This window comes from Falco rusticolus, chromosome 1 (genome assembly GCF_015220075.1).
Source record: "Falco rusticolus isolate bFalRus1 chromosome 1, bFalRus1.pri, whole genome shotgun sequence".
Classification (NCBI taxonomy): Eukaryota; Metazoa; Chordata; class Aves; order Falconiformes; family Falconidae; genus Falco; species Falco rusticolus.
In genome coordinates this window covers 56017750-56139918 of record NC_051187.1, presented here as the reverse complement: position 1 = coordinate 56139918, position 122169 = coordinate 56017750, and the positions used below count along the sequence as shown (strand labels likewise).

Sequence of the window (122169 nt, the reverse complement as noted above, 5' to 3'; positions counted from 1 at the left end):
GCAGGGAAGGCAAGAAGACAGATTTGCTTGAAGGATATCTGTAAACCACAGAAAGAATTTGGAAGAATATTTGGGGCTCTTTCTTCGCAAAGCTAGGGATGCTGGAATTGTCGTTAATGGGAGGTGATGAACTGACTGCAGAGAGAGCTCAGTTAGCAAAGAAGTTACACACAATGACTCAGGTAGATGAAAAAGAAATGAAAAATCAATTCCACTTGTCTGCCTCAACAGCTCTAGTGTAATACATGTCTAAAAGATCCACTTGAGTTTTTCTAGTTGCTAGCATAGCCAAAAAACAAAACAAAAACAAAAGTAAAAGTTGGTCCTCCATGTTTGTCTATATAAAGATACCTAGGAAACTGGTTCTACATTTGTAAAGCACATTCTACTAAAGCTTGAATACATTTTTTGTGGACAGTCCCACCTAAATTGAGTGTTCTTTAACTTCTGTATCATAATTTGCTACAGAAGTGAGTGACATCCACTTCAGCGTGGAATGAGCATGCCCAAGCAAATGTGATTGAACTGAATCTGCTTTCAAATTAGTTCAGCTCATGAGTTACTAGTTAAACAAGTTTTTAGGTCGAGTATATGCTTCTGATCTACTTGTTACAATCCAAAACTAAAGAAGGTAACTTGCTGGCAAAGGCTGTTTGGGGTATCGTTAGTCAGGGTCAGTGATGCCCGCAGGGGTCAGGTTTGTGAGGAGGGAAGGCACTTCCAGCACTATTCATCTTGGGCTCAGCTTGGGAAGGCGAGTCACTGTCTTCAAGGACAGAAAAGTTTCCCTAGGCTCTTCCCAGACTCCTAACCCTGTTCAGTTAAAAAAATGGCAATATTTTGAGAGTGACCAAGCTGCAGCACACTGGGATTTCGGACCCAGTCCCAAACAAGAGAAGTGGGCACTAAAAAACCCATACAGAAGGGTGTAGTACAGTGCATTGACTGTTGACTTCCCACAATAAGAAGCTGTATCAAGCAACTTATGCGACCAACATAGGAGAATAAATACCAGAAAGAAAAAGACTTTGATCGTTATTTACAGGAAGAAGGTCCAAAAATGAGAAACAGAAAAATGAAATAATTATTTCTAAAAGGTAGAGGCTGAAGAGGTAGGCATTAGGTGCTTTTAAAAATCCCACAAGCAGCTTATTAGCCTTCTAAGTACTTAAATATTTATTTTTGCATGTTTGGCCAAGGGCCTTAAGTGAACTGCTCATGAGTGGGTCAGTCTTTTGTTTGTTATTCTGCTTATTGGATCACAGGAATCATTCCAGCCCTTAATACCCCTGGCTCTGTGGACAGGACTATTTACAGGCTGCTTATGGCACTGCTCAGAAAGGTGCTTAAATAAAAAAGTATTCCTTGGGGGCTGTCTGTTTGGTGTGGGAAAGCAGTACCGCCATCAGGGAAGACTGCTGCAAGCAAAAACAGCGGCACCATCCAGATCCTTCACCCTTCAAAACCTCTAAAGGCTTCTGGGGTGCCAGAGCTACTCCACCCCACTGAGGAGGGGCAAACCATTTAACTGCACACCGACACACAGCAGAATTGGAGAAGGGCATAAAGCACATAAGTCTCACTGGCTCAGGACGGGGAGGGTGTTTGCAGCATCTCTTGGATGCCTTGGTTGCCAGCAGGCACCCCTCTGCTGACCCCAGAATCTGGCTTTTCTGCTGTGCCCCATGGTGGCAATGCTGCTGTTTGCAGCCTACACTTCAGTTTGTGGGCAGGGGAGCAGCGCAGGGTGCTGGCTGTTGAATTGCTGTTGGGCTTCTGTGGTGCTGGGGCGCTCCCTGGGGCTCGCCCCCAGAGCATCCCCCAGCCCCCTGCACACTCTGGTGTGCCGGGTACTTCCAGCACACTGTGCCTATGGGCAACGTGCTCTCCTTAGGAAGCTTTAAATATACATCTCAGGGCCTCTTTGACACCATTAATTATGGCTCCTCAACTTCTTCAAATTAGGACTCTATACCTAATGAAATAAATGAGCTTAACGATTACTCTATTGATTCCCAATTGAGGCAGCTTTACAGTTTATGGCCGAGAGCGATCTATAAAACACAGGCTTTAACTAACCCTGGTGAGTGCAGCTGATGTGAAATGCCAATACCTCAAAATACTCAGCACAGGCAGCTGAAGGATCTTCTCAGCTCCCTCGTGTCCACCCTGCACACTGCCCTGGGTGAAGGGCCGCAGCAGAGGCACTTCCCCACCGGGCTGCACCAGGGCCTGGGCCAGAAACCTCTCTGCTACTACCAGCAACTTCATTGCTGGAAGTGCCAGCTGTGCCTGTTGAGGTGCTGATCTGTTTGCCTTCATCTTGAGGGTTGGACTAGATGACCTTTAAAAAGGTCCCTTCCAGCCCAAACCATTCTATGATCTTATCTACCCATGGCTTTGCAGGTAGCCAGGAGAAAGACCCAGGAGCTGCCTGCTAGTGGCCTGGAAGGGACACTGAACAGGTCCTGCTGGGGCATGGGGACCCTGCGCCATGGTGGGCAGCCCCAGGACTGTTCTTCAGGCAGCTACAGGTAACATCGTGGCTGCCATGTTGTGCTGTACCTGTTCCCTGGAAGGATCTCTCGTAACTTAAGGGTGTTAAGGAGCTCCAGGTTCTGCACAGTTTAGTCAGTTATTTGAGGTCAAAGCTACCATGGTGCCTCAGCAGGGCAGCCCCAGCATGGGCTCTGATGGGCTTCAGGACACTCACAGGTGGCAAAACTCATTTATTTCCTCAACAGCACGTGATCCAGCCATTTCATCCACCCCTTTTGGTCCCCACAGGCAGACCTTCCAGAAGAGAAAAAAAAAGATACACTTTCTGCCCAACCTTTGCAAGCGCAGGGGGCTGTGTTGCACCTGTCCCACTCCCTTGGTTTCTGCCTCTGCCCTGCCACTGCTGCTGTTCCCTGTGCTGCGGGACAGCCTGCAAGCAGCCCTTTCCTTCAAAACCTGCCCCAGGGACTTGAACCTGCAGCATCTTTTGAGGATGCCAAAGGACCAGCCCTCAGGACCTCAGGCTGGCCAAGGGCGAAACAGAAGTCTGCCTGCGGGAAAGCTTGCCTCGCTGCCTTGCACGGTGGGATTTCTGCAGCAGGGATGCCAGCTTCTGGGGCCACATCGTAGCACTCAAGGGAACAGCACTAAACAGTGCAACTACAGAACTCAACCCCACAAGAAAACCCACAAAATAAAACTGGGAGGGAAGACAGGATTATGTGGGCAAGGGGCATTTTACTGGTTTTCATCTCTGCTTTCCACAGTGCGTTAGTTTTTTCCAGATGTGGTGTTATTATGCTCTTTATTATTATTAACAACTTTCAGCTTTCTTATTACATCAGTAGCACACTTCCCTGGTCAGGGTTGCTGTTCTTTTAATGAATGTGGCTCATTTGTCTCCCTCCCTCCTCACTCTTGTTTTTTGTCTGCTTGCTCTTTGGGTAGTAATTTGATGTGTTGAGCTCTCACCACCCCCGCTGCCCCCGGGCTGAAGTTCTGACAATGCTAAACAATTAAAATGCAATGCAATTACAGGCAGTACAGAACAGCAGAGAGTAAGCCAGCAAAAATTCAGCAGTGCATAACACTGCAGAGACTGTGTGGCTGTCAGTCTCTGACTCCAGGAGATAATTTGGTTTTTCTAAGAAGCAATAATTGAGACTTTTGCATGTGCCACGGTTATGAACTAGTCAAAAGCTGGTTTGCTGTGCACCCAGGAGCACCAGATGGATTGGATAGTCCCCACAGCTCTTCAAGGGCTGCCAGTTTTACACTTCAAGCCTTTTCTAGCTCTTGTACTTGTAAGTTATTCTTTTGACAGCTTTTATGCATATGAGCGCCTAGTCTGAATTTAGCTGGTGAAGTGAGGGAGAAAGGGTGAGAAAGAGCATGCCAAATGAAACCCGCATAGCTAGGGGGAGTTCAGAGCCAGAGCCCAACTCCGCTGCTTGCATCAACCCCAAGAAAAACCCACGGGAAAGAATAAACAGCCTCTGACCTTCAGCCCTCAGATTATAACAAGTGCTGTTGGCTGCGGGTCAGAATGCAGCTGCAGGTGCCCTATACCAGCCAGTTTGATCACACTCACGTACTTCCCGTCCTATTTACATGAACCCCATGCATGCTTTTCCAAAGAAGACCTAGCACCAGGGAGCTCAGCAAAGAGCTGCTACTGCCAAAAAAGTAATTGGAGGGAAAGTTTTCAGATTTAACAGCTTAACTCAGTGAAGCACACACCTGATGCCAAGGGCAGAGAACAGGCAATAGCAGGTACCTGCTGGACAGAGAGTGTTGAGCATCAGGGCTGCTTGGACTTGCAGGTCAAATTGCACAGGTGAGCTGCAAGAAGACTAAATGCTCTCCTGCTGCTTAGCCAGAGTCCCTGCTCGTGGCCAGGGGACAAAGAGGCAGGATCAGAAGAGAAAGCACCTACCTGGTTCAAACCCCGTATGGCTGCCCAGGGCAGCTCGTCTATCTTGGACTTACCACACTTGCTTCTCACACCCTTTCCAGGTCCCTCTATCAAAATCTGTACGCATTCATTGCAGAGACGGACAGCAAGGACTTCATTTTATTGCACTACAGGGACTTAATCTCTGCTCAGCACTCTACATGAGGAGCCTGGGCTGGACCTCCAGAAGAACCTGGATGTGAACTAGCCTACACTTTCATGCTGATTAAGCTGGGTGCTTTCTAACCCACGGCAAGCTTTCATGCTCTTGTGCCATACTGTGCTTGACTGAGGGGCTAGGAGAGACACCGGGGTGCTCACCCTGCAGGGGAGCTGACTGAGGCACATGTGTCTCCCATCTCCCTGATCATTTCCTTCAGGTGCCTCCACTGTATGATCACCAGGCAAATCTGGCCCCATGTACCACCCTCCTTCCTGCCAGGTAGGTTTCTTATTGCTGGGGCTGCTTTCCACTTTCCTCTGTGGCAATAACTGCTGCTGTTTGCAAAGGATGGAGGCTTTGGGGTGTCTTCCATCCTCCAAAAACCTGGATGTGCTCAAACCCCCTCCCCCCTAGTTGTCCACGTTTGGCTGCTAGCTTAGGAGCAGGAAGGCTGAGCACTGGGAGGAGGGGTTTGCTGGGGGTTTGTGCAGTATTTGAGTGCATCTCAGTGCCTGGTCCTTTGTGCATGGCAATTGTGTTTCTCGCTGAGTAACTACGGCAGGTGAGGGGAAAAATTATTATCCTGTAGCTGTCTTTCTTCCCTTTTGAGAGGTGCTGCTTTCAGTTGCTCCCTCAGGAGGTCTGCTTTTGCCCTTTCCTGAAAAATCATGGCCTGACAAGGGGGTAGGCACCTGCTTGCGCCCACTGCCCTCACACAGCCACAAAAGCATCTGTGTACCAAGAAGAGCTATTTGCATCTGGCACCACCTGGCCCTCTCAGCATTGCCACCATTGAGCTCTATACCTAAAAAAAAAATAGTCAAAAGCTCCATTTTAAACTCAACATTAAAGTTTGGAGCCTAACTCTCTGCTACTTGTGCCTTAAAATCTGTAAAAGATGCAATCTGGAATGATGCTTGCCCTTTCAAATGATTTCTCAAAGCTCATCATTGTTTTTTAAACCTCTTTTATAAAGTGTTTTAGTGGTTCTTTGCAACATTGCTGGCCTGAAGCATTAGCATGTGCAGGAGCATGATGCAGGGAAGGTGATGGATCTCTCTGCCACGAGTGGAGCGATGTGGAAAGAGCAGCAGAAGTGGGAGCAAAGCAGGCAGGGAGGGGTTCAGCCTGCTGCTTCAGCCAGTGCCTTGGGAGCAAAGGTAAGGGATAGCTTTTGATGAATGAATAGTGAAAATACGCTGTCTCTCTGGTCCGGGCTTTCAAAGTTTCAAAGAAAAAAATTTCCTGTGTGTACAGATCACTGACGGCGTGAGCTGTTCAGGGATTATGTCCTTTGTGTGCTGTATACGCCATATACTGTTTGGAGGGTTCAGGACCTTGCACTGAAGTCATCCCTGTGCCATTTGTAGGCTGGAAAACACAGCCCTGCCTTTCTCCAGCTAGCTTTGTTCATCACTGGCCACCTCGATGCAGCAGGACTGGGTCAGGTATGGTGATGCTTTGTCCACATGCTCAGTTTTCTGTCCCCACGCAAGTCATAAATTAAACCAAAATGTATAAGGAGGAGAAATGGTGACACTGAAAAAGTCAGTGGGGTTGCTGCATTACTGGGGCAAGTGGTGTGTGTTTGTGTACCCACACATCCTCTGGTAGAATAAAATTAAAACACATGGCACTATGTATTTTCTTGAGCTACACCAGGTGATCTGATAATATTGCAGCCTGCTCTGAGGGGCAGATGGACAGATACTGTTGCGAGACAGAAATGTGATTTGGACAGAGGAGAGAAGATCTTTGTTTTCTTGCACTTGCAAAAAAACTTGTCTGAAAAACTGCAGCTTTCAGAGGCTTGCTATGGACTGCAGAATGAAGGTGACTTCCAGATCCAGAAATATTTGATTTAAAATATTTCAGACTTCCCCCCCCCATTAAATGAGGGCACCTAACTAGCTAGTTGACTGTGCCAGTTTTAGGAACACTATCATTAGGATTCAGCTGCAATGCAAAGGCAATGCACTAACTTTAGCTGAGCCTCAGTCATTAGGCACATATGGTTTTTATTTTCCATAGCTGGGTGTGACATATAAAATTAGTTATTTTGCCTGTGTGTCTTGGAAGCAGCAGAAATTAGCACAGAGTATAAACAGCATACCTGATGGAGCAAAATAAGGAAAAGTTAATGGACGTAATTACTGGAGTGAGCATTCCAGATATTCAAGGTGGTCTTCAGGGAAGAAGTCCTAACTATTATGGATGAAATAATTTCTAGGCTTTCAGAGATCCCTTTCAAATGGAGCACATTAATACTTAGTGTCTGTGTTTTCTAATTGAAAATGAGTAATGTTATCCCCATGTTACCGAGAGGAAAAAATGAGAGCAAAAATGCATCATATTGCCAAGGCATGGCATGCATCTCTGGTGGGGACGGCAGCTCGCCAAGGCTCACGTAGGACCGGCTCCTGCTTTGTTCTGCAGGTTTAATGCCCAGGAAAACACATGTCAGGCCTGAAATCCTGCAAGTGAAACAGAAATCAAGGGAAGTTACAACTGATGGTCAACTTTTTAGAGGAGAATATTGGGATAATGTTAACAGCTCCCCTTTTATTTCCAGTTTTTCCTGTCCAAATTGTTCACCCCCATATTGTGTGTGCAGCTCACCTGATGCTATTTGACTGTAACTGCTTTGCCAGAAATATGTGGCACACAAACTTGTTGCATCACCCTCCCAAACTGCCTCTCACCACCTCCAAGCATCACTGCCCCATCTGCTGGGCCAACAGCCAGTATGAGATGAGACCAACACCATGAAGTTCCTGTCCATATGCATTCATCTTGCATATTAATTATAACCAGTCTATTTTTAGTTAAGCTGACTTGCATTTTCCAGCACGCCATAACAAAGTGTCAGAGAAATTGTGAAGCCTTCTGGTGCAAATCCTCCTTCTCCTTTGAGAACCCAAATACAAAGTGGTCTCTGACAGCCTCTGTGCACTTGCATGGAGAAAACATGTCCCCATCGGCATTTGATCACAATGGCCCAAACCCTCTGACAGGGGAGCCTACAGAGCGCCAGGTCTGGGCTCTTGGTCAGGTTAATTTTCTTAATTATGTATGTTGTGTTAAGCAATACTCTGAAGTGCCACAAAATACCAGATACATAACTAAGAAAATTAAGCTCAGTCATTTCGCACGTGTAAAACAGTTACTGGGACATGAGATGATCCTGGACTGGCTTAGCTGGAGAGTCTGGAATTGCCTTCCCTGCTAAAACCAGCCCGGAGCCAAAGAGACACTGTGGGAAGAATATGGGTCCCACAGGACAGGAATCTGCCACGTGGGGACCCTCGTATTTATTTATTTGCTACACGTATTTGGGTCAAGCTGCTGCTATTTTTGGTGCTCTGCAGGTTCTGATGCAACTCTTGGTGGAGCACTGCCTTTGCTGCTGCAAATGGGGGTGGGGGTGGGGTGGTTAGAAATAGAAGAACCTTAAGCAAAGCCACCAACGACTGGATATATTCCTGTTGTTTATTCTAACCTACCTCCCTTTAATACTGAGGCATGTCAGACAAACTAGGATGGGTCATGATGGTCTGGGTTAAATGGATACTTGCCTACCTGCCCCTTTCTGCCTCCTTTTCTCCTCAAAAAGAAGTTATTGCTGTTTTGGTCCTGCTGTTAGCTGTTCCTGTGTCCAGCCTGCAAATGACACAGCACAGGATTTGGGTTCAGCAACCTCTGTTTTTATGTGAGCAAGTCACAACACCAGACACCCTCTGCTTTCCGGCAGACAGCAGGGAGGGGAGACATGGCACTGAACTGGTTTTATTGCAGACCAAACTGGCTGCCAGCAACGCTTCCCACAGCGTGCTGGTGACAAGGCATGAGTCCCAGGGATGGTGGCAAGGCACAAGCCCAGGTACTGGCCCTGAAGCCAGCACAGCAGGGCAGCTCAGATCATTAGGAAACCGGAGGCGGCTTAGCTTTGTGCTGTGGAAAATGAACATGAACTTCTCTTGCAGATGGAGCAGTGCACCAGAGCAGCTCAGCATCCCAGACACATCCACACCCAGACAGGCACATTAGGAAGCAAAAGCTGGTTTGGCAAGCCAATGCCTTTTAATAATGCATTTTAATACCTGAATAGGAAGGTGATGTTCTTACAAAGAACATCACCTCTGGTTATGTTGGGGTCTCTTTCCTGTACCAAACTCCCCAAACAGATTTCTAGGCCCTCAGCAAACCAACAATTTCTTCCCTTCTTTTCACCGCGCTGCAGGGAATGACAGCTGGTGCTCTGACTTTAACCAGCATTGCTTCCTGCTACCTGCTGTACAGCCTCCCTGAAATGCCTTCGAGGCACAGATGGGAGCTGAACTGCTTCAATGATCCCACATCCTTCTTGTATTAATTTGTGAGATCTTAAAAATAATAATAATAATAATAATAATAATCTTTGCCTTTTGGTATGCACAGCCTGTGCTGCCAGGTAATATTTCATCTTTGCAGGCAAAGACCACCAGGAGGCTGACAGCCATCGCTGCATCAATGTGCTGTTGAAGCAGGTGAATTTGGGTTTTCCTAACCCATGGGCTGCTCCGGCAGGGCACTGGAAAAGACTCTGCAATATGAATGATGGGGATGCCCAGCACATGCTCTCTCACTGTGAGAAACATCAGCAAGGAGTTTCATCAGCCTTTGCAGAAGCAGCAAAGCAGGAAAACCCTCCCTGGTTTGCCACCCCAACATGGGTGTGATGCCAGGGTGCAAAGACCAAGCCTGGTTTCCAATGGGCAGCACAAAGCAGTGAGGACCAGTGAGCAGCCCAGCATGCAGATGAACACTCAACCGACAGCAGATGATTTCCCTGGCCTGGTTTCTGTGCTGAGCAGCCCAGTGTCACACTGCCATACCTGAGCTGGCTTCAAAATAGAAAAAGCTTTTTCTGTGCCATGCTGCTGTGCCAGTGCTGCACTGCAAAGCCAGGTGATGAGCCTGGGAGCTGCTATGCCAGCGTGGCCACTCCACCACCGGTCATCCTTCTGGAGAGGAAGCTGCTGGCTATATTTTTGTACAGAAAATGAAACTTTTGCATGTTTCCTTATCCACATTCACTTGCATCAAAGCCTCAAATTTAGGCAGACATCAGCACTGCTGTGAAGGAATGAAAGTTTTTTCTAACATGATGTACAACAGAACTCACGTGTTAGTGTGTTGCTTGGCGGGCTATTCACTTGCAAGCAAGCAAGTCCATTGCTTTAGGTCTGCAATCAAAAATAACAACAGCAGCCTGAATGTGCTCCCTCAAGAGATCTCTCTAGGCCTGCTTATAAGGAAAGGAAAAAAAAGAAGGAACAGAAAAAGTATAATTCCTGTCAGAAGAGATATCCATCCCCTGTCTTTACCCAGGACTTCAGCTTGTTCATGAGCTGCACGTTGGTGCTCAGAGCACAGGGCCCTCTAGCTTTGAGAGCAAAGCCCTCGCTCTGCACCTCCACCTTCCATGGTAAAAAAGCTCATACTTGCCTGAAAAACACTACTGAAGCAGGATAGAGACAGTATCTTTTCAGGTCATTTATTCAGCAGATGTGGAGGGAGGAGGGGAGGAAGCACTTTGAATTTGCTTTGAGTTAGTTCTGGATATGAACACAGTGGTGAAAAGACTCATCAAGAGGTCTTGGTTTTTCCAGAGGGATTTGATGTCTTGATGTGGGAGAAGGGAAACACCCAAAGCATTGATGAAGTTCAGCCCTGGGGCAGAGGCAGAGGGATCAGACACATGATTATAAGAGCGGAACTCCCTTAACTGAGAATTGCTGAGCTTCTTTGTACACAAAGAAACCATTTCTCTTTCCTAACAGCCATTTATAAACCTACTGCCACGCAGATAATCTTCCCAAAGACAACTGGGCTTGACTAAAACATTACATACATCCATTTTACCATGGTTACCTCATAACACAGATGCAAAACAAGCTAGGTAGCAGCTATCTCTATTCACAATAACATGCCAACCTAAACCACAATGCTTTCAGCTTTTGCTCTCCTTCACTAAGGCAGTTTGGTGTCTTGTTTCCACCCCACTGTTTGATGGTGTGGTTTGGGGTTTTTTCTTCTTTGTTATTTCACCTGGGAGATGCTCTGGGGAGTAGATTTCAACCTGCATTTCACACCACAGCTGTCTCATGGATGAGATTTTTATTGCATTTTTTTTTATCAGGAGTGTTTGATGGGCTCTTACTTGAAAAGAAAAAAAAATAATTGGCTATACTCTGAATACAGGGTAATTACTGAGAAGGGAATATTTGCAGATTATTCCCCCCCCAACTGTATTGCCTGCTCAAGCAACTGGTGTGAAGAGTTTCTCACCCTTCCAGAGAGAACGTAGATGATGCTGGAGCAGCAAGGTACAGGGGCTACCACGCTGGCTCGTCCCATGGCTGAGCCAAGAGGCACACAAACCTGTAGGTGCTTTTGGGAATGTCGTGCCAGGGACACAGCAGGAGTTTACTGGGTGAAACAGCTCTGAAGAGGCAGCAATTTCCCCCCTGCTCTGAGGCATATTGAGGGGGGGGTCATTGGGGTGGGACTGGGGACGTGTCCCCCCTCGGCTGCTATCCCCTGCCTGCCCCAGTGACTTCTGTTCACATCAGCTTTTACGTCTGGTTTAACAGGTTTGGCAAAGGCCCAGCTGTGTGACAGGCTGCTGGTGGAGCAGGTGTAAAACAAGCAAAATCAAAGCAGTGGTTTGGATTGAACTTCTGTGAGATCTGTTGGAAGAAGTAAATGTACAACTTACTAAATGCACAACTTAAAAAATCCATAAACTGCAATAGAGGACTAAATAATTCCTATCCTAAAAATACCTATTAAAAATACCTTTACAGAAGAAAGTAAAGCTTTTTGTATAGGACAACTTGCAGCAAACTTTTATCTTTCAATCCAAATAGACCAGAAATGTGAGTGTAACAATGCAACCACCTTTCATTTTTGTTTCTCCACAAGCAAAGAAATCTTTTGCCATTCTGATTGCAAATGCCCTTTATATCACCCCTGGGTTTGCTGCAGCCAGTGGCAGTGGGTAGGTAACGGTGCCTGAAGTCCATGCCAGTTTATTTTTCCCTGGGGTTTCCATTCCCAGAAACTGAAAACTCTACTAATGAAATAGAAGAATTTTCAAGAGGAAATGTAAGATGTGCAGGGTTCCTGTGCAGGGAAGGATATTTCAGCAGCGACAGCCCCTGATCTGTGAAGCGCTGTGGCCAGCTGGCAGGTGGAGATGTTTGCAAGCAGTGAAACGAGAGCTTGGGAAATGTGTAGGTCTCTCTTAACCCTGCAGGCAATTAGAGAAGAGACCCGTGCTTTCAGCACCATGATTTCTTCTAAAAATTTGGGCAGGTAGATGCTGGCAGCACTTGCTGAAACATCACATACCTGCCTGTGAGTGATGGGGATGTTTGTTGCCAGCCCACATTGGCACCCTGGGTCTAGGAGCTGCTGCTGGCTGCTCATTCCCTCTGGTGGCAATTTGTTTTTTCAGTGGGAAAGTGGATGGTGATGGTGATGAAGATGATAGTGATGGTAATGATCATGTTGATGGCATGCTCCCTGACGGGTTGCTTAAGATCTTCGCTCTGCTAATTAAAGTTTTGTCTGTCTTGCAGCCTAAATGTTGAACACAGGAGTTTATACTGCTGTATTGTTGTGGTTGCCCTTAAGTTTACAGGCTGTTTAGAAAGGGAAGAGCTTCATAGGAGCTGGCAGTGCTGGTCTTGAGGTAAGGATTCGGCTTGTAGAAGGGCTTGTGCTTTCTAAACATGCAAATTTTCATTTGGTAGCTAAAAAAACCCCACACCTAAAACCCCCAAAATTAAACCCTTCCTTATACCTCCTCCTGAATATGTATAAATTTGTTGCTGAAAAGTCTTATGAGACTGGTTTAATTTTAACCCTAGTAAACAGCCATTAAAATTAAATCAAAGGCATTGATTATTTTTTTTCTTTTCCCTAACTGATGAAAACCAAACAATTTAGATCCTTATTTCGGATGTCTGAAGTCTTGAAGTTTTCAGCTGTTTGGCTATTCCTCTGGTTGCGTTTCACAACAAGGTTGGGAGGATGTTTGCTCTGTTCCTGGGGACAGCACTGTTCTTCCTCCTGATGCCCTGCTCTGCTATCAAATAGGGTGTGGATCAAAAGGTGACACAGCGGAAAAAAGTGAAATTAAAAATCTGTTTACCCTATCGCCTGTCTTTCACTGACCCTGTGTTCAAAGGGCTGGGCTGGGGCTCCTGAGGGTGGTGGCAATCCTGCCTCAGCCTTGCCAGATGTAGGGATGCTCCTCAGTGTCTGGTCCCACGGGTGCTTTCGGGTGTGGCGAGGACAGTGGACATTTGTTCAGCACTGCAGGCAGTATAAGGATATTTTCAGCTCATGCTCTACATGAGGAGGATAATTTCTTACAAATTTCTGTTATTACTGCTGTTGCTTTTAGTTAACTGACAAAGTAGTGAGTGTTTAAGGATGGATGGATGGACATGGCTCTCCCATTTTCCTCAGTCCTGTGCCTGGGAATTGCAGTAAAGGCTCATTTTGGTGATTGTATTCTTATCTTTCATTTCTCATATTCAGTGCCTGGAGACTGCTATGAGGTACTTAATTATTCATTTGTTAAATATGTATTTGGAATTGCTCTAGCATCTTAGCATTTTTATATCAAGCATTAAATCTCCTTTAAGATTTTTTTCTTATCTAAACCTCTGCCCTTTGGCCCAACATTTTTGGAAAGCAAAAACTTTTAAGCTGAGATGAAGTATGAGTGGATTCACTGGAGTTTGAAATGTCCTACATGTTAAAGCAGGGACCTTGCCCCTGCACGCTCCAGGGACAGCTGAGGTTGGCCAAATGGACTCGTCTCTGCTTGTATTTTGGGGTAGGACTGGTTGGTTTTTAGCAGGAATGTGTTATCAAGGGCGAGGGAGGAGGGAGCACTGAGGAAAAGGGGGGGCAGCTTTTAGTAAGTCAGGCGTTTCAAGGTGATCAGGCTTGATCTTCCCCAGCACTGCTAGACGATCGCAGCAGGGGACCGGGAGATGCTTATTGTAAGGTCTAACATATTTTAATTAAAGCCTCTATTGAAAATATTCATCACTTGGTGGTGGGAGGGAGAGAAACCTCCTGCCAGTTCTCTGCACATCACAGGGAAGCTGAAAAGGCCACATACCTGTTTTATCTCCTTCCATGTGGGCCAGCTTTGAAGCAAGGTGTAACACCTCTGAAACACCCCCTGCCTCACTGTTTCGGGAAGGAAGATGTTTGCATCTATTACCTTCCAAAAATAAAAGGTTAGTTAAAGCCAATAGCCTAAACTAAGCCCCGATTGAGCTGACGGTATATTAATCACCTGAAGCTACAGAATGAGGATCTTCATATGAAGGCTAAAGTTCAGCAGGACTTTTTCATATGACAAGGCACCTCAGAAAGTGAGAAACTCATGGTTCACTGGCCAGGAGTACCCTGGGGATCAGAGCAAGTGTCATAAAGTAATTTAAGAGTGGTAAATTTAATATAGGATGTTGTATACTAAAGCAGCCTGCTTCAGGGCTGTCACTGATGACAAGAAATTCTACAATAACACGAGAAAATCCATTTGCCACCCCAGCTGGGTCAATGCTGCCTCTCTCTGACTCACAATCTTTAATAGCCAAAAGGATTTTGAGCTGTGTGTAGGCAAATGACTGGACTCCACAAGGTGGCAGAGGCCCAGCAACCAGCCCAGTCCTTCAGCCCCACAGATGTGGCTGTGGTTGTCCACAGGGACCTGCCCACAGATGAGTTGGTTTTGCTGCCATGGGGACCCAAGCAGAAGAGGGCATCATTGCCCTCACTGCTGCCAGGGACGCATGATGGGTTATCGATGAGAGGGAGTGTGACACCCAGCTCCCCACACAGCCTGGGACAGCGAACATCCCCAATGCAACCCTGCAGACCAGTATGTATGCAGGAAGATAGGCAAGGATTAACAAAAGAAGCCCCAAAAACATTATCTTATTGACTAATAATTATCTGTACTGGTCTCACTGAGGATTTAATTTCATTTCATGTGTCAAAACATGCCTTTGCTTGACTCTGGCTGTGGTTGTGAGTTAGACCATCTACCAGAGCTTCCTTGTGAAGATTTTGGGAAACATTCTATTAAAGAAATTATCTTAAGACTGTTCAAAGTAATTAAAAACATTTTTTAACTCCCCTGATGGTAGGAAATAGTGGGTAGTTTGTTCTGCAGGACAAGCATGCCTCTGGTTTTCTTCTCCATTTTTTCCTGATTCTCCACAGGGGTTTGAAATTCTTTTGCAGAGTCTACTTGGGCTTGAAATCTGAGCAAGTTTTGTAGCTTGCACCAAATCTGAGACAACGTCTATGAGCATACTTGCAGGGAAATGTATGTATAAGGCTCCTCAGGCAGTAACCAAAAGGGTATTATTTTTCCATATAGCCAAGGCCTAACACTTGGAAAACTCATCTTCATAAATCGTTTTCTGTGAAGGCAGGTATCATATAGTGTTTTATGCAATGCTGGGCAAAAATTATCTTTAAGGATTGGGTCACTATGGTAACCACTTCTTTTCTCAGAATCAAAAAGCAGTTATGATTGTAATTAAAAAATGTATGCTTTCTACCAAGAATTATTCTGAATTATAATTCATTTTCTGCCACATTCTGCAGTTATTTTTATTGCCCCCAAAGGCATCAGCATTTGTTATATTTCAGCAATGCAACACCTCATAGAGAGAGAATATAACCTGCTTTGAATGTACTGTCGGAAATTGTGGTTGATGACTTCAAACTCTTAAATACTTCAACAGACTCCAGTGAAACACCAGGAATACTTTTTGTTCCTACAGAGGGGAAAGCATAAGATAAACAAGGCCTCCTGAAAGCTCATATTTCATCACAACTAGCCATGTATCCTGAGCCCAGTGATGCACAGAGAGGGGTCCAGGCTTGCTGCTGTAAACAGGTGGGTTGGCCATGAATTCAGATTTTCCTTCGGCCTAAGCAGAAGTTTCATTAAAAAGCAAAACCAAAACAAATGAAAACAAGCAAACAAGCAACCAAACAAACAAAAAAACCTCAAACAAACCAAAAAAACCCAAACCTCTCAGCTTTTCCTCCTTGGGCACTTGTGCCCATCACTTCTGTTCCCAGGACCACGGCCATGCATGGCAAGCTTGGCAGACCACTGGGACATGGTGGGTGTTCGCAGGTAAATCACTGTGGCTGCCTTTAAAAACTATAACATAAGTAACAGAAGTGTAATGCTCCACATTTCCCTGATCAAGCTGGTGGCAAAGCTGGTTTTCAGTTCAAGGGGAGCAAGCCCAAGCTTGCAATTAGGTGAGCTGCTCCAGCTGGCTCTGACAGTTTTCCGAAAGTGGCTTTAGGGAGGAGAGAAGCCCCCGCTACTAATATGGACCATTTCCAAGGGGGTAGCAGCAAGGTGGCCCCATCCCCTCCTCCCTGGCCTGGGTCTGTGCCAATCCAGGAGACTTTTAGTGGGATTTTTGGCACTCACCTCTGGTATTTACTTTTTTTTGGTGGCTGCAGCCTATTCTTTCTTCAACTAATGCATTATGGAGCAATTATCTGCATATGTTTTATGTAAATAGTAATAGAATTGCCTGAATGTTTCTTTTCTTTCCCCACTCTTTCCAAAAGAGAGGCTGTTCTGATGTTCTATTTGTTCTAATGTTTATTTTCCTAAAAAACTGTAACTTTCAAATTATTTTTTTTTACTTTTTTTTTTTCTCATTTCTCTATAATACAGCTGTGAATCCCCATGGACTCTTGAGTGTTTTCTTCTGGAAGTGGATTTACTGCTCAGTGGCCACGGTTATTTCAGCAGGACACCATGGAAAGCCTTTTTGGTACCTGAAATGAGGAGTTTGCTCTTCCTGACCTGGAGGACCAGACTCCTGTGCTCAGATGAGTAGTAATATTAGGTTAATGACCCATGGACTAATAATTCTTGTTCTTTAGGAGCCATTCCAGCCAGCCAGCCACCCAAACAGCTCCCAGTGGAGGAGGATTTATAATGCATCAAGCTGGATGAGGGCTTTTGGGAAAGGACCCTGTAAAAACCCCAGCCCCCATCACCCAGCAAAGCCCAGATGTGCCTGCGGAGCCTCAGCACTGCAGCCAGGATGGTGGCAGCGCTGCCCACAGCACCTCAGCCACTGCCTGCATTTTGGGGATGGCACAGGGCTGTTCTCAGCACCCACATACAGCCTTTCCTTCACACCAGCTAATGTTGTGGTCTTTCCAGATGAACCTCTTGCCACCTAGAGAATGTAAATACTTAATAGCAGCTATAATAAAGTCAAGTGGCGAATGACTTCATTAACCCTGAGTAATAATTAGTTTAATCAGCTGAAACGCAGCTCAATAAAGCGCACTTCAGAGGTGAGTTAGCTCCACCGTGCAGTGCTGGGGGCAAGGAAGGATGCTGGCAGAGGGAGAGCTCTGCAGACCCATGCGGTGATACTTCCCCGGCATGGAAGGATCTGAGGTGGGGGTTGGGGGCAGCATCAGAGAGTCATCCTTGGAGGGGGGCAATGTCAGAGGGGTGCTCTCAGGGTGGGTTTCCTGACTCTGCAGCTTGTTTCTGTGCAGCTCAGGGACAGGGCTAAGTGCAAGGCAGCTCCTGAGGCAGGGAAATAAACCTTCTGGCTTTGAGGCATGCCCGTGGCTTTGCCCTAAGCAGCCATCCCTCAGCTCCACGGGAGCAGCAGTAATTTGGGCTTTCCCTGGCAGGCTTTTCCCAGAGCCTCCCTGGGGGTTTCTCTGTTCTTCTTTGGCTGTTCAAACTAATGGTTCAGACCTCAAAACCCAGGCTGGTGGCTGCTTTTTTTTTTTCCTCTTCAGTTTTTGAGGTATCCAGTAATTGCCCAGTTTTTTGCACTGCTGGGAAAGAATCACAGCTGAGCTGCGGTTCAGACTATAGGAAAATGTCCTGTTCCCCACTGAGTGCAAGGAGGTTTTGCACTCATGATGGTTTTAATGTCAAGCAGTATCTTCAAGTGTGGTATCATTTGCAGAGGTTGGATATTCTGCACTGACACTTGTTGTTAGCCTCCTCTGCCACCCTCATCTTTCTAGTTTCACAATGGCAGTTGCTTGCTGGCGTAGCCCTACCCTTAGATACAAGAAACTAGTATGTCTGTGCTGAGATTAAACACTCTATTTTTGGTTTTCAACATAGGGTTTTTGCAATGTGAAATCCTGCCTACCGCCAAGGACATACATCATAATCCCAAGCCAGCAGGGACAGCTGCTCCTCTGTTAACAAGCTGCTCCATGAACACTGGAGTTGAGATGTGCTGCAACAAGCAGGACAAACTGATGCCTTAGTGCTGAAGCCTTGAAATGGAAGAAAGGATGCCAAAGCTCTTTGCTCTGCCCAGGTATTAGGAGCCAACCTCCTCCTCCCTGCTGTCCCGGCAGTGCTCGGGGTCAGAAATGCAAGAGCCCATCAGAGAAGGTTTGGGAAGGAGGAGGACTGCTGTGTAGCACTGCAGCTTTGGCCATCCTCGCACTGAGCTCTGAGGACCCGTTGGCAATGATAATTACTCAAGATTGCAGAGGCTACCGCAATCAGAGCGATGCTAAGCTTGGAGGAGCCTACTTCAGGTTGAAGTACATTAGCGTGCCCAGTACTGGAGAGCAGAAACCAGCATGATGCACCCTCACATGGTGAAGTGAGAAACAAATCCTGACATCTGAGCTGGTTACCAGGATGAGGCGGCTCTGCATCTATTTCCCCAGGTTGAATTCATTTCCCCATCCTCTGGAGAGAGTAGGCCATGATGATCCTTGCCCATGGGGCAACAAAAAGAAGGAAACAAAAGGGATTTGCTCGTAAGATAGAAACAGCACTTTGCCAACTTAGGACCAACCCACCATCTCTCTTCTGGCAAAAAAAAGATCAGAGAAAAACCCTCCTGGAGCTCCAACATCCACCGCACTCATCCTCTACGCATTGCTCTGAAGTTGAGTTAATGTTTTTAAAGAGCTTCCTTGTGCAGGAGCACCTACCCTGCAACCTGCTGGTAAAGCAGCTCAAGGGCTACCTTCACTTCTCAAAGCAGCATCCAGCCATGCTGTTTTTTTGGAAACTTCTCCCAGATGTGCCAGCTGGCTGGTTGAAGAGGGTCCCAATCGGAGAGTCAGCCGAGTAATGACAATCACACCAATGTAGCTACATGTCGTTCTACTTTATTCAGCAACTTAGTCATATTTATACTTCTAATACACTGTTCACAAGGTAACAATCATTGGTTAGTTGATTGCAATTACATCTTCAGGTTACTTGTTGATTGGACTACAATTATGTATTCAGGTTAGTTGTTGATTGGTTTTTAATTACGTATTCTTGTTGCAAGCACCTTATAAGGATGTGCTAGCTTAGTGGTTTTCATATCTTGCTTGGCATCCGTCTTTTCTCCTGTACAATGCTCTTATTCTTTATTCTGCCTATTCAAGGACAGTACAAGATTTTCAAAGTAACTTTGCAATCTGCAGGCCAGGGCTGTCCAGCTCCTGCAAGGGTACAGTATGTCCTTGTTTTGCCAGGAATTCCCTTACAGCTGGTTAATGGGGTTGAGGGAGAGGAAAACCAGGCCAAAAGAGGTGGCCAGGAGATCCAAGTAATGAAGTGAACATCAGCAAGGTCCCTGCCTCCTACACAGGTCCTTCAACCACACGCACTTGTGCATAAGAAAGGAGATGTGGATGAGTTGGTTGCTGATGCCTCCAACAGATGTTGCGTGTGAACAGATTACTTGTGCTGAAAGGTGAGTACCTGAATGATCAGAACTACCATGCACAGTTCCCTTGGTGAGTTTAGTCTTCCATCCCTGCGAAGCCACCCCATGAGCCAAGTGAGGCAGAAATCCTGGGAGCAAAAAAAGATGTCAGGTACTGTACATGCTGGAGGGGGCTGCACTACACTGCAGCAACAGCTGTGATCCTGCAGCCTCCCTTCAGACTCCAACAGAGACAGTATTCTTCTCACGTGGGGAAGGGGGGATAAATAAAAAAATCCCAGCAGCTTTTCAAAAAGAAAAGCCAAATTTATTAAATTGCAGTTTCCTTCAACCTGGCTTTCCAAAACAAGTTTGGATTCAGACACTTCCGAGATGTGCTCCAAATTCTCCAAGCACACAGAGCTGCAGGCAGGCACAGGACCAGCAGTTCTCAGTGCAGGGGCCCATGTCCCATTACCCATTTCCTCCATAAACCTCACAGTGGAGGTGGCCAAGGGGCCAAGGCAAGGGGATGCTCACACAGAGAGGGAACGTCCTGGGTGCACAACCCTGCTGCTCCTGCTGTTTGAGCTACCATGCCAGTCTGTGGGATCACAGGTTGGTAGGCTCCATTTTTTTTATTATTTACACTCATACCCCCTGACGTACGGAATTAGACTCTATAACTCGAAAGTTATAAAGTAGGCATGTTTATTGCGTGCAGATGCACGGGGGATCGCTCCACCACAAGCGTGCATGCCCGAAGTGACGAACCACAAGCGTGCATGCCCGAAGTGACGAACCATCTCACATTTATACAGTATAACAAATGAATATTCAATTAACACCTATACATATTCATTACCTAAGCCCTCTTACTCTCGCCTCGTATGTTAATTAGCTTATCAGTCCTTTGCCTGGAATGTGGTGGTCTTGCAGGTTTATAGGTGATTCATGTCCTAGTGACCATCGGATCTTCTCCAGCAAGGAGACTTAGAGCTCCCTCTAGATAACATTGGAATGTCTCTCATCCTTTTCTCATCCTTTTTATAAATAGCCCCTTTGTTAGAGGAAATGAGTAGGCGTCTCCTCAAAGCTGTATGGCTATGTGACCAGACACCACACCCATGACCAGTCACCATACCCGCATTCCTTGAGCAGACATATACAATCACAATCGATGTCCACTGTCCCTATTTCACGCTATTTCTTCATATCACCCCCCACTCCTCCAGAGGATCAGGAATGTGAAAGAAGGTGATTTTCCAGAGCTCAAAAAAGAATAATTGCATCGCTGATGGCAAGGGGTTTCTGTGTTGCAGTCCTGTGGCTCACTGGGCCACAAGGAAGGGTGCTGCATCTCCAGTAAGTGAACTGGACAATTGAGATACCAGTTCCTGTGCTCCTCCATCCTACAGGTAGGGGTAATTCTTTAAACATTTCAAGTGCAAACCAGGCACTGATTATCTAGGCTTGAAAATGGGACAGGATGAAAAGAAACTCCTCAAAAACTGTTTCTGAGGAAGACAGGGGAGTGTAAGGAAGGATTTGCATGTGCTGCTTGACATCCTGACTCATAAGGGGAGAGCAAAAGGGATGAGTGGGAAATAGGCATCCGTGCTGCAGGAGAGATTTCTGTCTGTGAAGCAAGCCAGGCAGGCTCTCTATGTCCCTGACATCAGGTCGCCTCCCCACGTTTCCACTGAGCTTCAGGCAGCAGCAGGCACCAAAGGCCTTTCTCTTTCGTTAATCCATAAATACCACTCTGAGAGGTATTTCAGTGTCATCATACTCTTGCATTCCCAAAGCAGGTCTCAGCCCCACCCATGGGTCAGGAACCTAATACAAGAGAACAGAAAGACACTACTTCAGGGGGTTTTAGGTACTATCTAAACACTGTGACTTCAAAGGGCTCTGTGTGTGTGCAAGGAAATTGCAGTGTGCGCTTCTCTACCCCCTCCTCCTCATCACTTCTTATAGCCTTAAAGAAACTTTTCCCTTGATATCTACTGCAGAGTGAATGTTTCCTTGCCTGCGTATATTTGAAATAAAATTTAAAAAAAAACCCAAACAAACACAAAGCAGAACAGTGGTGTCAGCAGGGCCAAGCCACAGTTGCACCCCAGCTCATGCTTCAGCAGGCAGTGGGGCAGGTATGTGAAGCATGGCTTTCAGTGGGGAGGGATGCCAAAGTTCACAAGCAACTTCTGCAGTGCCAGGGTGCTGCACAGAAAAACCCATTGAGGTCACGTAAGGATGCTACTCATCAGCAGGGGCTGGTGGGTTTAGGATTGGCAGAAGCAGTGGCAGGTGGGATGTGATTCGGTACTTGCCTGTACCCAAAGCCCATTTGCAGGTTCAGCAGTTGCTGTATCAGCTTTACAGCCACAACCCGTGCATTTCTCCTGCCAGGAAGCTTGAGCTGTAGGCAGCCAGGTGCTGTCTTTATGGTCATGTGCATTAACACACCTGTAACTCACTCATCCTTTTTCAAAGGAAGGGTTTGCACCAGAGATCCTGGGTGGATCATTGGTGGCCTTGTTGCATTTTTAGCTGATAAAATTCGCCTGTCTCTTGGCAAGCCAGTACCCTGCAACCCCACAATTTAAATTACACATTCAGACTGGTTGTTTGAGGGAGCAGTCATAAGCACAGGCCTCTTGCAGCACCCTTTATTCAAAGGTATATAGCCAAAAGCCTCTTCCTGCTTTGTAGAGGTTCTGTTGCATTTAGTGATGGGAGGCATCACTGTAATCACCTTAGTGATGCCTCTGCTAAGACTTAGAAAAGGTATGGATTTCCCCTCTGCCTGAATCTGCTTCTCCCTGCTGCCTCTCTGCTGAATAACTTTAATGGGAAAGGGAAAAGAAACCCTTCAGGAACATGTTTTCCTGCACCAAGCAGAAAAAAATGGATGCATTTTGACATGGGGCTGCAAATGGCCAGAGCAAACCAGAAAACCAGATGCGTCTCCCATTGATATGGAGAAATAGTGCAAAATAGGGACAATAAACATCAATTGTGATTGTATATGTCTGCTCAAGGAGTATAGGTGTGGTGATTGGTCACGTAACCATATAATTTTAAGGAAATACCTACTCTTCTTCCTCTAATAAAGGGGCTATTTATAAAAAAGGATTAGAAAGATTCCAATGTTATCTAGAGACCTCCTCACTAAAGAAAACCAGATGATCAGCAAGGACATGAATTAGCTGCAAACTTGCAAGACCACCACGTTCCAGGAAAAGGACTGATAAGCTAATTAACATACGAAGTGAGAGTAAGCGGGTTTAGGTAACTAATATGGATAGGCGTCAGATGAACATTCATTTGTTTTATTGTATAAATATGAGATGGTTCGTCACTTCGGGCATGCACGCTTGTGGTGCAGCAATCCCCCATGCATCTGCGTGCAATAAACATACCTACTTTATAACTTTCGAGTTATAGAGTTTAATTCTGTATGCCACCATCACAAGGGCGAAGGCACCGGCAGCTGCTGCTCAGCCCACCTGGCCTCCCAGAGCCAGCAGGGGAACCCCAGATGCAGGGGGCAATACACAGCTGGGAATTAGGAAATATAATGCGAGTTCCTGTAATATGATATAGGCGGTGTCTCTCAATCATGGATGCTGCTGTCACCCTGGCTGCACGCTGGGCTCCCCTTATGTTGACAATTACCCCTTTTGTTATCTAGGAGGAAGCAACAGGATGCTGGTGGGTGTATTAGTGATATTTATGTATCTGTGCCAGGTTTAAGATGTTTAAAGCTCACTGGGGCTGTTATTTCATCAGGTTGAATCAGGGCAGCTCCCAAAGTCCCCATGCTTTCCCAGAGTGAGTCACTGCTCAGACCCACTGCTGGTGAAGACTCGCCCTGTTTAACATTAGTGCTGGGGCAGGGGTGTGGGGGTTTGCCATGGTTGCTTTGCGTCAGCACATTAGATTGAGAAAGCTTTGAGAAGAGTTTTCAGCAGACATCATGCCAAATGCCACAGTGGATGGATTTAGGTCTGCTCATCTGTGGCAGCGTGCTCCTGCAATTTGGCCAGTGACCTGAGTGCTAGAGTTGTGATGGTGAGGCACAGAGAGATATAAAAAATGTCCATGCTCAGGAGCCAAGATGAACACAGAAGAAATATCTGAAAAGAAATTTTGCACAATCTGAACTACCCATTTATAAGGTAGCGATGGGCTGATGTTGCTGGGTAGCCGAGTACTTGCCAACTTCCAGACAAGACATTTCTATAAGTGAATATGAGGATAGCAAAGGCAGGTGCTACCATTATACATGGCCAAGAAACCCAGAGATCTCCGGGATGTTATACTCATGTCTGAGCGACAGCTTGTCACTGCTCCAGCAAAGTTTGCACAGAAACACATCCCGGTGGCTCCATATTTACTTAAACAACAGGAGTCTGCTCTTTGGTTTGAATGTTATTAGCTATTAAATGGGACTTATAGAGCACTGGACTGCACACCTGACAAATTGTGAACATGGATTTTGTTCACAAAACTTGCTCCCCTCTTATAGCCAGATGTAAAGGTGGTCAGGAAAGAGCCAGCTAGGCTGACTCTCTGCCAGTGCTGGTGATGCTGTGCCAGTCGTTGGTGGCTCTGGAGCCTGTCCCCCACAACTCTGCACTTTCCCTAAGCTGATCACTCATCCTTTGAGTGATGGGAATACATTTTAGTCAGCTTTTTCTAAATGCTGCAGCATCCACAAGAGACTTTTTATTCTACAGTTTTTCAGACATTATATATAGAAAAAAATAAATCCTAAATCATATCTTGCAAATGGCTTCAGGAAACTACTTACTGGTCTGGTTCCCACTATGTGTATGAAAGAAAATGTGTGTGCCTGGGTTTTTGCCCCCGCCTCTGAAAACATTAGTTATATTGCAGTTGTTACTGCTGTTTTGTGAACAAGCTTTGGGCAAACAGCCTGGGAACTGCTGAACATGGCAGAGACCCAAGGCTCCAACTCAGTTATTCATCCTGCTTTATAAAATAATTAAATAGAAAATAATTTAAGTGTGGACTTAAGTGTGTTGATGAATTGGGACTTTGGGGCAAAACCTGTGGGATTCAGTTCATTTTAAGCAGATATTTATCAGAGCTTAGGCACAGGCACTGATGTTTTGCTAAAAAAATAAAAATCCTGTTGGTGATAACTTGGACACCATCACACAGGCATTTTGGAAAATAGATGAGGATCAGCCAGCATTGTGCTTATGAGTCACATGGGAGAGGGGAAGAATTGGCTGATTTAGCTATTTTTAAGGCTGTCAGCCGTGCTAATGTGAGTGGCAAATGGAGAAGAGTAGGCAAGAGCCACCCTCAGCAGAGATGGTGATGACTGGCTATTTATTTTGGAAGAAGATTGTCACTAAAAGGGATTGGTCAGCATTAACCTCCAGCAATGTTTATTCTAATTTTGTTGAGCTGACTCCTTAATTAAACAGTCACTTTATGGGCAATAAAAGTATTGGCTGTGTGGTAGCAAAAGGTGGAGGCTGCCATCCCAATTCACTTTTTTTTTCTGAATGCTGAGAAAACATTTTCCACTTCTAAGAGGCTCTTCTCCCAAAATCTGCCTGTCCTTCCCTGGGTGGCTGTGGCAGGTAGAAGAGGGGTCCCCCTCTTCCTACCATGGCCATCTACTGCTGTACCCCAGCCATGGAGGATAATTTTGCCTCTATTTCTCAAACATCACCCAGGCATTTGTCTTTTCTTAAGGGACAACTTAATTCCTTTCCTGGGCTGATTTTGGGCTATAAAGTGGCTATATTTCAATGCCTCTTATTAACCCCATATTGAGGGCAGGCATAGTAAAGGTGTGGAAAAAGAGATTCCTTTTACTTTTTTCTTTGCTGAAGGTCTTGTTTCCTTCTACCCGTGCCCACAGCTTTCACTGCATCTCAACCCAGCAACTCCTTTCTCTCACGGTGCTCTTCCATAAGGGTCGATATGAAGCTCAGACATACGAGAAATATGGTTGTTCTTTGCATATCTTAGTGTAAGATGCAACTTTGGGTCTACTTAACCTAAAAGCAACACTTTGGAAAGTCATGTGGATGGCTGGTGGTGGAAATCTGACTAACAGGGCAAGACTGGGATTGCCTCTATGGGTGGGATTACCAGGGAAAATGGTCAACTGGAAAACCTTGAAGAGGTCCTTCTTAATGGCATACAGCAAACTCAGAGTCGCCAGCAGCAGCAGAGAGGGCAGGGATGGTTTCCTGCACAATCTGCATTTTACAGATCCCCAGTGCTCAGTCTTCCTGAGTCAGTCAGAACTTCAGGTTCAGTGCTCATGTGGGGCAGTAATGGGAATCTGAGGTTTCTCATGCAAGTCACTTCTCACCAGGGAAAAGCATCCATGTTCAGGTGAAACTTCAGGTAATAGGTGTGTGTATCTGCCTGCAGGCGTATGTTGCACATGCAGGCAGTGAATTCAGCAGTTTGCCTCATTGCTGTAGCTGATGCAATCACTGATGTGAGTAACTGGTACCTCTTGCTGACGTCTGGATGACAAACAGTGATTTTGAGGAAGGAAAGCCAGATTTGCAAGAAGGTCCATGGCAGATCCATCTGCTGTTGGAGCCAGGAGGGTACCTGCGAGGGCCAGCAGCGACATGTAAGTACACAGACAGCACTTGGAGCTATTCTAGATCTCATGTTTGGCTTCTGTCTTAAAATAAACTGAATATCTCTTCATCGCGACTGGCACTTGGCCAAGGATGGCTCTGGGACAAGCTGTGTGCCTTGTACGTGGCTTGTTTTATTCAGCAAACCCTAGGCAGGGAAAGAAAAATTGCCCAAGCCTGGAAGAACTGGACCTGTTATTTCTGAGGTGCCTGAGCTAAAGCATCATCTGCCCTTGGCTCAGCAGAGGAGATTAATTTCTTTAAAATGGGATCTCCTCAGCCCTAGGCTCCGTGTTGCCTCATTACTCTTGGCCAAAATACCTAATGTATTACGTGGCAGATACTGCATCCAGGCAGATGAATAAAGTATCATCTCTTTGTTTGCTATTGACCCCTGTGCAGCTGGTTCAGGGTTTTGGTGAGTTTGGAGGGACTTCTGTCCAGCCAGCGCCTACTGCTGATCTGCAATGGGGTGACTGGCTTCAAGTACCCCAGATGCCATCAGGTCCTTCCCTGCAAGCCACCACCTTGCTGTTTAAGACTAGTGCCGCTGGCCACTCACCCTATACATGGCACTGTCTGGCTTAACAGAATTATAGCACCATCCCCTGAGGATGGACTTCTATTTTGTCTTGGGGGTTCATAAAGTGCCACGGACTCTGGTCTCAAGCTGTTTGGACAACTCAAGGGAAATAAAAGCTCCTTGCAGTGAGAAGCCTGGCGCTGCCAGCGGGGAAAGCCTTTCCCCCCAGGCCAGCCACAGACACGACGGTGCTGCTTTAGCGTGCTGGATATTCTGCTGCTTTTAGGTGGTGCAGTCGGTAATGACTGCTGTAGAAACTTTGTGTCAGGGGATGACTTTATTGAGATACTTAATCCTCAGCAGGTACCACACAATATGACACGCTGTTATATCTTGGAGGTAATAATGCCACATTGATGTTTTACTAGGCTGTTAACCCTCGGCATGACGAGGTATTACAAACATCATTTATCTTCTGCTCCATTACTGATAACACGCTCACTTGCTTGGAGCCATCTTGCCAAAGCAATGATTGATATGATGCAGGAAGCAGCTCACTTCTCATGGGCATCATGTTTTATATTGCTTTTATTTTCCGCACTTATGGTTCTGCCTCCATTCCAGCTCTGAGGGTCTCACACCATAAAATGGAGGCTCCAGCTGCAGGATGCAGTGAGGCCTTGCTTTACAGTCATGCCCTGCTGCTGCATGGATCTCGTAGGGTCTCTTTTTTTCATAGCTGCTCCTGGCTCTTTTCTTCATTAGGCCTTCATTTAAGGCAGAAAAACAGTGAGAAGGATAATGGCTTTCTGTAAGGATTTACATTTATATTCCATGAAATACTGACATGGTTTGGCAAAAAGCAGGAACAGAGACATGTTTGGATCAATCTATGAGACATTTCTCATGTTGCAGGTCACCTCTTGATGCTGTGCATGTTGCATCTCTGTGGTTTTTCCCTGGCCACTGAAATCACAGAATCACATAATGGTCAGGGCTGGAAGGGACCTGTGCAGGCCATGTCGTGCAACCCCCTGCTAAAGCCGGTTTGCCTCGAGCGGGTTGCACAGGGTCGCATCCAGGTGGGGTTTGAGTATCTCCAGGGAAGGAGGCTGCACAGCCTCTCTGGGCAGCCTGTGCCAGGGCTCCGACAGCCTCCAAGTGAAGGTGTTTTCCCTCACACTCGGATGGAATTTCCTGTGTTTCAGTTGGCGCCCGTCGCCCCTTGTCCTGACGCTGGGCACCACTGAAAAGAGCCTGGCCCCATCCTCTTGGCACTCGTCCTTAAGATATCTGTGTACATTGATAAGATCCCCTCTTGGTCTTCTCTTCCCCAAGCTAAACAGGCCCAGCTCCCTCAGCCTTTCCTCATAAGGGAGATGCTCCTGACCCCTTATTGTCTTCATATCCCTTCACTGGACCCTCTCCAGTACTTCCCTGTCTCTCTTGAACTGGGGAGCCCAGAGCTGGACACAGCACTCCAGGTGCAGCCTCACCAGGGCAGAGTAGAGGGGGAGGACAACCTCTCTCAGCATGCTGGCTGCACTTCTCCTAATGCGCACCAGGATGGTACCATTGGCCTTCTTGGCCACCAGGGCACACTGCTGGCTCATGGTCAGCTTGCTGTCCACCAGGCCCTTCCTTTGCAGAGCTGCCTTCCAGCAGGTCAACCCCAGCCTGTACTGGTGCAGGGGGTTGCTCCTCCCCAGGTGCAGGACCCTACACTTGCCTCTGCTGAACTTGATTAGGTTCCCCTCCACCCAGCTCTCTGGCCTGTCCAGGTCTCGCTGAATGGCAGCGCAGCCCTCTGGTGTGTCAGCCACTGCTCCCACTTTTGTATCATCAGCAAACTGCTGAGGGTGCACTCAGTCCCCTCATCCAGGTCATTGATGACTAAGTTGAAGAAGACTGGACCCAGCACTGACCCCTGGGGCACACCAGTAGCTACAGGTCTCCAGCCAGACTCTGCACCGCTGATCACAACCTCTGAGCTCTGCCATTCAGCCCGTTCTCAATCCACCTCACTGTCCGCTCCTCTAACCCACTTCCTGAGCTTCCTGAGCTTACCTATGAGGATGTTATGGGAGATGGTGCCAAAAGCCTTGCTGAGGTCAAGTTAGACAACATCCACTGCTCTCCCCTCATCTACCCAGCCAGTTGTTCCATCATAGAAGGCTATTAGATTGGTATGGGATGATTTCCCCTTGGGAATCCATGTTGACTGCTCCTGATGACCTTCTTTTCCTCCACATGCTTCGAGATGACCTCCAGGATTAGTTGTTCCATCACCTTTCCAAGGATGGAGGTGAGGCTGACTGGTCTGTAGTTTCCTGGGCCCTCTTCCTTGCCCTTTTTGAAGGGACACTGGAGTGACACTGGCTTTCCTCCAGTCCTCAGGCTCCTCTCCTGTTCTCCATGACCGTTCAAAGGTAATGGAGAGTGGCTCTAGAGCAATAACATCTGCCAGGTCCCTCAGCACTCAGGGGCACACCCCATTGGGGCCCTTGGATTTGTGGGTCACAAATTTGCTTCAGGGATCTCTAACATGATCCTCCTCAACCAAGGGAAAGTCTTCCTTTCCCCAGACTTCCTCTCTTGCCTCCAGGATCTGGAAAACCTGGGAGCTGGCCTTGGCAGTAAAGATTGAAGCAAAGAAGCACCTCCACCTTATCTGTATCCTTCATCATCCGGGCACCCACCTCTTTCAGCAGCAGGCCCACATGTTCCCTAGTCATCTTTTTCCTGCTGATATGTTTAAAAAAGCCCTTCTTGCTGTCCTTGACCTACCTCACCAGATTTAATTCCAAATGGACCTTTACCTTCCTTGTCACCTTCTTGTATGTTCTGACCACAACCCTATATTTCGCCCAAGTGGCCTGTCCCTTTTTCCACATCCTGTAAATGTCCTCCTTCTGTCTGAGGTTTACCAGAAGCTCCTTGCTCATCTGCGCAGGCCTCCTGCCACTTTTACTCCATTTCCTGCTCATGGGGATGCACCAACCTTGAGCACGGAGGAAGAGGTGCTGTAATATTAGCCAGCTCTCTTGGACTCCCCCTAGCTTCTAGAGCCCTAACCCATGGGATTCCTCCAAGTAAGTCCTTGAAGAGGCCAAAATGAGATCTCTTGAAGTCCAGGGTTGCAATCCTACCTGTCGCCCTGCTTCTTCCACGCAGGATCCTGAACTCCCACTATCTCACAGCCACTGCAGCCAAGTCTGCCCCCAGTCTTCACACCCCCAAGCAGTCCTTCTTTGTTTATGAAGGTCCAGGAGCACACCTTGCCTTGTTGGCTCCTCCAGCACCTGCATCAAGAAGTTATCATCAACGCTCTGCAGGAACCTCCTAGGCTGTGTGTGCCTCGCTGTGTTGTCTTTCCAGCAGATGTCAGGGTGGCTGAAGTCCCCCGTGAGAACCAGGGCCTGTGATCATGAGGCTCCCTCCAGCTGTCTGTACAAGGCCTCATCGACTTCCTCTTCCTGATCAGGTGGCCTGTAGCAAACACCCACAAAAGTGTCACCCATGTTGGCCTGCCCCTTAATCTCCACCTGTTCGAATTGTTCTGCATCCACCCCTAGGGAGAGTTTGATACATTCCAGTTGCCCCCTCAGACAAAGAGCAACTCCACCACCTCTCCTTGCTGGCCTGTCCTTCCTAAAAAGCACACAGCCATCCATGACAGCATTCCTGTTGTGCAAGATATCCCACCGTGCATCTGTAACTGCAGTGAGGTCATGGCCGTGTGACTGCACACAGATCTCTAATTGTTCCAGTGTATTCCCCACGCTGTGTGCGTTGGTGGACAGGCATTTCAGAGCAGTAATCAAGCACGCAGGTTTCCCAGGAGGGGTGCAAGGGGATCCACCACAGTGACACACAGCCTTGAGGTGGCTGGCCTTCTGGTACTCATCTTGGGAGGCAGCAAAGGAGCACACATCAGCGCTCTGGTTGGCCTGGCTTATTCCCCAGTTGGAGTCGGTGGCATATGCATTGCCATGTTGGACCCCTCCCCCTGAGCCCTTCAGTTTAAAGCCCACCTTACCAAGCTGGCCAGCCTGCTGCCAAAGCTTCCCTTGCCACTTCTAGACAGGTGGATCTCATCCCTCCTTAACAGGCTACAGTCAAAGAAGTTCTCATGGTCATAGAAGTGAAACCCCTCATGATGGCACCAGCTGTGAAGCCAGAAGTTGGTGTGCGTTACATGTCTATTTCTGGGTGCACTCTTTCCTCTTTCTTGTAAAATGGAAGGGAAGATAACTTGGGCACTAGAATTTTTCACTTGCACGCCCAGGGCTTTATATTCTTCCTTTATTCTGTCTAGGTTCTGTCTTGCAGTGTCATTCGTACCGATGTGGACAAATAGCAGTGGATAGCAGTCTGTGCTCTTGACAAGTTGTGGCACCCTCTCAGCCACATATCGGACCTTGGCTCCCAGAAGGCAGCATACTTCACATGACTCCCTCAAAATCCTGCTTTGGAACATTTTCCTATGCTGCAGCCTATTTATTCCCAAGGCCACTACCCCGCTCCCAGCCCTGGCCACAGGACATGCACTGGGGACACTTGGCAGAGCAGAGGGGATCCACAATTGCAAAGCTGCCACCTTCACCCCCTCACAGAAAGGAGGAAGTAGGTCATAGCTGATCAGTATTAGTGACCTGTCACAGGCAGGTGTTTTCCAGCCAGTTTGTGTGGCATGCGGTGGGTTTTTATCCAATCCCCTGGTGTAATCATGAGCAAACTGGAAAACAGATGGCATTTATCAGCAGTGCTAAGGGAGTCTTGGGTGGGAAGGTGCTGGGCCTTTCCTTCCAGACACCTCAAGCATAGGAAAAAAAGTAGTGAATCCCTGTTTACAGGGACAAAGTAAAGCTCACAGCCAGTGAGAGTGCCCTGATCCCCAGCTTGTGGCTGAAGGAAGTGGTTGCTCAGAAATGGGTTTGACAAAGTGGTGTGAGGTTCAAAACTTCAGGGTTGCTGATGTTGTATTTTTAAGTTTTCCGTAAGTCCCAGTTAAGATACGTAGCACTGGAAGATGCTTATTCTGCCTGCACTTAAGCCATTTCCCAAACAAGCTTTGGCTTTGAATGCTCAGGAGTATGTGTTGACATACTCAATAGTGATAACGTTCACAGGGCAGGGGAATCACAGGTGCTTGATTTACTGCCTTTGGGAATACCCCAAGGATAATTGCATTTGGTGTTAATATCCATCATTTATTTTACTGTCCGGTGACAAATTTTGCCCCCCAGTGTGTGGATCCACATCTTTCTTCTGGTGAGGCAGAACTGCAGCGCAATTCAATATGAAGACAGTTTAGCTCTCAGAGCCAGTGGGCTCCATGCTGCACATGAGGCTACGGGAAGGCATTGACATCCTGAGGAATAGCTGGTAACCTGCTGTTGCAGGGGAGCAGAAGGAAACTTTCCTTAGAGGCACCTTGATAGCATCAGGGAAAACTGACACAACCTGAAAATATTTATATTTTATTTTATTATGGAGATCTCCATGCAGCCTGGTTTCTGCATCACACTGGTTTTCTTCCCTACATATTCAGGACAGAGTATGAGTCCAGACAGATCTTGGTGCCCCCCACTAAGGTTGGGCTTATGTTGTGCCAGGCTTGTGTTGTGGGGATGTGATGCTGCGCAGTGGCTACCACCACGCTGCCGGTCCTCACGAGCTGTGGCATCCCCTGCACCAAGGCACCACTCAGCCCTGTGTGAGGGGTTAATCCCAGGGGGGCCAGGAGGGCTGACACCGCACCCCCCCTTTAATAGATGCTGCCCTCAGATAACCTTCAGTAGTTTCAGGGCTTTGCCACTTGCACCATTAAAAAATGGGTTTGTGAATGGAAAGGGGGGGGGGCGTTGCTAAGCCCTGTTCCATCAGTTGCAGAGATAGTGTTTGCAAAAGGTCCTAAATCCTGCTGGGAGCAGCTGCCAGAAAGCGCTCCATGCAGAACACCAACCAAGAAGAAGAGCAATGCTCGTCTTGCAGCTGTCTTGCATTAAGAAATTCATAATGCACTAAAGATGCAATATTATGGTATTTGTCCCTTTTTAATCTATGAAGGGAAGCAATGTAGGTTATCATATGCAATAATGTCTGAGAGCTGAATTACAGGGATGTCAGCTGCAGGACACTGGAATGGCAGCCCTCTAAAGTGCTGTCAGGCTCTTGCTGGATGCTTGCATCGAAACACTCATTTTAGCCTCAGGAAGGCAAATCCACATTTCTTCCTTTTCTGGGGAGCTCCTTAATTTAAAGTACTGCTATTCAGTAGTGGGATACATAGCAAAATGGCTTTCTTGAAGCTGTCTGTACTGTAAGTAGAAAACCCCTCCCCTCCCAGCAGTCAGAGTCACACCGATGCTGTACCTAGGGGCTTTAAACAGGGTTCCCAACACACAGAAGCCTTTTGCAGACCCTGTGCCCTCCACAAAATGCTGATCTTGGGGGATCTGCCTGCAGTGCTCTGCAATTGCCTGGCCCTTGTGCGAGACCTGCTTGGGTCTGCCTCTCCCCCCTGCCAGCCAAGGCCCCCCACTTGCCACCCGCTGCCCACACCAGTGCCCAACAGCCTCCGGCAGCAGAGAGATCTGGGGCTTGGCAATGTGCTGGCCTGGTACAGTCACTGATACTCACAGGAGTGATAAGGGAAGAGAGGGCAAGGTCCTCAATACCACCAGTGCTAAACTGGGCTGGGAAGAGCCTTGCTAGCTCCCATCCAGACACAGGACACCAATGTTTGTCCTCTCCTTGCACTCACCCCTCCTTCACATGGTTGTGACGCAGAAGTTGAGCTGTGCTCCCATCACAGTGCCAGTGAAGGAACCATGGCATTTCACAGGGTGGGAGAGCAGAATAAGGGGGACAGCCGGGGTGTCCCATACACTTAAGACATTTGATGGATGCAACAAGTGCAATTGAGTTGTCTAATCTCACTGCCAGCTCCTCTCCTGTGGGAAAAGCCCAGCCTCTCACCGACCAGAGGAGGTTTGGTGCAGTGTGGCAGTGCTGCAGCAGAGCTTCCCCCATGCCTGCCCACAGCCATCAAGTCTCCATTACAGGAACACTGAATTCACTCCACAAATGAAAGATAATGTCTCCTGAGAAAAATGAAAAGGGAAGGGGTGGGGGGTGGCGGGGGGGAAGCAGCAAAGCAAAAAGAACCCCTCCCACTGCAACAGCACTTGCAAATAAGAACAAAACAGAGCAGAAAGCTCTGAAGCTTGACTTTGGGCAGGAAGAAAAGGTCCTCTCCGAGAGCTCCGGGTTTCTATAGGCACATGCGGCGGCCGCTGCCTTCTCTTTACGTCAGAGCACTAATGCTGTTGTTTCGCCCCTGGTATCAACAGAGCTTGCCTGGTAGGTGGGTGGGGAATTGGGATCTATATCGTAGAGAAATTCAGGAAAGCTTCAGGTTTCGGGGGGGGGGTTTCCCCCTCTCCCTACAAAGCTTTTGAAAGTCCACTGGGGACCCCTAATGTTCAGCTGCTGCTGAAGCACATGCTTCAAAGGCAGAGCTGCACAGCTTCTTTAGCCGTCTATGGGTTGGATCATTCCGATGGGCTTTTATTATGGGCAAAATTCTCCCTTACCCTGCCAAAAGTCATCTTTCTGGGAAGCTCTGAGAGCTCCTTAAAAAGTTTGGTAAAACAACATTTCTACAGTCAGAAAACATGCCAGCCACATCAAACGGGGACACCCTTGGAGATGCTTTGGGAGGCAGAAACCTTTGCACCACCCGTGTAGCATGTATGATCCCTTGCTACCCTGAGCCGTGGTAGCAGAACATCTAAAGTGTCCAACAGAGAAGTTGCAAAAGAAAAGTGGTTAGAAGTCACGGGGAGAAATAATCTTGTGGGAATTTTTAAGGTGACAGATTGGCAGGCGCTCAGCCCTCCATAAACTCCCACTGCCTAATCCCTATTCCCACACACCTCACTATGGCTGCCTCACTTCCCCCCCCCAAAAAAATCTCCACTGCCCACCTTCTAAGGCCCACACCCAGCTGGACAGACTCCATGACCAAACCCCACAGTCTCCCCATTGCATTCAGTCAGGGCAGACAGGAATTGCTGTTTTCATGAGGTTTTGCCTCAGTTCCTCGGTGCCTCCGCTTAGTCAGGCCAAGCAGGACACACAAATACCTTCACCACAGCCTGGTTTAGGACGATTTTATCCCAATTCCCTGGGGCCAGCTTTCCTCTCTTTTATCACAGAAATGTGTCATCTTTCCTAGACCAGCATTATTATCATTACAATTTTTCCCCCAAAGCCAAAGGCAACAGCTTTGCTAGTTACTGGGAACGGGTGGCCTCACCAAACCCATTCAACAATCTGGGCAGAAAAATGTTTGCTACGCAGGAGGAGTAAGTCACCCTCCTCTTTTTTGCACCTCTATCCCCAAACCCAAGTAAATCAGAAAAATCTGTGCTTTCTAAGTGGCTTCTAACATTGTGAAAGTCAATTAAAGTGATGAAAATAGAGCTGATAACTGTAGGTTTTCATCACTGACTCCATGCTAAATGCCTGTGCTGTGTGGTTTGCAAGGAAGTAAGGGTGCATGGAGAGGAAAGGATGGGGTTTTTTAAAGCAGTTAAATTGCCTCTAATTAGCAACACAACTGTAGTCAAAACATAATGTGAGGATAATAAATTGATATTTGCATAATGGAAATGCTACCAAAATGTACTTCAAATAAGCCGAATTAGATTATAATTAGAGCTGTGTTTTGGGAAAGAAAATCCTTCTAATTGCCTGCATACAGGCAGTGCAAAGGAGAGGGCTGGCAGCTGCTGGGGAAGTCCAGCCAGTGTTGCATGGGACAAGCACCCCGTGACCGGGGGCCATTCCCTGTGGGGGGACAGGGTGCCTGCACCCACTGGGAGCCAGCACAGCCCTGGTGAGGAGGTCAGTGGAAGAAGGGGGAAAAAGGTAAGAGGAATGTGAATGTGTGCACCCTCAGCTACTGACTGCAAAACAGTGTTTTGTGGGATTGGACTGAAAGAAAGTCCAAGGGGAAATCATACAGAAAGCAATTAAGGTGGGAGATACTCGTGTCTTAGGGGAGGTGCTGTGAGGATCAAAATGCAAGTGTTAATTCTGCAAATTGCATGAAACTGACTTGTATCTTTTCTGGGTGAAGTCTCAGCACCACATTGAGTTGCAAGTGTCTCCTTCTCCTGCTGTTTGATAACTGGCTTTATTAAGTCAATAATTACTTTTTTTCCATTGAAATGTATGCAAGGTTGCTCATGATTTACTGGCCAGCTCTTCCTACTCCTTTTTAAAAAAAAAGGCTAACTGGAAAGCATTAGATGATAAGTATCTTATCAATGTACACAGATATCTTAAGGATGAGTGCCAAGAGGATGGGGCCAGGCTCTTTTCAGTGGTGCCCAGCGTCAGGACAAGGGGCGACAGGCGCCAACTGAAACACAACAAGCTCCATCCGAGTGTAGAGGGAAAACATCTTCACTTGGAGGCTGTCGGAGCCCTGGCACAGGCTGCCCAGAGAGGCTGTGCAGCCTCCTTCCCTGGAGATACTCAAACCCCACCTGGATGCGACCCTGTGCAACCCGCTCGAGGCAAACCGGCTTTAGCAGGGGGTTGCACGACATGGCCTGCACAGGTCCCTTCCACCATTCTGTGATTCTCTGATAGTCACTCTCCTGCTGTATGAGAGCATGTGTACCAGTAATAAAACTACAGCTGAGAGAAAGGGAAAATGTCATATTTCAAAACAACATTTTTAGAGAAAGTGAACAAAAGAACAGGCAAATGAGTAATGTGCTGATATTACAGCTTGCCACTGAAGTCAAGGCAGCATAAATTTTGAGGCTGGCTTGTTCAGTGTTAATGCCCATTTTGGTGCTGGGCATTGACACATCAGGTGAAAAATTCATCAGCACACAAAAACCTGCTTGCTCACTTTGACTGGGGGCAGAAAAAGGTGATTTCTCAAGTTCTGTGAAATGCAATGACCCTGCCCACCAGGCCCTCAGCATATTCACCGTTCCAGTCCCCAGGTTAGTACGCCTGATGCCGACAAAGTACTGCTGTATGCCAAGCCTGGGCAGCTAACAGCCGCCAGTTGGTGGTAGGAAAGAGGTGTGAATTTGGCCATCACCAGCTGGTGGAGGCATACAGCAGGGCATGGCTCTCCCCAGCCATGCTTGAATGCCCTTCTGACATTGGCTGCTGTGGTTAGGGAGGATGGAGAAAACAAGGAGGATGACTTTTGAGGGTAGAGAAGAGGCAGCAGACTCCACAGGTCCAGGTTGCAGCAGGGCTTTTGATACAGCTCCTCACACCATATGCCTGGTAGATCCTGTTTTGTGGGGACACATACAAGATTTTCCTGCTCACAGCCACAAAAAGGACCATACTACAGGCCTGAAGAGGATGCTTGGTGCACTTAACTGCTGCATCTCTCTATATACGACACATATAGCATAGGTCTAGTTTCCAAATCAGGAGGTAAAGTTCATCCGTGTTTACTTCATGAGAAACAAAAACGGGTATGAGACACGATGCGCTGCTAGCCCCATGTCAAGGGAAACATTCCCCTGCCTTCAAAGGGTTCTGGCTCAGGGCCCCAGTCTGCAGCTGCTCAGAGGCCATGGAAATAAGCTCCTTTTTGAATTGGCAAATGCTGTCTTGCTTATCTCCTTGAGGAGGAGGGAAACAAGAAACTCGCCTTGTGCTCTGCTCTGCTGTGGGTTTTGTGGTACCAGATTTAATAAAGGGACGAGTGGGAGGGAGCGCAGAAGGGAAAGAGAGAGGAGAAAAGATAGGGGGAGCAGGTGGGTGCACTGCAAACGGGGAGTGCTGGTCTGCAGCAAGTGCTGTGGGAAGAGCTGGGGGAGGCAGAAGGACAGCCAGGCCCCAGGTGGCCTCCACTCTGTCCTCTCTTAGGAGCAAGACACAGAGCTGGTCCCGAGGAGCCCAACCTGGGGACAGCAAGGCAGAGCAAAGGCAAAGCCCAGCCATCCCTCACCTAACACGTGGCCCCCCGCTGGCCCCTGCTGTGCTGAGTGCTGGCATGGTGTGCCTAGGGGATGCCCCCCAGGGTCCCCAACATTGCCCTAGAAAGACACTGAGGCTCACACCCAAGAGGGGACAGGGAAATGGCCTGGCCAAAATCCTTCATGCCTTTGCCAACAGGTCGCGGCACAGAAGCAATTTTCAGAAACCAAAGCCTGGCTCTGCCACGGGCTTGCTGTCCCATTTACTCCTTCAGTGGCAGCCCCTGGGTCCTGTGCTCACCAGCGTGGCCTCAGGCACCCAGGGGGAGTGCAGGACCTCATGTAATGCAACAAGTGAGCTAGATAATCACGGTAGGAAAAAAGGAAACGTTGCATACCAATAAAGGCGGCCCTGGGAAACAATTTTATTGCTAGCAAAATGCTGTGGATCTTTGTTTAGTGAGTGCACTTCCCGTGAAATGCAATTGCTCCCAGTGTGGTTTTAAACTGAGACCACCCTGAAAATGAAGGCAGTTTCCATTAAATTGAATTACTTTTCCCCTGAAACTGTCATGGCAATGGTAACATTGATAAGGAATGATAGCTGTTAAATGAGGGAATCATTTATATTTTCTATTAAATCACTGTCATTTCTATTACAAATGACATCACGCATGCATGTCATGCTGATTTACAGTGATAAAGCCTTAGTCATGATCTTTTATTGAAATGCATAAGCAGAGCACAAAGCACACATGGCACAAATGCATAAGCAACACCACATGAAGCCCAGAACAATATTTGGATCTAACAGTATTAGCAGATCAGTTGGTGCAACGCTAATGGTACTTTTCCAATAACATTCATATGTCCATCACCAGTGTAACCCTGAAGGCTATTTGTCTTCTCCACCCAGCCTTTCAAGCACTGTTCAGAAGTGGTGAGCCAGGAAGAAAAGAAGAAGGAGCAGCAACACATCACTGCCATAGATCTGACCATAGAGATCCAGTGCAAAGCATGATTCAAATGTCTAAAGTCTAGGCACTCAACAAGGAGAAAACAGGGTTGATAAGTGCAGAAGAAGGCAAGGCTGGACAAGCATCGGTGCTGCAGTGGTCATTCAGGGAAGATTTCTGCTCCTGAGGATGTTTTCCAAAAGCTGCTGGGCTTCTCGGAGCCCATGGGCTGCTGCCACACTGAGGAGGTTCTCCACTTCCCTGAAGGACATGAAACCTTCATCAAGAAAATCTAGGAGGAGATTTGATTAATTCCTAGCTAAATTTTATTTACCCAGGCTTTTATAAGAAGTCCACACCTACTGGATCTGAAAGCATCTGTAAAGTTAACTCTCCACTATTGAGAAAATGAATATTCAGAAATTATTTTCTTTCTGCTTTTCCCTGACAGTGGTCTAAGCATGTATGCTTTGGGTTTAGTGATTTTCTCATCTTAGTTGAATTGAAATAGAGATGGATTTGGAGCTCTTGAAATACATACTCCTTTTACTACTCAATATGTGAATCTGCCTGATAACGTGACATGCACCAGAGACTGAAATGAAATGTGCTGGCTTCAACTTACAAGGTTTTCCCAAACATTGCTTTTTTTTTAGTTTCAGTTATCTTAAGACTGCTCTCTCCAACCTCAATTTTTATTTTTAGACTTGGAGTAATCATAAAAAACTCAAAACAAAACAATACACACACCAAAAAAAAAAAAAAAAAAGGACTGAGTTTCACTGTGATGGGGAACTCATTGGTTGTTTTAGCTTCACTTGGCCTCAGGACAAGTCACCACAGTGAATCTACAAAGCACAAGGTAAGTTTTCTTTGGCTGTGGGCCTTGCTGGGAATGCTGGTGTGCAGTGTGCACAGGCACATCGAGGAGAGAAACATGTCCCAGACAGTTTCAACCCAGCCTCCAGGAGTCAACAGGAAAGTTCTCATCACCCTCGCTGGACAGGAAGGAGAGCGAAAAGGGGGCTCCCTCAAAAAGGGGTCTTTGTAGCAGAAAATTCACATTTCAATAACTCATTCTATACCAGTATGGGTCTTGTCCCTTGCCTTGACTGGGAAGTCACTGATGGAAATACACACGTAATCAGATCACAGGCATTTTATGCACCATGTCACCTAATTTTTTAAATCTTGTTAGGCTAACCGGGTTTTTCAGTTTTCTTGCCACAGGTAGAGCTGCACTACCAACAGTACAAGGAGAAGGCATTAGAAATGCTGGAGTAGCTTCATTAATGGATTGCCTACAGCACCGGCTTCCCCTCCTCCCCAGGAGGAGCTGGGAATGCAGCTGTAATGGGAAGGAAGAGGAATAGCTCAGGTTACCCTGCTTCAAGTGCCATGGTCATGTTCCTGAGTGCCCCTACTGCCAGGTTGAAGGAGGAGTGGGGATGGCCCTGCCCCGCAGCCTGCCTGCAGGAGGGCAGAGAGAGGCAAAGAAAGTGGTAAGAGAAAGTGCAGAGGAAAACCTGAGTTGAAACGTTTTAAAGTGAGATAAGAATAAAGAAGGAAACAGGCATGTATAAATCAGTGTCCTGAAATGTGACCCCTTTAAAATTTTCAGGCCCTGATTTGGGAAACATCCTTACTCAGAAAGGTGCCATAGCTTCAGCCTTTCTCTAAGTACAGCTGTCCTTAAAGATGTCCTGGTTCACAACCCCTGTCTCACAGGCACAGTTACTTCTGCCCTAAAAATCCTGCAGCCTGATGCTCTTCTGTGCCTGGAAGAAACATCCAACATGCCCCACACACACACACGCCCACACCCCCCACTTTTTGGGTAGCACAGTAACTTTCCCCATCCTTTACATTTCTCAGTAGGAGTGGGAGGGTTTTGGGGGACACAGCTCAGGCTCCCACCACGGGTGTAATGACTATGGGTACCACAGCATATGCACACATCAGGCACAGCTGCCTCACTTATGTGTCAGAAAACTCTTGAGAGCATGTACCAAGAGCAGGGAATTAATACGCTGCCATAACTTGATTTTCCATTGGCTCAGCAGCTACTGGCCCTCTCCCCTCCTGCACCTGTGCATTTTTCCCACTGCCCACCTGGGGCTCAAGCATTCCCAAAAGGCTGTACAGCAGCGACAACATCCCTCTGCCCACTTGCTGTTGAGATACTTTCTTCCCACGGATTTAAAAGATAGCAATAGCAGGTAGGAAAAGCAGAGTGAAAAATCCAACCCACAGTGAGAAGTGGGGAGCACCTCGTCTCCCCACTGCTGCCCCATGCTCCTCCCTCCTGCTGGTGCAGGACAGCTGAGCACAGCTCTCCCCCCAAAGCACTGCCAGCTCTTTTTCCTTCCCCCATGCCACGGTAGTCTTTCCCTGGGAGAGGGCAATTTCCCATGGCAGGAGTTGGGGTTTTTTTTTTTTGCTCCTCACCTGAACCAGTGCATGGCCATGTCCTCATTTTTTTCCACTCCAGCTCCTGGGTGTGAGGCAAGGTAGCAAAGTCATAGTTAGGATATAAAATATAGTATCCAAAATCCAGCAGTGTGGTGGTGTACCACATAAAGTAGAGCCATGTTTCTGCCTCTGACTTATACTCTGGCAGCAAGTTAGCTACAGCTTGGAGAAATGTTACCTTGCAAATACCTCTGTCCCAGGATGTGCTGGGCATGGGGGTACCCCAGGCGAGCATACACATGAGCCACATGGAAATGGAAGTCCTTGTAGCACAGCAGGATGTAGAGCAGGAGGAAGCCAGTAGTGACTACAGTTGCCAACTGTAAAAGAGAGGAGCAGTCATGATGCAAGGAGAAAAGGAAGCAGAGGACCAGCTACAGCAAATATTTCATCTGAGCCTCCTGAAGCTATTTCCCACAGAGAAATGGGAGGAAAGTCTCACATAACCACAGAAAATCAAAGCCACCTTTGACAGAGAGCCAGTATCAGCACCCATTGAAGCTGGCAGAAAAGGTGCCACCAACTTCAGTGAGCAGTGGATCAGCTCCTGAGTTAATATCCCCTTTAAGCTCTGCTGCAGCAAAGGAAACTACAGTCATTTCATTTTCTAGTGGTCCTTCTGAAGAAAAGAAAGCCAAAAAAAATCATAAGGCAACATCAGGTTTTTACAAGCAATTCATCAAGGAGGCTGGCCAGAAGGAGCTTCATTCCCTAGGCAGCCAGGTCCTCAGCCCACAGCTGCCTGCCGCCAACTGCAGCAACACTGTATGGACGTGAATGCTCCCTTTGTGAATGTCCCTGGTTCATAAACCCTTTCATCCCATGTTACAGTAAGGACATGTCACCAACATCCGCACCTGACAGGACAATAACCTTGGGTCTGAAACTCTTCTTGCACCCAAGGTATAAATCAGCAAAAGCCTTATGTACTGCACCAGCAGGGAAAAAAAGATGAGAGACCAGAATTGGGCTGTTTGCTTTTTGATGCCAAATTGGATTTTCTTTGTTCAGTGAACTAGCTATTAGCTTCCAGTGAGAGGAGCTGGCAATTTGAGTAATCACTTCTCGGTGGGGTCAGAGATCCCTGGCTGGGGAAAGAATAGCAGGGTTAGGAAAAGGCTTTGGCAGCCCCATGCAGAGCCTCCTGCCAGCACATTTTACCAGCAGCTCTTTGCCTCCCCATGGGGGAAAGCAGTGTGCCTCAATGGCACCAGCACCACAGAAAGTAAAATCCTTCCGTACTACATGGGGAGGTGGAGGCCAGCTATAGTCCTGGGTGGAAGACATGGGTCTTTGAAAACAACACTAGAGGCAAATGCTGAGCAGGTTTCTCAGTGTGACCCTGTGCTGAGAGAAACCACGCTGATGGTGTGTGATCCAGAGGAGACCATTAATGCTCATCCTTCAGTTCTGTAGCTTCGTGCAAGCAATGTTGGACTCTTGGGTCTAATGTTCATGGAGATGTACCAAAGTATGTGCAGGTTCCCTGCATGACACTGTCTCTTTCTCTCTTGTGGACGCAGAAGCAGAGCAGATATGAGCAGCCCCATTTCAATGGCTAAGTCAGAAAGAAGTCCTCAGGCACATCCAGTGACCACGGCTGTCACAAAACAAATGCACTTCTTCATCTGGCCATAATTTGTTGCTATGGGTACTTGTGAAAAGCAGCTACAGCGTGTATGTGGGTTTGTCACCATGCCATGCTCAGAATGAGCCAAGGGGACAAGAAGCAGCTGAAAAGGATGACAAGATGCAAGAGCATTAACAGCCAGGGGCTCCTCTGGCCACTACAGATGGTTTGATGTGACTGATACAGATGGGTGCAAAAGCAAACTCCCCTCATTTTTTTGGGGGGGTGGCACATGAGATACGTGCAGACCATTGCAAAGTTAACGGTGCATTTAAGTCCTGATCTGCTTCCCAGCTGTCCATAGAGCTTGAGGGCAGAGGTGGCAGGGGTCTGGCATTTCCTTGCTGTACATGGGGGCTCCTGCACTCCCACACACCACGATCAGCTACAGCTGGAGGCAGCAGGTTGCTTGTCATCTAATGAGGACCCAGGTCCTGGTTCAGGCCCATCTCTAACAGGGAATAGTGAATGCTAAGGATTAAATGAGCCTAGTTAGCTAATTAGGCTAAGTAGACAAAATAGGTAATCAATAATGACATGCAAATGCCCCATTTGATTTGCTGGCTGATGAGTTTAGGGACATAAGAAATTCTGCAGTTCTGTTTGAGACATCCCCCACCCCATTCAGCCCATGTGATGCTATTGCTCAGACGGGTAATTCTTAGTCATTTTGACAAAACCAGCTTTCTTGTAATGCAACAGGGACCTGTGGGCCTGAAATCACTGATGGGTATGTAAATTCCCTGCGAGTTCAAGAGGAAATGCAAGTCGTAAATTGATCTGGTTACTGCTGAATGCTTTTGCTTTTATTTGAAAGAGGAAATGATACTCCTGAAAAAAACTGTGGTGGCTAGAAATAGGGTAAGAAGTGCTCCCTGCTGTAGACATGGCTCCTGTTAAGGGTCCAGCTCAGGCAAAGCTGAATGCGGATTTCTGGTGAAAGGAAGGGCAGCGTTTCTGAAGCAGAGCAAAGGCTGTCGAGTAAGAGGCTGGTTTCACACAGTGACTGTGCACTTTCTAACGCTGTCACTGTGCTATTTTGTCATTGTTACTGGGGCTGGAATGTGTCGGGGAATGTTTCAGGTGGTTGCAGGAGATAGGGTGCAAAATGCTGCAAGAAGCAGCAGCAGTGCTTTTATGGGTGCAGGTCTGGGGGCTGCAAGATGCTCATGGCTGTGTCTTCTTTATGCTCCATGTGAGGCTGCCTGAAGCGTCAGGAAGGGAGGGGGAAATGTGGTGGCTGGGAGGAGCTGTTTCTATTGTAGATCTGGTACATCCACTACACATAACAGCAAACAAAAAAGTGACTACTAAGTGAAAGGGAAAAGGACACGGTGAGAAAGGTGCTGCAGGTCACAGGGGAAACCTCTACAGCTAGGCTGCAGCCATGGACCACCCCCATGGGGGTATATCCCAGCATGAATGTTCCCTGTGGGACACCACCTCCCCATGGTGACGGAGATGGTCACCCATCTGCTGCTGGTAGTTCCTGCTCTCATTGCTGTGGTGACACTGTGCCTGGGTCCTGCAAGGCAGGTAGCTCAGGAACAACTGGATGCCCACTTTTTGTCCCAGGCTGTTTTTTGCAGTGAGGCTTTCAGCTTTTTGCAGTTGTGTAGGCACTGTCAGATGTGGCAAGTGGGAGGTGTCATGGGCAGTTCCTTTAGAAATGGTCCACTGAGCACTGCTAATCTGATTTTTAGTTTTTGTGGATTTTTTCTATTTTCTTTTTCTAAGCCTTCCTAAAGGGCAAGGAAGACCAAGACCCGTGCACAGCAAAAGGCAGGTGCACAAAATGCTGGAGCGCACTGATACCAGCTCTGGCAGATGGCACCACAAACAGACCTTGCTTGGCTGCCCACCAGCATCTGACCAGGCATCTAAAAGCATGCAGCTAGTCCCACAGCAAGCAGGGATGTTAGCATACGTTTTCATCAGCACTTAACAAAAATACTCCTTTGCTCTCTGCTTTGGCTGTGGCTGCATCTGTGCTCAGGTAAATGTTGTGCTGTTTTAAATGTCTCCAAGACAAAGAGGGGAGATGTAATGATGTTTCTCAAGAAGTGGCTGCTGACAGGGAGGGGGAGGGGACACCCAGAAGTGAGATCTCCCTGCAGGAGGTATGGAGAGGGAGGCATGAGCCCCATGGGCTTCCTCCAAGCTGGCTGTCCACAGCCCCTTGCCCACACAGCTGGCACCGGAGACTGAAGACAGGTCCCTGAAACTGAGGTATCCTCGGAGACCCCAGCTGGGCAATGAGATTAATCTACCTCAAACACAGGAATATGGGGACCTTGTTACATTGCCCCATGCAGGAGTGTTAAGCAGACCACTGGCCTGAAACCACCTTTGTAGTCTTGTGGGGAGCTCTTGCTTGCTCATCCCACCCTTCTGTGGCGGCTCTCAGAAACTACTTTGCACATTTCAGACCTTGCATCTTGGGGCTGTTCTACAGCAAGAGGAAGCCCAATAGTATTGGTGGGGCTATGCTGGTGAACCAGGCAGGGGGGGGAGCCAAACCAGGCTGTGCATGTGTATTTCAGCAACCTGGTTCCTACAACAGCTTCAGCATCTCACCTGCACTGTCACCCATGTGCCCGGTGATCAGGACCAAAAAGGTGATCAAGGGGAATGCCTAAAAATCCCACCCATAATGATTGTGATGGAGGAATGCCACATTGCTGTGCATGAGCAAAAGCCCCTGCTTCCCAGACTCTGCATTGCAACAACTGTTGGTGAGTTCTACATTTGAGTTTTCTGTGCCCATGAGCAGAAAGTCCCAGAGACTTTCACAGAGGCTTCAGTGACATTGCAATCTAGTCTGGGCAAAGTCATGGCACTGAGAAAGGCACCACAAGACTCACATTTGAGAAGCTGTTGTGTGCAGGCAGCTCCCTGTGGCTTCAACCCACCCTGCTACCAGTGGCTTTCAGGAAATCGCTCACTGCCATGCCTGGCCGTCTGCAGGATCCGGAGTGTCATATCACACCCCAGTGCCAGTGCTCCCACCCAGAGCTCATCCCCACACTTACCTCCCACCTGCTCCACGTTGAGCTGGGAGGGTGCGGGTTGCCACCCCCTGCAGAGAGATTTGCCCAGCAGGTATCTCTGCTGCCCCTTCCTTCCTGTCGCCGCCGCACTGCAGGCTTTGTGCCTCCCATCTCTCCCTCTCACAGGAGGTCCAAGTGCCTCATTTTAACCTGGTCTGATCCCCAGCTCACCAGGCACTGCTGTCACTCTGCCATAAGTCTTCCCTGTTACCATCCCTTAGTTTTGTTCCTGATTTATGGTAGCAGTATCCCAACTGCTTCACTAAGATAAGAGGGATGGATACACATCGCCTTGAAGAGTCACAAAAAAGCGGATGCTGCTCCTGCCAAAACTGCTTCAAACCATCGATGTTTAACTCCCTCTGTATTGAATGTTTCTCTTCTTTCAGACTGCTCCCAGGTGTTGCAAGCCCCCACCAGTAAATCATTGTATCTAGCAAACTTTATGAAGGTGTTTTTTTTTTTTCTTTCTTCTTTTTGCATGAGAAGGAAAGTGCTTCACAAGCAACGGTAATGCTACCTGCCACTGCAAATGTTCAGTATCTTGTTATTTCAATTGCATGGCCTCCACAAGCATGTGGGGGTCTGATGTGTTGGATTTTGGACAAATGCAAGAACATGTGAAACAGAACAAGGTCTTAAAAAGATTGGTCAGGATGAGTTTGGTACAATGCTCTGGGTGATGCTCTTGTTTGTGTTGAGAAAGGAATGTACTCTGAACAAGAAAAGGTTCCACTGAGGATGTTAAAGTAAAGGAATGTACTCTGAATAATTAGAAAAGATAAGGTGGACATCTGAAGGAGATAAGGAGACCACAAGTCAGGAAATCGTTGAACAAAGAAAATTGAAAGGTTTATTCCACCTAGATCCCACCTATTATGAATTGAATGATTGGGTGTCAAAATCAAATGAATATGTATGTAAAGATGTTGTAACCTCTCATGAAAACTGTATAAAATACCTAACTTTTCACTGAAGACTTCAGAGCTAGTTTGTCTGGTGCGAATCAGCTAGCTCCCCAATGTTGCACAAAATAAATACCTTTGCTGCTTAAAGACAAAATTCATCTCTGAGCAGTTACTTTATGCTGTTTTGGCATCACATCCAGGCCCAGTGCCAGGTGAGAAAATTAGAAAAGATGCAATGATGAATAATCAGGAAATTATCAAAACATATAAAGCCCCCACAAAATTTGACAGAATGGGATTATTTTTTTTTTAAGCTAGGAAAGAGCTTACTTGTTTGAGGCAGTCATTTTACAGCTGTATAGTTATGCCTCTATTTATCTGCAGTAACTCTACCTAGTGACTTTTAAAGATTAAATCCCATTTTGCTTTCACATCTAAGAAAAAAATCTCTTTTTAACACAAGATCCCTAATGCATGTTACCTTTCCTGCTCTGAAGTCGTAGCAGAGGATCTTAGGTGGATGGCTGTCAGACAAGATCCATCTTGTGTGAAATGCTGACCTTGCCTGGCTGCCTGATAGCAAAAAATAAAATGTTTTTCCTTCCAATTTTACAGCATGATAAATGCTGTGCTTTGGTTTTAAAGGCAACCCCACCCCCAAAGAACAAGGCTATCTCTTTGGCAGTGATGACTCAGCCTAAAAATCTTTCTGAAAAGGAAGCCCTTCATACTTCTGCCTTTTATTTCTTATGTTATGCTGCCACCATTGGTCCAATCTCATTTGCTCAGTCACAGCCCCATTACAGTTGAAGACATCCATCTCTATGCCCCTGGTCAAAGTGTGAACCATTTTCACAGTATATCACATTTAATTGGACATTAATAGTCATACTGCAGGATCAATTGCTTCCAAGTGCAAACTTATGCATTAAGGAAACGAAAATAACTCAGAAATATCTAAAATGAGTCCAGAGCAGAAGGACCTTCACTGCAGTAAAGGAAGAGACAAAACAAGGTGAGGAGCCTAAGACCTTTTTTTTTTTTTAATCTACAATTATTAGAATTTAAAGATACATTAAAAAAAGAAATCCACAACCAACCTCTCCAGGAACCACCCTGCATCTGCATTTCCAAATTTTGGCAGAAGTGAGCTCCTGAGTAAAGGTGTATTTGTAATAGTTATATTCATACTGACACCTCGCCTCACTCTGTGAAACCGGTACTTTTCTCAGTATATAACAGCCTAGGGCTTGCAGTTCTTTATTGCAGATGACTAAAAATGAGAATATTGTTGTTGTTGATGTTATTATATTATTATTATTTTTATTAAATATGCATTATTCAGTGAGGGCCATGCCACCTGTATTACAAGCCAGGTGGAGTACAGGGTCTCATTGCAGTTGTAAATTTGAGTTGCTTCCCTACAAAAATCTTTTAATTTACACCACAAGGAGGCAGTAAACCAAGTTGCCCCTCTAGAAACTAATGATGGATGTAGTCGCTGTCTCTACCAAAAAAGAATTGGATCCCTTCTACCTGCAATGACTTTAGCAAGGAAAGGGTAAGACCCCAGTGCATTTCTCTCTGTTCTTCCAAGGGGCAGATGGCATTTCTTTTTTCCCTTTCATCTTCACAGAACAAGTTGTGAAGAACCATTTCCAGCTCCTGCAAAGGGGCATTTTGATTGAAAACCTGGACCCAGCCATGTTCAGGAAAAACACTATTTTCTTCCCATTTCTTTTTCACATAAAGGATTTCTCTAATCACACAGTTTCTCTTTCCCTCCTTGCTGCTTTCGTGTGGTCAGAGCTAGAAGCGCTTGGATACTCCAATTGAAAGGTGGATGTCAAGTGCTAGAAGAAGAACGGGTGCTGTGAGTGTAAAGAGTTAATAGGACAAGGTCATGGTCTGGGAGAGCTGGTGACTAGACTGAAGTCCTACAGAGAAAAGAAAGGATTTTCTTTTCAAAGGATTGCACTGAAAGCCAGATGTGAAACACTGTGTTCATCCTTTCTCATTTGTTAACATTCGCAACTCTCTTTCCCAAATTAACTTAAACCTTTTAGACATAAGACTGATTGAAGAAACACACAATTATTGAAATAATTATGTGATACATATTAGCAAAAGAATGAACAAAAATAAGACATGCTCATAGCATACTGCCAGTTCAAATCAAACACAGTGATTTCACCACCTCAAGACACAGACTGTTTACAATCCACGCTTAGTCTAGGAGTGATGGTGGATTAAACAACAAAAAGTGATTTGTCCAAAAAGGTTTTTCCAGGTGGCTTTCTTAGGAAAAGAAATTGGTATAACCAAATTGCTACAACCAGTGCAAGCCTATTTAATTACAGTGTCCTCTGGATATAGGTATCACACAGAAAATCAGATCCACCCTGAGAGTTCCCCAACTTGAACACAGTTGGAGTAGGTACTTGCATATGGCTTTAAAGCACAACACAAAATATAATGTAAATATTACTTCAGTTACTGGACTGAATGGAGCTCAATATGGGTAATGGGGAGGACTGAGGCATGCAGCAGCAACAAGAAGAGTGGGGGAGGATAAGTTTCTGCATAAGATGATGGGATGGGTGAGGGTAAGGAGTTCTGGCTGGCACCATCTCTGACAGACTCTCATTTCATTTTGTCTAACTAGCTATAGGTTTCTTTCACAGCTGGTTAAACAAGAACAAGATAAAAATCTATTCAGACGAGTCATTATGACACTATTAATAGCTGATAGAAGAGTGTACAATGAATGCCAGCATAGATATAAGGGCAGTTCAAGTCTCTCTGAAATCAGTATGCAAGTGTTATCCGCAGATCTATTACAGAGACGTGTGAAGCTGTTTCCAGATACAGATTAATAAATGTATCTGTTAGACCAAACAGTTGCACCGGTTCATCACCAGACAGAACACAATAGTGCAACCAGAGAGGATGTGATTTTTCCTGAACCCAAATACAGCAGCTGGCAGACAGACCAGCCAAGCAGAACCCTGTTATTTGATAGAGGTCCTGCAAAAGAGCAGCAGGGAAGCCCTCTGCAAGGAGGTAAGACCCCAGGGGCAAATATAAGCCATACTGTAGTTGATCTCACCACAAAAAATGAGCCTAAGTGAATGTAAGCAGTGGTTACAGGCAAAAAAAAAACCCCAAAAAAACCCCAACCAACCAAACAAAACCAAAAAACCCAACCCACCAAACCCAAGCTAAATTGCCCCCCTAAGCGGGAGTTAGGTCAAAGTTAAGCGTATTAAAACCTCTGACTAAAAGTTGCGTGCTGAAAGTAAGCTGTCTCTCTTTAGCCGTCACCAAAAAGATTCATTCTTCAAATGCCTTCTCCTGTGTGACTCTGAAATTCCCTAGATATTCAAATTTGGATCCAGGAATACCATGGCAGGGCTGAGCACCTAGGTGTGTATCTCCCACATAAACTTGCTCTGGATCCAGAAACTGCAATGTTCCCTAAGGGATGTGATACAAAGAGCTTTCTGGGAGCACTTCATCTGTTAGTCTACTAATGAAGATGATCTCCACCACTTCTGCAGGAACTAAAATGCTGCAAGAAACAACTTCAGGAGAGAGTCTAAATGATATCGTGTTCATAGCCTAGTAGTTAGTGATGGGTGAGAAGCTGTCCCTGCTTTAGAGAGCATATTCGTATTTTACAGGCAAGTGAAAATGAGTGCCAGTCTCCAAGGAAATCATATTACATAGCAGACAGGGTAGAAAGGAAAGCAGCACTACATCTCAGTTCTCCTAAGACATGATGAAAAATGGGCTCTAAGAACATAGCCAGGCGATTGAATGTCCCTCAGCTACAACTCTCCATCTGCAAAGAGGAGGTAATCTTTATCTGGTAGCTCACGCTGCAAGGCTGCCTGCCTCCCAGCAAGGACCTGCACAAAGCCTGCTAAGGCAAGGCACAGTGCTCAGCGCTGGCAGGTGTGCCACCAGCAAAGCTGTCCACCCTCATGGGATGGGTGGGAAGTGCCTGTGGTCCAGGACACTGTATCAGTGGCCTCTCTGTTCAATTGCATGTATCACACTACAATAGAAGGAGGTCAGTCACAAGATAGCTAACACAAACAAAGGTTTAGTACAATTACAACATCTTGTAATGAGAAGCATCAGAAAAACTTAATACTAACAAAACAATGGCACAAGGGCTGGGTAAATGATGTAAAGCCCTTCACCACTGTGACCTTCGGAGGTAATAAAAAGATACCCCAGCACACCACGCCACTGAGACCACAGGGCATGAATACCATTAGACAAGTCCAACTACCAGCAATTTGCTTTCCAGACCTACAAAACAACATCTTTCCTCACCAGGTTCCACATAACCTTCCCTTTTAAAGAGATTTTTCACTTCCTTAAAGGGACCTATTAATGTTAATTGGACCAATAAAGTACAATTACTTTGCTCTGCCCCACTTGAAGCAATATCTTCCTTTTCCCTCATGAGGTGATTACATTGTAAAAACTAGATAAGACATTTGGGATGTAGGCCTGAGGTACTGGTTTCATTAGGAAGTTAGTTTTAATTTCTCTGTATATTTATATTCTCTGTATATTTACTGGGGGGTGTGGGGGGGTGGGGGTTGTGCTTTTTTGAGAGGCTGGTTAGTTAGCACTGGGTGATCCAACGTGTCCCTAACCTGATCAGTTTGGTAAACAGACATCCTTGCATTAGCTTAACCTGTGGTGTTAGGCTGCCTTGCCTGCGTAATCCCAGCCGTAAGGAGCCCCAAGCAGCTGAAAGCATGCAGCCAAAGCAAGCCGTCAGGGAAGCTCATGTGGGAAGCAGGGATTGTCTCCATCTGGTAAGATGTCTTTTTGTTCTGCTTTCTAGCACTTCTGTGGACGGAAATTGGGGAGAAAAATCAGGTTTTTTCCTCCTACATCCCAAATTCTGTTTGCAGAGGGTCTTATGGCCTGCAGCTTGGCTTGTCTTTCCCTCAACAAAAAGGGCAAATGGATCCTTGCTGTAGGCACTTTGGACAGAAATAATTTTAAAATAGGAAGCTGAATGAAATCTTAACTTTTGCAGGTTCTGTAAAATCTTGAGGTTTGTTTTTAAACTTGTTAAAAAATCCAAACCCTCTTATCTTCTTACTTGCTGAAGGACATCATAAACAACCAATGCTTCAAATAGGCAGAGGCACCAGACAGTTACATAAAACAAACCACCAGATTTCTGCATGTAGGAGTGTCTGTGCTCAACTCAGTCCTGTCTGTGTGTGTGTGTGCATGCGTGCCTGGAAGTAGGTCTCTCCACCCTGAAGCCGTAGCAGCTAGCTCAAAATGCCTGAACTGAAACTGGTGTTGGAGGCATTGATGCTGTGGCCTTGGGCTGGCTGGAGGCTCCAGGAAAGGGTCCTTGGCAACCAGGCAGCCAAGTATTTGGAGTCAGCTGTAGGAGCAGGAGAGCCACAAAGTTTAAAATCTTTACAGTTTCAGTGAGAAGCTGGCAATACCTTGAAGTGGAGCTCTAGGGATCAGAACATACCCTCCTATTTTACAGCTCTGATTATTTTACATGTTGTAGACGTGAAGAAAGTAGAAAAGTTATGGCGATGAGAGTATCCTCACAACTTTATGCCCTCAGCTCTACCTCCCATTAAATGTCTGTCTGTAAGAGTACTCATCATGCTTGGGACCCTTCGATATCCAGGTAGAGGAAAAACACACATGATGGCCTACTAAATGGTAGATTTGTGATTAAATTGGTAAAGCACGTATCAGATCGAGCTAGTCTTCCCTCTAAAGACCTGTTCTGCCACTGGAGGGTCAGGGTCTCCCCCTGAGGTCAGTGCCTGATCACAGATGAATGGTGTATCTCTCAGATAACAGAGATTTACGGTGTTCTGAATGAGCACAAGGAATTGTCACTTTTTTGGAGTTGAAGGAGGTGCATTAACTGACAACACCCCCAGCTGAGCTCTGAGGTTAATGGCTAGGCTGCTTTTTTTCTAAAGTAGAAATAATGATGCTGTACTGAAAATGGCACCTGAAAACAAAAAAAACAAAAAAAAAAAACAACAAAAAATGCGGCTAGGGCTTCGTTTCAGGGTAATACAGGCAGGGGTTTGAAGTGGCCAAGCAGAGGGCATCTGCGCTGCATTAATTAAATGTAACACTTGGAACCAAATTCATGATTAACAGTTTTTAACCATAGTTTGTGAAATACCCAGCAAGACAAATGGGGCTGAGGCAGGGTTGCCCTTGGTAATCACGCATCTCTTGCATAAGATGGAAGTAAAAATAAAGACCAGTGCACATGTGTGGAGTTGTTGGCCGTGCTGGCACTTCCCCACCCCCAGCATCATGAAGAGTGGGCGCAGCTCCGGCCTCGTCCAAACGGCCCGGGCCAGCCCCGAGCTTTCACTAATGCCGTGCCATCGCGCCTCATCCAAGGCCGGGGTGTGACATTCTTCAGGCTGCTTCTGAGGTGCTTTGTGCACCAAGTCAATTAACCTTGTTGGGGAAGGCTTCAAGCAGCAGCGCCGTGAGCCTAAAGCAGCTTGAGTAAAAGGCGAGGCAGAGCGAGACACGAATGGGACCCGGCAGTAAATAACCCGCATGAAGCGAGTCGAGGCGCCGGGCAACCTCAGACAACCGCTCCTCCTGCCGCCGATCCCACCGAGCCCGACGCGCCGGCCCCCGCCTGCGCGGCAGCGGCCGCCGCCGCCTTCCTGGAGCGCCAGCCGGGTCCCTGCCCCTCCGCAAGGCCCGGGGCAGGGGCGACAGGCAGGGCCCGGGCCTTGCGCCGCCGCTGGGGGGAGGCGCGCGACGGCCGGGCGGCCCTGGGGCCGGGCGGTTGGCGGGGCGCCGAGGCCGCGGCCTGAGGCGACGGCCGGGCGGCTGCCCCTCGGGAGGCCGCTCCGGCTCGCAGACCGCTCCAGGTACGCTGGTGTTTGATTTTATATTGTATTTCAGTCAGACTTAAGCGCCCTGAGGGTGAGACCCGTTATCGGGAGTCGTAAGGCGACTGCCCCGCCCGGCAGCAGCCCGCGGGAGGCGCCCCGCGCCACCCCACACAGCAGCGGCGCCGCGGGAGCGCGTCCCCAGGCCGGGACGTGCGGGGACTGCGCCTCCGTCTCCCGGAAATAACGGGACAGAAACGCAGAGCGGAGGGGGGGCTTCGGGCCGGGAAGCTCTACTGGGCGATGCCAGGCAGGGCCCTGCCGTTGGCCTTCGGCGCTGGGGCAGGCAGAGCCCCCGGCTCGGCTCTCCCGCCTGTCTCCTAGGCCGTCATACTGCTGCCCTAGGTAGGCGCCTGTCGCTTTAAGCAGGGGCGGGCCTCTCCCGCAACCTGCATTGCGAGGCCGGCACCGCCCCACCCGGCCATTGGTTGTCGCTGGGGGAGAGCGGCCCGCCCCCGCCCGCAGCCATTGGCTGGGGGCGAGGCTGGGGTTCCCGGATGCAGGCACGTTCGGCCGTTATAAAGCGCTGGGGGAAGGCGGGAGCGGACGCAGTTTGAATCGCGGCGGGTCGGGCCAGGTCGGTGCTGTCAGCCGGGCTCCGTGCGTGCGGGACGCTCTCTTCCTTTGCCTGCGCGGCGCAGCGCTCCGGTTCGCGATGGTGAGGAGCCGTCAGGGGCCCGCTCGGGCGCGGGTGGGCTATCGGGGGAGTCCGGGATCGCGGTGGTGCGGCCCTTGGGATCAGATGGGAGCGCGCGCGGGGGAGGGGGCCGCCGTCGCGGCGGCGCGCGCCGGTGGGCGCGTTACCTGCCGGTAGGCGGGGGGGGGGGGGGGGGGGCCAGCAGTGTCGCACGCGCACTGGTGCCGCCGGAGAGAGGGAGTGGCGGTTGCGCATGCGCCCGGGAGCGGCCTGTGCCGCTAGGTGTAGCGGGCAGCGCGCAGGCGCGCGTGCCTCCCCGCGGGAGGGCGGGGCCGGAGGGGGCGCAGCGCATGCGTGGTGGGGCGGCGCGGTGCCAGCGCGAGCCCTGACCGCTGTCCCTCGCGGGTACGGTGTCGCTGAGGTGGGAGGGGGTGACGGATGTAGCGCCGGCGGCGGGTGCAGTGGCTCTTAGACACCTCTTCTCTCCGCTAGGCTGGTGGGAAAGCTGGGAAGGACTCTGGAAAGACCAAGACCAAAGCAGTGTCCCGTTCTCAGCGGGCTGGATTGCAGGTGAGCAGGCACGGGGACATGGGTGAATGAAAGCCAGGCTGGCCTCCCACCTCATGGTGGGTTGTATTGTGAAATCTGCACAGCCAGCTGTCAGTGTGTCCTCCAGAATGGTGTAAGGATCCATTTGATCCTTGAGTGTTAATGTCTGGCTTGACTATGTTTAGACCTTCTGCATATCTCTGCAGGAGGGAAGAGAAGTTGCTTGTGGCTAGAATTTTGAAGTTGCTGATGTGAACTTGGCATACAGTGTTCTTAGCTGGCTTCTCAGCTAGTGAAATGTCATCTGTACTTCTGCCACTGGGATTCTGTTGAGCAGCATGTGGTTTAGAGTAGCGGCTTTCTTTTTCTGTCTCTGTTATCACAGCCTGTTCATGCTTCTATTCTTCCAGTTCCCTGTTGGCCGCATCCACAGGCATCTGAAGTCTAGGACTACCAGCCATGGGCGTGTAGGAGCCACAGCTGCAGTGTATAGCGCTGCAATCCTGGAGTACTTGACAGCTGAGGTAAAGCTCCTGCAAGGACTGTAAGCAAGTTGGTCAACTCCAAACTGGCATAATAACCACAGCCTACTGTATTTTGCCAGTTTGGACCGGACTTTGAACCCTTCACTTGTTTTGAGCCAGTTTTAGTGCATGCATCATCAGGAGACCATGAAATACGCATAGGATGGGTGGGACCTTTTGTTCTGCAATGTGTGCAGACAAAATTGCTGTGAATTACAGGAAAGATGGAAGTCTGAAAGTATTTTACAACATGCTGTAATGGCACATTTTATATCTGCTGTGAAATACTCTGTTCTTGGGGATACTCAATGCAGAGCTGAAAAGGAGGAACCCTTTCAAAAGAGGCATCGCTTGCTGTCTTGGTGTCACAAATAATGTGTTTGGTATAAAATAGCCAAGGCCATGCATTTGATCTCACTTGATTTATGTAACTCGGTTTAAAGATGGTCTTGTCTTCAGGTTCTTGAGCTGGCAGGAAATGCATCCAAAGACTTGAAGGTGAAACGTATCACTCCCCGTCACTTGCAGCTTGCAATTAGAGGAGATGAAGAATTGGATTCTCTCATTAAGGCAACAATTGCTGGTGGTGGTATGTAAATTGCTTGATAACTTGTGATGACTTGGGTGGCAAGAACTCTTTAACAGATTAGAGGTTCTTAATGCTGTCAATTTATTTGAAGTGCAAATTTTAGGAAAACTATTGAAGAGAAATAACATGGTCTTAATTGTTGCTCTTTCTTAGGTGTAATACCACATATCCATAAGTCTCTCATTGGAAAGAAAGGACAACAGAAAACTGTCTAAAGGATACCAGGATTCCTTGTTATCTCAGGACTTTAAGTACTTAATTGTCCAGTGTTGGTGATTCCAGTGGACTGTATCTGTGAAACACAATTTTGCCTTTTTGTAACTTTGAGAAGCTAAGGCTCCCTTGAGCTTTCTAACAAACCAAATTTCTGCATTGAAGTCTTAACCGTATTTAAGTGTTACCATGGCTTCAAAGAAGCTATTGTATTTGTAGTGGGTTTTGATTGAGCTGACTGTTTTTAGATTGGTTTAAGTAAAGGAAATGTTTGGTTTTGTACAGACTTTTCATCCACTAGAGTGGAAATATTCAATAAATGTTATGTCAAGACTGATTGTCTCTTGTCCACTAAATAATACTGAAAAATTTGGTCTCGACTACACAGCCCTTGAAGAGTCATTCATTCTGTGGTTGACAACAGTTCCAAGAATATGCAACTGTGACAATTGTACCACCTGTGCTTGGAGTATCTGGAAATGGTTCTAGAGTAGCTGCCATTGGTAAATAGTATCAAGTGAAATGGCATGTGGGTTTTATCGTGCAAAGTTACATTCTTGCTAAATGAATGTGCTGTGTAGTGTGATGGTTGCCTTTAGCAGGGCAGGTGTGCTTGATGTCAGCCTTCCTAGAGGGAAGGAGTCAATTGTGGCAGAGGAAGCCTGTAAGATGAATGGGTGTTGAAAATTCAGAACTTCAGCTGCTTTCTTAATGGTAGAGCCTGGCCCGGTTTACTGTTTCATGTAAAATACCATGGGGAGACTTGATAAAAGCAGGTGCTGCACTGCAGCTGCCTCTGCTGGCTCATAATGTGTGAGTTGTGAGAAAGAGTCTAGTCTAAAACCTGCTTCTGAGGTAGCAGTCTGACAGCTTTTGTGTGGCTTTTCCATGTGTGGGCTTTACCTCTGCTGGCTGCAGGGATCTGCATTGGGAAGCACTTGCTTTCTGTTAGTCTGAAGTGATGAGGGCCCAAACTTGGAGTTTAAGGATGGAGTATTAAAGTTAGCGTCAACATCTGCCACACAGTGGCATCCTCAGGAGCAGGAGATTAAAGGGGGGTTCTGGTGATAGCTTCTTTAGCTGTGCTTCTTTTTCTGCAAGTTCATTTTTTACAGAGCAGGGCTGCCCCTTGCTGTGATAAGGGAAACCTCATCCTTCTGGTGAGGCTGTCAAGACTGGTTCTGTGGCTGGGGGCAGCAAGTTCTGTACGTTGCAAAAACTGCTCCTCCAGCAGTGAAATACTTCGAATAAAGTTGCCTCTGCACTGAACAGGCTCTTCTGTTTCTGTAGCCTCTTCCAGGTACCAATCCCTGCTGCAGCACTGTAGCTGGAAGGTGTTGACCTAGATTGTAATGTTGATTAGACCTGTGCTAACCGCAGTCGTCCTCCGGAGCTGCGGTGTTTCGCTGGAGCAGCACCTGACTGCCTTCCTCCCAGCAAATCGGTCCTTGGCAGGATGTAATTGACGTCTTTAATTATAGCGAGCAGTTACAGGGCGCTAACGAGTACCTTAAAGGGTGGTTAATGCGCTGTGAAGAACGACAACGCATGGCCCCCACGCTCCATACGGGCTCCAGGGCGGTCGCGGCAGGCCGGGGGTGCGGTGCTCCGCGGGCCGCAGTGCAGCCGTAGCACGCAGCCGCCCGCCCGGTACTTTTCCATCGCAGCCGGCTCCCGCGGGCAGCTGCCAGACGGCGGCGGGGAGCCGCGGGCGCGCCGGTGAGGGGCGGCTCCAACGACCGGAACGAGCCCGGTACTGTCTGCGGCGCGGTGGCCCCCGCCGAGGCGGCTGCCGGGGCCGGCGGCGGGGCCCCGGGCCCGCGGGGCGGCGCATGCGCGGCGGCGCCCCGGAAGCAGGCGGCGGGCCGGGCTGGCTGCCGGAGCCGAGCGCCGCGCTGGGGTTGCGGTACCGCCGGCGCGGAGCGACGCGGCGGGATGAACCTTGCGGCGTGAGGGGAGCGCCCGCCCGCCCGCTCTCTCCTCTCTCTTCCCTGCCCGGCTCCGCTCTGGCTTCAGGCCCCTTCTCTCTGCGCTGCGGCGGGCGGAGGCGGCGGAAGGAGAAGCCCATGGAGGGGAACCGAGACGAGGCCGAGAAGTGCATCGGTATCGCGCGGGAGGCGCTGGAGGCCGGCAACCGCGACCGCGCCCTCCGCTTCCTCGGCAAGGCCCAGAAGCTCTACCCGACCGAGACGGCCCGAGGTGAAGCCCGGCCCCCTCCTCGCGCTCGGCGCCCCGCCGGCCCCGCGGCCGCCCCTCCTCCCCTCTCCTGCTTCTCTGCTGCGTTGCTCCGTCGGGACGAGGGGGGACGGCGGTGCCCGCGGGTGGGTGGGCGGGCGGGCGGGGGAGGGTGCGTCCCCGTGCCCCGGGGGTCCGTGAGCCGAGGCGCTGAAGCGAGCGGGACGCGGCGGTGCGTTCTCCCGCCATGAGGGGACGGCGCTGCCCCGGCCGCGGCCCGGCTGGCGGTGCGCGGCCCCGCGGGGAGGGGAGGCCGGAGCGACGGCTGAAGTGCCCGGGAGGAGCGCTTCGGGCCAGCGGGTTTCCATCGCCCGCGCCGGGCTGTGGGCAGCAGCGGGGTTACCTCCCCGCTCGCCGCAGGGGCTTGCTCTGGGCCGGCCCAGCCGCCTGCGTGTCCCCCCGCCTGTCGCCGCCGGTGTACCCGCAGCACACAGGCCGGGCTTAGACCCGGTTACCGGCAGGACACCTCAGGCACCAGGCCGAGGCAGGCCGGGTTGGCGTCCCTGCCTGTCACTGAATTACCCCTTACTGACAGCCTGCAATAAAAGCTTCTGCTCCAGGTTGGGCAGTGTCTTAATACTCTGTTTTACTTGTCGTTTGGTTTGGGTTTTTTTTGTTTTGTTTTTGTTTCCCTTTTGATTGTACAGTAGCGACATAGGAATTGCACACGGGTTTAACTGTCCTAGAGAAAACAGGACAGGTGGTTCCCCCTATGACCTAATTGGCACTTCAGACACTTCTGGCTAAAACTTGAAAAATAATTAGCATCTTCCTAGCAAAAAGTGTTTAGAAATTAAAATGGGCAATAGTAAGGTTTCAGTGTATGCGGAGCTGTTACCTGCCTTGGAGTCTTTCTGTCACAGTGTTAGAAGTTGGCTCAAAATACCTTTAAACGTAGCAGTGACCTGTTGCGTTCCTCTGGTTCTCGCTCACGTTGTCTGTGCCATGGAAGGGGTAGGAAGGACTTAAGTGCTCTGTACTGACTTAAAGGCCTCAGCATTTTCCATTTTTGGAACATGACTTTGGGGTAAAGTCCTGACGGGAAGCATTCTTTGCTGTATTTTATTCTGTAGTGAAGCCTTTATGTCAGGTGAGTAGATTCAGTGAATGTTTTCTTGGCCTCTCTTGTCTCCTGACTAGTTTTGAGATGCAAACAATAACTAAAGGTGTCATCAGTGCTTTTTTTTTTGATAGTATATGGTTTTGTGTGTGTAGGTTTGTTGTTTTTTCGGCTCTTTCATTTTTTTACAGCAAGACAGGATGGATGTTGCTGGTAGATCACCTGGAAAAGGTAACCATTACATTGGATCAAGAACATGGCACTGTGTATATCCTTGCAACATTACATACTTCTCTGAAATAAAAGCAAGCAGAAGTTTGCCATATTCCCCTAAATTTCTGTGGCTTCAGAAGATAACATGCATGAAAATACTTTCAGAGTTCTGGAAGCTGTGTTGGTCAGGAGGCAAGAAGGTTGAGGAGGTTCCAATTCAGCTGCTTCCGCCAAAGAGAGCAAATAGCTTGGTCTACACACAGCTTATTACCATCTTACACCTCCAAAATAGGATTTATAGTAGCTTTCAGAAAAAGGAAAAAAAAAGATATTTCAATCTGGTTTATGTTTTGAGTGTTAGGTTGGTTTTGTTACTTTTAAGTAGGACTGCTACTACATAACCAGCTGTAAAGTATTCAGTGCAAGAAATAGATGGCTAATTAGGCTATTGTCTGTAGGACACTTGTTTTATTCACTGTGGAAATTAGCAAAGTGTGTCACAAATGAGGTGCAGATCTGGTGAAAAGAAGGTAGTCTTCTGGTAGTGAACTGTAATCTGGGGAACTGTGTACTGAAACTAAATGCTTCACAGAATTTCTCTGTGATGTTAAGTAAGTCACTTCGCTCCGTTTGCATTAGTGATGGCTAATTGTTTGTGCTTCGTTTTTTCAGGTATACAGCTTGAAACAAGGGCCTGATTTGTGGAACTGGTGGGCAGTTAAAGCTCCATCTGAAGCTAATGAGAATTGCAGATGCCCTAATACCACTGAAAAAATCGGGCCCTAGGCCTGATTTGAACTAGGTACTTAGAAACTAGGGACTCTCTAAATTTGTAGTATCTCTGCTTCAGTATTCAAGCTGTGGAGGTTGGTAATTCTTTTCAACTCATCCCATTTCCTCCCAAAACAACACCAACTCATTGAAAACATATATATATGTTTGGGGTTTTTAACTTTTTGTGGCACATAAATAGCCCTGTTAAAGATGTAGTAAGCTGCAAGGACACAAAATGTCCTTTTCTCAGGACAGGAACTGGAAGGTGTGCAATAAATTAGAACTGGCATTTCACACTAAGAGCAAACAAAATGACTGCTTTGTTATCTCATTGTCATCTTCAGATAAATTAAGTGGAGCATCCACTTGGGGAAAAAACCAGCAGTAATTCATAAATCAGATAATTAAAAATGTGTCATATCTCATACCAAAGAGAAGGAAACAGTTAAGGTTTTGTAAGCTTTCTTAGTTCTAACACAGATCCATATTTTACAGTCATAATGTCTTGGGTTTATGTGGTGATAGGACAATATGGTGCAGCCCTAGTTGTTGCCATACTCATTTTCTCTTCGAGGTATGTATTAGAAGGTCGTTCATACCAGTTTCTCACTGAAGTCACAGGTTCTTTGTAGGTTGTTATCTTTACAATTGCCCACCATTTCACAATAAAAGCAATGAGAATCAGTAGCACTCAATCTTTTACTAATGGGAGCTTCTTCCTCCTGATGTTGTAAAATGTTATAAAAGGACAGAAGCATGTTTTAACTATTGTTTCTAAAACAGTACTATGTGTGGTTTGGTTTTGGCGACATTTGCATTTAAAGTGTATTCAGCACTAGTTCAATCATCAGTGAAGTTTAGTTTTGCTAAACAAAGCCTTTGCCTGGAATACGCTGACTGCAGCAGTGCTATTTTAAGGCTTTAATGGTGTGAAATGTAAGGTCAGTGCTCGTTTAATGGTACTTAGCTAATGACTTCATAGTACCAGTGTTCATGTTGACATCACACTTTGCTAGAAAACGTTTTACAATTCAGCTGTTCAAAATATTGTTTAATTATGATTTTTGCTAATGATTCATCATGCAACTGAATGGAAACTAATTGCTTGTCTGGAAAAGATTTGTAAGTGGGTTTAAAGAAACAAAGGACAAGATCTTTTCAAACTTGCATGCCATTCTGTTTGGAGTGAAAGGCGGAAAATTACATTAAGGACAACTATTTTTCAAGTGGTTCTTAAGATTTTCTTGAACTGTTTCTGATGCTGCCTTTAACAACAAACTTTTCAGGAGTATGTGAGCTTAGTTTTTTAGGCTGTTGCATTAGTACGAATTCTGAATTAAACAATCCTTCCATTAGTGAAAGTGGGGGTCATGTTCAATGCATAATGGAATCAAATGCAGTGCAAGCATCTTTCATTCAGCAGCAGGTACACACAGGAGGGCCTTCAGACACAGGAGATAAGATTTGTTGTCTTACCTGCTAACAGAATAAGTCTTTGGTTCTTTGTATGTCTGTCTTTAAAATACCTAGATGAACAGTGAATTTTTTCTTTAATATGCTGTTAGTACTACAGTTCTAGCAGTAAGTTTTACCACCAGCAGTTCATGGAAGAGTGAAAGTTGCTTCTGAATATCTGAACTGTATATTTTATTTGAAGAAAACAACGGCTCCAGACCCTTTGTATGGTTTTCTTTTTCAACATAGAGCAATAGCTGGTTTGTATATGCTGTGTTCTGCTATTTTAAGAAGTTAGCACTTATGGATTGGGTGGGGTGGGGGGAGGGGTTGTTGGGGATTTTTTTTGTGGGTTTGGTTTGGTTTTGCTTGGTTTTTTTATTGTCCTGCATTGTGTTCTCAGCAGTGCAGCTCCATTACGGGGATGGGAGCTCTGAGAAGGTGATTAGGAAGTAGTAATGTTGAAAGTATAGTGCAGCCAAACCATTTAGTTAAAAAGCCTTACCAGCTAAACTTGCTATGAAGAGCCACTGGGTGTTAAGAATGCAGACAGTTGTCTGTATCTGCATTTCTGCCATTACTGCTACTACTGATTTTGCACAAGCATTAGTGCAGGGATGGGGAATTTCTACAGCAATACCAATATAAAGGCAGGATTTATAAAACTGTTGAGTAAGCATTTTTTTTCTAGAGGGTAAGGCAGGGTCACATGATTGATAGGATCCCACGTGATATTATTACTAAATATCAAATGGCACAGGATAGAAAAAGAATAATTTTGTTTTCTGTTATCACTTGTCTGGAGCACATTTGGGCTGAAAAGGCTTGATTCTGAGGACACTGTCTGTTCAAGTCTCTATTCTTGATTAGTTCTTAGCCTGTAGACACAATCTCCTTGTTGGAGCTGTTATTACTTCATTTGCCTCAGAACTTTAAATGCCATAATGGATGATACTTAACTATTGCAAATATTTGGATATGCGCTTCGGTTGTAATCCATAATGCAACTATAGCTCTCCTGTTTAAGAACCTCTTTTCATTTCTTTTGTAGTGAAAAACATTCCCTCAGTATACAATTCAGCATCTAAGTGTTAGTCATTTATTTCTGCAGTAAAATGCCTGATCTGATCAATTGATAAGTCTTGCTGAGGCAGGCACGACCACAGGACCAGCACTGAAGTCAGCTGACTTTCTTGTTCGGGCTCACTGTAGCTATTCATCTGCAGTACTTCAGACTGCTGTGGCCAGTGGGTAATAAGCAAACTGGTAAGTAAAAGCAAATACTGGAGAGTCTTAAGAAGCGCATCTTAGGGAAGGGTTCTTCCGTTTAAACAAAGCTCTGCTTTCTTCTCTTTCCTGTGCTTCTGTGAGATACGAGCTATGATATGTAGGATCCCAGTTTTCTGCTGCTCTAAGGGAGACCATGCTAGTCAGAGGAGGATTTTTTTGAATTGGATTTGGAAGAAAATACTTCAGGATTCTACTCACTAGCTTCTAGAAGAAAATGGTTTTTTAACAGTAAAGCTATAACATACTTTCACAGTGAGTGGGACATTTTTCTTTGGAAATTTTTGTTAGGGCATTTTTTATGCAGCTAGTAATTCTCAGTTGTTTATGAAACAAATCTGGCCTATTAGTTTGCCATTTTGCTCTGAAGAGATCTCTTTTCAGGAAAGATAGACTGATAATCTTTGATCTACATTATGCTTTGTGTGCAGTCCCTTAAGTTTGAATAGTACTGCTTCTGATTTATTGGTAAGACAGATAACCCCAAAATACAGGCTTATATCCAAAAAGACCTATTGTCTGACGCTTTATTAAAACTGCTGAATTGAGATCTGCTGGACTATGGAAGGAAAAAGGATTTCAAGATCTAGCAAAAGCACGCTGGTTTTCAAGATTCAGGTCTTAAGAGTTGGGTGTAGTTGGCTGGTCCTGATTTACTTGTGGCATTTCAACAGTTAGTTTGATTTTCAGCTGGTATTGCTTGGAAGGGGCTATAGAGCATCAGTTTGTGGCCATTAATGGCTCAGGCTACGAATAGGTATGTACTATAGCAACTGAAATGTGCTGGAGATGGGCTTGGTCTCTGTACAGAATCATTTCCAGGTTCTTTAGAGTGTTAGGTTAATTCTTTTTTTCGATTTACAGTTGCTTATTCAGGTGTTCTGATGTTTTCACCCCAAAGCATGGGTTCAGTGCTTCTAAAAAACATCTAGAAATGAAGGACCTGGACACTGGACAAATTCTCTCAAGTATTAAATTACCTTGGCAGATATGGAGGGGAGCCCAGTCACTAATTTTGAAATATTTTCCATAGTTTTGCCATGAAAAGCAGTTGCTAGACTGGCCTCAGAAACGTTTGTGGTACAAAGTGATGATTGATAATGCAGGAGGATGTAGCAGCTAGTCTTCTGTCACGTAGTGCTCCCATTTAAGATACTTGAGATCCTAAACTTAATCACTAATGCCTGTAATGATACTATGATATGCTGTTGTTTTATAGTTTTGTTGGAAGCTATTATGAAGAATGGAAGTACTGCTGGGGGAGGTACTTACTGCCGAAAACCAGCGAGTAGCAGCAATGATCAAAGTAAGCCCAATAGCACGAAGGAGAGCAATGCATCTTGTGCAGGTGAAAGTGGAAAAGGCTACACGAAAGACCAAATGGAAGGAGTATTAAGGTATGACCTTGCTTAAATACATCACTGCTTTTCATTCTGTGTATTATATCCTTATACTTTCAGCTCCAGCATCTAAAGAATCAACAGAAAATTTGAGGTTAGCTGAGAGGGGTTACTTGTACTGAATTGTGACTAAAAGGAAGAGGAGAATTTTGCTGTGTTTAAACACAGTATGAGACACTGTCACTTTCTGCAAGAAAGATGCTGCTGCTGCTCTCTTTAAACCATCAAGGTACTTTATATAAAGGTAATATGCAAAATAGTTCTTAAGTAGATCTCATGGTAAATGGAAGAAGTGATGAAAATTCTACAGTACAACTTGCAGGGCAGTTGTTCTGTTCTGGAGTATTTTTATGCTCAAGATACATGCTCACTCCTAAAGCTTATTTTTAAGCTAATCTTGTTGTACAGGCTGGTCTTAGACCAGTGTTAAGATTGTTTTGTTCTGGAAGTACAAGGTGGGGCAACATCAGGAAAGGAGGATGTGCAAAAAGAAATAAAGATTAATAAAAATGTCCTTTTGAGGCATGTAACTCTTTATTCGTGTTACCATTACACACTTGTTGGCTGTAGGAGTGAGAAAAATACTGTTTGATATGTGCCTTGATTTCTGCTAGAGAAATATGGATACAGACACTCTAAAACTGCATACTTCAAAACCCACCTGTATTTTCAGATAAGCTTAGCTCAGATATTTTCAAGGGAGCTCAAAGAAGGGAAATCAAGAAGTCATCATTTCCTTGTTTGTGTAGATTGGATGAACTGTGTGCAAAATAGAAATTTGTGTGTGGTGGTTTGGTTTTTTGTATGCATGTGTGAAATATATGTTGCTGTTGATATTATCTTGGGATCTTTTACTGAAGTTCGGTGATCTGTTCAGCTGTGTTAACAGTGAGGAAAAAGTAGCTTTTCTTTGTTGCTACAGCACCTCTGCATTCAGGCAGGTAGACAGCAGCATCTCTGGCATGGTTATTCTCTTGGTGTTGCTATTTGCTATCATCTCTGCTTATTTAATGCTATCGTTCCTCATTATACATCTGAGGTAAAACCTGAATAAGTGTATAAATTTTTGGCCGCATTGAAATACTAGCTGTTAAAATGAATGCATAATATGTGTGTGTGCGCACATGCATGTGAGACAAAATATCCAGAAGGAAGTCCTCTGTAAAATGAGGCCTACATCACATTAAGATATGTAACACATTTTAGTGGGTTTGCATGGCCAGGTTTTGGTAGCAGGGGGCTACAGGGGTGGCTTCTGTGAGAAGATACCAGAAGTTTCCCCCATGTCCAACACAGCCAGTGCCAGCCTGCTCCAAGATGGACCTGTCACTGGCCAGGGCCGAGCTAATCGTGACAGTGGTAGCGCCTCTGTGATAACATATTTAAGAAGGGGGTTAAAAAAAAAATCTGCACAAAAAAACCTGCAGTGGAAGAGAGGAGCGAGAACATGTGAGAATAACAACTCTGCAGACACCCAGGTCTGTGAGGAAGGAGAGGCAGGGGGGTGCTCCAGGCGCCAGAGCAGAAATTCCCCTGCAGCCTGTGATGAAGACCATGGTGAGGCAGGCTGTACCCCTGTAGCCCATGGAGTTAATGGTGGAGCAGATATCCACCTGCAGCCTGTGGAGGATCCCACACAAGAATAGTTGGATGCCTGAAGGAGGCTGTGACCTGAGGGAAGCCCACACTGAAGCAGGTTTGCTGACAGGACTTGTGACCCTGTGGGGAACCACACTGGAGCAGTCTGTTCCTGAAGGATTGCACTCCATGTGAGGGACCCACGCTGGAGCAGTGTGTGAAGAACTGCAGTCCGTGGGAAAGACTTATGCTGGCGAAGTTTATGGAGAGCTGTCTGTCACGGGAGGGACCCCACACTGGAGCAGGGAAGCGTGTGAGGAGGAATGAGCAGCAGAAACAACGTGTGATGAACTGACTGTAACCCCCATTCCCTGTTCCCCTGCACCACTCAGGGGGAGGAGGTAAAGAAATAGGAATTAAGTTTAAGCCTGGGAAGAAGGGAGGGGTGCGGGAAAGGTGTTTTTTTCTGATTTCAGCAGTAATTAATTAATTTCCCCAAGTCAAGTCTGTTTTGCCCATGATGGTAATTGCTGAAGAATCTCCCTGTCCTTAGCTCAACGCACAAGCCTTTCATTGTATTCTCTCTCCCCTGTCTGGTTGAGGAGGGGAGTGATAGAGTGGCTTTGATGGGCACCTGGCATTCACTCAGGGTCAAACCACCACACACATAATCAGAAAGCTGCTAGAAGGAAGGCTGTGTTCACTCACCTGTGACATGGCATTCTGAGCTGCAGTCTGCTTTGACATCAGGCTCCCTGCAAGGTTTTTGTTTGTTTTACCAGAAAGTATGTTGCCTACTTTGTTGTGAGTAAAATGATGTAGAGCCAACTTTCCTCCATGGTATGTTTTCATGGCATTGGGTATTACTTCCTTGAAGGGATTCACTGGATACCAGATAAACTTAATGCAGTTTGTTGAGATCAGAAGCAGAGTTAGGGTTAGAGAAGTTGCACATTAAGGATAATTTTGATGCAACATTGCTTCTTTAGTACCTGTTTCAACAATCTGTTTTGTGAATATTAAATTTGGGGTTTTAAAACCTACCCAGATCTTTGCAAGTAAGCAATTGTAATAGCTCGCACAACAAACCCATGTTTGTTTGCATTTTACATACCACTTGAAAAGCAACTGTTAAAACAGTATCTTGACCTTTAGCTTGAGTAATGCTACCGTGCTTTAGTATAGCAGATTATAAACCTTTGGAGAGACACTGAATTTTGGTTTAGATGTGCAGTGATCAACAGAGCAAGTCTCCAGTTCTTGTTGGAAGTTTTGAAAAGTTTGTCATGCTGTCAGTTAGTGACATCAGTACACCACTTAGAAAATTTGTGGTTAAGAATTAAAAAAACCATGCACTTTTCCAAGGACAACAGGATTAAATACAAACAGTGGGCTAAAATTTAATGGAAAAATATAACACGTTCAGTGATGATAGCTGAGGGAAAGTTCATGTTTAAACCACAGTGAGAATGAGCTGTCTAGTTGAAAACATGACAGGCTGCATATATTACTGCTTCAATCAGGCCCCAGACTTTTCCAATTAAATGAAACATGCCCCTCTGGGGAGGGATATTCTTTAGAGAGTAGAGCTTGTCACCACCATATGCTTCTGCCATACCACAGCAGAATGGTTTTCAGAATTTTGAATTGGTTAAATAAATGCATGTGAGAAGAGGTGGCTTTAAATAGTGTTTCTTGTCTGATTTTTTTCTTGTAAGAAAGAAATTTCTAGATAGCAAGGTAGCAAAATCTTCAATTTTTAATAATTTCTGAATCTTCCCATGAATCTACTCTGTCAAACTAAATATGTTTTGTATGCTTATGATTTGAAAGGTGGTCATTATCCTCAAGTATTCTTCCCTCTAGGAGTTTTTGGTTCTGTATTAGTAATTTGACTATAGCCTGAGAGAAAGCATTCCTGATTTAACTACACATGCCATTTCCATTGCTTTTTTTATAGGCTCTAGTGATCAGTAGGACAAGGGAGTGTCCTACTTGGATCCTCTGACTTGGATCATTGATTAGTGTTCCTGGAGTTGTCCAACTACCTTGAATTTGCTTGTGACAATTAACTTAAGAAGCACAGCGGAGACATGCTTGGAGCAGTATAACTAGATTAACTGCTTTAATTTTCATCAGGGTTACTCTAGTAATGTGAGTAGGTACTAGTATAAACAAGCACCTCTATGCTGTTTTTATTTTTTTCTGCACACACAGGGGACACTGATCACTAGCAAGCTACCATAACATTTCTTCAGAGCATTACATGAGTTTGCAAACAAGTTGCTCAACAGGGAGAAGCATAAGATGCAGTGTCTTTCCACTGATCGCATAAGTACTGGATGTTCTTTGTGGGAACAGTGCTCACTATTTCAGTGTGAGAGTTTGAAGCTTGAGATGTCCGAAAGCACTTTGATACTTTTGAATTGAAATGCTTTGAAAATACCATCTGTAGTATATGCATCTTTTTCTTAATGGTGCTTGGCTTGTCACTGAGGGCTGGATCAAGTTGCCTTAACACTTTAGGTGAGTTGCATATAGGATATATTAACAGGAGACTAGCAGATATATGTTAGGACACACAGTAGACTTACATCTTTTTAGAGCAAGTGCCCTAGAAGTCTCTAGGCAATTGAAAGCTGTCTGAATGTCTACTTAAGATAAATGCACAAAAATAGTGTGCATGAGGAAAAGGGAGAATTTGCTTTTGGATTCTGTGTCTTTGCTTTAAAGCAATTCCTTCGCTGTTTGGTGTAGGTTATTGGAATTTTTTTCTGAGATAAAGAAATGAAACATTTGTGTAAGAAAAAATCTAAACTTTTTTCATCTAGTTCACTTAACTGAAGAAGTGCTGATCAGGATTACAGTTATCAAAGAGTTCATCATTACTTTCAAATATTCTGTTCATCATACCTGTCTACTCATACTAAGTGTGCAGACACTTTGGAAAGATTTTGTGGACTAGCATGAAATTAAAACATAAAAAAGCATAATTTGCCTGCTGTGTGTTAATCTTTCCCTTTTTATGCTGTGAAGTGTGTATTATCAGTTATCTACTACACGATTTAAAAAAAAAGTAGTTTTGGAGATAAATATATGTGGATTGTACATGTTAAACAGACTCCCTTTAAATGATCTTAAAATTCATATGGTGTCTGATGTCTTTTTTTTTCTTTTTGTAAATAACTTGTAACATATATTCAATATTACCTTTTTGACATCTGAAAGATAACTGCCATGATTTAGTAGTATGCAGAAGTTGGATTGCTATCTTGTGAAAACTGTGGTGGAATACTGCTTTTTCTGCCCTGCCGGTGCCTGCCCCTCAGAAGAAAGCACAGGAATTAAATTTTGTATTTGGATCTCTGAGCTAAAACCAAAACAAACCGAGGCATGAGTTGTGGGAACGTTCCAAGGCAGGATTAAATGTCATCCAGTAGTGGTTGAGAATAATCAGCAACTTGATTTGAATTCATGGAGTAAACCAAACAATTGCCTCTACACGTTTCGTGGATCAAACTAGAAGGAATGTAAGTTGTGTGACTGACTTTTTCCAGGCCTTTTGCTGAGATTTCTGCAAATTCAGCAAATAGAGATACATCATTACATTTTTAACATGGGGTCAAGAAGATAATTAATTGAAAGCGGAATAATAAGAGCAATCAACATGTGCTAAAATGGAAAAAAAATAACCAAAGATAAGAAATGAGGGCATGCCTTTAATTAGGCTGCTAGAACTACTGTGAATTGTTGTATCCAGTTGAATGGTTGAGAAAGTCAAGGTGGAAATCGCAGTCAGAGCACCTGTCATGGAAATGTGGCACAGAAAATATGGTGGACTCTGTCAGAAATCTCCTGCCTTTAATCTACACTTTCTATAGGTGAAATAAAAGTTTAGACAAAATCTGGAGAAAAATATGCTGATGTAAACACAGCCTTGAATATTTCATGTAATTTCACACAGGAGAAACAAACTGGCCAGTTCTATCCAAGAGCAAGGTACTAAGACAAGCACCCTAATGTATTGTTGAATCCATCAGTAAAACAGACATCTGAAACTTCTGGTGCATTCATTCCAGAAACTAGGGATATGCTGGTACCAGCTTGGGGTTTCTTGACGACACTGTGACATTCTCTTCCCATCTAGAGCATTTTTGCAGACCACACTTGTCATCCAAATTGTGACTAACACATTCCCAATTCAGCTACAAGATGCCCCCTGGCGTCATTGGAAACTTGACCTATGTAGAAACTGCATTTTACTGTGTTTTTCTGCTCAACTCTGGGATCAGAAGTCAGTGTACCTTCCTTTGGCTCAGTTCTTTGTCACTAATACTCATCACTGCTCAGTTCAGATTACTTCAGATTGGGAGAAAAAATTGCGGCTCCCATCAGAAACTTTTCAAGATTGTGATTGAATTATCTGTCTTTTGGGATGTCCCTGTGCATGTAGATGGAGGCTTTGGAAGGCCCTTTGAAGTACCTAGTTGTACTCAAAACTTCATGATTATGGATCACTCCAGGTATTTGATACAGAAATGCAAGCATCTCTGATAGGTTTTGTTAACCTGATAAAAGCTGTTGATGCTGACCTAATCTGAATTGTAGATTTGAAAAGGGAAACAAGAAGTACAGCAGTAGGATCACATCATATTGTGGTCACACGAGAACCGCTGGTCATGGCCCCAGAATTTCTGCAGATGAGAGCAGATGTTACAGGATCTGAAGGGCTTCCTCTGCCTTCAGCTGTCAGAGCATGGAGAGGAGCTGGCTGACCAGTTCTACTGCAGGTGGCTTGTCAACTGCAAGCTGGAATAGCGGAGCTTTGCAAATCATGACGAAATATCTCTGTCAACAGATTGTGGATGAATATAGGCTATCGCTTGTCCTCATGCTGTTTGAGAAGTCTATTCTCTAAAAGTCAGATATTGTTTTAGGAGCATCCAGTAACGTGCCATCCTAAAATAGCCAGCACATCTGTTAACCAGAAGGATACTGCCAAGGTTCTGGCAGGGGACTAACAATTCAGCAAGGACAGAAATTAGCTAAAAAACAGAAATAATTTGGATAGTAATTCAGATACAGAAGTGATCCAACTAGGAATGAAAAACATAAGAAAAGCAATTCTTATAAAAACAAAACCCCAAAGCAATTAACAGTGAAAGCTCCAAACTTCAAATGAGCCAGAAATAAACAACAACAACAAAAAAAACCAGTTCACTACTAAAGTGACAGTCAATAAGCAAGTGGTATGTAAATTGCAATTTTAGAGAGAAACATCTGTGTGGAGTTTACATATGCAAGATTAGCACTAAGGACTACAGTGCCTTAAGTGCAGCAAAACCAACCAACCTATTTGAAATTCTGAAGGCAGCCTTCAGAAAGTGAGCTGCTTCTGCCGGGATTGCTGCAGGACAGGGCTTTTACGTGTAGTTTAAAGCCATAAGTAGTATCAGTGATCAGCCTTTTCCAAAACCTCCACTGGTTTTACTCTTAATTTTTCCCAGTCTCTGCTGACCAATGAAGTGTGGCCTGCAATGGGAGTCGGGTGGAAACGGGATGGTTCCTTCCATCCATCTGCCCTCCTGTGACAGATCTCCAGAGGACAGTTCAATGCTCCAGGCATGGTGAGGATTGTCAGACGTCAGTCTGCTAAAGGCAAGGGGTGAGGAGTGTGTCCAAAATGGTCACCTTCTGCTGAGGGACAAGGATCGGGTTGGCCATGGCTTCCAACAGCTCCCAGCAGCTGGAGAGAAATTTCTTATCAGGACAGTAGCAGTTTTGGGGAATAGGACTTAAGTCTTAGAGAAATGCTGTGGAAAGCCTGTGATCCCCATCAAAGGTGGAGGAGGGATGTGGCATGTCTGGCCCTGGTGGGGTGGGCTGTGTGCTCCCCCAGTTTTTGAGAGGCCTGGTGACTGCACAGCACATGTATGACCTGAGGATCTGGTAGGTTGTCCTGGTGATCCCCTACAGTTTGTCCTGCTATAAACTGACCTACCAGGTTGAATTTGTGATGTATGAAAGTGTTGCCTCTCAGGAGCACATCACAAATACTGACAAGTGTTTTCTAACCATCTTTGCTTGTCCCATCATCCCCAGTGAAAAGCTGCTGCAGTACAAGTTTTGGTGCAGAACTCGGATGGACTTTGCTAAGGCGGGAAAGAGCAAGCGGTTACCCTGTAGCGATTGTCCTGAATCGTGCTCAGCAAGGGGCCTCCTGGCAGAAGTCACTAACTCCCTTCCTGTAGGAAACTTTGCATTAACCAGATGCTAGCTACTTAGAGTCCAGATGCTTTTTGCCTCCAAGTGGCAAAGCAGTGCTTGTCTAATGGCAGGGTGTAGCAAGGGCTTCATAGCACAAGGTCATTGCTGAGAATTTCAGGCTTAGGTATGGTGTTTGGCCCCTGTGCATTTGCAATTTTACAATCATCTAATTGCAATATTACAATCATCTAATATATTTAAAGCTTGATCTGCCTCATTCAAAGTCCTGCTAAACTTTGCAACATTGCCATTTGTATACATGTATTCCATATGATTCCCCATGAAGTTACTTGCAGCGCTGCTCCTCAGGCTATCCAGCAGACTACTTGCAGCTTATGCTTGCCTCTGAGGCTTGTAAGAGCCCACGCTGACTTGGTTGAGATCTGAAATGGCAATGGTCTAAACAGTGAACAGGGGTTAGGTATCTCGGTGTTGATCCTGTGCAGTTGAAAGGAGGGCAATGTAAATGATCTGGAGGATCAGTTACAGGTCTGTTCCAGGCAGTGTTGCTGTGAGTGTGCCCATCCCAACAAGAACGGGCAAGGGAAAGTCAGGGCTGGCTGTCACATTCACAAAGGCTTCTTTGTTTGAGGCTGGCTGTTTAGCCTGGGGTAGCAGGGCAGGGTATGAGGGTGATTTGATATAAGATGTGGTTGAAATATTAAATCATAGCTTCATACAAAATGAGAAATGTTGGAATAGAGGTGCTTGTGTATTTGTAGAATTTTTTGTTTAACAAAGCAGTCACTAGCAAAGGCTTGCTAAGAGAAACACTTTGGTAAGTAACAGTAGCTCATTTGCGGACCAGGTTCAGGATAGCTGTTGCATGGAGGGTGATTGCTTTCAGTCCCTTTGGAGAGCAAGTGCTATATGACCCACAGGGCAGGTTTCTCCCAGCACTTTCTCATCAGGAAGTAGCTCTGGTTTTGATGACTGGCTCTAAGCAGATCGTGGTGGTGGATCACATGCTGACTTGAATGTTTTCTGGTTGACAACCACCATTCCTGCTTTTCCCATGAGGCTTGCCCACTGTGGGACTTTGACTGGTTGTGAATGGGAGGAAACTCTGAGGCACATTTTTGGGGGTTAGAAGAACAGGTTGGCATTTCTTGAGTTTTTTGGTGTGGGTTTTTTTTTTTCCCCATTTTTCTCCTTTCTGCATCCTAGAGTTGTGAAATAAATACATATCAGGTCTGCAAAGAATTAAACTCTAATTTTTTTTTTCATGTTTGTTACTTCCATGAGAAATGACTATGCTGTTGGCAGGAAAAGTTGTTTCGGATGCACGGTGCTTAAAAACACTTTAACAAATGATTAACACTACAGTTTTAATGCTAATAAAATATCAACTTTGCTAAACGTTGATGACTTACTACTTAATTTTGTGTTAGCCAAAGTTCTGAAGAGTCTGGTTCACAAACAGATAATTCAGATACTGAATTATTGAAGAGAAGAACTTAGACTGGATGCTTGGGATATTCAATTTCTTGGAAAAAAAAAAGCTTAATTTGATACTGTTACACTTTTAAATAAAGCTATCTGTTCTTGATACAGTTCATAAGTAATCCAGGTCTTGAGGCTAAGGATGAAGGGATCTGCATGCTACCAAACTTTTTTCTTGTACAAATTAACAAACAAAAGTTTCTAGTACTCAGAGTATAATTTAATATATTTTCTTTCCATTCTTTCTTGGTAATGGATTCACTGTATTCTTTTTAATTAGCTTTATCAGCTTCCTAACTGGAGCTTATTAAATGTTACTTCAATATAACAAGCTATATTTATTTCACAGGATGTTTGTATTGGCAGCTGCCTGCGTACCATTCAATTCAGTGCTCTTGAAAGCATTACACCAGGACTTCCATAAAAGCTTGTATTATTTGAACACAGTAAAAGAGATCCTTCAAATGAAACTTGATTTGATCAATCTGTGAACTATGAAGGACCACACATGATGGTGTGGTTGCATGTCTGATGCTAGCATTCCCTTAATTACAGGGTACCCATTCTTCTTTTCATGAAAATGCTAAAGGCTTGCTTACCCCCTTTTTTTCCACTTGGTTGCCCTGTGTGTAGTCTTTGCAACACTAAACCCGTAATTACTTAGAAATCTGTGCATTTAAGAGAAACTGTGGACACAGTTACAGCCATGTGAAGAGACTCACATGAAGCTTTTAAAATATTTATGGATGTAATTTCTATTTCTTGCTCAGACCAGCCCTTTTCTTTTGATGCGCACCAAATGTCAGTGTGCCTCATTCCTGCAATGCAAGTTTGTGATTCAGCTTTATTTTTCTAAGTTTCTGAACTCTTACCCAGGTAACTTGGTTTGATTTTAAGGTGCATCTGTTGGTTTGGTCAGTTCTTCCTGCCCACATAGAATTAATGTTCTCTCTGTCCCCTGTAACTGCTGTTTCTTTCTTCTCAGTATTGTAAAACATACTAAATCATTACATCATTTCCAGATTTTGCTTTTCCTGTCTGGGTGAGATTGCCTACAGGAAGAATATTTCTGAGTTTTCAGAGTTTTAAAAAATGCTACATTGAACATATGAGGTGAGCTGAATCTGTAATTGCTGGAGCTGTTATTGTTTCTTTGAATTTATATAAACATTTACAGAAAGTTTGTCAGGATCCAGGTGCATTCCCAGCCGCAGAGGTATTCTCACATGCCTTATTTCCCTGAAAAGTGAATGCTTGAATGGTGTTATGACTTGACTTTTGTTTCAGGAAAGGGGAAGTGTTGTTTGTTTTGTTTTATATCACGCATACAAATGTGCATTTGCTGTTGACAGTCAAAACAGGCCTTCCTACTCACTAGCTCGCAAAGTAAATTTGGAATCCTCATTTTATGCATTAACAGCAATATTCATATAATTGGGGATCAGGAAATGCTACAGTAATTGCAAACTAAAACCTTTTTTTACAACTGTAGTTGTTCTACAGTAGAAGTAAAATAAATGTATGTAGTAAGTAATTTTGAGTACAGCAGTTTATTGTGCTCAATAGTTTATTATGAAAAATGACATTCTTTTTCTAGAGTGGATTTTTTTCTATATTTTATATTGAAAGCGAGATGTAATGTATTACATCAGTGCGGTATGTTACCTCATTTGCAGCTTTTGTTTATAACATTTTATTTCTTTTTCTTTTGCAGTATAAAGAAATGTAAAAATTATTATGAAGTCCTTGGGGTGTCAAAGGATGCAGGTGAAGAAGACCTGAAGAAGGCTTATAGAAAGCTTGCTTTGAAATTCCACCCAGACAAAAACCGTGCACCTGGAGCAACAGAGGCTTTTAAAAGTAAAAATCCCAATTTTTACTTAAAATTTCTATTATGATTAAACTTTTTCAGATTAAAAGAAATTAATCTGCGCTGGTCACTTCTCTTCCTACAAAATTGTCATTGTGGTGTTTTGTAGCTCATATAAACCCAACATTTTTATCTAAGAAAATATTTTGATCTTTATTATCTTAGCATATACCTGAAAATATAGATTAATAATACAGACTTCTGCAATAGAATTTGGTTTTTGAGGATTGACTGTAATTTTCAGGTACAGGGAGTGAATACTTGATCTGTGAAACGCAGTTGCACTTTTTTACTGTTGTGGACTTAGTGTCATCAATTAAATCGTACTGTCTTGAATCTTTACTATACTTGAGCTTGAAATAAGCAAAGTAATACTGGATAGCAAAATCCAGTTTTTACTGAATCACGTGCCGCACAAAGTTACATTTTTCTTAGAATTCCTTGTATATATGTAGTTTTACTACTCTTTCCACACAAAAACACTTGGGTTCAAACATGGCCTTATTAATAGGTGCCTTTGACCATTTTTTAGGTAAAATTTACAGTCTGACTTGACCTGATATAAGGCTGCCAAGCTTAGCCCTGCACAAAGGAAGCTGTTGAGGAAAAGCTTTTTAAAGAAAACTACACCTTTGTCTCAGACACAGATGACAAAAAATGAATCTCTAAGAAATGATGATGAATAAATAAGCAATTTGGTTGTCATACATTTTTTTTGTCCTTGTGTGAGGTTTACAGGCAGGCATTTGAAAAAATCAGTAAGATAAAACTCTTAAATTGGGGGAGGGGAAAAAGAAGTCCTGAGCAAGACTTCTGATACAGACTTCAAGGGGTAATTATAATAATATATTAACAATTCCCGATGAAGAGTATCTAGAACATAGCAGGAAAGTTGATTGCCAATAATTATTTTAATACAGCTATGTGATGGATTTATCTAAAAACGATATGATTCTTATATAATTGTCTCCACCCCTATGAATAAAATAATTTTCCTTGTTAATACGATTTTAAATAATCTTTAAAATGTTAGAAATAATTTTCTTATTATTTGATCTTTTATTTAACATTAGCACTTTGTACAAATTTGATTTCTTGAGCTTAACTTCACTTTCTGGCTCTTAACTATATATGTACATGAACAGAAAATTTTGTAGTGGAATCTTGTTGACTAAAAATTATTTAATGAAATCTAGCATTTTTCTTGCATTGAAATTATTGTATTCTCTTTGTATGGCTGAGTAAATTTATGATTTAGTTTGCCTTTAAAGATGTCTGATGAGTTTGTAACATCCAGCTGAGAAAAGACGCTTCATAATAATAGCTATTATTTCATAATAATGCTTTATTTGAAGGAAAGGTCACATTAGAAAACAGTTGAGTTTGATGTTCTGCAAGGTACTTAACTTAGATCTTGAGCTACATAATACTGCTCCTGTGCTGTATTGAGCAGTTTCCTTGAGGTTGTATTTTGGATTAAGAAGATTGTGCAAATATAATCACCTTTAATCTCCAAATATAATCTCAGACTTCATCAAAAATCTTGCCTTTGAAACCTCTGAGCAGCTTTTTTTCATTTTTATGCCCTTTATTTAAAGAAAATTATATTGGAATTAAGTTTATTGTGAATTAACATCAAATAATCAAAAGCAAATAACAAATAGTCAAAAAAGATTGCTGACAATACTGGGATAGTATGGTATCTTTACTTTATGTGCAGACACCTGATTTATGTCTCCCTAAATTCTTGCTTGTTGGGAAAATCTAGACTTTTACTACCAATTGTAGCCTCAAGCTGAGTAAGAGGAACCTTGTAGCAGTATTTGGTGTCAGTAGTGTATATCATGCTCTCAGTGTAAAGTACCAGGCTTCATTTCTTTGGGTTTTCTCCTCCACTTAAAGGAAGTACTAATCTAAGGGCATCTTAAAGCACATAGCTAAGACCCATTAGCATTTTTTTTTTAGATTGGATAATGTTGAAAGCATCAATTATGCAAAGCCATAGTCTTATTTGCCTGTGTTGAGGTTATAGTGTTGCACCTTTCACAAACTTTTGATGACTGATGGCTTTTCAACACTGAAAAACATAATCCCTGTGCCTTGTGTTGGTTGGCTGCAAAAGGAGCCTTTTGTTGGAGAGGCCTGGAGGAGAGAGAAGAAAGGAAGGCAGAAAGGACTTAATGAAGATATGACTGAGTGAAGATTGTTCATCAAGTGCCAGCAGAAATTTTCCTTCAGTCTGCAAGAGCAGTATGTCTGTGCACAGCAACTAGGGTTAAAGCTTGTAAAGTCAGCAGAGTTTGTGTTTTTTCACACTGATTCTTTCAATGTTCACCTAACTCAGTTTTATTCTTTCTCCTGTCAAAATTGTTCATTTGTGGTATATAGCATAAACAGAGACAAGCATCCAGGCCAGGCACTCCAAATACTGAGGTTGTATTGACAACCTTAGGCACACACATGTTCCTGTCATGCATGCATGTTGTGCTCTTCATGTTATACCATGCAAAACTTTGTGTTATTAATGTAATCCATAAAACATCTTAAGAAGCATATAGAAAAATACATTCACATTCTTGTAGACAATAAAGTTGATGCATTCAAAGAAGTCACCACTTACCAAATGAAACCAAAGCAAACCTACTGCATCTATGATGTTTTTAAGCTAGGCTGCTGGAGCAAACTGAACTTTGCAATTACCCAGCTTCAAAGCTTTCATTGTAATGCTTGATGCTTTTTTTGTAATTGCAGTGAGAGAGAACATTTGCACAGGTGTAGGTGTTGCCCTAGAAAAAGTAGAGATGATTCTGGACATTGTTTTACTATTGTTGATTTGTAACATATAATAGAGGACATAATTCACTGCCTATTCTTGACTTTGAAATTGCAGTTTTCATGCTGGAATAGTTCTTATCTTTTATTATTGGAGTTGTTTTTTATTCCTTGCTTCAGAAATTGGAAATGCATATGCTGTGCTGAGTAATCCAGAAAAACGAAAGCAGTATGACCTTACAGGCAGCGAAGAGCAAACATGCAATCACCCTAGCAACGGTAGATTCAACTTCCACAGAGGTTGCGAGGCAGATATTACTCCAGAGGATCTATTCAACATGTTTTTTGGAGGGGCCTTTCCAACAGGTATTTGTATACATCAGTATAATCACGGAGATACAGTGGTACTGCCCAGAGCGGCATTAGAGATTGTGACATTATAAAACAGTAAAATTAGTTCAACCTGCCTCCAGCCCCAACCCTTTAATCTGCATCATAGTTCATTATTCCCCTAAGTGTTGCTAAATCCCAAAAATGTGAGTTCAGTTCTTTGGGGTTACTATGGTGACCCTGCAGTACATGAAATAAGTCAATTGTCTTGGAGCTTAAAATATTTGTTGTAAACAACTTTGAAATCGTAAGATACCTTAGAAGTTCAGTTATTTTATGCGTCATTGTGCAGTAATGTTAAATGCTTTATGTTGATGCTTCTGTATTTGACCTCTAAATAGTTGGGGTTATTTACATGATTTAAATGTGGATATTTCTTTCCTTAGGTAGTGTACATTCATTTTCTAATGGTCGTGCTGGCTACAGTCATCCTAATCAGCACCGTCAGAGCGGACATGAGAGGGAGGAAGAGAGGGGTGATGTATGTTTAAGCGCCACTGACTTTTAACTATGGATTGTGAAATTTACTGGTAGATGCTTTCAGCAGCGTGATTTTGCAGGAGCTCTTCACTGTAGAGGAAGCTTTGTATTTGCCAGTTACATACTTTAAAACTTTGGCAGGTGGTAGTCTTACTGATGGGTAAATAGATATGCAAATTTGAGGAGATAATAGCCTGATTTTGTAAATCTGTTGTTGTATATCACTATTTTGGCTAGTGACTGGTTGTATTAGCCTAAAAATGCCACTAATTCTGGTCACTAATCCTTGTCAGCATTTACAAACTTATTTGGGCTGAGGTATGAAATGAACTTAAGGCTTAATATTCATCTAGATGAATAATATATAGTCCTGTATAGGTAAGACCAAGTCATGGCATACAATGTAACTGGATCCAGCTGTTCATTTGGTAATTGCTTGTGGCTGCATGCTACACATGAACTCTTGCAGCTTAAGCACTCTGTGAATACTGTGTGTGCAATGGGGAGTTAACACCAGTGTTTGTAGTTATAGTTTTTCTAAGCAGCTTTTGGTGCTTCAAGCAGAAAGTCAAGCCTAGCATTAAATCCTATCAAATTTACCTATTTACTTGATGTTGTTGTATGAAATAACCTGAATTTGTTTTGTTCCTTAGGGAGGTTTCTCTATGTTCATTCAGCTGATGCCTATTATTGTGTTGATCCTTGTTTCCTTGTTGAGCCAGTTGATGGTATCTAACCCTCCTTACGCCTTATACCCAAGATCGTAAGTAATACACAATTACAATAGCTTAAAACAGAGTCGAGGATATTGTAATCACCCTCTCCCATTTAGAAATATTTTGGAGAGCCTTTCATTAGTTGGTCCTTGATTTCCCACAGTGACGAAAGGGAGGGTATAGATGAAGCAGAGCAAAACTTGAAAGTTAGGTGCTAGAGAACATGTGAGAATGTAATGGAGGAAAGAGGTCAGCAATACCTGGCATTTAGGAGGTCTGCTAATACAAGGCAGTGACGCAGTGTGGCATGTTGCAAAGGTGTTTTGCATCTCCAACATATTGAATTCTGAAACCTGCTAAGGCTCGTTATTCTTTAGGGGTCATCTGTGCTTGTAGCAAGTGAAGTACTTGAAAGCAACTTTCTCATCCTTATTTAAGTTTTGAACTGGATGAAGGCTGGTGAAATTGTCTATTCTTTGCTTCATTCTAGTGATGGTAAAATAGTTTATCTTCATTTTCTTGCGAATAATTCTACTAGTGAAACTTACCTGTTTTGTAGGATATATAAACCTTTTTTCCTTGAGAGAAATAAATAACTTTAATCAAGCATGCAACTAGCTAGCAGGCTTAGCCCACTTGCCACAACTGTTTTAAAGGTGCTTAGTTCCTTGCAGAGCTCTCACCCCCACAACAGAAAGGTTTATTTTCTTCTCTCTTATTTTTCAGTGTTCTTTATTTCCAGTGTGATCTTTTTCCCTTCTGCAACTAAACTGTTGTGATGCTTACCAACACTTCTCTGCCAAAATGTTTGCACAAGTCGTTTCTTTTTAATCTGCAGAATGCCAGCAGGAAAATGGATTTGTCAGGGCTGGCAGAAAACACTTTAGAATGGAGATGCCTCTATGGGCTTGCTACAGAATAGTGACCTGTTTTTCTTTGTGTTGAGTTTGAGTGTAATTTTCTATTACCAAAGCTTATATTTGCCTAAAGAGGTATGAAACAACTGTCTTACTAAAGTGTTGGGTTTTTTTAAGATTAAAGGTTTAAGCAGCAGAAGCTTAATGTTCAGGTAACATAGTAATTTTATTCTCTGGTAGGTTATATAGCCATTCATTTCATTACTGTCCTTGTTTCAGCTGGGATAAATGTTTTTGCTGGTAGCTGGTACAGTGCTGCATTGTGGAATTAGTATGAGAATAATGCTGACAACACACTGAAGTTTTAGTTGTTGCTAAGGGGTGCTTACCCTAAATCAAGGACTTTTCAGTTTCTCATGCTCTGCCAGTGAAGAGGTACTCAGGAAGGTGGGAAGGGACACAGCCAGGACAGCTGACCTGAGGTAGTCAAAGGGCTATTCCATACCACGGAATGTCATGCTCAGTCTATAAACTGGGTGGAGTTGGACAGGGGGCACTGATCACTGCTTGGGGACTGGCTGGGCATTGGTCAGTGGGTGGTGAGCAATTGTATTGTGCATCACTTGTTTCTCTTATTTATCTTTCTCTTTGTTATCTCCCTTTTCATTATTATTATCATAATGTTTTATTTCAGTTATTAAACTGTTCTTATCTCAACTGACAAGTTTTACCATTCAGTAAGGTAAAGGTTTTACTTTTCAGGATTCTCCTCCCCATCCCACTGGCAGGGCAAGTGGGGGAGTGAGTGAGCAGCTGTGTGGTACTTAGTTGCCAGCTCGGGTTAAACCACAACAATTACTTGTCTTGAAGTGGCAAATTCTCTAATGTGCTATTCTTCTTTAATAGCAATATATTTTTAAAGTGTGTTTGTGGTATAAAAAACCCCACCAAATAAATATCTAGTCTCTGTCTCCCCCCTCCCTCCTTTTTTGCAGAAGTACAGGGCAGACCATAAAAATGCAGACAGAAAACTTGGGTGTTATTTATTATGTCAACAAGGACTTTAGAAATGAATACAAAGGAGTGTCGTTACAGAAAGTGGAAAAGAATGTGGAAGAGGATTATGTGTCCAACATTCGTAATAACTGTTGGAAGGAGAGGCAACAAAGTAAGTTTGGTAATGTGTGTAATTTTGTGAAAGCATGCATTACTATAAAAAACGATTGCTTCAGGCAAGAATGAAGTGCTTGTATTATTAAAATACCTGAATGAGAAAGCAAGCGTAAGGTTCCCTACTGTTTCTCACTTCTAAAAGTGTCCCCAGTGTTACTTAATTTATGTTTTACTCAGTGACCTAACAACCATCTGCAAACCCATCAACAATTTGAACCTGCTACTCTACTGTCTCAGGAAATTAAAGACTACACTGAATTGATAATGAGAAAGAAACTGCTCTAAGTTAAAGATGAAAGCTAAGAATTCTTATCTCTTCCACATTATTTATATCGTGGCAGTATCTCATTTCCCTAGGTGACTTTATATAAATAAATAAATAAAACAAAAGCTTACATAGGTGTTTCCAGAGAAGGAAAAAAATAATCTGCCTTGGAACACAGTACATACAAACAATGCTTTTCCAGGCTACCAAGGACATGCAGCGTGTCCTGTGAAACATCATAAGCTGTATATCAGTGCTTAATCTTTTGCTAGTGCTGAATAATTTTTCTCCCTGGAGTTGGTACCTTGGCTGTATCAGACCTTAAAAACAGGGGGTTGTTTCAGTTTACCATCGATTTTCCAATATAATTTAATATTATACAGGGAGCTGTTTTCTTGCATAAGCCTCAAATTCAGTGTTAAAGCATAAGAATACTTAATAGTATCAGCCATCTCCAAATCATCATCAATTTTAACCTGTTATTCTATTATCTGTGACCATTTCATGAGCCTTTCATGCTCTGTGAGATCAGCATTGCTAAAATGACATCAGTGTTGAAACCAGATGGTTTCAACTTTTCAGCTGGTAAACTTCATTCATAGCTTACCGGATAAATAATTTGTTCATGGACTGTCAGTAAACTGACCAGAAGCAAACAGAATGCTCCTCCCTGAGTGAAATTGTGTGTTCCTGCGCAACTTTATGCTCTGCAGCCCAGTGATGCTAAGCCTTTCAGCTGAGATGGCCCCTTAGTTTCTCCCAGTTGTAAAAGACAGCTTGGCATCACAGCTAGTCAAATACCTGGAAAGGACCGCAAGCATTCATTACAGTTGACCTGTATGTATACAAACTGCATTGCCCATTCATAGCAGGCCCAATACTTCCTGGAGGCTTTATGCTCCTTACTCATGAGTACACATTGCTTATGCACAAATAAGTCTCTACAGTTTTACAAATTTGCCCACAGGGAAGACCTGTGGGCAGAAAACTGTTCTGAAAGGTCACATGTATGCAAAAAACCCACCAGTCCTTTGAGGTAGAACTTTATGATTGTTGCCCAAACTACTAGATTTTATCAGAATAATTTTTTCCAGGTTTTTCAAACACAGGAAATCATCAGAAAACTTTTGGGTATAATTCATAAGCAAATATCAAATCCTCTTAAATTTTTCCAACCAGATTTCCTTTGATCGTCTTGAAATGTTTGAATATGTTAATTCTTCATGAAATGAATACCTAAGTTGCTGGATGAATGATTGGTAATCTTATAATAAAATAGTTTACGAAAATGAGAGGTGGTTGTTAACAAAAAATTGAAGACAAATTAAAGGTATAATCCAGCACAATAACAGGAGGTCATACTATTTGTACATTTTTCAGCAGAGTGTAGATCACTAAAGGATACTTTGCTTTTAGTGACCTAGTCATTACACTTAGATTTACTGGCGTGCTGTATTTGTGTCTCGTAAAATACGTTACTGGCTAAATATTTTTGGAAAGGTTTAGTTCATACGCAGTTTCCACCTGGGGAGGAAAAGAGCAGAAGGTATATTTTTCCCATTTTCAGCATTTGTTGTTGACATGCTTACTTTTTAAAGCTTGAACAGAGTCCTGGACAATGCAAAGAGGCCTGTGCTTCTTTATGTACATATTTACTGAGAAAAATGTGATGACTACAGAAACATCTGACCTTAGTGAAAAGAAGGGCAATAATCTGAAAGTGGTGACTGTCATGTTGTTTGCTACTTGCAATTTATCAGGTTGTGAAAACTACCCAAATTGATTTTGAGTAAGCGGCCCCTAGTAGATTTTATCTATTTATAGGAACTGCTGATTTTGTGGTTTTACGGATTTAGAATACCTGGTTTTTGTTGGATCACCTTACAGTTAAAATCCTTCCACTGTTGGTTGACATTTAAGAATGCCTAGCTAATCTATTTTGAGTTGAAGGGAGGAAAAAGATTTTATAGGATTAAAATGCTCAGCGATGTCAAGCCATTGAACACCAGTATAATACAGAGCTGTTTTATTAAGAGACCTCTGAACACTGGCAGTCTGAAGCAGCATCGGTTCAAGTAATGGGCTTAACATTCAGAATGGATTTTTGGGTGCAGAGAGGACACTAGAGCTGTCAGTAATAAGCAAGATCACTTGAGTGTGGCCTGTATTCATATTGTTTAATGAGGTCTGACAGAAGTAGTAGGGGATTTTTTGCTTGTTTGTATTTTTTTAATCAGGTACTGCTGTATGAAATATGACGGTGCTGTAAGACTGTTACCACTTTCCCTGCTCAAAAAGATGAAATCTTCTGAAGATCCAGCAAAGGGAAGCTGTAGCAGTGCTGTTTAGGTGGTGCCTGTGGGTCATTAGTATAGACAGAAGGAAAAAGAAGTGAGGATTAAACCCAGGGGGTTTTGTATAGCTCTGAGAAGGAATGTATCATGTGCAAAGCATTCCATTTTTAACCTGAACAATCTTTTATCTTTTTTCCTTAAAGAAACAGACTTAATTTATGCAGCAAAAGTATATCGAGATGACCGTCTCCAAAAGAAAGCAGACTCCGTGTCCATGGACAGCTGCAAAGAACTAGAACGGCTGACCAGCCTCTATCGAGGAGAATGAACTACAATTATACACATGCATCTTTACGTATGCCGTTATCTCTCTTGTAAATTAAGAAGAGATTTAGTTTCACCATGAATGCTGGAAAAGAGGGGTGGATGTAAAACTCTACTGTGTAGCTGTTTCCAGAAACCTTATGCTGAAATATCATTTAATGGCTTCTTTACCTACTGTGAAATATAGGTAACTTTAATTGTCTAGATTTTACTTCAAAGCTTCTGTGAATTCTTTCAGCAGAGAGAATAGCTCAGAAAGGTTGCTGTACTTGTAGAGACTTAGTCATAGTGGTTCTCCTCTAACATAATTTGCCATGTAAATATCTGTGGAAAGAACACTTTGTGTATATAGGAGTTAAATGACTTTCTATTTAAAATCTCAGAAATTTAGTTCCATACAACATTTTGTCTCACTGATGGAATAAATGGTATGATTACATCACTCCTATTCAGATGTCAAGTGTGTGGAGTTGAAACAAGAATTTTTAATATTTTATCTCTTAACTCTATGTGAATTCTTCTAGGTTTACCAGCTTAGGGGAACTTGGTATTTTTAAATATAATGGCATATATTCCTAAATATCTGTTGGGGTATATTGATCTAGAATAGAGCACCAGTTAACTGTTGTAGTTTTTTAGCATTTATAAGCATTGCTGAGAAAACCAAGAATTAATCTCTTTTCAGAGTAAATCTTTGCAAATGCTGTACAGACCATTATAGGCATTGCTTTTGGTACTTGCAACAGTTTACAGAAGCTCTACCACTTGGTATTCCAGTAGTAGTAAGTCCATATATATGGTTAACATGCATCCATAGCATCCTTAATTTTCATTGGAAAGGTAGAGGAAAACATGCAACAGCAAAAATCTTAAAGCATGACAAAAAAAAAAAAAAGGCAACCTAATTTCTTTTCCTGGCAGGCTTCTATTTTCTTACTATTTTTTCACTTCAAGCTAGGTCCCAACACTGATTCCTCAATGGGCACTGCAAGTGGAACGGAAATATTGTTAAGGACAAGCTATGTGCCTTTTGACACTTTTGCCAACTATTTAAATGCTTTGCTAGTTTGCAGTATACTCCTGTGGTCAGAGCCATATCACTTGTCCCAGGGCAGAAGAGGTAGGGCATGCATTTTTCTGGACCAGAGTGTTGCTGGACTGACTTCCTAGAAATGAGCAAACCTACCATTTGGCTCTTACATACAAGATGATGTAACTCAGTGGCCTGTACGTGGAAACTGTGTAGCCACACCTGCTGTTGCAGAGAGGTGTTTGGAGGCAGCTAAGTTTATCAAAAGCATGTTGAAAATCTTTTCAGGTTCAGTAGCTGATGTTTTTACATTTTTAACAGTGCTATGCAGGAGAATGTTTCTTGTATTTGAGAATGCCAGCTGCTAGTAATAAGGGCAGTATTTTTTGTTTGAGAAAATTGCTGTCTTTTAACAATGCTATCACTTTATGTGGAGACTAATTCTAATTTGAAAGTTTAACATTCGACTTCATTGGAAGTCCTTCTGATCTAGAGCAAGATTTGACTTTAGAGATATGCTGAATGCTATTGCTCTAAGTGACCCAGAAATAATTTTGCATATATACCTTTTCTAAACTGTCCCACTGGAAATGTCCTCTAATGAACTAGTGTAACATGAGAGAGACTAGCTGCAGACTTTTAATTAAGCAGCTAAACCAGCATTCAAGGTGGACTTCAAAGCCTGAGGCACAAAGCAGAACTAAAAGCTGCTGAAACAAAACAAAAAAAAAAAAAACCAAACAAAAGGGTTGCTGTACTGGATGTCCTTACTAAGATAATAGTCAAAGTGTGCAAAAGTAATGGAAGGCACCCAAATGTTTGAAGTTTGCAACAGAGATTTATGGAGAAAACGTGATTCTCTGGATTTTGTAACTGTCCAGAATGTATTGTAATTACAGTAATGAAAACAAACTATCAAAAGTACATATTGGTACTCCTGTGTCTTCTTAATAGAAGAAAATTGTTCTAAAGGCTTTAACAAGTACTCGGGCCTTCCCGTTCACAAATGAGTCTGAGCTTGCAGGTGATCTTTTAGTTAAGAGGAAAAAGGATATATAACACATTTGTCAAATGTCAGAACAGCGAAGTCAGAGTGAAGAGATGGTCTTAGCAAAGCTGCTTACAGTAATTGGGTGGGTTATGTCTGTCCTGCAGTTACTTCTGCTGCAGCTGAGAAGCAGGTAAACGGATGGATGTTGAGCTGTGTTAGGTGGGTTAGATTGCTGTCAGTGCTTCAGCAAAATGGAGTAATGCAGTGGATGTGTCCTATGGCAACACACACATCCCAGCAGTTTAAAAGTGAGACCTAAGCTGCTGTGTTTCATTGGATTATCTATTGCAATTGTCATTTTCAAAGAAGGAAACAATATGTTTATACTAGTGGAAAAATGCTACTTAGCATTTAACAGATTAAATACTTGCACACTTCGAAACATGCAGCAGTATGCATAAGGATGCTATTATTTCCTATAGCGTAAAGATTAACCTGCTCTAAATACAGCCTGCAAACATTCTTTTAATATTCCAAGTGGGTGTTTCTGTCCTCGTGATTGTTACTTTTTTCTCAAGTCTGAAGGTTTTTTCTTCAGAAATGTCATTATCTTTCCTGGTTTTGTTGAAGGAATCTGATGGAAAGGTCAGAACAAATTTCCTTATGAGCAAGATGCTTATTGAAGAGGGTGAAGTACTTGAATCTTTTCAGATGGCCTTTCTTCAGAAGATGAAGTTCTCATTAAAATGAAATACTGGAAAGAAAAGGGAAAACCAAAACTGTTTTTGAACAGCCTGACTAAAAATATCTCAACTTTTCTAGCTACCTAGAATTAACTCCTGATTTTTTTTAATTATTTTTTTAGTCATCTCTATTTAATCTAGAATTAAACACAGCATAAGCATGAGTTCTTGATTTCTGCTCTAAAAGGACAAGCAGGAAAGTCCTGCAAAAAGTGAAAAATCTTGGCATGACTCTCTGACATAGCATAATGAAAAAGGGAGATGATTTGCATCTGCTGAAATAAAACATCAGTATATGTTCTAGTTATGGAGCATCCTGAGTCACAGGTGAATTCAGTGTTCACATCTGATGAACATCTGATGAACATTTCCCAACAAGTTCTCTAACTGTTAAGGTAAAACAAGATTAAATTTGGGTTTTTTACTTTTTTTAAACAGTCTTGATTATGTTACAAGTTTCCCAGAAAAGGTAGAGCATTATAGCACTGAAATGTATACAGGTGCATTTAAATAGGCTGCAGAGACAACTTTAAATTATATACATTTTTAATATAATTTTGTAATGAATGCTGTAAAAGGATTAAAATAGGAGGGCAAGAATATGTTTTTTAAAACAAACATGGTTGTTTGTTCCATAAATTTCATTCATCCCCTAAACAGTTGTTACTCTTTCTTCTTGTAGGTCTGTCGAAGAGAGCAGAAAGAAAATGTAATAGTAAAAGCAAACATTTTGTTCTTGTAAAAAAATCAGTTAATATACAAATTCCTGAAGCTGTAACTTTAAAAAGTACTAGCTTCCCAGTTGTCTAAATTGGGTTAACAGAGTGCAGTCAGTTTTACCAGAGGAAGCTTGGTTATAAGGACTCCTGGCGACTGGCAGTCAGAAGCCCTGGTGCTGTGGCCCTTATCTGCTAACAATTCATTGTAATCTTGCAAACCCCACTGATCTCGCTGCCTGGCTTTCCCCGTGCTCCTTTGCAAACCACTGGGTGGAGCCTGGAGAAAAGGGACCATGTAACAAATGTAAAATTTTGTGCTGTATTTGGCATATGTTTAAGATACTTCAGGGAGCAAACAGTACAAATGTAATAAATACAGGAAAGCAGTATGCTATTATAAACTTACCCTGCTCATACTTCTCCAGGATAATTGTGAGACTTCTCAGTCTGGCAGGACCTAAGTCTGAGCATCAGATTTCCCCAGATTTTAAAAAATAAATAATATTAGAATACAATGTTTAGTTACAATGTTACCCTTCATGTAGGATATACTTTTCCCAACAGTACTGGTTTGTTCTGTGTATAGAAAGGCTGTCATTGCATTGTGGTTTAACCCCAGCCAGAAACTAAGTACTACACTCACTTGCTCCTCCCAGCCCCTGGTGGGATGGGGGGGAGAACTGGTAAAAAAGTAAATCCCGTGGGTTGAGAGAACAGTTTAATAATTTAAAACAAAATAAAATATAATAATTGTAATGAAAAGGGAGACAGAAATAAAACACCAGAAGGACAAGTGATGCACAACACAACTGCTCACCACCCGCTGATGCCCAGCCAGTCCCCAAGCAGCGACCAGTGCCCCCTGTCCAGCTCCCCCAAGCTTATACACTGAGCATGACATTCCGTGGTATGGAATAGCCCTTTGGCTACCTCAGGTCAGCTGTCCTGGCTCTGCTCCCTCCTGGCTCCTTGTGCACCTCCTCCCTGGCAGAGCGTGAGACACTGAAAAGTCCTTGATTTAGGATAAGCACCCCTTAGCAACAACTAAAACTTCAGTGTGTTATCGTTGTTCTCATACTAGATCCAAAATGCAGGATTGTACCAGCTACTAGGGAGAAAATTAATCCTACCCCAGCCAAAACCAGGACACACCGGAACAGGAGACAAAACTCCCATTAATATTAGGAATACAGGAGCCATCTCACAGATGCTTCTGCATAGCTTTCATTCGTGCTCGATGTGACAGGGAAACAAGTAAAATCAATCATTGAGCATCATGCCTACGAATTATAAAAAGCCAGTTGCATTTTAAAACATTTTCATCATATGGTAGGGAAATTTTTAATAAATGAATGGACCAAGGTTGTCCTGGGTAGCATTTTCAAAATACTACCAGAAGCTTATACATGAGGATTTTATGGGGATCTCTTTAGGTACCTCTCTGTTGCAGCCAAGTCCTTATCAAAACTGCTGTGTCTGCATGGCTTGGATCAAGAAGGAGATATGGACTCTTAATACTGAAATAAACCTGTCCTTTTGGATGAGCTTTTCCTCTGTCACTTGCAAAAAACTGGCTTCCCTCATTCTTTCGGGTTGTTTAAAACTTCACCAGACCTGCACATTCAGGAACATTTACAATTTTCAGGTGAGCATCAGGTTTTATTATTTTAAGTGCCAGTATTCCGTCTAAGCAAAACTTCCGGGTATCAACAGTGCTCGGGGACGCAGCGGCTCTGGTTTTTTAAGAGAGAAAAAACCCCCACAAAACCGTTACAGGCTGAGCGGGGTTGTAGGGGGTTTTGTTGGATCTACCAGTAGGGACCTGGATTCTGACACAACGCCTTGAACAGACAGTTCCCGTTGTTCCGCTGCGGGTACGAGCTGGGTGAGTTTTATTTCTTCACCTGCAGCTCCGTGGCTCGGGGGGCCACGTCCGCAAGTGCGGGACACGGGCATCGCTGCGGGACAACGGGGCGCACCCGCGCTGAGCACAGACGGGCGCTGCTGTTGCTGTTGCTCTGACCCAAACGCTGTGGGTTTGGTGGGTTTTTCCCCTCCAAGCTCGTGCTGCCGTTGCCAGCAGCGCCCCACACGGGCTCCTCAGCCAAAGCCTCCGCTGTGGGAGCGGCGCGGGGTCACCAGAGAGCACCGGCCCACCCCGGAGCCGAGCCCCGCTTCTGCCACCGACCCGCGTTTTCCACCCGGCGGGGCGGGGACCCTCGCAGCAGCCCCCGAGGTGCGCTCCGTGAGCCTGGCGGAGACACCTCGGGCTCGCAGGCTCCCGCCCGGGTCCCGCCGCCGCTGTTTGCAGTAGGAGCTCGTTCCGAGCCCGCGGCTGTCCGCAGAGCCCCTGACGCCGGGCGGGCACACAGCGCGTGGCGGGCCCTGCACCGCAGCCCGGCGCCTGGAACGAGCGCGGCGCCGCCCCGCGAACCGGGCGGTGCCACACGCAGCCCCCGCCCCTCCCGGCCCCGCCCCGCCCCGCCCCGCCCCGCCCCGCCGAGCGCTGCCGGCGGCCGCTCGGGCGCATGCCTGGGCGTGGGCAGCGGGACCAATGCAGCGCGGGTAGGGCGGGGCGGCGGCGATGCAGCGCTTCCGGGTTCGGGGGGTGGCGCGCCGTCATGTGATAGAGGCTTAAAGGGGAAGCGGCGGCTGCGGCGGGCCCGTGCGGGTGGGCGCCCAGGGCGGTGGCAGCGCAGGGCGAGCCGGCCGCACGGACAGGTAGGGCGGGGCGGGTACGGTAGCACCCCCACACCCCCTCGCCGGTGCGGTGGTGGTTCGGCCCGACCGCCGTCCCTTCCCGTGGCGGGTGGGGGCGGTCTCTACCGTGGTGGTGCGGCGGGGGGAGGCGGCTGGGCCTCGGGGAGGGAGCGAAGCGCTGCCGCTGCCCTCTTCGGAGGCGGGGGCCGCTCCCGCCGCATCGCGGGTGACCGGGCGCCCTCTCGTCTCGCAGGCCGGCGGAGGCGGCGGCGGCGGCGCTGGCGCTGGGAGGCCCCAGCCATGGCCGACGTAAGTGCGGCCCCGCGGGGCGGCCGGGCGGCGGGCGGAGGCCGCGGGGATGTGGGGGGAGCTCCGGGGCGTAGCCGGATGGGGGGCGGGCGGGCGGGCCGGGGCCTGGCGGGGCGGGAGAGCCGGAGCGGGCGGCGGGGAGCGGGGCGCAGGCAGCCCCCTCCGCCCGCTCTCCGTGGCAGCCGGTAACGCGCCGCCTGTCTCTGCCCCCAGGACCTGAAGAGGTTTCTGTACAAGAAGCTGCCGAGGTGAGTGGTGCGGCGCGACCTGGGCACTGCCCCGGCCGCGGCGGAGCCCGGGGCTGGGGGGCGGCGGGGCGGGGGCCGGGGGGTGGCCCGGCGCGCTGCTCTCGTTGTTGCCCACCCGAGGGGGAAGCAGCCCGCGCTGCGGGCGGCTCTGTAGCCTTCCGGGGGCTCCTTCGGGGACGAGCTGTGCCCGCCTGTGCCGGGAGCGTCCCGCGTGGCTGCCTTCCCGCATCCTTGGGAATTCCCTGCGGGAACTGCCGCCTGGAAGGGCTCCGGTCTGCGGTAACGTGCAGGTGTGGTGACACCGGTGTCCCTTCAGCGAGGGCAGCGTACTCGAGCTTTTGCTTGATTAACGAAATTTAATTGGTAATATCTGGCCTCCTTCTGAAGCTGAAAGTTTCGTGCCCGTAGTTTTATTTTTTATTTCTCTTTACTGCTTCAAGAGACCACTCATACTGAACAGAACAAATCGCTTTCAGTGAAATACTGAATTAGCAAAGGCATTAGTTTTCTCTGTTTTCCCCTTCCTTGTGCATTTGTTCAGGAAAAAAAGATCTTTGCTACTAATTACTCAGTTTTTAAAATCACATCTCTTCATTATTTTTTTTTTTTTGCAGCGTTGAAGGTCTTCATGCTATTGTAGTCTCAGATAGAGATGGTGTGCCTGTTATCAAAGGTAACTTCAGCTTCTTGTGTGCCCTGCAACCGATATCCTGACTGAACAGCAGGGGGTGGAGAAGTACGGCAGAATCTTCTCTGGTTATACTCAAGCCCTGAATATCCAAACCTGAAGAATTAAGCTTGACTCTTACTTCAAATTCAGTGGTTGATTATGTACCTCTAAGTTTATCCTTTTGTTTGTGTCCTCAATAATTGTAGGCCATGGAAGTTTTCCTCTGTGAAAAGGGTTGGAGTGCTGTTAAGGTCCTTGTATCTTCTAAGTCATTCACAGGCTGATTGATACAAAGTACTAGAGAGCTGGTCTTTGTTCAGAAGCAATGCACATCCAACTATTACACGTTGTCTAATTTAGTTTGCTTTTTAATGTCCCGAAGTATTTAAATACCTAGCAGAACTTGCACATCTTCACTTGTTTTCATTCAAGTGACCATGTGCCAGTAATCAATTCGAAGGCTGGAATCAGCACAAACGGCGAGGGACACAAAACCAAAGTGGCATCAGCACAGGCTGTGCATCCTAATGGAAAAGACTGCTTCTTAGGTATGCTAGGAAGGATGCTGGTGTAATGAGCACTGATTGAGTACAAAATATTAAATATTGTACCACTCATGAAGAACTGTCCAGCACTCGTTGCAGAAGCATGTAAGAAGTGTTATGTGTTCCTCAACAGCAGATCTGGTTTTGGCAGGGCACTAAGCTGGACAGGGATTTGTGATGCTCTCGGAGGTTATACTATGTAAAGATAAGATCTTTCTTGTTTTGTTCCAGTTGCCAATGATAATGCTCCAGAACATGCACTGCGACCTGGTTTTCTATCCACCTTTGCCCTTGCCACAGATCAGGGCAGTAAACTAGGGCTTTCTAAAAACAAAAGTATCATCTGCTATTACAATACATACCAGGTGAGTAACCTCAGTGTGATTTGTTCTCTGTGACCTGAGCTATATTCCTACATTACATCGAGCAAGGGAGAGAAGGTTGTTTAAATTCTGCTAGATTCTCACTTGGCAGCTATTGTACTGTTCGTGTTTTATTTCTCACACTGCTTAAATGGCTAAACTAAACTTTTGCAGTTTAAGCTTCTCTTACATTTCTCAAAACTGAGATTTACTGGTTGAAAATGGTGGTTTTCTGAACATGTAGTAATTGGGGAATTTGCAGCAGGTGCTGCTCATGTGGGTTTCAGAATCTGTTATGAAGGCTTTATGTTCTGTTTTACAAACAATATCTGTTTATAATTAGTGACACTTAAATAAGTGTGTGCAACCTATTTCATCACTAATCTTGCTGCCACTTTGAGGTAAGAAAGTTTTGGATATTTTTTTCTTTGTACACAAACTGGTTATTTGGGTCCTCAAATCCATCATCAACTAAGTTTCTCCTGCTTCTCAAGTTCTAGTGATCTTGAGAACCTTTTATTGTGACTGAGGTAAATTGGCCAACCATTCAGCCTGCAGTATCTAGCTCTGGAAAATAAATGGGTGAATGGGTGAGTTTACACACAGTATAGTGGAGAGTGTGGTCTTTGTTAAAAGTTCATTAAAAACTGACACCACAGTACAGAGTACTGTACCTAGAAAGCCTGGCATTTCCCTCCCTCCTGTGCTCTGTGGTGTTATCTGCCAGAAATCTCAGCTGCAAACACTGCAGTGTGCACTATGGAGATCATGCTCTCCACAGGTGATGAGCAGTCTCTTTTCTTCAGTAATAGGGAGCTGGGATCTTGAGCACAACAGTAAGCTACTTGCATCAGGACAATCAAAGCAACATACTGATGCTGCGCACACTCACCGCAGTCACAATAAAAGGTTCTCAAGACCACTAGAACTTGAGAAGCAGGAGAAACTTAGTTGATGATGGATTTGAGGACCCAAATAACCAGTTTGTGTACAAAGAAAAAAAATATCCAAAACTTTCTTACCTCAAAGTGGCAGCAAGATTAGTGATGAAATAGGTTGCACACACTTATTTAAGTGTCACTAATTATAAACAGATATTGTTTGTACAACAGAACATAAAGCCTTCATAACAGATTCTGAAAGCTGTGAGCAGTGCGTGCTGCAAATTCCTAATTACTGCACGTTCAGAAAACGATGGTGTTTTTAATCGTGAATCTTACTGAATAGGTACACTGAAAAGCCAGCCTTGTGGCTCTTGCTCCTGCCTGTCCTTTAAACTGAGGAGGCTGTTTGTTTCGGAAGGAATTTCTGTGGCAGAGCTGTGATGTCCAACATGTGCTGCTGGCTGAACGCTGTTTCTCTTTCCTTGCAGGTGGTGCAGTTCAATCGCTTACCTTTGGTAGTAAGTTTCATTGCTAGCAGCAATGCCAATACTGGTATGTCTTCATGTGTATTTTAAATATTGTAGTATTTTAAGGCCTAGGTGTTTAATTGAAAATTTACCCAAATTTATATCAGGGTATATAAACTTTGCTCCTGCTATGAATTCTGTCAGCTTATTGTCAAGGAGAGAAGGGGAAAGGCATGAACAAAAAGTCAAGATTTCAGGTGACTTGCTGAAGTTGTCATTTTGTTAAAGCATACTTCTCCTGTGATTAACCTCACCCTTGCTGTGTGGGAGCGTTCACTGCATCAGCAATGACTGTACTGTACGTACCAGTTATTTGGTCTGTCAGTTCCAGGTTACACACATGTGGCTCTATCCACCCAGTTCTGTGCGGTGGGGAAATGCTTCAGAAAAGCACCTGGCCTTGCTCATGAGGGCATTTGCTAATGAGTGCAAGCAAAAGGGATTTAATTCTTGCACAGCTGCCTGGGCCTCAGTAGCTGTGGGAAGCAGTAAAGCAATAGTAGAGGCACGCAGCAGTATGGGGGAGAGCTGTGCTGCATGGGGTGTGCCCCTGTTGGTGCTGGGGGCGCTGCCCACTGTTCTTGTGGAGCATGAGCAGCTCTGGTGAAAAATTTCATGTTGTGGAAGACTCTGGCTGTGACATGCAGTGGGGAGGGAGCTGTAGGATTTGGAGAAAGGTTTCTCAGTTACATCATCTGATGGGATGTTTTGTCTCTTCTCTTTCCAGGGCTGATTGTAAGTTTAGAGAAGGAGCTCACACCCCTGTTTGAAGAACTGAGGCAGGTTGTTGAAGTTTCTTAACCTGATGGTATAGCCAGAGTGCAGCATCCCTCTGCAGCCCAGTGGACAGAAAGATTCAATAATCTTCAGTCAAATAACAAGTCTCAGAAGAAATACCACAGCTCCTTAGTATACTAAGTAAGAGTAAATTGTACATAGTACTGAATCTGAAACTATCTACTAGTGTGTTGTAGGTGGATGTTACTTTAGGCCATGCTTCTTGTATTGTGCAGTACTGGAGAGACCACCACGATAGCTCCCATGGAGTTCAGCTCAGCCAGCTGAGCCAGGTCGGCATGATGCTGTTGGCTCAAATGAGCAGCTCACAGATCTCTTTCTTTACAGGAAACCATGCACATGGTGGGGTGTATCCTCAGGCCAGATACTGCTGGGTGTTGGAAAACAGATTGGTTGTATAGTATTATCAAAGATGTGGTTGAAACAGTGTTGTGAGAGCAAGTTTACTAGCAGTGATGTGTTGGTACAATCAAAAAATATCCTAGCTTTCTTATGTGGGTGATAACTCTGGCAAGGGAATGCTACTAATCTGGATGTTAGTTGCCTCCTGCTTCCACTAAGAAGAAAGCTATTTCTATGAAAGCTGTTGCTTTAGGGGTTTTCATTATGCCCAGATAAAAGCATCCAAACAAGTCTCACTTCTTCATGGGGTTTTTGTGTAATATGGTTGTGAAGATCTCATGTCTCATAGATTTTGTGTGGGTTCATCATTGGTGACACTCTCTGCTCATTTACCCTTAGGTTTTCTGAAGTAAATAAAATACAGTATTTTTAAATGACAGAGCCTGGTCCGCTCTTCTGTTGCACCATAATACTCTACAGTACATCAGCTTTCCTGCAGAGAGAACAGGTCTCTTAGAGTTGTTTGTGGATGTTTAAAAAAAAAAAAAAAAAAAATCCAGGAGTTTGACAGTTGAATGACAAGGATACAGAGTCCTGTGCCAGTGCAGAGATCTTATCGGTGGGGTTCCGTCCCATACTCTGCCTTTCCTTGTTTCCTCTCACATTCCCCTTGTGATGGCTGCAGTGTAGACTTCCAGTGCTAAAACTAGGTGTTGCTGGTCTAAGGGAGAGCTCTTGGCTGGTCTCTGCCTCAGGCTGGGAAAGGGGGTGCTACTGGCCGCTTATTTATGCCTGGCACTGCAGGTGGGCAAGGTAGGATGAGGGGAAACAATGATATTGGAAATGAGGACTGGGAATTCTTGGCTCAGAAACTCTCTTGGAGATTAAATGTTGTCAGGTGCCTCTCTTCCATTTAAACTGAGCTCCTGGCCTGAGCTTTCTGTTTCTGGTTATTACTAAAGCAGCTGGAAACTGAGCCCCAAGGCATATCTATATGCATTTCTGGCAAAAAACATTTGTGTTCAATCTATGGCCTACTTCTGCTGTTAGCTTCTGGTCAGCTTGTCCATGACTGCTTCCTAGGCCAGCCAAGCGCCATTTCTTTTACTGGCTTCAGTTTGTGACACCATGTGCTGAACTTGCTTCTAACATTTTTGTAACACTGCTTGTTCATGTGAAAAAGGGAAGGCTGCTTTTGTGGTTATGCTTCAAGTTTCATTCCCAAGCCATTTTCACAGAACAGTGATGCTGTTGGAGTAATGTTCTTTCTCTTCCCCTTACGTTGCCTCTGCCTCACACAAACTCATTAAAGCTTTTTAACTAGGTGGCAGATGCTAGTTTGTTAAACCACATAAGGGGAAAAGGAGGACAACACTTTAACAATACAGTATGGGAACACAGAAAAACTTTGGTAGTTTTATAATGACATTTTATTCAAAAAACAGTCTGTATAAAAATATTTACAAATATTTTGAATTTCTAAGTTGAAATAAAATCCTATTCCTAGATTCCAAATCAAGATTTTTTTTTTTCTTTCTTCTTCTAATATGTTTTTCCTCGCTTCTTCAGCCTTCTCATGGTAAAGGCATCTTTGATGCCTTCATCTTCAAACACTGACCTTATGTGAGCAATGCAAAGCCCTGTGCCACAGTATTTGCATAGTGGGAAAGGTTTGCATACACTGTTTCAGCAGAAACTCGACTGGGGGGGAGATGGAGGAGGGGGGCCTCCCCTCTCCTCTCCATGTCTCCAGGAGGAGCAGGATTGGGACCCTCCAGCGTGTCAAACTTTGCCTCCAAAATGTAACATCTATTTGGACTACAGCACCAAAGTACTGAGCTTCCGCTTTTCAACTCCATAGCGAGCCACAATGCTGTTGAATATATATGTCTTCCAAAATATAGATGGAAATTTACATCAGGTTATGTAGAAGATGTATTCTTTTAAATTAATTTTTAGTGTACACAATGCTTTTTTTTAAATATAAAGCAAGCAGTACTTATTTCTAAACATAGTTCTGAACAAAGCCTTGTTTTTCAGTTCTGTGTGGAAAAAATACAAAATCCAGCCCATTTTCAAGGGGGTCTGTAAGTGGCTCAAATCATAATGCTGCTAATAATGCTGGTGGCTGCTGCAGGCAAAGCTTTCTGCAGAGCCCTGTCACCCATCCTTAGGGTCCCGTGGCAGTGATGTCACACATGTGCGGGGAACCAGATGTCTGTTTCTCATATAACAAGCTTGTAAACAAGCATGCTTGTGTGATGCTGCTCGCTGTTACCTATACATGCTGTTCAAAACAAGCATTCACTTGTAGCCATCACTGCAGTATAAATCTAAACCATACAAAACATATTTGGTCAGAACTAAGTGTTACTCATCCATCACCTTGAAAAGGGCCTTGAAGTATTCTCTGGATTGTAATGTACATACTATTTACAAAAATGCAATTACCTCTGTCATTTTTCTTCTGGTTTAGAGCCTAAAAGGTAATACAAAAGAAATATGTTTTCAGTAATGGGCTCAGAGTTACAGAATATACTGCTAATGGTTAGTTGTGATGGGACTTGCAATAAATTATCGAGAGTGCTCTGAATAACCACAGAAGTTTTAAACAGTGACTAGTTAACAGGTTTTTGAATTAAGTGCTTTACGGGCATACACCATGCATATCAAACCAGTGCTCTGATGCTGCAACTGTCTCCACATGTGTCTCAGCAGCCCAAGAGCACTCAGCTGTACAAACCCTTTGTGTCCAGAGCTGGATGCAAGCATCTATGTGCAGCTGCATGTGTGCCCACTGTGGGTGAAACCATCCTTATGTAAGCGATGCCTTCCCCTTGACAGAGGCAAGGAGCAGAAGTACTGGAGCTGCAGCTAGGAACTGAGGGTGGCATTGCGCTGCTCCAGTTGCCTCCGTATTTGTGACTAGAACGGAAAAACAATTTGTTACTGTTGGTCTGCATGCACGTGGATGTCGGTGAGTACGATTAACCCAAATACTGGTATTTTTAAGGAAGTAACACTTTCAAGCCTTTACATTGTCTTCTCATTGCCTCCTTCATGACCCAACATGCGGTCTGTGTTGATGCTTCATACTTTTTACCATCTACACAGTGACATCCTTAAAGGTGGAAGTAATTTCTTCTTCCTAACGTGTATGTGTGTAAAAACTGCATCCCAAAAAGGCTGAAGTGGGTTTGCAGGCATATACATTATGTAAAACCTATGTATTCCAATCTAGTTGGCCAGGAAGCCAGAACAAGTGCTCCCTTCTTGCAAATACTGAGAACTGTAGCACTTGGGTGCTACAATATCAGGGTATTTACGACTGCTGCCTGAGCCATGCAACACTGCATATCAACTTACCAGTTTCCATCGTAATATTTTAATCCACTCATCAGCTTCTATTCCAGTTTTCGCGCACAGGTAGTACGTCCTTAGTGGGAACACTAAACTGTAAGGAAACAAAACTTTTTCTTAAATTGCTAGAACAACTGGTAGTTCTTCCTAAAACTGACCCAGCTGGCCTGCACCAACAGTTGTTTAGTTGGAGCAGGGCAGGGAGGCTGTGCTCCTGTTCAGTCACTGGGAGGGAGGTGAGCCAAGAAGGGGTTGCAGCCAAGTAATTTACAGCTCAGGGAGACGCTGCCCCAGGCCCTAAGGACGAAAGACCCACATTTGGGCACAGAAGCCGTTACTGTGTGACCCGTAGCAATGTCTGAACTGGGAGCTGGACTGTACCCAAGTTCCACGGGTCTAGGTGATAATCATACATGCTTACAGAATTAGGAAAAGAAATGCCCACTATGCACAGGCCTACACCCTTCCTCCTCACCAAGACAAAAATCCTTTTGCCAGTGGTAATTTGGCAAAGCCATGCAGGACCGACAACACCTGGCTGACAAAACCAGGCTCATGAATTAGAGGAAGAGCAGGGTCACAGCCAGCAAGGGAGCTTTCAGAAGCACCCAGTGGTTACATTTCAAACTTCCCTGCCTATTTTGACCTTCCCAGCAAGGTGGAGAAAGTATGGCAACTTACCAGAAACAATTGACTCTTTCCTGGGAATAATCAAATTGCACAGCGGAGCATTCAGTTAAGTCAAGTGCCCGAATCGGTTCCGTGGCCTTGAAAAAAAAATAGTTTTAAAGTGTGAACACATGAAAACAAAAGATAAGGCTAGCTTGGTTCATCTTCAGTGTACCTAGACCTTTACAGGCACAACATGTTTTTCCAGGTGTAGGTATAATAGCTTTAACACCATAGACCCAAACTAGCAAGCATAACATCAGTGCTAGCTAATTGATCATCAGTGACAGCAAATCGAGCAAAATATAAAAAAAGCAGGACAGTCAATTCAGATCTAGACAAAAAACAGAGGAGCTCTCTGCTGCAGGAAAGTTTGAGCTAAGTGCAGGCTGCTGAAGTTTTGGTTGATGTATTATAATGTAACTGACACAGCAACAGATCTGGTATCGCTTCCAGCTAAAGCTTACAGAGACAAGGGAATGGTTATAGGTCTTATCAGGTGTAGCCAGCTGTTGGAGATTTAAGTAATTCCCAAGTGCTTTAAAAGGATGAAGCTGGATAAGGAGAAATGTAGAAGCAAAGCTAAAGCAGTGGTTGCAGCAGAAGTGCTGAGTGTGGCTGCACAAACAGTGTGTGTCTAAAGAAGTTTCTTGGGACAGGCCCGGGAGTGCTCAGGTGCAGGGATGTAGGCTGTCTCTCTATGGCTGCAGCCTATTTCCCTTAAAAATTTCATTCTTCCCAGGTATGAGTTTTTTGAATTGTTTCAGCCTCACACTGTTGAGCACCTCAGAAGAGGCAGCTAAAATAGAAGAACAGTTTGCTTTCTGGCCAAACACCCTTAGCTGTTTCTATTGCCCTATATTGGGTGCATGGAGGTTGTCTGTTGCTTTCTCACCTTTCCTTACATTTTCCTCTAGCTCAGTAGTTGTTAGTTATACACTACACTAGAAGAAAGCTGTTTGTGCTGAGGTGGGCTAACAAATGCCATCCCAGGGCCAGCACTAAGTTGCTCACCTGTAGGTGTCTGCAACCCCACAGCAACAATGGGAGTGCCAGGAGACACCAGAGCTACTGCCCGGGAGGTCATATTCCTGACAAAGACACCTCACCTGGTAAGTCACAAATGCTACTCAAACATTTGGAGTGCTGCCGTTTGAAATGTCATCCTGGAAACTTAATTCCAAGGTGGCTTGAACTGAAATGAAAATTGATGGAAGGCCCTGTAAATACATAACTGTTTATAAATGGTCATGTTTGGTGAGAGAGGGCAGTTGTGTCTGCTGTTGTATTAAAATCTGTTAGATGCTTGAAATAGGGCTTGGCAGAGGTAGACAGTTTGGCTGTGTTTATGAAGGAACATGAACTGGAGGTATTGTAAGGGTGGAGAAACTCTAGAAGCATTTCTTATTTTTATTCAGTTTAAGAAAGACATGGAACAGCAACTGTAAGAACACACTGGTTTTCCCAGATGCAGCAGGTTAATCTATGTCAGAGTGCTAGGATGACATTCTTAAATGAATGGTGCAACCACTTAAAATAAAAGGATGAAATCAAGGAATGCAAAATATCCTAGTATTTGCAGAAATATTTTAAGAGCACTGCTGTCTGTGTTGTGCCGGTAGCTTCAAATCCACTGAACAAAGCAACCAACAATGCACTGTAAACAATTCTATCTAGCAGGTAAGGCTAACAGAGCACAGTAAATGTTTTCCAGCTGTAAACCAATAACTTTCTGTTGTTGTAGTCATCAGCAAAATTCTGACTTTATTTGAAAGGTCTGACCGCTCTGACAGTATGGGAAGCTGTAACAGAAATGCAAGAAGCCAGAGACAAGAGGAGGCTACAGCTGCCTCTGTAGAACTACCTAAAGAGAAGAACTGGTGTTCGCTACTTACTGTCTGGTCTTTGAAATACTTAAGTTCATTCCTATGCAGTGTAAACCACCTTGTCTTCCAATTCTGAAAGATCAAGAACAGATAGTAACTGTCTTGTGAGAATTTAGCTAATGCTTCTTAAGAAAGGAAAACTTCTACAGCTGTTGACTTGCTCTGGTTTACAGTCGTGCTTGTAAATTGCTCCCCTCTGCAGGGGAACGCAGGTGGAGCTATTCCAATCCCACATTGTCTCTAGCTTCTATGGGTGATTGCAGAGTGGAAGCAAGGAGTAAGTTTTCCTTACCTTGACTATTTTGCCTTGTTTTATCAAATATCCTTCTTTTGTACCAAGCTGTGAAGTAACAAGGAAAGGGATCAGGGTTAAAGACTCATCTCTGCTTCTATTTCCCACATGTCCCTCTTTGTCTACATCCAGATGATGGAAGAGCAGCCTGTTCCTGGGAAAACTTCCCATGGCCGCTTGCCCTGTCCTTGCTCCTCTCACATGGCTGGACCCACTGACAGGGCAAACATGGGCCTGCACTGGCTCTAAAGGCAATCTCCTAGACTGTGCCTCTCAGCAAGCTTCTGGCCTGCATCTTCTCAAACAAAGTTAGCAAAATAGTTGCAGTTACAGTTTATTTAGTGAAGTTACACAGTTCCCTCGGTACATGTTGTAATGAGAAGCACCTGGGGTTTAGCTGACAGTGGAATTATCCACAGAAATTGCTCTTGTAATGCAGGGGACAGGGGCAAGTGCTGTTTTACTTAGCTATTTTTTTCTCTCAAACAGCCAAATGCATGAGAGGAGAAGCCTGTTACATTGAATGTAACTTACTGAAAACTGCTTATTGAAAAACTGGTTTTGAACTGTTTCTCTGCTACCATATGTGATGCTGAGACCCTATGACTTCTCAGATACTAAAACTTTGTAGACGGACCTAGCTGTGAGACTGCAGACCTCTGAAAACCAAATTCTTGCAAAGTTAATTACTACTTGCTCTTGAAAAAATTCTGCCTTTTTATTGGGTTTATGTGGAAGTCAAGTTTCTTTGGAGGCTAAAGTGGAACTTGGCCACAAAAGGTTGGTTGTGAAAGAACCACTTCTGATGTGTTCTCATCAACTTCATTAACCCACATTAACGTAACCCTTGCTCTTTTTCTCAAAAAATATAGTATGTAATTAAAATACTTTCCGCTCTGTTCTGAGCAATACTGTTCTGGAGAAACCACCTGTTTTACTCAGATATGAGTTACTGGGGATTTAAAGTCTCTAATTACTGTCCAAGTGAGTCACAGATGTCAGAGCAGGTGGCCCAAATGATATGAAGATGATCTCTTGTTCCTCACACCAGTAAGGCATAGAGCTTTTAACATGACACAGCTTTTTACTGTGCTCAAAATTACTAGAGCTGAAAGGACGGACGCTCTTCTGTCATACCATTCTATTTTGGGTTTAAGGCTGTGTCAGAATACAGCAAGATTTCTGCTTTAAAACAAGGTGATTCTAAAATAACAAAATCTAAGTGCCAAAATCCCCTTTTGAGTAATGTTGCAGTATCAGGATATAGATACTCTTATTATCTTGGTTGTACTGCACTTCCGTTTGGGGTTTCCTTTTCCAAATTTTTCCTGCCTGTCTTGCACATCTTTGAGTATTATTTCCAAAAGGTCACTTTTTAAACCAACCTAGAAAGTCAGAAATGCTCTTTCCTTCCTCCTGGTTAGGATGGAGACTGTATATTGCTAACTGGGAAAAATAATTCTAATAACAAAGACGACTGCAAAAATAATTAGTAATGAGTTTGTCTTCTGTCAGTACTACTATCTTTTTCCTGGTATCTAATCCTTGCATTCACTGAATCAGACAAAATGTGGTACATCCTATAGCTGTTACTTGGTTTTGCTATTTAGTGTATTCCTCTCCTCACCTGTGGGGGGTGAGAAAGACTTCCCACTTGCTGTAAAAGATGTTTTGCAAAACAAGGGTTTACTGCGCAACCTGACATACATATTGTTGTATACAGCCTGTTGAATGTTGTCAGAAAGATGTGAAAAGTGTTGTGTTTGTTTTGTGTGGTGGTGTTTTTTGTTGTTTTGTTTGGGTTGCGCTTTTTTTTTAAAAAAAAATTCTGATAACATTACTGCTAAGATGGCACTCTAAAATGGTCAGACTCACCCAGGTCAGCTGCAGACAATGTTTTCCCAGTGACAACAACTATAAAAGACTTTATTTGTCATGGGACTGTACTTAGCAAGTTTGTGTTTGTTTTGCCTTAGTCAGCAAAGACTTCCTGTATCTACAAACCCATAAAGGGATGAACTACTGGTGTTATTGCATAGCTTGCTCCAGCAATCATATTAAACTCCGACCAAGAGATCCCTCCCACCAGAACAAAACTTACTGAGGGAGCATTTGGAACAAGATCGCTTTCTGTTCTTCCTGTCTGCATTGCTGTGTGAACACGGACGGACTCATAAATACAAGGTTCTTCTACTTCCCGTGGGTAGGGATGCTTCAATACTATTAAGGTTCCTGGAAAGAAAAAGAGCAGAGGTAAGTCATCTGGCAAGACAGCCTTGGAAAATAACATAGAGTAGCTGCCTGTCTGTGGAATGGGTAACTTCACCTTCTCCTAAAATTAAAAAGCCATAAGAGCTGATAAGCTCCCCAAGATCTCTGCAACACCTCCTGTAAGGGGTTTTCCTTGGAAGGGGGCAGGACTCAGGCCACACCCATGAGAGAAAACAATCAGCTGCTATAAACAATTCTCCCATACTGATAAAGCTAGACAAATATTTCTAACATGCATCATCTGAATATTTTAGACTTTGTGGAGGGCTTTCTCTACAAAAATCCACCCATGCAATCTACAGAGGGGCACCTGCTGCTGGATTCAGTTGCCCAGTCTCACTTCCTTGGCTCTGTCATGTTGCTCAGAGCCCTCAGTATCTTGGGCACCTGGACCTTGCCTAAATCCATTCTCTTATCCCTGTACAGTGGAAGACAATAATTCTTACATCTGTGAAAACCCTCTTCACTTATTCTAAGCAGTAGGTAATAAAACCCCTTCTGCAATGCATGCATGGTGACAGCAACAGAACAGGACCATCAGACAGCCCTCAAAAGCATGCCTCCTGTCCTGCTTGAATCTTCTTTCCGGTCATGGAGGAACTAGGTAATACAGAACACATGCAAACACAGATTCCATAGTTACAGCTGAAATGCTGGCCTACGCTTTCACTGTATTCATGAAGATGTGACTACAGACATTATCACACCTGTTTACAGGCAACTGTGAAAACTTGGTGAAAACAGAAATATATGGTACCTTTTTAAAACCTTTAAACACATTAAATTCCCTTCCTGCACGGGAGGCTGGCTGGGTGGGTAGGCAGGATGTTAGACTAGATATGAGGCCATAACAGTCATCCTGGTTTTGCCAACAACCCATGGCTTGCTATATAAATCACTTAATCTGTCAGAACTTCAGATACAGACTTCCTAACAGTAAGCCCACATTACCATCGTGCTTGTTTTACCATAGCTCTTTCCAGTTAATAACATTTTGATGATAGTCATTCTTTGTTCTCCAAAAAAGGTCATGTTTATTGCATGTTCTCTACAAAAAAGCTGCATTCTCAGTAGTGAATTTTTATGCTATTCACAATAGTGAAGAACCTCCTTAGAACAATAAATGCTACACCATCTAGTCTCATTCTTTAAAAATAATGTCACAGCATACCAAATGCTGCTCCATTTACATTTTATGCTGATATTGTCAGCTCTTAAAGAGGAGGGATCCCAGAACTGTTAAGAACTTGGACTTGAAACCTACAGGTGATTGAGTAATTTGAAAGTGAAATAAAGTGTATTTTGTAATGGGAAGGGCTGCAAAGGGAAGTGGAAAAATTGTATTTGAAGTAGCCAACTGAAACCCGTTCACAGGCACAGGGGGTGTATGCAAATGTGATATATTCAACTTGTAGTAGATGAAAAGTCAAAATCGGTCTAACTTCCTCTGGCATTGCAGAAAAATAATGCTTTGTCATTTAAAATGAAATCGAGAACATGTCCATCACCAGTCTACAGAAACCACTCTTAAGCTGTAGCACAGCATCAGTGCCATCATATGTACACCATGGATAAAGTGCCCTGTTGCAGAACTTGGAGAACTAGTTTAACTTTTTATACACCATTTATTCTCTATTAAGTTATGCGTGGTTTTGCTCCACAGAAGATACTTGTACAGAATCATCTGGTAACTGTACAAAAGAACTAGTAAAATGTGCACTGCAGCAAGATTCTTCTTCTGTGTTTGTGTGTGAGTGCCGTGTGTGTGAGTGGCATCTATTTCTAAGGAAGCATACAAGTGAGTCTTGTTGCTGGAAATATTTCTTTTTTGTCTGGGTAATGACTTTATGTTTTGAAAATAATTTAGGTAAACACTGATAAACAAAGCACACAGGCAAAAATAACATGTTGACCTTGTCACTTTGAATAAAGATAAAAACATAAAAATATGATAGTATATTGCTTTAATCTTGTAACGGAATAGATTCAGCTTGCCTGTTAAACAATTTCACAGAACATAGCAGCCCCAATTTCCTTTTAATTATCTGTAGTTCAGAAGGAAGTGTATACATTACACTGCAGAAAAATAGATGTGAGACCATGCAGCAATTTGGAGTAGCAAATGAAGCTGTAGTAAGACAAGGTTTGTTGGGCTTGAAGATCAACCTGCAGCTGTCCCAGTACAAAAGAATGACTACATTCCATAGACCAGTTTGCAGGGATGCCAGCCTGTATGTGCAGGTACTGATCAAAGAGAGTCTGGTGTGCCTCTCCAGACACTAAACTAGTTCCAGTGAGACAAACTTAAATGGAAGATAGAATAGATAAGTTTCCACCATGTTGTGGGTCTCTGTCTTATAAAATCCTGTCCATAAGTAAGGAGGAGAATAAAAAACGTCATCATACTTCACTCTTTCATTCCTGCTCTCACAGTGTTCTATAGAGACACATAAGTATTACAAGGAGTAAGAAAAACTAGTTCAACCACTTTCTACAAATACCTGAGGCTAAAGGTCACTTGCTGCTTTTCACTGAAAGGAAGCGTGGCCTAAGAAATAAGACTTTGTTGCTGGCCCTTCTGGCAACCTGCTGTGTGACCCTGCGTTGGGCTGGTCATTCTGACACTTGGCTTAGAGTAGACTCTGATGAGCTCTTACCCCCTTTTTGATATAAATTGGTTACCACCCAGGAGACCTTTGACACCTGTATCTGAAGGGACATTGCCTGAGTGCTAACTCTCTCTTCCTCTCTACTGCTATCCATGGTAAGGTAAGTTGGAAAGTTTCTTGATGTTGTGTTCAAATGGCTTTTCTTATTCTGTAGCACATACAACTTAAAAGAGATTTCAGAAAGCCAGCAGAATCTGATTAGGGAGCTTTAAAGTGACAAGTGAGCCCATCATTCAGCAATGTTGAACCTGTCCACAGAGATCACATAACACCAATGCCTTGATTAATAACGCCTGTAACACATGCAGTAAAAGAATGGGGAAACACAAGTTCAGTGTCACCTGAAATCTTTTGCCTGTGGGTGCCTGTCTGATTTCACAGGAAAAATAGCTTACTGGCACAAAAGATGCATGTACAAACCCTGTGTTTGAACCACTTTTAAAAGCAATTTTTTAAAAAAACACTTTGAAAGATACAAGTGTCATATTCAGTGCACCACTGCTTTTTTCTAGGGGAAAAAAATTTGCAAAGCAACCCTTGAATTTAATACTTGAGATAAAAGAGTACTGGTGCATATTTAGTGTGTGACATACTACAGTTACTGCATGTGCTATTTCTCAGTTAACTGGTCTCTTGCATATATAATTAGTACTATACTGAGTTATTTGCATATACTTTCCACGCAGGATATTGAAGTTTTTGGCACTAGCTTGTACTGACACACCTTCAACACTTACACCTGAAGCTAAACCTAGAACTAGCTTTATCATGATAACATGCATCTATTTCTCCAGGGATTCTGGTCTGGTGGTGTTCAACTCACTTGTAGAAACCAGATTTAATCTTTTTACTCTTAATTCAGGCAGCATGTTGGCTGCTAAAGAAGTCTGTGTTTTTCTCTCTCTTTTTCTTAAAAACAAGACAAATCACTGTGATGGCATATGGCATCATCAGGCTGATCCACTGTAGCCAGAAAGGGCAAGGTATATACAGGCCACATTCCCTACAGGAAAGAGGAACATATCACTGTAGATTTCTTCCTTGTACAAAGAATAGTAGAGCTAAACAGTTTCAAGTCCCTTTTCCTTTTATTCTTATTGCGGGACTTCAACTGCATAGATGAATATATATTTCCTCACTAAACACCCTGCTTTGGTATTGCCTGTTTTGAGAAAGTTCTGTTCTTCGCAGTACACGTGTATTTCAAAATGCCTCCTTCTCTCCCCGAGAAATCAAAAGGAACTCATATCCCTGGTTAGCAAAAAAACAGTAAAGCTTATATGCAGTTTGTCTTCAGACTACTTTAAAGAGTTTTTGAAGAGGAATATCTTAGATATCTGAGCTTAACACAAACATGAATTTCTGAGGAGAAACACTTCAGCAGTAGATCTACTTGACAACATATCAGAAGGTCCTTTCATTTAGATGTGTGTGAAGCACGACTACATATTCATAAAACACATGGCTCTCCTTACCTGTTTCGCTTCCAATTAAAGGCTGATTTGCAAAATGCATGACTAATTCCTTCAAGCTAGAAAATTCATTAAATCCAAATTTGAATGATGTTCCTGTATGTTCAACATGGAAGTGTTTCACAGAATCTTTTCCTCTAAAATAAAAAATGAACATTTGTCAAGGCATAAATGCCAAAGGCATTTGGCATATACAACCCTTAAATAGCAGCTTCTACTATAGGAAATCTGGCTCAGATCACAAGATGACAATCATTGTCCTAGCAGTAATGCTACTGCCATTACTGTCCCTCACTAATACTCAACATACCTGAGATTCAGATTTACTAAGAAAAATCTAACTATTGCTTTACAGATATGAGATGATTAAAGACTAGAAAGGCCAAGTAAGTTAAATTAACTCTTGTGGCAATCACTAAAAAGACTCACAAACTTGGTTTCCAGCCTTCTGTCTAAGCAGGATGATATTCCTTCACTTACCAGGTTTTAGTCTTGGTGGTGTACCTATATTACTCAGTATATGTCTTACTTTTCAGATAGATAGCATCCCAATCTCATTGGAAATGTCTGTTTCTCTTTCAAAAATAGGCTGTTGTCTTTTTGCACCCAAACAGGGATTTAATAACCTAACTTTAGATACTTAAGGCTTTAGAATTTGTCTGCTTTGCCTCTGTACTCAAACAAACGGTTCCTCTATGGTGCGCACTATCAAATTTAAACCAGGGTTCTTTGTCTATTGGGGAAGTAACAGCACTTGTTTATGAAAGCTGATGGTATTTAGAGAAGTGTGCAAGACCTCACTTCCTGGACTGGCAACTATTTTGACTTCAAAAGACAGTGAAGTACCTCTCCTGTGAAAAAGTTACTTAGTTTCTTCTGTTAACAGCATCCAAAATAATCCAGAGAAAACTTTGTCTCAGGAAAAATGTGTGTAGTAAATATACTGAAATATGGCGGAGAAAGGAATTTATAGCATCTTTTCCATCGTTTGTTTCCACTTCCACAGGAGATGATAATTTCAAACAGGTATTTAAACAAATATGTATCTTTGAACAATACTTGTGATACTGTAGAACACGCCTCTATTGACCTCTCATATGTGTTGTGCTATGGTCAGCTGAGACAACATGTACAAGCCCAGTGCTGCCACAACCCTGCTGAAGTGATAGAGTTTTTCATCTTTCCATTTAATTTCACAAGAAATACAATGTTGCAACAAGAGTAACTGCTACTCTATTTCCTAGTTCCTTTTTAAAGTTCGCTAATTTAGCTGGGGGAGGGGATTTCAGGCTATATGTGATCTCTTTTTCCAGCTGTCAATAAAAACCTCAAGGGATGTCTAAGCATTGTTTCCTTTTAAAGCAAACTATAATAATGACTAAAGTTCCTTTTGAGGCAGAGGCAGAAAGTAAAAGCTACAGAAGACATTTTAGGAGAAAATGAAAATGACAGCTAGAATTGCTAAAATTATCCTTTCTACAAAAATGTATCAGAACAAAATTTAATTATTATTCTAAAATTAAGTTTTACTATTAGTAAAAAAATGGAAATGAAAACTTAGAGTTAAACAAACAGTAGAAAAGTATTAAAACATTTTAAAATCAAAATCAGTATTTCAAGGGAGCTGCACCACCAAAAATCTAATGTAACAGAATAAAAGATCAAACTCCAGACTGGGAATTTCATTTCATACAGCAATGCAGTAACTCTTGTTCCCACAGGGAGAGCTGAACAAGAGATTGGAACTGGCCTGAGGCAGACGTTTTTTTTAGGTCTCCTAAGGATAGAATTTGTTAAAGCAGCAAATTTATTTTCATTATCTAACACTTTAGCTTTTATTTCCTATTAAAAGAACAGCTATTTACATTTTGGTTTATTACAGTAAGTTGTTTCCTCAGTGCTCTTTAAAACTAGCTTCAATATATATATATTTTTAATGGAATTGTCTGAAGTAAATTACCTTAAATAATGGGATTTTATATTTTAAAGTAAAAACTATTAACCAGCAAGACAGTGATTAATTAAAAATTACTCTTAAAGAAAGCTGTTACTTACAGATGATACTATTCTTTTTCCCCAAGACTTGCACTCAATTCAGTCATTGCTACTCTGGATAGTCAATTTTTAACATCACCTTCAGATCTGCTGGTGTCCCACCCACCCCACCCCCAGGCTTGTTGTGTAAATGGCTGTCTAATAGTGGTAATAATTTCAGCAGTGTATCTACAGGACACTTGCTCCCGGATCTTCTCTCAGAGGTGAGGGAAGCAATTCATACTTCCCTTTTATACCTCTGGGAAAGAGGGTATGTGCAACTTGCACTTCTCTCAACTTCCAAGCTTGGCATACTGCAGAATGAATACCTACAGCCAATCCATGGAATGATGTTTTTTGCCATAAGATTAATTCATAGTTTGGAAAAATAACAGCAGTTTTCAAATTCAATCCATGTATTATTTTCTTCTAACAAAATGTCATTCAGCGGGATTACACTATCAGGAACACATGCTAAAATAGTTCAAGCCCTAGGAAAAAAACTGCAGGTCATCTTAATGCATGAGATGTGCAAACAAACATGGAAGAGAAGATTTTAAAACTGCTAGCTGTGCAGCATTAGATAAATTCACTTCTGTCCATACTCTTACCTGACAGAGAGCGAGTACAAATCTTCCCTGTCATTACTCTTCCTCAAGAGGTAGCTTCCATCCTGCCCATTGGAAAGCAGCAGTGCTTCTGCTGCATGTCGGGTAAGATTATCATGATACCACCTGGGAAGACACAAGGGGTTAAAGCATCATTCATCCAGCTCTTAACTGAGAGCTTCTGCTGCGTTATGGAGCCAAGTTAGAGAAAGAGGAAGGGCTGCAACTAACACTGCTAAAATTTTGAATTACCATCCTTCTCACAGATACAGACAGGTTACACAGAACTATGCCGCTTTCAGCAGCCTCCTTTCAACAAACTCAGAAAAGTATTTTTTGTTAACTATGAAGTTGCGTACAAACAGCCGATTGTTTGCTGAATCTAAAAGACTCTGCAAATTCAACATGCATGAGCAACAAATTACCCAGGCCTATGCTGATAAGGTGAAAGCCATTTTGGGGTGTATACAAGATCCTTTGTCTATTTTCGGAATCTGTACTTCCTGACATATCTACATGCATTGGTACGCTTCCTCTTTTGGGGCAAACTGGCAACACAAACTCCTCCCAAACTCTCAGTTTCCCACAGCTCAGTTCATCTGCACTGCTGAGATCTGCAATTAAATGCATTTGCCAAAGCTTAAAATTTTCATTTGAAGCATAACATTCCTTAGAAGAAGGAACAGAGAGGGGGACAAACATTAATTGATAGAATTTGAAGTGAAAGTTTAGAAAATCTCACCATTGCTGTGCTTGGCCATTAGTGGTCTGAGCAATGCAGGAAAACATCTAAATGCCTGCTTCATTCAACTCCAGTTAAAACTAACTTCATTAATTTTTTTAGATTAAAAATTCCACAAGGAATTCACAGCAAAAAATCCTACAAAGATGATCATCAAATGTTGTTTACAGCTTCGTTTCCATCCAGAATTATTCACAATAGAAACACCTGATTTCTTTCAATAGAAAAGGACCTCATTAGAAATGATCCTGAGAACAAACACACAAAAAAGCTGTAGCTATAAAAGGCTGGAGAGTCAATCTGTAAGACATGCTGTGTGCAGATATTAATGATAGTTACATACACACACCAGAACCTCTGGTGCAGAAGCAGCAGGGGGTACTGTACCCAGGGCGTGCTCTGCAGGGAGCAAGCTTTTCCCCTCTTCTGTATGCAGCGAAATGGTGTCAAGATTCCCCCTTCCTTTCAAACTGCGTGTGCCTGTAGTGTTGGGGTCAAAGTCTATTACTGTTTCAACCAGAGAAATACAGTTTGACTGAAAGCAGAAGTGTGATCAGAGCAGTTTCTGGCCTTTGTATTGTGGCAGTCTTCAAACTGAAATGAAGTGTAATTGTACACTCTTTCTTCTCATCAGTTCATCAAAAGTTGCCACTAAACTTGGCATCTCACACAAAGTTTTAATTCTGAATTTAGATGGCTGCCTATTTGAAAGGCCAGCTGGCTGATAAATTGCTTCATGAGAGACTCCAGACTGTTAACCCTGCAGAAGACAAGATCCATGTGAAACTCAATACAGGCAGGGTATTGCTGCTTTGGCTCTAGAATGCATTCTGTAGACCATCTACACAGTAGAATAAAATAATGAATATTTAAAGATCAAAGTGTCATCCTCTGAAACACCTGTTAGCCAAAATCTGCTTTGGGATTAACTGCCCAAGTAAGTAACAGCCAAAGGTCAGATCTGTCCTGATGTGATGAGGATCGTATCAGCATGCACGCTTGGCTGGACCTACAGATGAGAAGACAACTCTGTGGTTTTGGGTCAAATTTCGTAACACTTTCTCTCAATTCTGTGCAAAAGAAACATACATTGAGAAAATCTGTAAGTGGTCATTTTCATAAAGGAGGTGTGTTCAGTTTGAGGTTGCTCATAAGTGCACTGTTATCTTATTTCCAGAAAGCCTTTTACTAAGATTTTAAAATGGAGGTCCCTTAAGTTTAAAAAAAATGTTGCGTTTAAATCTACTCTCTCTTTACACAAAGAAGGCCCATGACTAATGAAATTTTACTGCTATGCAGAAAAAAAACCCCACCAAAAAACCAAACATCAAACCAACAACAAAAAAGCCCACCCACTTAATTGGGAAAATAATATTGTTTTAAAGTGCAGTGTTAAATCTTTGCTGACAAGTTTGCACCAGTCTTCTTGCCTAAATATGCTGTCTCAGACAAAAATCTCTCAAATGTTACTGTGTTCCTCTTGCTCAGCTTAAAAAGTAGATGTCATACAGTAATACAGATCTTAACGTCAAACTATCTGTGTTATACATATCTATATACTTTTTTCTCCTCCTGTCACAGATGGTTCAACCAGTAACAGTTGTTGGGTTACTTGGATATTTCACTGTGAAAATGGTCACTCACAATTTGTTCCAATTGCATGAACACAGGTAAAATTAAAAAATGCTGTGGAAAATTTAGCATTTCACCCAGACCACCAGGAAGGTAAATGAATACACACTTACGCAAATAGTTTGCTCTCCTAATCAAGCCTACCTGATGACACAAATACAAGTAAATAGGACTAAAAAGAAACCCAAACACCCCTGTGGTTAGACACTACTAGGTACACTTCAGTTGAATTTAAGGGGAGGGGGAATTTAAGTCAGAAAGGGAATCCTTCCATTTCTCTTGTTTAGAAAAAGATGTTCTAGGCAGTTCTTTCAAATTTGTGAGTAAATCAAGGTGGGAGACACGGCTTATCCAGCAAGACACTGTAAAGGGCAGTTGCCTTTAAGTTTTGATTGTCTTCTGAGTGATACCAGGCAGAGGAAACTGCTGATAGAAAACATAATACTGTATCTACCTTCTTGTTTTCTTAAAACAAGAAGTTAAGGAAATCAAAAGGCTTTACAAACACCCATCTGTTTGAAACCCCTAGCAAGTCCTTCAAAAAGGTTGTCTTGAACCACAGTGCATACCTTACATATTGGACTGTTTCTGAGAGGTCCTTCCAAAAGTCATCTTTATTTGACCCAATTTACGGAGTCTTGATTTCACTATAAAAAATCCAGAAATATGCCCTGTACTTTGATACTTGTGAGACTGAAAATAACCGGTTGTGTAGAAATTGCCTAGGGTTCCTGATTCAGATATCTCTGAAGAAACACAAGAAGACAGACAAAGGAAAATCCCTCCCTGCTTCAGGGCCACTTCTGCTGGGTAGCCTAGCCTTGCACACCCTCCTGTCTCAAATGCATACATACTTCTGGGAGGTTTTTCTTTTCTAAATCTCTTTATTCCATATGTGTAAGCATGTCTGTGTTGTCAGTGCATGTTGTTGAAGGACCATGCTATTTTTCCTGCTCTTCGGAGTGGAAGAGTCTGCTGGGCCCATGAAAGCATGTCTTAAGATGGGCACACAGACCTAATGAGACTACCTTTGTTTCTCTTGGAAAATAAAGCATTTTCAGAAATCAGCCTATTCTTTAGATCAGATTGCATCGGTGAGAGCATAGGAAAGGCTTTACTGATATTGCTGTCAAGAGAACGAGAATAAAGAAAAGAGATACCCTGTGCCCTGGACAACCAAAACTCAGGAGAGCACAGAGCACACATGCCCTAAGGATCTGATCACCCAGTCACCAGTGGGGTTCTCCTGTGGGGTAAGCTGGTGGCTGCCATAGAACAAGCCATGGCTGTGCTGGCCAGCTGTACCACTGCAGCTACGCAAATCACCACAACTCCAGGACATGCTCATGTTAAAATCTCTTCTTTCATTAAGATCTCTGTGTAGTTAATGCAGTGACTAGGCCTCCCTACACAGTGGTGATGATCAGGAGTATGTTACTGTGATCTTTAGGATGGGAAGCTCCCTCTTCATCATCCTCAGAATATTCATTTGTTCTTTTCTTTAAGTGGTGCATGAGTTGACAGAGCTCTAGAGAACCTACAAAAGGGTGATAACGCTAAACAGAAGTTATAGGTGGCATACAACCAAATTGGTATTTATCAGACATCCCTTCAATGTGAAACACTTAATCACACACCTGTGTAAAGTACTTTGTTGGAATACAAGGCTGCCATTTCATAGGAAAAATAACTTAAAAATAGAAATATATGGAAATAACATCAGTGTATCCAGCCTTAGAGTTCACATCTTCTAACTGTATGCTTTCACTAGTTCAGCTGCTGTTTTTCACTTCTTTTTTCTCTCCCCCTTCTCTCAATTGCCTTTGTTCTGATTTTCACACATTTCTTTTGCCCACTTTTCAGCCATTATAATTTGCCCTTGTTTACATTAGAAATACAGATGAAGAAAAAAATTTCTTATGACCATTTGCCCTGTCCCAGTCATACAAGTTACTCAGTTCCCCAATTTTATCATCATCTGATCTAAGTCTGTGGCCTAATTTCTCTTCTGTTACTAAAACTAAGCATGAAGTATATTGTTCAGTCTTACAAATACCATCTGTCATGGTACTGTCAAACCTGGAGCAAGAGAAACATAAAAGCTCTGCTGCAAAGGATGATAAAGAATGCTTGGACTGCAAAAGAAAAAAAGCTACAAAAACTTACTTCCTCTTGCCCCATTCCTTTCACCTCCAAAAGACAAACAGTGTCGCTCAAGCTATGCTATGTTGGGATGGAAGTTGTGTTACCAGACCAGCTTGTAATTACTTGGATGACCAGATATTCCACATTCTCAGCTCTTGCGCAAATAATGTGAACTGCAGCGTGGAATTCCCCGAACTCACATCATACATGGTCAGCTACGAGAGTTGCACGCTGCTATGTGCAGGCTGTCCTTTTAGCAGTAACAGCAATAAAGGCAACTGGAATAAGTGTTGACTCCATGAATAGCCAAAGAGATCTTCAAAGAAGAATCATGTCGCTTTCCTTTTCCTTTAAGCTAAGATGCTGTTGTTTCTTTTGACAAAATTCAGCACTCCTTTTTAAATATGTTGGTAGGCTTAGGGAAGAAATTAATGAATGAGGTAACACATTTTTGACAACATGGTCTAATTCTGATCTTCCATTTCATTAGGCATTAGTTCCACCTATAAACTCCTTGACAATAAAGCTGACAGTAATCTGAATGTTCACTTTGAACTCTTGATTGTTTGACCACCCAAACTCTCCAAATAAATATAAGTCACCATCTACCCTCAGGCTGAATGAAATAGGTTTTTTTTTTTAAAAAAAAAAAAAAAAAGCCAAACCCATCACTCTTGCTTTTTTTTGTTGAGATGTAAAAGATTAGAAAGTGCATCCTTACAAATACCGAGGCTCTGGAGAAAAAAATCCAATCTGATAAACTGCTGTAAATATTTCTATATCTTTTAGTGACTGTGATTGCCCCTGATGATAACTGGAATTATTGAATCTTATTTCTTTATTTTACCCCTGTTGTAGATGTATCCCATCTGTCACAAAAAAAAAATAAAAATCAGTATAAGCTTTGCATATATCGATATTTTTTTCTCCCTCCCTCCTGCCTTACTCTCACAGCTCCAATATTTTCAGTGTAATTACAGGAGCATTAATCTAGAAGAGTCCAGAAAATACCAGGTCTCCAAACCTAGCAGAGTGTCAGAAAGCTTTTACGCTGTACATCTGCCTACATTGCTGTCAACTTTCCATGTGGCCAGCGGACCTGGTAAACTATGAGGATACCCCAGTACCCACCCTCCTTTCTCTTAGAAGTAAAGAAAAGGTCTTTCCCAGTTCACACTTCTTAAACCTTCTCCAACTCCTTTGATATTTACCCAGTAAAGCAGAAGCTCTGAAATAATCTGCTTCACATTCCCCCCAAAGGCATGTGAATGTCAAATTTGTTCCTCATTTGAAAGACCCTTGTCTCTGTTAGTCTTTACTATGGCAATAACATATATTCCCTACCAGAACTGGGCCTCAGTTGCGCTAGATACTGTGTTGGGTCTAAGGGAAACTCAGCACTGTGATAGCTGATTTACATTAAGAGATCTTTTATACTATGCTACCAGAATGTTTGGTGTGTGAGGACTTCTTTTTCTTCTTTAGTAAAAAGAAGAAAAAAGAAAAAAAAAAAAAAAAGACTTTAGTACTAGTCAAAAAAGCCTGGGCTTTGTTTAGTGATTTGAAGGGACTCTTTGCTTGGTATTGCTTATTCACATTTAGTGCACTTCACTCTGCCACAAAATACTAAGCATCTCCTTCAGGGCAGTGTGTTAAAAGCTTCAGTTTTCTATTGAAGTGAAAATAAAATAATGAAGCTCCAGCTTTAAAAATGCATATTTGTAGCCTTCTCATTTGTGAACTTTCCTTCTCTCTGGTACTGCATGAGGTACCACATCAGACTGCAGCCCTACAAGATCATCTATGAGGACAAACTCCTTGCCAACCAGCGAGGCTGTTTATAAGCACAGAATCAACTCAGGCCATATAGTCTAAATGAATAAAAGTCATTGGGAATCATGCTTTTCACAGCAGCTGCAACTCTTTCTTCCCCCCCGCTCCCCCCCCCAGATATTATGCTCATCCTAAAAAAGTCTTACAGATGTAAAGTATATAATGGCCACTGCAGGTACCACTGCAAAGTGACTTCATATTTGTTAGATGCTCTAGGTAAAAGGTATTTCATTCACAGGTTCTTCTAAATATGGGGAAATATAAGCAGTATCGAGATACCAATTCCAAGTCTCTTTGTTGCACTCCAGTTCCTCCACTAAGTGAATTAATCACAAAAATAAACGAGTTGGTCCTTATCCATAAGTTCTCAGAAAGCAAAAAACCATACTTTTTGAATTTATTCTTTTTCAATGCAGAAGTGACATCAGAACCTTTTTGCTCTGTCTTTGCCTTCACTGGCGCTTTTGCTTTGTTTCCCGCTCCCTTTGCCGCCAGCGATCCTTCCCCCTCCAGCCTCCCTGCGCCCACCTGTTCTGCTCTTCCAGCCCGGTTCCTCCTCACCCGCGGCAATGCTGCCGGTCAAAAGTGACCCGAGCCGCCCTCCTGTAAAAAGCAAAACTAACCGGTAGACAAAGTGGGTGGGTCACATCTGACGGGGAGCGGGGCCTGTGGCAACTTTCAGCTTTCCTTTTAGCAACTTGGGTTTTGCTTTTGAGCGAGGGTGACATCCTCATAACGGCTGCAGCTGCCCATGGCTCCCAGCCCGAAGCCCGCGGCGCCCTGGGGAAGCCGGCTGCCTCCCGGGGCTCGGCAAGGGTGGCCGGCAGGGCAGCCCCTCGGGCTGGGCCGTGAGGAGGCGGCGCAGGGAGGGCACAGCTCTGCCGGGGAGCACGGGCAGCTCCGGGACAAGCTCCAGACCCGCACAGCCCTGGCTCTTCCCGACGGAGAAAGTTTCAATGCCGCAGAGCTTCCCTGCGCGAAGCTGTAGCGTCTAACTGTCCGCTACGTTTGAAGTGCCTGCCTGCACTCTAGTTTTTCTAACCATTATGTATTTCTCCCACTCACCTGTGGCACGTCAGAATCCTCTGTAGACGGGAGCCCGCCGGCCTCTCAAACCCTCCGCGGGGGTGAGGCCCCGGGCTTCCCTGAGGGGCTGCACGCCGTGCACGGCGCCCTTCGGCGGGCTCGTTACAACAAACCCCGGGTTATCTTATTCCTCACTCCCTTACCCTATTCAGCAGCCAGAGCCAGTAGCTCCCACCCTGCCGGCTCCCGTCGGTTGGCCCGGCACCACCCGAGGGCCGCCAGTTCGCGCGGGGACCCCCACGGCGCTGCCCCAACCGCCGCTTACCCGAGCGCCTCCAGCTCCTCGTCCAGCGGCACGGCGGGACGCGGCTCCCGGCGCTGGGTCATGGTCCCGGCCCGGCTCCCCGTCTCCGCCCCGCCGGGGGACGACGGCTGCGGCCGCGGGCCGCTGAGGAAGTGCGCGGGCGGGGCCGCACCTCCCGGGCGGGTGCCGTCCCCCCTCACCGCCCGCAGTGCCCCGCCGCGGGCAGGCCCGCCCGGCCCCGACGGCGGGGGAGCGGCACCGCCCCGAGGCTGGTCGAGCCCCGCCGGCCCCTCAACAAGGGGCCGCCAGAGCCCCCGGGGCGCGCCGTGGCTCTCCCACACTGGAAATACTCTATTTCATTCCCAGAATAATTCATATTTTCGATTACCTGTACCGCCTAGAAGTTCAAGCTCAGAAGCATTCCACGTACATGCATTTTTCTCTCGCAACGGATGCTCGTCACCTCTTCCCTGCCCACCAGAGTGCTCGGTAAGGAAATACGTGGAGGTTTGCTGGGTTAGGATGAAACCTGTACCGATTCTGTAAGCGCCCGGTGCTGGCTGCTGTGTCCCCCGGCCTGGGGAGCCCTGCGGGGGCTGTATCCCCTTGGCAAGCAGCTCCCCGGGGCCTACTATGGCTGCTACCCCTCCCTGTGCAGCCTTCAAGTATGAACTCTCAGAAACAGTAATAGGAATATGATGTAAAAGATTACCAGAAAGATACTGCTGAGCAGGGAGTGCAGTTGTATCAGGGGACTGAGCTCTGTGGATGTGAGATTTCTGAGCATTACCTCATGCCATCCTTTCAAATGCTTAAACAGTTTGCTGCACACTAGAGGTGATTTGTATTCCTCAATATCTCATGTGTAGAGGAATGAAGCTGGGTTAATTAGTATTGATACTATACAACTGTGGGCTAGCTTCAGGGGTGTCAGGTTAGCAGGTGTGGCTGGTTAAGTTAAGTGGTTGAGAGCCAATGAAAAGAGAGCAGCCGAGGAGGAAGCAGAGGGAAGAGTGTGCCTTGGATGAGGTGAGATGATGAGAAGGCAGCAGAGGGACTGCATGAAGAGTATGCTGCTATGAGATGGTAGAAGATCTTGTTGCAGCTTGATAGTCTGGAGAATGCTGTGACACTCATGGGCTGTAACTATTCTAGGTCTGGCAAATTCTTTACTAAGCTTCTTTTGAAAAAAAAAAAAAAAAAGTGGCAGAATGCTATTTTCCAGTCACAACCCCCAAAGTTTTCACCAAGTACCCAGTACTGAAAATCAGTTGTTTCCAGAAAAACTGATATTTAAATAGGCAGTAACAGCTACCTGTCTTCTCACAAGCAGTCATACAAACAGCACGCTCCGTTTGGAACCGAGTCATTTGGAACAGGCTTGCCTAAAAGCCTGCTCCTTCTGCTGGTCTCAAGGAATCAGTTTTGGAAGAGCTTTTCCAGCCTTCCAAATGGGCAAAGCTTCACAGACTTTCCACGCATCAGATCAGACTGTCCTGCTGTTTAAACTTACAATTGCACTTTTCCTGGCTGTAAGGTGATCTGCTCCTGTACTTGACTGTTCATTTTGGCAGCCAAACATTCAGTTGTAGACACAGATTTTGCAAATAAGCTGGGATTTTTCTTCCTTATTAGGAAAAAATATTTTTTTTTCATTAGGGGAAAAATATTTTCCCCTTTTTCAGATTTTGCCCCTTCTGTCACTTATTGAAAGCTTGTGATACAATACTGTCTTTGGTAATGTGATCCTGAAATCCACAGCCTTTGGTTAAATAGGTGCTTTTGACATATCTACAGTTTCTTGTATTTTCTGGATAGATTTATTTATAATTGCTGCTTTGTTTGTTTTCAGTGGTGTTGGACATGTTCCAGGTTATCTTGTTTGCCTGTGTTATTGAAAGAGGCGCAAAAGCAGTTGTGAAATTTTCTGGGTTTACAGAAGAAAAAGCGAAGAAAGAATAATTAAGTAAATTCCAAACAGTGATGAGCTACAACTAAATTTTAGTGAATTCTAATTACATCACAAATTGTCTTAAAGTTTCGTCATTGCAGGCTCAGAGATGGTTTCCAGCCCTTCTGTACCCCGTCATGTTTTGTGCACCAGTTGTGTTGTGGTTGGAGAGGGTTCCCTTGTGGGAGCAGATGCTTCCTTTTACTCTGCACCTGAAAGTGCAACATTTCCCCTTTGTTTGCAGGAAAAAAGGAAAAAAAGGCAGAAATTGTACTCTCATGCAGCAGAAATCAGCCCTCCCTTTAATGAAGTCAGCTTGATTTGGGGTTTTTAACATATGTTAGCCACAGGACAGAAAGGCTACAGATTGCCAGCTTGCATTTCCCAAAAGCCAGCATACTTTAGTGTCAGAGTTTTGGTCTCTTTCCCAAGCGCGAGCACCCCCTTGGTTTCATGTCTGGTTTGAGCGCTGCACAGAGTAGACCTGTAGATAGCAGCAGTGCTCTAGTGCTTGCTGCTCAGCAGGCTGTGGAGCACAAAGCACCACCAAAAGAAACAAATAGCAGAATAAGGTGCCTCTTTGAAAATCGGGGGATAGTTTGGTTTTCTTCTCATCTCCTCACATCTGTCAATCTTCATAAACCAAAGTGTGATTTAATTAAAAAAAAAAAAAGTCTTGAAGTCTTGGTTGAATAACTGCTTTATCTCATGGGGAAAAAGAAAAAACTACTGAACACCAAACCCTATTGTTTTAACTTTAGGTCATGAATAAACAGAAGGAAAACTATGGCCATCAAAATGGGGAGGGGAAGGCTAATAATGATTGATACATGTGTAAATTATCCCATGTGTTCTGTGTTGCATGAGATTATTACACAATGACATAATTACCAACAGACTTTTAAACTCCAGTAAATGCTTTATATTGCAGCCACCAGGTCTCAGACTAGCAGGTGCTTTCCTTTAGTGATCCAGTGTATTTGGAGATAATGTGCCTGTGTTTGGGCAGAAATTGTGGGATTGCTAGGAGAGGTTATGTTGCATATGTCCTACAAGTGGTTAGGTCCTAGGATCACAATAGTTCTTCCAGGTTTGCAAGTTTTTACAGACCAATTGCTTAAAACTATTTGAAAGTTTTGGGTTTTTTCAGCTAACTGTAATTTTATACTTGAGTTTCAAGATATATTAATGCAATAAGGGGGAATTTGGCTTAGATAGCCATGTGACTAATAAAGCTGGTAAAAGAGACATGACCACTGCAAAAAGTGTAATTAACTCCGGTTACTTGAAAAAACTTGGCAGGAAAGAATCAAAACTTTTTTTTTCTTTCATTTTACCATTTGACCTTACCTTCTAATCATCTGACTATATTATAGATAGCTGTGAACCACCCAAACAAACCCTAAAGGGGTGGTTTCATCCAAATGAAACTGAAAGGAATGGAAATATCACAAAACCATTGTTAATGCTGTTGGGATGAGGGGCAGGTTGGGATGGAACTGTAGCTCATTGTGGGTTTGGGGTGTGGAATGGTGTTTGGAGCTGCGGGATGGGGTTT

At 44.3% G+C, this 122169-nt stretch overlaps 4 protein-coding genes and 1 long non-coding RNA gene across 10 annotated transcripts; 3 read left to right on the top strand and 2 right to left on the bottom strand.

Moving 5' to 3' along the window:
• Nucleotides 1-53965: 53965 nt before the first annotated feature.
• LOC119144575 (histone H2A.Z) lies at nucleotides 53966-56331 on the top strand. Its single transcript, XM_037380078.1, has 5 exons — nucleotides 53966-54142; nucleotides 54614-54691; nucleotides 55081-55194; nucleotides 55654-55783; nucleotides 55937-56331. The coding sequence occupies exons 1-5, from the start codon at nucleotides 54140-54142 to the stop codon at nucleotides 55996-55998; spliced, it is 387 nt and encodes a 128-aa protein (XP_037235975.1). The 5' UTR covers nucleotides 53966-54139; the 3' UTR covers nucleotides 55999-56331.
• A 1498-nt stretch (nucleotides 56332-57829) lies between these two features.
• DNAJB14 (DnaJ heat shock protein family (Hsp40) member B14) lies at nucleotides 57830-85729 on the top strand. Of its 6 annotated transcripts, none has more exons than XM_037380029.1 (9): nucleotides 58085-58195; nucleotides 60177-60306; nucleotides 64240-64417; nucleotides 75423-75568; nucleotides 78531-78716; nucleotides 79127-79221; nucleotides 79874-79983; nucleotides 81789-81961; nucleotides 84729-85291. In XM_037380029.1, the coding sequence occupies exons 3-9, from the start codon at nucleotides 64257-64259 to the stop codon at nucleotides 84851-84853; spliced, it is 996 nt and encodes a 331-aa protein (XP_037235926.1). In that variant the 5' UTR covers nucleotides 58085-58195; nucleotides 60177-60306; nucleotides 64240-64256; the 3' UTR covers nucleotides 84854-85291. The 6 variants fall into 6 exon arrangements, 5 of the variants coding, with proteins under 5 accessions (XP_037235934.1, XP_037235906.1, XP_037235913.1 ...); XM_037380022.1 differs by lacking the exon at nucleotides 60177-60306 and adding an exon at nucleotides 62845-62999 and having other exon boundaries at nucleotides 58094-58195; XM_037380009.1 differs by lacking the exon at nucleotides 60177-60306 and having other exon boundaries at nucleotides 57837-58195; nucleotides 84729-85729.
• Nucleotides 85671-91278, bottom strand: LOC119144567. The gene is made up of 4 exons (XR_005103168.1): nucleotides 91159-91278; nucleotides 88739-88795; nucleotides 88454-88609; nucleotides 85671-88297 (listed from the first exon to the last, which is right to left on the bottom strand). It is a non-coding gene; the product is annotated as an uncharacterized LOC119144567 (long non-coding RNA).
• Nucleotides 90936-96156, top strand: LAMTOR3 (late endosomal/lysosomal adaptor, MAPK and MTOR activator 3). The gene is made up of 7 exons (XM_037380061.1): nucleotides 90936-91053; nucleotides 91286-91341; nucleotides 91555-91589; nucleotides 92204-92262; nucleotides 93036-93169; nucleotides 94539-94602; nucleotides 95305-96156. Exons 2-7 carry the CDS (start codon nucleotides 91333-91335, stop codon nucleotides 95376-95378), a joined length of 375 nt encoding a protein of 124 aa, XP_037235958.1. The 5' UTR covers nucleotides 90936-91053; nucleotides 91286-91332; the 3' UTR covers nucleotides 95379-96156.
• DAPP1 (dual adaptor of phosphotyrosine and 3-phosphoinositides 1) lies at nucleotides 95728-118803 on the bottom strand. Its single transcript, XM_037380050.1, has 9 exons — nucleotides 118682-118803; nucleotides 110982-111104; nucleotides 108340-108473; nucleotides 104026-104156; nucleotides 101925-101972; nucleotides 101642-101704; nucleotides 99759-99844; nucleotides 99084-99171; nucleotides 95728-98642 (listed from the first exon to the last, which is right to left on the bottom strand). Exons 1-9 carry the CDS (start codon nucleotides 118741-118743, stop codon nucleotides 98592-98594), a joined length of 786 nt encoding a protein of 261 aa, XP_037235947.1. The 5' UTR covers nucleotides 118744-118803; the 3' UTR covers nucleotides 95728-98591.
• Nucleotides 118804-122169: the final 3366 nt, after the last annotated feature.

Excerpts from the sequence above, each read along its gene's own strand:
- DNAJB14 (XM_037380009.1), top strand. The coding sequence starts at position 58,063 with ATGGAGGGGAACCGAGACGAGGCCGAGAAGTGCATCGGTATCGCGCGG. Across the intron at positions 78,717-79,126 it reads TGGAGGGGCCTTTCCAACAG|GTAGTGTACATTCATTTTCT; the intron begins GTATTTGTATAC and ends TTCTTTCCTTAG. Across the intron at positions 79,984-81,788 it reads TACGCCTTATACCCAAGATC|AAGTACAGGGCAGACCATAA; the intron begins GTAAGTAATACA and ends CCTTTTTTGCAG.
- LAMTOR3 (XM_037380061.1), top strand. Across the intron at positions 92,263-93,035 it reads TGGTGTGCCTGTTATCAAAG|TTGCCAATGATAATGCTCCA; the intron begins GTAACTTCAGCT and ends GTTTTGTTCCAG. Across the intron at positions 94,603-95,304 it reads TAGCAGCAATGCCAATACTG|GGCTGATTGTAAGTTTAGAG; the intron begins GTATGTCTTCAT and ends TTCTCTTTCCAG.
- DAPP1 (XM_037380050.1), bottom strand. The coding sequence starts at position 118,743 with ATGACCCAGCGCCGGGAGCCGCGTCCCGCCGTGCCGCTGGACGAGGAG. Across the intron at positions 101,973-104,025 it reads TTGTTCCAAATGCTCCCTCA|CTTGGTACAAAAGAAGGATA; the intron begins GTAAGTTTTGTT and ends GTTACTTCACAG. Across the intron at positions 99,845-101,641 it reads AGTATTTCAAAGACCAGACA|GCCACGGAACCGATTCGGGC; the intron begins GTAAGTAGCGAA and ends TTTTTTTTCAAG.
- LOC119144575 (XM_037380078.1), top strand. Across the intron at positions 54,692-55,080 it reads CTCAGCGGGCTGGATTGCAG|TTCCCTGTTGGCCGCATCCA; the intron begins GTGAGCAGGCAC and ends CTATTCTTCCAG. Across the intron at positions 55,784-55,936 it reads GGCAACAATTGCTGGTGGTG|GTGTAATACCACATATCCAT; the intron begins GTATGTAAATTG and ends GCTCTTTCTTAG.